This window comes from Physella acuta, unplaced genomic scaffold (assembly GCF_028476545.2).
Source record: "Physella acuta isolate Inbredline_101_S28 unplaced genomic scaffold, ASM2847654v3 ptg000335l, whole genome shotgun sequence".
Lineage (NCBI taxonomy): Eukaryota > Metazoa > Mollusca > Gastropoda > Physidae > Physella > Physella acuta.
The window spans coordinates 1,553,013-1,697,191 of NW_026731854.1; the positions used below are offsets into that span (position 1 = coordinate 1,553,013).

The following is a 144,179-nucleotide window of genomic DNA, read 5'->3' on the forward strand; positions in this document are numbered from 1 at the left end:
GACGGAATTCCAAGAAAAACTCAAATAAATTAAATAAAACAGCAATTTAAACATGTTAACATTGACAGCAGATAATTACATTTACTGCATTATCAGTTTATCAATAAATTAGAAACAGTAATCAACCTTGAAAAGTAATTTTAAAATAACATGTTGAAGACTAGAAAACCAACAAGATAAAATGGACAAAGTGTACATTTATTATCAATTAAACAACTAATGTATCAATGGAAATGTCAATTTTTAAAAATATGCTTACTTGACAATGCAATATAACAATGTGATACAACAAATACTAGTGCTACATAGAAATAAATAGCAGTTTAATCGTCCATGAAGTTGAAAGTATATAAAAAGAATCATTAGGCTATTCAGATAAAGTAATGTTTTACTCTAAGTAAAAGTACTGGTAAGAACGTTTCTGTAATTTTTATTCCTTTCATTACAATTTTACTCTTATTATTTTTCTACCTTACGTTAGAACATACCATTATGTTTTTGGGTTAGGTTTAAATGACTTGTAAAGGTTTACAATAGAACATTTTTCATCAGTTGATTAAAAACTTTTTGAATATATATTCTGTCATCTAGTCATCTATTAATGTTGAATAAAACTAATAATAGTAGTAGATAATTAGTCAAGCAAGTTACATTAATCTTAATGTAAAAAAATATTCAACATAAACAGAAATAAAAACTTAGCACCAATACAGCAGTTTAAAACTAGGCAAATCAGAAATTTACATATTATTTTGAAAAATGTTTTAAAAGTAATTTATAAACAGAGAAGCAACAATCAACTTAGTGGTTAACATACTAGAAAATGTCTTAACACATTATAATTGTACAATTTAATAATCGAGACATTTAAAATATTATCACTTAATTCATAAAATAAAACACTCATTGATCTAACTTATTGTGTTAGAGAAAGTGAAACAAAGTTTTTCCTATAGGTAGTAATTATTAGTTAGTTATGCCAAGGTGCAAATAGTTAAGATAGACACATGGATTCTTGCTGAATCCCATTTGCAAAAGCGTTGTTGACCAATGCTTTGCATAAGGTTAATGTTGTTATTTAGAATACTAATATGCTGTGACACAAGAAAAAAATTTCCAAGGATGCAATTTATGAGAATGAATTACAATTTAGTTTTTTTTTATTTTTCAAAAAATGTGAATTGTGTTTAAATTTTTTTTTGAAGTCCATTTCTTTAAGTAAAAAACTCATTTAATTATAGTAATGTAAAATTGAAGAAAACATTGTCCTAGATTTCATATTTAATATAGTTTATATTTTGTCATTAATTATTATCTTCTATTCTCAATTCTTCATTTAAAGCATTTAAAAAAATAGTTTGTCTAAAATTTAGCTATTTTTAAGTGGAAGTTTTGGCACTAGCAATACATACTATTCCAAATATAATACCAATGGATATAAAATAAGTAACTTTGAATAACTAAGTAACTTTAAATAAAGCAAAAAGCATAAACAAACAAAACATCATTTCAAACAGTTTTTAAGCAATTAACAAAAATCTTTTTAATGAAATTATTTTCTAAGTGAAATTTCAAAACTATTTGATATAGATCACATTACTAACCTTATAAAGCAATTTAAATACTTGCTTTTAATACTTCAAACAATGAAACTTCTTTTATCAATAATTATCTGTGTTGTTGCACCTCTAAGTTTAAATGTTTAAAAAATCTACTGCAATTTCATTAAAATGGGTTGATCACTGGAATGAAATTGATCCAATATAAAGCATTTGCATAGGTATTTTTTAAATTTTAAGTCAAACTTAAGGTATTAGTCGTTTCTTAAACCATAAAACAGAAAATGTTGTGGATTCTAAAATAATTTAAAAGATTGTAATACGGAACTTATTTAGTGAACATTTTGTGTCACTACTAAAAAAACCATAACAGACAACAATATAATGATTAAAGAAATTATATTTTTCATTGCACTATCAATTGTTTTTACAAGCAACTTCTACATTTAACAATAAATAAACATAATAACAACAGTGTTAAAAAAAATTGATTTTTACATACCTAACATAATACCTATACTTTGCATATTGTAAAATTCAGTTTAAAAGATGCATTGTTTATGATGTTCAACAATTTAAAATGTAATTATTTCATTTTGTTTCAAATAAAATAAGTTAAAATCCATTTTGAATGCAACAGTATATTTTATTATTAACAATAAGAAAGTAATTGTAAGTTAATAAATTTAAAAAATTAAAAAAACCATACAGAACAGTTTTGAAAGCTATGTTTTTATATTCCAATATTTGAAATTATACTATGCATAATTTATATTTTGGCTTATTTATAATCAATTTTTTCAAACACATGCATACAATTCATTATATATTTATTGTAAGAAACAGGTCAAGCTGCACATTATGGCAATTCATAAATGTTAACAAAGTTAATAAATGCATGTTGTTTTGTATGAAACTTTCAACAGTTAATTTACAATTATTTATGAACAGCCAATGTTCAACATATTTTTTTCTTGTTAGCATTTTATATTTTTAGCTCAGTTTCACTTCATTTTAAAAATGCAAACTACTGCAAATTGTCATCTCATATAATACTTATCACTATCATGCTTGTTCACAAATTAAGAGTTCTCACTATCACAATGTATCCATAAGATTTATTCAATATACAATTATAGAAGGTACAGATGTTTACATTAAATTATATATGTCTGTGTATGAATAAAGTCTATGTTTGTATGTCAGACATTGTAAATACACAAAAGTTGATAGTTATTACAAAATAATTAGACTAACTTATATACCTAAGACTAAAACTATTACAGGTATTTACATTTTTGAGCCAGTAAGTCAGATTTTCATAGATGTGAATTTTTAAAATTTAAACAAAGCTCCTTGTAAGGTGTAATACAAAATTATTATGTAACAAAATAACAAGGTGAATCATAACAAATTATAAAAATGCATCAGGTTTGAATTAGTAAATAACAAGTACATTTCTTTTTAAATTACCAAAAAAATGTGCGTTTAAAAGTTATTTTAGATTTGAGATTATGCACACAATATATAGGACCTTTTTTTGACCTACCACCCACACCCCACATAACATTAGTCTTGTATATTACCACTACACCCAGGACAATAAAAAGCTTGTAGCAGTTGACCTATAATCCTACCAATGTTACCACCCACAAACTATTTTTGAAGAATTCAACATACAGTTTCTATAATTCTTCAGGAAATAAAATATCAAACAGGAAATGATTTGTAGAGCTTTTGATAAAAAATACACCAACATTTAAAAAAAAAAACTTCTGTGTGACATAGTTCTTTATGCAACTTCATATGTTCTATCAATTCAAATGATAAACCACCTACCCCATGTTTTATACCATAATATGTAGCAAGTTCCTTAGCACTCCACTAATTTGATATCTTTTATTAGAAATGTATTTATAATGTAGTTTTAAAAATTAATTCACGAAAACCTAAATACAAATATTGTAAAAATGGTATGAGAAGCAAATACAATTGAGATTGTAATAAAGGAAGGATGCTTTTGTCACCTTTAAAATTCAACTTAATAATAGTACAGAAAATTAGCTGCTAAAAAAACTATGACTCCAAATTGGAAATGAATCATTTTACCTTGTTATCCATTTTGAAAAATACATGTAGTTTTCTTTTCCAACCAAACCACTAATTTGTCCAATTAAAATCAATGAAACACCTAATAATTAAAAATGATATTGAGCAACGTAGAAATGGTATTACACAGTAAGTAGCATCCCCTGAATATTTCTACAGGACCTAATGTGTGCAGTTTTCAATAAGAATATATTTGGGTACGTCAGTGGCATCGCTAAGTCAGGTGTCACCCTGTGGTGTCACCTCCCACCCCAAGAAACAAAGTATATATATATATATATATATATATATATATATATATATATATATATATATATATATATATATATATATATATATATATATATATATATATATATATATATATATATATCAATGCTGACTTACTAGTAAAGATGTTAATCTATAGTCTGTTAATAATACAGTTGGATGTAGCATTGATTTCTCTACAGTTAGCACATTTACATCATGGTGTCATCCCAACCCCTTGTAATAATTGTCCTTTTGTACTTAAAGGACTATTTTATTTTAATTAATTATAAATGGAACTGGCAAAAACCATTCTCTTCTGTACATTTTGCAATTTTTTTGCTGTGGTCCCCCCCCCCCCCCCCCCCCCCCCCCACTAAATGGTGTCACCCGGTGCGGTCTACCGCCCACCCTCGCTACGCCTCTGGGGTACGCTGTACCAAATATTTATCCTGTTAGCATCTAATTATCATGTTAGTCTTCAGTAAATACTGCAGTATATTTCAAATAAAAGAACCATTACACTCAACATTATCATAGTTTGTTTTGTATTCAAATTTAAATATAACCCAAATGAAAACTAAGTTAGTGTTTAAAAAAAAATTATAATAAGTTAATGGTAAAACTAGACCAGAGGTAGCCAGCAAGCTGCCAATAAGATTAACCTAAACAGTTATCAAGTTCTTTCTTTTGGAAAAACAAGCAATGAACTGCAGCATTTTAAGTCAGTGTTTGTACTGTGTCATAACTTAAGGTGGTCATCCATAAATGATGTCACATACCTAGTGTTGAAATGCTGATCGTAATGAGTACCTATGTACTTTAAAAAAACGTCTTAACTTATAAGACAGTTGAAAACCAATAGAGCTATGGGGGGGGGGAGGGTTGGGACATATGAATTAGGTTGAGGGTGAGGTCTGGTGACAAAGGTAAGTGGGGGGGGGGGGGATAGAAGCCATCTAAAACTGAGTGACATCATAAATGGAGAGCCACATGGGAACTGTCACATTTGTTAAACTAACTCAGTCTCTGCTGTCTATAAATAATGACCATCTCACACAAACCTTTAAATTCAGTCAGAAGCTTCAACTAAACAATGACAAATGTGTTCAGTAGGAAGATAAAAGAATGTGCATTAGCACTGCATTTAGCTTGCTTATGCTTTACCTCTACACAGATGATTAAAAAATAAAACCCCTTTGTCCTGACTTTGTTTTGCTTACTATTGGCTCCTCTTTATACACTACATAGAAGTATGTTATTTTCTCATGTGTCTGACTGCTTAACCATGAGTGCTGAGCTTGGAGCTGCTTCTATTATTGTTGAAGTAAAAATATTTCGCATTGTATGCTCTAGACACCCCCACCCTCCAAAAAATAAATTATACAAAAAATTAGACATTCTATTCAAAATATGTTACAAAGATAAGTTCAAAGTAATAGATATAGATCTATATGTACCAAATTATTAATCTCTGTTTTACTCTTGACAGTGTGAGTAAACTTAATTGGGAGGTGAGACACATCAATGTAGGCCTACTTCAACATAATCCTGAAAATATCAGAACTTGTCATCTAGATTACATTACTTTTCTACCCTTAAGTATGTATATTTAGCATTGGCAAATCTAATATATGTATATATATATATATATATATATATATATATATATATATATATATATATATATATATATATATTTATATCCTTCATGCTGTATTAGCCAATGTCTGCTGTGTTTTTGGTATTATCATGAATATCTGTATCTATAACATCAAGACTGTGGTTGTAATGTAGAATCAATGGAAAATCAATGATCACAACAACATGATCATAAAGTAGACCTGCTCAATAGAGAAACGTTTGGCTACTTGAGCATTTTTTTAAATCTTGAAACAATTTCCTGATACATAAAAACTGCATCTGTTGAGTGTCCTAGAGGACACACCACGGTCCTTGTCAGGACACACCAAGGTCCTTGTTGTTTGACCCAGACATGTTTCCAGGACTTGGTGATTGAAGCGCTCTTGGATTTAGCGTCTTGGGTAGGTCTGCATTCTGTGAGTAGTATCAACTAACAGAATAGCGTCCCTTATTGCTTCTTGTTTTGTCGTGGAAATAAAATAAAATTGTACCTGTCAACTTATGGACTGAAAGTTATCTTTTTTTTGGTCTCTGGCAATGTCAAGTTTTTCTTTAACTGTTGCTTGCATCTGCCGTCACCTCAGCCACATTGACTGCATTCGAATAGTTCGAGACATAATCATCTTCCCTGGCTAAAACCTTCTCAACTTTTGTCATTCTTTGCTTCAACTTTTGCTGCGTTGTGTTAAACTCGGCCAGTAGCCGCGCAAATCGAGTTGAGAGATTATCTAAACTCGAATCAATCCTGTCCACCCTCTGGTCCATCGTTTCTTGCCTTTCCTCGGCCCGCCTCATCGCTTCCTCGTCTAGTAAATTATCTTTCATCAGAATTTGCCGGCCCGCTTCTATCAGTTTTCTCTTCGCCTCAGGGTATTCAGTGAGGGCGTCCCACAAGGCGTCCTTAGAAAGACAAAATAAATCAGAATAGCCTAAACTGCGGACATTTGCGGTCCTTCTGTTACCGGTCTTATTTCCGGCGATGTTTAAAATGCTCACCTGGAGAAAGAAAAAAAAACTAGTTACCATTGGCTTTGCCAGAGCCGGCGTTAGGAAAACGCGGGGCCTAGGGCCAACCATCCGCGCGGGGCCTCTCCATTATATATATATATATATATATATATATATATATATATATATATATATATATATATATATATATATATATGTATGTATAAAGGCCTATATAATGTGATGTACACATAATAACACAAATGTTTTGGAGTTTATAAGCTAATGCCAAACTTTCCACTATAATAACATAATTTTATCTCTCCCATGTATTAACCCAACGTTCTTAGGTTTTTTTTCCTTGCTAAGATATTAAATCAGTTTTGACAGTTATGTAATTCATACCAAATCACTTAAGAAAATTTAATAATTAGGAAAATAAAGTTTACAATACAGCGAACTCGGCCTGATGTATCAAAACAGTATAGACTTCAAAAATTGTTAGGAATTCATACAATATTTTAAAACCAAAATCATTATTGTCTAAACTATTGTAAAGGATTTCCCTATAATTAAAAAAATGGCTTAAGCACTCTACAAATGTCGTGTTTTAAAGTTCACCAAAGTATCAGATATAAATTGAAAGACCGCGTTTATTGGGGGAATATCAATGACTACTAAATCACTACCCTTCATTGCCTTCAAAGATTCCCCTTCCTCCACAAAAATTGTGCGACGAGGACCATTCGCTGACTATATCATGTCAGCACCATCGGAAGACGATTGAATAAAACAATTTGGATGAATTCGCTAAATTAATCATTCTGTCTTGGAAAGGGTGAATTCTTAAGGTGACACAACATAACAACAGTTTTAACTTTCTTCCAAAAAATAATAATAAATCACCCTGTTTAATGCCCCCCTCCTGATATAGAATCCTAAGCCCCCCACCCCATCGTCGCCCTCCTCCCACCCCTCTGCACGCAACTGAATGTTAATTTTGTTATACCAAGACAAGTAGGCCTACATATAGAGTTTCTTCCAGGCATCTCTTCGGGGGGGGGGGGGGGCCTGAAAAAATTCTACCGCTTTCCCCCCCCCCCCCCCCCCCCGAAAATTTCAAGTGCCCCCCCCCCCCCCCGGAGAAAAAAGTCTGGAAGAAACACTGTACATATACGACATTATACGACATCTACAACAAGAAAGTCAGGACTAGAGTTCATCAGGTCACTAACTGTCTACTACAGACATCCCGTCTGCTCACTAAAAGGACGTCTTCATCGGTCCGCATACAATAGTGTATCTCTTTACGTCGTGGGCTAATTCTCGACCGCCATCTCCAGTCAGCTCAGGTCAAATGCCAGGCGACCGTACCCTACACAAAGGGGAGGTGTGACACTGTTTTTGTATCGAATTACGGCCTTTCCCAGTTCAGGTGGGACTCACCAACATCAAACGTGGCTTCAGTTATAACAATCAACAACGTCGGCATTCGACCATTTAGTTTTTCCCAATTGAATTCATAAACAATTTTTAAAGTTTGCAAACTGATTCAGATAACAATGACATTGCTGAAGCGCGGGGCCCCTTCAAGCGCGGGGCCTATGGCCACCGCCCCGTTCGCCACCCCCTAACGCCGGCTCTGGGCTTTGCCCTTTATAATGAGACAAAACGGCACACAAAAACACATTCATCGCGTTTGACTTCAGCTTACAGCTAGTAAGCCGTGGTGGAACAGCCTTTACGTTTTAGAGTGTTATAACAAATTTCGGCTTTAGCTGTAAATTAAATGTAGCCAAACTCAATTCGTTTTAGTTTTAACTTTGACATTAGAGGCCATGCATATATTAATTATTACAGACGTGTTAAATAATACATGACGTCTGACCAATCCCAACCCAATAATAATTTGTATAGTAGACAGACCACAACCTCTCCTATAAGACACAACACACCAACTCTATAGGAATATGTTTAGTAGATAGACCACAACCTCTCTATAAGACACACCACACCAACTCTATAGGAACATGTTTAGTAGATAGACCACAACCTCTCTATAAGACACAACACACCAACTCTATGGGAATATGTTTAGTAGATAGACCACAACCTCTCTATAAGACACAACACACCAACTCTATAGGAATATGTTTAGTAGATAGACCACAACCTCTCTATAAGACACAACACACCAACTCTATAGGAATATGTTTAGTAGATAGACCACAACCTCTCTATAAGACACACCACACCAACTCTATAGGAATATGTTTAGTAGATAGACCACAACCTCTCTATAAGACACAACACACCAACTCTATAGGAATATGTTTAGTAGATAGACCACAACCTCCCCTATTGCAGGTTCTTCAAGAAAACAAGTTATTTTTATTATTTTTTAGGCTATTTGGGTTTTTATTTTGGATATTTTTTTTTACTTTATAATAAATCATTTTTAAAGAAACAAACACCGTTGTCGACTCTCGGGCAAATGAAAAATTACAATCGCTAAGAATACATCACGTTTTCTCACCTTTGCCATTGAATAGAGTGATCGTTTAAAAAAATGTAATGACAAGTGAAGGGGGTCTAGTACGTTTAGTTTTTAAGGGAAAACACAAAAATTCTTTTGGTTTTTCAAGGGGATCGCAATTTAAAAAATTGGTGCGATACTAGGTGTATACAGTTTGGTACTGTACTACGTGTATACACTTCGGTACTGTACTAGGTTTCCACACTTTGGTACTGTACTAGGTGTACACACTTTGGTACTGTACTAGGTGTATACACTTTGGTACTGTACTACGTGTATACACTTTGGTACTGTACTAGGTTTCCACACTTTGGTACTGTACTAGGTGTACACACTTTGGTACTGTACTAGGTGTACACACTTTGGTACTGTAGTAGGTGTATACACTTTGGTACTGTACTACGTGTATACACTTTGGTACTGTACTAGGTGTACACACTTTGGTACTGTACTACGTGTATACACTTTGGTACTGTAGTAGGTGTATACACTTTGGTACTGTAGTAGGTGTATACACTTTGGTACTGTACTACGTGTATACACTTTGGTACTGTACTACGTGTACACACTTTGGTACTGTACTAGGTGTATACATTTTGGTACTGTACTAGGTGTACACACTTTGGTACTGTAGTAGGTGTATACACTTTGGTACTGTACTACGTGTATACACTTTGGTACTGTACTAGGTGTATACACTTTGGTACTGTACTAGGTGTACACACTTTGGTACTGTACTAGGTGTATACACTTTGGTACTGTACTAGGTGTATACACTTTGGTACTGTACTAGGTGTATACACTTTGGTACTGTACTAGGTGTATACAGTTTGGTACGGTACTTGGATCCCCACTTTGGTACGGCACTAGGTTATACACAAGTTTAGTAAAGTACTTGGTTTGTAAACAGTTTTTTACGGTGTTGATGTGCACACTCAAGACGGCTCCTCTCAGCTGGGCGGGCCCATGTGAGCCCTACAGCCTTAGCTCACTGATGGTTGATCTTTGCCAATCTGTTTTGGCCTACCCACGTTTCTCTTTCTTTGTCTATCTCAGTCCAATGCTTGTCTTGCCACAGCGGCTGCTGGTTGACTGAGTGTATGAGCTCTTCCTCTGATTGGTGTCTGTGGTCTACATGTTTGCTTCCGATGGTTCTCTCATGTCAGTTGAGGTTGCACATCTTTACATGCCATCATTTTAACTAACATACGTTGTAACTGTAGTTGATACAAATCTGGAGCTTACTACTATTAGTTCTAATAACTATTTAAGTCTCTAAACTAGAGAGTAGAACATTAGAAATGAAGGTCCTGACTTTGTCGTCAAAGGACATTGCTCTGAACATCCAAATGTGCGAGAGAGGCTCACATGGACTTGTTTATGCGGCTTCTTGTATTGTCATCAGCTCCACCCACCTTTGCTATCCACACTCCCTAGATACGGTCAGGGTCAATATTATTCTCTCGCTACTCTTTAAGATTGGATACCCCAGGGTATTGTTGGTTCTCTTTAACTTTGGTTTTCTTCAAATTATTTTCAGATGAGACTAGGTGAAGTAGATTTAGTTTAGACTGATTAGCTTGCTGTTTGTGAGAATGATCTCGTCATCAAATGTCAATTTTTAAGTTTTGACTCATTGGTTAAGTTTTCGCTTTACCACATGTCAGAAGTGATTGGGCAAAATAAACAATCTCAATAGGTACATCGAACAACAATAGTAACCCGTTACTTTAGCGCCCTCTAAGTTTGACCCATTGATGACGCGTTACTTTAGCGCCCTCTAGGTTTGACCCAATGATAACCCGTTACTTTAGCGCCCTCTAGGTTTGACCCAATGATAACCCGTTACTTTAGCGCCCTCTAGGTTTTGACCCAATGATAACCCGTTACTTTAGCGCCCTCTAGGTTTGACCCAATGATAACCCGTTACTTTAGCGCCCTCTAGGTTTTGACCCAATGATAACCCGTTACTTTAGCGCCCTCTAGGTTTTGACCCAATGATAACCCGTTACTTTAGCGCCCTCTAGGTTTTGACCCAATGATAACCCGTTACTTTAGCGCCCTCTAGGTTTTGACCCAATGATAACCCGTTACTTTAGCGCCCTCTAGGTTTTGACCCAATGATAACCCGTTACTTTAGCGCCCTCTAGGTTTTGACCCAATGATAACCCGTTACTTTAGCGCCCTCTAGGTTTTGACCCAATGATAACCCGTTACTTTAGCGCCCTCTAGGTTTTGACCCAATGATAACCCGTTACTTTAGCGCCCTCTAGGTTTTGACCCAATGATAACCCGTTACTTTAGCGCCCTCTAGGTTTTGACCCAATGATAACCCGTTACTTTAGCGCCCTCTAGGTTTTGACCCAATGATAACCCGTTACTTTAGCGCCCTCTAGGTTTTGACCCAATGATAACCCGTTACTTTAGCGCCCTCTAGGTTTTGACCCAATGATAACCCGTTACTTTAGCGCCCTCTAGGTTTTGACCCAGCCTCTGTAACTTGTTCCTATCTCTCAATATAAATTAAGCCCAAAAGGTCGCCGCTTAATACGATTGAGGAGATCTAGGCAGAATGGCCGGAGGTCCTCTACCCACAGTGTGCATTGAATCATGGGAAATTCTAGGGCCACTGTAAACATGCTCAGCTTTTTTCAGGTTCGGATAGGCAGCATTACGGGAGCTTTACAGTAAAGTTGTAGGATAGGTGGCATTACGGGAGCTTTACAGTAAAGTTGTAGGCTAGGCAGCATTACGGGAGCTTTACAGTAAAGTTGTAGGATAGACGGCATTACGGGAGCTTTACAGTAAAGTTGTAGGATAGACGGCATTACGGGAGCTTTACAGTAAAGTTGTAGGATAGGTGGCATTACGGGAGCTTTACAGTAAAGTTGTAGGATAGGCGGCATTACGGGAGCTTTACAGTAAAGTTGTAGGATAGGTGGCATTACGGGAGTTTTCGGTAAAGTTGTAGGATAGACGGCATTACGGGAGTTTTACAGTAAAGTTGTAGGATAGGTGGCATTACGGGAGCTTTACAGTAAGGTTGTAGGATAGGTGGCATTACGGGAGCTTTACGGTAAAACTGTAGGACGGCTTAACGTAGCTGACTAGCACTAGAATTTTCTAATTAAAATGTTTGGACGGCTCCCATGCAATATACTCGTCAGTAAATATCTAGCATTGTTCAGGTTAGCAGTCGAGTATTATGTTCATTTGCACCAGTGGTGTCACTAGGTCGGGTGTCACCCGGTGCGGCACCCCCCACCCCAAGAAACAAAGTATATATATATATATATATATATATATATATATATATATATATATATATATATATATATATATATATATATATATAGGCTATATGAGTGCGTCGGCCTATAATTTAAACATATGCCACATACGCGTACATGTAAGTGTATAGGCTTTAATCACTGTAGACTTAATAGTTATGTTGTTTATCTATGGTCTGTTTATAATACAGTTGGATGTAGCATTGTTTTTTTCTATAGTTAGCACGTTTACGTCATGGTGTCACCCCCCCCCCCCCCCACTCTTGTAATAGTTGTCGATTTGTACTTAAAAGACTATTTCACTTAAATTAATCATTTATGGAACTGGCAAAAGGCATTTTTTCCTGCACATTTTTCAATTTTTGCCCTGGTGTCACCCCTTTAAATGGTGTCACCTGGTGCGGTCCGCACACCCCGCCCTTCCCTCGCTACGCCTCTGATTTGCATGAGTGTAAAATATGTATTATCGACCAATTGTATCCATGTAAAATTCAAATGTAATGTCCTGTTAAATGTTTATATAGCTAATACATACGTTGAGGAATAAAAGTTTTATACGAATACAAACGGCTATTGGTAATTTCTACAAGATCATCCAAAGCCCAGGATCCCCTACACGCCCCACGACTGCTGAACGAGACAAGTTTTATACCGCCGCTACTGCCGCAGTCTCTCCGACGGATGGACGCGCTTAACGTGTCTTTTACAGTGGTGCCAGGATCCAGTTTTGCCCTGCTGATAATGATCTTTGTTCTTAAACATACTTTTAGGTAGTTTTATGAAAATATTTCCATCGCTGTTTCAGATTGCAGTTATCAATACAATCCTTAAATATTTAATTTTAAATGATACGAGCAGTAAAGGCATGCCTTATGAGAAAAAAGGTAGCTTTAAAATTTAACGCTAAAGAATTGACCAACATTAATGCAAACCTATCATTACTACAGCTACCATGTAAGGGTATTTGCAAAAAGGTTTTATATGTAGGGAATTCCAGTTACATTAGTGGCGTGTAGTGGAGATCTATGACGTACAGATAGGCTGGACCAGTGGCGTGTAGTGGAGATCTATGACGTACAGATAAGCTGGACCAGTGGCGTGTAGTGGAGATCTATGACGTACAGATAAGCTGGACCAGTGGCGTGTAGTGGAGATCTATGACGTACAGATAAGCTCGACCAGTGGCGTGTAGTGGAAATCTATGACGTACAGATAAGCTGGACCAGTGGCGTGTAGTGGAGATCTATGACGTACAGATAAGCTCGGCCAGTGGCGTGTAGTGGAGATCTATGACGTACAGATAAGCTCGGCCAGTGGCGTGTAGTGGAGATCTATGACGTACAGATAAGCTGGACCAGTGGCGTGTAGTGGAGATCTATGACGTACAGATAAGCTGGACCAGTGGCGTGTAGTGGAGATCTATGACGTACAGATAAGCTGGACCAGTGGCGTGTAGTGGAGATCTATGACGTACAGATAAGCTGGACCAGTGGCGTGTAGTGGAGATCTATGACGTACAGATAAGCTCGGCCAGTGGCGTGTAGTGGAGATCTATGACGTACAGATAAGCTCGACCAGTGGCGTGTAGTGGAGATCTATGACGTACAGATAAGCTGGACCAGTGGCGTGTAGTGGAGATCTATGACGTACAGATAAGCTCGACCAGTGGCGTGTAGTGGAGATCTATGACGTACAGATAAGCTCGGCCAGTGGCGTGTAGTGGAGATCTATGACGTACAGATAAGCTGGACCAGTGGCGTGTAGTGGAGATCTATGACGTACAGAGAAGAATCGATCGGTTCCAGGGCTTTAACTGTACCAGTGAACCTTTTTTTCCCTGAGTGCTTTATATGACGTGTAGCACGTGGAGAGGTGGGTGAGAGCTGGATGACGCTACACTCTCGCTATTCCTCCCCCAACCCTCATGGCAGAGCTGTTTCATTGACGTCGTCTTTTCATGATATTGTTAGCGTTATGTTTAAGGCAATTCATATTTTAAGGCGATTGCATATATATATGTATATATATATATATATATATATATATATATATAAAGATATATATATATATATATATATATATATATATATATATATATATATATATATATAAAGATATATATATATATATATATGGTCCAGATATATATATATATATATATATATATATATATATATATATATATATATATATATATATATATATTATATATATATATATATATATATATATATATATATATATATATATATATATATATATATATATATATATATATATATATATATATATATATATATATATATATATATATATATATATATATATATATATATATAAAGATATATAGATATAGACCTATATAATGTATATATATATATTTTTACTTTCTATATATACATATATATACAGACCAGAAGGTGAGCATACAACTTCGAGATTATCATTTTCACAATTTGTGCTGTAAAGTTTTCTTTTTTAATTTAAATTGATTTGAAAGCTTATTGTGAAAACTTACAATAATTAAAACCTAATTAGTAGTTGTTAATATAGTTGTACATATATAGGGTAGATGTAGAATTACAAGAAGTCAAGCAATAAAATCTCACCTCCCCGAACACACTGCCTTCACTGAGTGTAGCGTAAACTGTCGAGCCGTCATCGCCCACCACCGTCAACTTGCCCCGTTTGACTATGTACATTTCTCTGCCAATGTCTCCCTTACGACAGATATAATCCCCAGGACTAAAGACTTGCAGTCTAAGTTTGAGCACTAGCTCAACCAGTAGCCCTGGCTCACAGTCCTGAAATATGCTCACTCTCTTCAGAGTGTCTAAATGCACGTGGATGGCCATCTCAGCCTTGAGTTTGTCTGGAAGCGCTGAAAGTACTTCCTCTTCATTGAGAGACTGTTTGTTGGTCCAGAGATAATCAAACCACTTGATGACCCGCTCTTCCAGCTCCTTGCTCACCTTGCGAAACTCCATGTATTGTTTGACCCCATCCATTCTTTGCTGGAACTCGGAGCGCGCTGCATTCATGTTCGTGATCATGCTACCAACATTGCCCACGATGGTAGCGAAGATGAGCACACCGATAAGGAAGTCGACAACAACGAAGAGAAATTCAATATCCCGCTCTGGCTGGGGGGTTTCTCCAATGGTGGTCAGGGTCAAGGTCGACCAGTAGAAACTGTAAATATACATCCTCGCTAGCCCCTTCTGGGGTCCCGTTAAGTTCCCGTAGACCCAGCCGTCAGAGCCAAAACCTATAGCTGCGCTTATGGCAAAATATATACAGGCATTCCAATGAATAATGATCAAAATGTACAGGACGAGGTGAAGAATGCGGAACATGTTTGTAAAACTTGTGCGGGTCTCGGTCCGATCGAAAAACTCCAGAAGTCTACGGACCCGTAATAAACGGTTGAACCTGACGTAAGGGATGTCTAATCCTCCTTTCAAGAAATAAAACAAATCTGTAGGAAGAAGACTTGCAATATCGATGTAGCATGTTTTTGTTTTCAAGTAATTTTTCCTAAGTTTAGCTGGATCAACCACCATTAGTCCCTGCTCAAGGTAACCTGAAATTAGGAGAGATTAATTTAAACAAATCATTAGATTCCATTCCATTACATAATATAATATGAAATAACTAGGTTAATTTTTTTCAAATTTTTAGTATTATAAGTTATTCGACATTTAAAAAAATCAATAGATTATTATTTAAGAAATTAATAGTTTAATTTATTAGACATCATTGAGAGATTAAATATAAGAAATCGTTGATAAAAATATTGAATTATAACAAACGAATCTACATTTAAAATTTTAAAATAAAAATTAAAAGAGCTCAAAACGTATATAAATGAATAGATTGTTAGAGTAATCGACTTCTATTCTGAAGGACTCGAGTTCACATCTTGGACTCGAGTTCACATCTTGGACTCGAGTTCACATCTTGGACTCGAGTTCACATCTTGGACTCGAGTTCACATCTTGGACTCGACACGGAGTGCAGGACGTCTCCGATTGCACCTAGCTCTGGTGTGTATCTGTTTCATGTTAGGGTAGCTTCATATATCTCCTCTAATGTTTGATGACGTGTGAGTCAGTATTTGTGTCTCCTCTAATGTTTGATGACGTGTGAGTCAGTATTTGTGTCGCCTCTAATGTTTGATGACTTGTGAGTCAGTATTTGTGTCTCTAATGTTTGATGACGTGTGAGTCAGTATTTGTGTCTCCTCTAATGTTTGATGACTTGTGAGTCAGTATTTGTGTCTTCTCTAATGTTTGATGACTTGTGAGTCAGTATTTGTGTCTCCTCTAATATTTGATGACTTGTGAGTCAGTATTTGTGTCTCTAATGTTTGATGACTTGTGAGTCAGTATTTGTGTCTCCTCTAATGTTTGATGACTTGTGAGTCAGTATTTGTGTCTTCTCTAATGTTTGATGACTTGTGAGTCAGTATTTGTGTCTCCTCTAATGTTTGATGACGTGTGAGTCAGTATTGGTGTCTCCTCTAATGTTTGATGACGTGTGAGTCAGTATTTGTGTCTCCTCTAATGTTTGATGACTTGTGAGTCAGTATTTGTGTCTTCTCTAATGTTTGATGACTTGTGAGTCAGTATTTGTGTCTCCTCTAATGTTTGATGACTTGTGAGTCAGTATTTGTGTCTTCTCTAATGTTTGATGACTTGTGAGTCAGTATTTGTGTCTCCTCTAATGTTTGATGACGTGTGAGTCAGTATTTGTGTCTCCTCTAATGTTTGATGACGTGTGAGTCAGTATTTGTGTCTCCTCTAATGTTTGATGACTTGTGAGTCAGTATTTGTGTCTCTAATGTTTGATGACTTGTGAGTCAGTATTTGTGTCTCCTCTAATGTTTGATGACTTGTGAGTCAGTATTTGTGTCTCCTCTAATGTTTGATGACGTGTGAGTCAGTATTTGTGTCTCCTCTAATGTTTGATGACGTGTGAGTCAGTATTTGTGTCTCCTCTAATGTTTGATGACGTGTGAGTCAGTATTTGTGTCTCTAATGTTTGATGACTTGTGAGTCAGTATTTGTGTCTCCTCTAATGTTTGATGACTTGTGAGTCAGTATTTGTGTCTCCTCTAATGTTTGATGACGTGTGAGTCAGTATTTGTGTCTCCTCTAATGTTTGATGACGTGTGAGTCAGTATTTGTGTCTCCTCTAATGTTTGATGACTTGTGAGTCAGTATTTGTGTCTCCTCTAATGTTTGATGACTTGTGAGTCAGTATTTGTGTCTCCTCTAATGTTTGATGACTTGTGAGTCAGTATTTGTGTCTCCTCTAATGTTTGATGACTTGTGAGTCAGTATTTGTGTCTTCTCTAATGTTTGATGACGTGTGAGTCAGTATTTGTGTCTCTAATGTTTGATGATGTGTGAGTCAGTATTTGTGTCTCCTCTAATGTTTGATGACTTGTGAGTCAGTATTTGTGTCTCCTCTAATGTTTGCTGATGTGTGAGTCAGTATTTGTGTCTTCTCTAATGTTTGATGACTTGTGAGTCAGTATTTGTGTCTCTAATGTTTGATGACTTGTGAGTCAGTATTTGTGTCTCCTCTAATGTTTGATGACTTGTGAGTCAGTATTTGTGTCTCCTCTAATGTTTGATGACGTGTGAGTCAGTATTTGTGTCTCCTCTTATGTTTGATGACGTGTGAGTCAGTATTTGTGTCTCTAATGTTTGATGACGTGTGAGTCAGTATTTGTGTCTCCTCTAATGTTTGATGACTTGTGAGTCAGTATTTGTGTCTCCTCTAATGTTTGATGACTTGTGAGTCAGTATTTGTGTCTCCTCTAATATTTGATGACGTGTGAGTCAGTATTTGTGTCTCCTCTTATGTTTGATGACGTGTGAGTCAGTATTTGTGTCTCTAATGTTTGATGACGTGTGAGTCAGTATTTGTGTCTCCTCTAATGTTTGATGACTTGTGAGTCAGTATTTGTGTCTCCTCTTATGTTTGATGACGTGTGAGTCAGTATTTGTGTCTCTAATGTTTGATGACGTGTGAGTCAGTATTTGTGTCTCCTCTAATGTTTGATGACTTGTGAGTCAGTATTTGTGTCTCCTCTAATGTTTGATGACTTGTGAGTCAGTATTTGTGTCTCCTCTAATGTTTGATGACTTGTGAGTCAGTATTTGTGTCTCCTCTAATGTTTGATGACTTGTGAGTCAGTTTTTGTGTCTCCTCTAATGTTTGATGATGTGTGAGTCAGTATTTGTGTCTCTAATGTTTGATGATGTGTGAGTCAGTATTTGTGTCTCCTCTAATGTTTGATGACTTGTGAGTCAGTATTTGTGTCTCCTCTAATGTTTGATGACTTGTGAGTCAGTTTTTGTGTCTCCTCTAATGTTTGATGACGTGTGAGTCAGTATTTGTGTCTCTAATGTTTGATGACGTGTGAGTCAGTATTTGTGTCTCCTCTAATGTTTGATGATGTGTGAGTCAGTATTTGTGTCTCTAATGTTTGCTGATGTGTGAGTCAGTATTTGTGTCTTCTCTAATGTTTGATGACTTGTGAGTCAGTATTTGTGTCTTCTCTAATGTTTGATGATATGTGAGTCAGTATTTGTGTCTCTAATGTTTGATGATGTGTGAGTCAGTATTTGTGTCTCCTCTAATGTTTGATGACGTGTGAGTCAGTATTTGTGTCTTCTCTAATGTTTGATGACTTGTGAGTCAGTATTTGTGTCTTCTCTAATGTTTGATGATGTGTGAGTCAGTATTTGTGTCTTCTCTAATGTTTGATGATGTGTGAGTCAGTATTTGTGTCTCCTCTAATGTTTGATGATGTGTGAGTCAGTATTTGTGTCTCCTCTAATGTTTGATGACTTGTGAGTCAGTATTTGTGTCTCTAATGTATGATGACTTGTGAGTCAGTATTTGTGTCTCCTCTAATGTTTGATGATGTGTGAGTCAGTATTTGTGTCTCCTCTAATGTTTGATGACGTGTGAGTCAGTATTTGTGTCTCCTCTAATGTTTGATGACTTGTGAGTCAGTATTTGTGTCTCCTCTAATGTTTGATGATGTGTGAGTCAGTATTTGTGTCTCCTCTAATGTTTGATGACGTGTGAGTCAGTATTGGTGTCTCTAATGTTTGATGACTTGTGAGTCAGTATTTGTGTCTTCTCTAATGTTTGATGATGTGTGAGTCGGTATTTGTGTCTCCTCTAATGTTTGATGACTTGTGAGTCAGTATTTGTATCTCTAATGTATGATGACTTGTGAGTCAGTATTTGTGTCTCCTCTAATGTTTGATGACGTGTGAGTCAGTATTTGTGTCTCCTCTAATGTTTGATGACTTGTGAGTCAGTATTTGTGTCTCCTCTAATGTTTGATGACGTGTGAGTCAGTATTTGTGTCTCCTCTAATGTTTGATGACTTGTGAATCAGTATTTGTGTCTCTACTGTTTGATGACTTGTGAGTCAGTATTTGTGTCTCCTCTAATGTTTGATGACTTGTGAGTCAGTATTTGTGTCTCCTCTAATGTTTGATGACGTGTGAGTCAGTATTTGTGTCTCCTCTTATGTTTGATGACGTGTGAGTCAGTATTTGTGTCTCTAATGTTTGATGACGTGTGAGTCAGTATTTGTGTCTCCACTAATGTTTGATGACGTGTGAGTCAGTATTTGTGTCTTCTCTAATGTTTGATGACTTGTGAGTCAGTATTTGTGTCTCCTCTAATGTTTGATGACGTGTGAGTCAGTATTTGTGTCTCTAATGTTTGATGACTTGTGAGTCAGTATTTGTGTCTCTAATGTATGATGACTTGTGAGTCAGTATTTGTGTCTCCTCTAATGTTTGATGATGTGTGAGTCAGTATTTGTGTCTCTAATGTATGATGACTTGTGAGTCAGTATTTGTGTCTCTAATGTTTGATGACTTGTGAGTCAGTATTTGTGTCTCTAATGTTTGATGATGTGTGAGTCAGTATTTGTGTCTCCTCTAATGTTTGATGATGTGTGAGTCAGTATTTGTGTCTTCTCTAATGTTTGATGACTTGTGAGTCAGTATTTGTGTCTCGTCTAATGTTTGATGATATGTGAGTCAATATTTGTGTCTCCTCTTATGTTTGATGATGTGTGAGTCAGTATTTGTGTCTCCTCTTATGTTTGATGACTTGTGAGTCAGTATTTGTGTCTCTAATGTTTGATGACTTGTGAGTCAATATTTGTGTCTCCTCTAATGTTTGATGATGTGTGAGTCAGTATTTGTGTCTCTAATGTTTGATGACGTGTGAGTCAGTATTTGTGTCTCTAATGTTTGATGATGTGTGAGTCAGTATTTGTGTCTCCTCTAATGTTTGATGACTTGTGAGTCAGTATTTGTGTCTTCTCTAATGTTTGATGACTTGTGAGTCAGTATTTGTGTCTTCTCTAATGTTTGATGATGTGTGAGTCAGTATTTGTGTCTCTAATGTTTGATGACGTTTGAGTCAGTATTTGTGTCTCCTCTAATGTTTGATGATGTGTGAGTCAGTATTTGTGTCTCCTCTAATGTTTGATGACGTGTGAGTCAGTATTTGTGTCTTCTCTAATGTTTGATGATGTTACAGTCAGTATTTGTGTCTCCTCTAATGTTTGATGACTTGTGAGTCAGTATTTGTGTCTCCTCTAATGTTTGATGATGTGTGAGTCAGTATTTGTGTCTTCTCTAATGTTTGATGACGTGTGAGTCAGTATTTGTGTCTCCTCTAATGTTTGATGACTTGTGAGTCAGTATTTGTGTCTCCTCCAATGTTTGATGACTTGTGAGTCAGTATTTGTGTCTCTAATGTTTGATGACTTGTGAGTCAGTATTTGTGTCTCTAATGTATGATGATGTGTGAGTCAGTATTTGTGTCTTCTCTAATGTTTGATGACTTGTGAGTCAGTATTTGTGTCTCCTCTAATGTTTGATGACTTATGAGTCAGTATTTGTGTCTTCTCTAATGTTTGATGACTTGTGAGTCAGTATTTGTGTCTTCTCTAATGTTGATGACTTGTGAGTCAGTATTTGTGTCTCCTCTAATGTTTGATGACTTGTGAGTCAGTATTTGTGTCTCCTCTAATGTTTGATGACTTGTGAGTCAGTATTTGTGTCTCTAATGTTTGATGACTTGTGAGTCAATATTTGTGTCTCCTCTAATGTTTGATGACGTGTGAGTCAGTATTTGTGTCTCCTCTAATGTTTGATGATGTGTGAGTCAGTATTTGTGTCTCCTCTAATGTTTGATGACTTGTGAGTCAGTATTTGTGTCTTCTCTAATGTTTGATGATGTGTGAGTCAGTATTTGTGTCTTCTCTAATGTTTGATGACTTGTGAGTCAGTATTTGTGTCTCTAATGTATGATGACTTGTGAGTCAGTATTTGTGTCTCCTCTAACGTTTGATGACTTGTGAGTCAGTATTTGTGTCTCTAATGTTTAATGATGTGTGAGTCAGTATTTGTGTCTTCTCTAATGTTTGATGACTTGTGAGTCAGTATTTGTGTCTCTAATGTATGATGACTTGTGAGTCAGTATTTGTGTCTCCTCTAATGTTTGATGACTTGTGAGTCAGTATTTGTGTCTCTAATGTTTAATGATGTGTGAGTCAGTATTTGTGTCTCCTCTAATGTTTGATGACGTGTGAGTCAGTATTTGTGTCTTCTCTAATGTTTGATGATGTGTGAGTCAGTATTTGTGTCTCCTCTAATGTTTGATGACTTGTGAGTCAGTATTTGTGTCTCTAATGTATGATGACTTGTGAGTCAGTATTTGTGTCTCCTCTAATGTTTGATGACTTGTGAGTCAGTATATGTGTCTCTAATGTTTAATGATGTGTGAGTCAGTATTTGTGTCTTCTCTAATGTTTGATGACTTGTGAGTCAGTATTTGTGTCTCCTCTAATGTTTGATGACGTGTGAGTCAGTATTTGTGTCTCCTCTAATGTTTGATGATGTGTGAGTCAGTATTTGTGTCTCCTCTAATGTTTGATGACTTGTGAGTCAGTATTTGTGTCTCTAATGTATGATGACTTGTGAGTCAGTATTTGTCTCCTCTAATGTTTGATGATGTGTGAGTCAGTATTTGTGTCTCCTCTAATGTTTGATGACTTGTGAGTCAGTATTTGTGTCTCTAATGTTTAATGATGTGTGAGTCAGTATTTGTGTCTCCTCTAATGTTTGATGCTGTCAGCGTTAATAAATAGGGGCGGGGCTTAAAGTAACTCTTTACTAGGCTATGGCACGTGAGAGCGAGCCTTTTAGCGCCTTAACTGCTAACAGTGATTAACGTTTTGGGTGAATTCCTCCATTACGTTGTTACAAGGGAAGCCTGCTCCAAATCACCGTAACATTAAGCAGAGCTACATCAGTGCTGTGCTCTCCCTTAGATAAATAGGGAAATGTAATGAACGTAATGACATTGGATTTTGATTTGCTTAGAAACATGGGCTATGGCGTACAGGGGTTATTCAATGCCGGATGACGCACAACTTTAAGGATCATGGTAGTTAAATTGAGTTGACCTGTAGCCCCAAGATATGCTACGTACTTTTGTTATGCTAGTTATAAATTGTTGATATGTTTCGACATTACTTTAACACTAGACACATCTTTATTTGTGAGGAAGGTCTTTTCTGGCAAAACGTTTTCTATTTAAATCTAAGAATTTGATGTTTTTTTTCGTTAAAATTAAAGCTAGCTTTCAATACTCACACACAAATCAGTGTGTACGTCTAACACACAAATCAGTGTGTACGTCTAACACACAAATCAGTGTGTACGTCTAACACACAAATCAGTGTGTACGTCTAACACACAAATCAATGTGTTCGTCTAACACACAAATCAATGTGTACGTCTAACACACAAATCAGTGTGTACGTCTAACACACAAATCAGTGTGTACGTCTAACACACAAATCAGTGTGTACGTCTAACACACAAATCAGTGTGTACGTCTAACACACAAATCAATGTGTACGTCCAACACACAAATCAATGTGTACGTCTAACACACAAATCAGTGTGTACGTCTAACACACAAATCATTGTACTTCTAAAACTAACGCAAAAATCAGTGTGTACGTCTAACCCATGTAGCGGTACTTGATAAAATGTAATAGTGTTTTACAAAAAAAAATTCAAATGCAATTCCTAATGATTAAATAAATTGTTTCAGTGCTAAAAAATTTTACACGGCATATTTTTTTTACACGAAATATTTGTTTAAAATGTAAAATGTACAAAATTGGAATGTGTTAAATGTTCTCTGATATTTAATATATGTTTAATATATGATGAGCGCTTGTATTATTTTGTTTAATATTTGTTTTAACATATCATACAAGCTCTTTATATTTGTCAACAAAAAAGGTTTCCAATAATCATTTTCTGTACGTGCACAGGTACCACGTTATAAAGCGAGTTAATTACCTGCTAAAGTAGCTTTCATTTAATACTGGAACTGGCATATATTTTCTTTGCAAATTACTAATGTCGTGTGAGTTATACAAAAAATTTAGTGCTAAATTTCGCGTGTGGACGTCAACATAATCTAATAAAATAACTATTATAAGACTGCATTGCAACTTCATATTTTGTTTTACTGCCAATGACGCTTTCATGATAAACTGTATGTTATTGATAGTTGTTATCACAATTCTAAGAGAATAGGTTTGTGTTTTTATTTTTGGTTTAATACGACAATTAAATATAATTAAACGTTCAATAGATGTTACAGCCATAAATTATGATTATAATATGCAATAGTTTTGAAAAGGAAAGGAAGAAATGATTTACCTGTTCTGAACTGAATGAAGATATCAAGAGCATAAATAAAGTCACTGAGGTAATCAAGAGACAGCCAAAGAATAAAGAATGTGCTCTGGAGTTCCCAGAAAACTGAACGAGCGATGATGAAAACAACGTTGTAAAGGACGGCGATGGAGATGACGAAAAGCCAGCGGTAGTAGAAGGAGTCTGATGGGTCCACGTAGAAATGTGTCCAGTACCTGCAAGAGACAAGTAGAGTTAGAAGACGTAGACACGGTTGATGAGTAAATACACAATCAAACATGGGCATACAGAGAGAGTTAGAAGACGTAGACACGGTTGATGGGTAAATACACAATCAAACATGGGCATACAGAGAGAGTTAGAAGACGTAGACAAGATTGATGGGTAAATACACAATCAAACATGGGCATACAGAGAGAGTTAGAAGACGTAGACACGGCTGATGAGTAAATACACAATCAAACATGGGCATACAGAGAGAGTTAGAAGACGTAGACAAGATTGATGGGTAAATACACAATCAAACATGGGCATACATCGGGAGTTAGAAGACGTAGACACGGTTGATGAGTAAATACACAATCAAACATGGGCATACAGAGAGAGTTAGAAGACGTAGACAAGATTGATGGATAAATACACAATCAAACATGGGCATACAGAGAGAGTTAGAAGACGTAGACACGGTTGATGAGTAAATACACAATCAAACATGGGCATACAGAGAGAGTTAGAAGACGTAGACAAGATTGATGGATAAATACACAATCAAACATGGGCATACAGAGAGAGTTAGAAGACGTAGACATGGTTGATGAGTAAATACACAATCAAACATGGGCATACAGAGAGAGTTAGAAGACGTAGACAAGATTGATGGATAAATACACAATCAAACATGGGCATACAGAGAGAGTTAGAAGACGTAGACACGGTTGATGAGTAAATACACAATCAAACATGGGCATACAGAGAGAGTTAGAAGACGTAGACACGGTTGATGAGTAAATACACAATCAAACATGGGCATACAGAGAGAGTTAGAAGATGTAGACACGGTTGATGAGTAAATACACAATCAAACATGGGCATACAGAGAGAGTTAGAAGACGTAGACAAGATTGATGGGTAAATACACAATCAAACATGGGCATACAGAGATAGTTAGAAGACGTAGACACGGTTGATGAGTAAATACACAATCAAATATGGGCATACAGAGAGAGTTAGAAGACGCAGACACGGTTGATGAGTAAATACACAATCAAACATGGGCATACAGAGAGAGTTAGAAGACGTAGACACGGTTGATGAGTAAATACACAATCAAACATGGGCATACAGAGAGAGTTAGAAGACGTAGACACGGTTGATGAGTAAATACACAATCAAACATGGGCATACACAGGGAGTTAGAAGACGTAGACAAAATTGATGGGTAAATACACAATCAAACATGGGCATACAGAGAGAGTTAGAAGACGTAGACACGGTTGATGAGTAAATACACAATCAAACTTGGGCATACAGAGAGAGTTAGAAGACGTAGACACGGTTGATGAGTAAATACACAATCAAACATGGGCATACAGAGAGAGTTAGAAGACGTAGACACGGTTGATGAGTAAATACACAATCAAACATGGGCATACAGAGGGAGTTAGAAGACGTAGACAAAATTGATGGGTAAATACACAATCAAACATGGGCATACAGAGAGAGTTAGAAGACGTAGACACGGTTGATGGGTAAATACACAATCAAACATGGGCATACAGAGAGAGTTAGAAGACGTAGACACGGTTGATGAGTAAATACACAATCAAATATGGGCATACAGAGAGAGTTAGAAGACGCAGACACGGTTGATGAGTAAATACACAATCAAACATGGGCATACAGAGAGAGTTAGAAGACGTAGACACGGTTGATGAGTAAATACACAATCAAACATGGGCATACAGAGAGAGTTAGAAGACGTAGACACGGTTGATGAGTAAATACACAATCAAACATGGGCATACACAGGGAGTTAGAAGACGTAGACAAAATTGATGGGTAAATACACAATCAAACATGGGCATACAGAGAGAGTTAGAAGACGTAGACACGGTTGATGAGTAAATACACAATCAAACTTGGGCATACAGAGAGAGTTAGAAGACGTAGACACGGTTGATGAGTAAATACACAATCAAACATGGGCATACAGAGAGAGTTAGAAGACGTAGACACGGTTGATGAGTAAATACACAATCAAACATGGGCATACAGAGGGAGTTAGAAGACGTAGACAAAATTGATGGGTAAATACACAATCAAACATGGGCATACAGAGAGAGTTAGAAGACGTAGACACGGTTGATGAGTAAATACACAATCAAACATAGGCATACAGAGAGAGTTAGAAGACGTAGACACGGTTGATGAGTAAATACACAATCAAACATGGGCATACAGAGGGAGTTAGAAGACGTAGACAAGATTGATGGGTAAATACACAATCAAACATGGGCATACAGAGATAGTTAGAAGACGTAGACAAGATTGATGGGTAAATACACAATCAAACATGGGCATACAGAGAGAGTTAGAAGACGTAGACAAGATTGATGGGTAAATACACAATCAAACATGGGCATACAGAGAGAGTTAGAAGACGTAGACAAGATTGATGGGTAAATAAACAATCAAACATGGGCATACAGAGAGAGTTAGAAGACGTAGACACGATTGATGGGTAAATACACAATCAAACATGGGCATACAGAGAGAGTTAGAAGACGTAGACAAGATTGATGGGTAAATACACAATCAAACATGGGCATACAGAGATAGTTAGAAGACGTAGACACGATTGATGGGTAAATACACAATCAAACATGGGCATACAGAGAGAGTTAGAAGACGTAGACACGGTCGATGGGTAAATACACAATCAAACATGGGCATACAGAGAGAGTAAGAAGACGTAGACAAGATTGATGGGTAAATACACAATCAAACATGGGCATACAGAGAAAGTTAGAAGACGTAGACAAAATTGATGGGTAAATACACAATCAAACATGGGCATACAGAGAGAGTTAGAAGACGTAGACACGATTGATGGGTAAATACACAATCAAACATGGGCATACAGAGAGAGTTAGAAGACGTAGACACGATTGATGGGTAAATACACAATCAAACATGGGCATACAGAGAGAGTTAGAAGACGTAGACAAGATTGATGGGTAAATACACAATCAAACATGGGCATACAGAGAGAGTTAGTAGACACACACAATTTATGGAGATTTAAACAATCTTACATTGGCATAGAAATACAAATAAAAAGTGACGAAGTCATCTAGACATATATTACAAGAGACTAACAAGTATATTTAGACACAGCTTAAATAGATACACAATAACATTATCATCATGGTTGTTTTATTTTTTTAAATATCAAAATCACAACAATCTTCTACATTCACAACAGTTTAGGAAAACTATTTTTTCTAAATCACTTAAGCCCCCTTCCCCCCCCCCCCCCCCCAAACTAACACCAATAACAAAAACTTCCAGATAAGCACATTTTCCTGTTGATTTAATCACCTTATAAATCCAACAAACCTAAGTATTACCCCCCAAAACGACTAAATATTCATAGAATCTCAAAACCCACCAAAAATCACAATAATTCCCCAGCTTCAATTAAAGTGGTCTATGGATTATCTAGCGAAATTTCAAATCAACGTGAGTGTTACAATGTAAGTAAATGTAGATTCATGGGCGCAACCTACTATAACAAACGTAGTTCCACATAGTGCATGGGATAGATGTGGAGTAGGAGAAATCTCAAAAATATGTGAAAAAGGATAGATGGCAGTAATATGTGAAGTATGAGAAATGTCAAAAATATGTGAAGTAGGATAGATGGCAGTAATATGTGAAGTATGAGAAATGTCAAAAATATGTGAAGTAGGATAGATGGCAGTAATTTATGAAGTAGGATAGATGGCAGTAATTTATGAAGTAGGATAGATGGCAGTAATATGTGAAGTAGGATAGATGGCAGTAATATGTGAAGTATGAGAAATGTCAAAAATATGTGAAGTAGGATAGATGGCAGTAATTTATGAAGTAGGATAGATGGCAGTAATTTATGAAGTAGGATAGATGGCAGTAATTTATGAAGTAGGATAGATGGCAGTAATTTATGAAGTAGGATAGATGGCAGTAATATGTGAAGTAGGATGGATGGCAGTAATATGTGAAGTATGAGAAATGTCAAAAATATGTGAAGTAGGATAGATGGCAGTAATTTATGAAGTAGGATAGATGTCAGTAATTTATGAAGTAGGATAGATGGCAGTAATTTATGAAGTAGGATAGATGTCAGTAATTTATGAAGTAGGATGGATGACATGAAAATCTGAAGTAATGATATGTGAAGTAGGATAGATGATAGCAATGTGTGAAGTAGGATAGATGACAGGAATATGTGACATAGGAGAAATGTAAAAAATATGTGAAGTAGGATAATGATAGAAATATGTAAAGTAGGATAGATGACAGGAATATGTGAAGTATGAGAGATTATTTAGCAATATGTAAAGTTGAAGATTTAGAAAATATTGACCACTTAAAAGAGAGACAGACGACTTCAAGTAAGAGTTGATTATTCGGGCCTTCAGCTAGCACCAGTTTAAAGCTGTAAACATTATTCGGGCCTTCAGCTAGCACCAGTTTAAAGCTGTAAACATTATTCGGGCCTTCAGCTAGCACCAGTTTAAAGCTGTAAACATTATTCGGGCCTTCAGCTAGCACCAGTTTAAAGCTGTAAACATTATTCGGGCCTTCAGCTAGCACCAGTTTTAACGTCGTCTTTCAGCAGATCGATTTCAGCCGTGCGACTGTGCCGGCATGTGATTTTAGCCGTGCGACTGTGACGGCATGTGTTAAACCAAGTAAACGACCCACATAAAAACCTTGTGTTAATCGTGCCCCTCCCCCTCCCCCCGTACCTCGTGGTTAAAAGGTCAGTACAGACATTTGAACCAAAATAAGATCAGATCGCTGAAAGATGGCCGACACAACAAATCCTCACTCTCCCATGTCCCAAGGATCAATGACTCTGAGAGATCTATGACTTTTAAATAACACTATCTGCATTTCCCAACACATCATAAAACATCAGGGATCGATGCTTGCTTCTCTAGGGGATAAAAATCCTTGTAGAATTACGATATATATATATATATATATATATATATATATATATATATATATATATATATATAAATGTATATATATATTTATATATATATAAACATTGTTTATATAAATATATATATATATATATAATATATATATATATATATATAAATATATATATATACATATATATATATATATATATATATATATATATATATATATATATATATATATATATATATATATATATATATATATATATATATATATATATATATATATATATATATATATATATATATATATATATATATATATATATATATATATATATATATATATAAATAGAATATAATATATATATATATATATATATATATATATATATATACATATATATATATATATATCGAGAGAGAGAGAGAGAAAGTCAGAGAGAGAGTGATGGGAGAGAGAGAGAAAGAGATAGATAGCTATATATATATATATATATATATATATATATATATATATATATATATATATATATATATATATATATATATATATATATATATATACAAATATACAAATATATCTGCATACATACACATACGTGCGTGTGTGTATGTATGGATGTCAGTAAAAGATAAAGGCCTATAAGCGGCACATGTTAGTTGAAAGTAAATGTACTTTGTAGCCTAGCAGTACATGTCACGTATGCAGAGTAGTTCTGTTTATTGAAGGAGCATTTATTGTTTCTCTCTGTAAAAATGAAAGCAATAAGGATTCTCCAAACATCCAAGCCCAAATAATTAGCACACTAGCTCGGGGCAAGGGATGGATTGTTGCCCTTTGTCTCTATGCACATTTATTCCCTCATTCCCCAAGGACTCGACAGAGATAATTTAGTAAAACAGAGCCATATTGATAGAGGTTCCAGAAAAGGCTGTAGTTGCTATATAAAATTGTATTGGAGCCCTTGAAATGGTTAAAGAAAATATCAGAAACGGACACACACTTTAACTACGACTGATGGTTCAGCAGTTTGATAACCTTATTTCAACATTGATTTTTCAATATGTTTCGGTTTCCTATAAAAGAAAAGTAATTTAGTCTAATGGGACGAGATCGATATTATTCAGCGGTGAATTAGTTGAAGGAAGCCGTATTGATATCGTTTCGTTTAGGAAATGGGTTTGTGGTCAAGAAACGTAATTTAAATGCGCTGCATGTATACAATGCTCCAAGAGACAGGGCTAATACATTTATCTGAGGAGAGTCGACTAAAATTGTGCTACACAGTTCAGGTCTACGTACATACACCTAACTAATGTTAACTTTAGACACATACATCTAACTAGTGTTAACTTTAGCCACATACATCTAGTTGATGTTAACTTTAGCCACATACATCTAGTTGATGTTAACTTTAGACACATACATCTAACTAATGTTAACTTTAGCCACATACATCTAACTAATGTTAACTTTAGACACATACATCTAACTAGTGTTAACTTTAGCCACATACATCTAGTTGATATTAACTTTAGCTACATACATCTAGTTGATGTGTATTTTATTTCATACGGATAGATAAAACTTAGCCAATGGTTATTTAGCTGTATACGCCACATAAAAACTCGCAGAACTTCCAACTCTCGACGTCTCCTAACACACCACTTACCTACTCAGTCAAATAACATATAGACCTATTGTTTAAATTATTCCCAGTTTGTGTTGTCCTGTTATTTGCCGTTTTCTGATCATTAATACAACGTTTGAGTTTTAGCATATCAACATGCAATGTTGCTTCCAGAATTTTCCTCGTGGGTGGAATAGATTTTTTCTGGAAGGCCCCTCCCTCACTCCCACGCCCCCTACCCTATGGATGTCGGGAAGAAACTCTGTCAGCATATTTACTATATATAATCGCATTTTTAAGAGTACCAAGTAGTTATGAAAAAATCTTATTTAAACAAAAAAATGTATAACACACATTTAGAAATTAAAAGAAACAAATTTTAGGATATAATTTTTCATAGACACTTTAATGTTCTAAACTGAGAAATGTTGTCAATATTTCGAGTCACAAATCACAAATATGACCCTGAAATGAACCAATTTTATATATTTCTACTGGACAAGCTAATCCATAAACTGCTACAGGTTTATCGTCTAACCTCTAGACATGCAGTGAGACGTATTTAAAAACAAGAAACAGCTGACTCATGCCCTCAAGTTAAGGCCGAAGCGAAGGTTAAACAGCCATTTGCAAATTGTAATCCACAAACAATGTTTGCTTAATTAAATTATCTCCTTTGGGCAAATTAATTTCAGTTGAAAAAATAATGCTTTCAATTAAATTAAAGCCAATTAAATATTGAGAGATGCTATGTTGGACTGACGGACTTATTTTCATGAAGAAAAAAAACCATAGATACAAAAATAAAATGTTATGACATTTTTAAAAAAGTATTAAAATAAAGTATTAAGATAATCATCCCCGAAACTGTAAATACTAAAAATAAAAACGAATCTTTAAAAAAATAATACCCAACGTATACATTACTACAATACCAATTAATAATAATACATAAAAGCCAAATGAAACTATTAAACAGTAGATCTATAACACAATTAACAAAACACAGTTTCGAATATAATAAAATGATCTTCAACTTTGATTTATAGTTTTGCGTTTTATCAGTACATCTTTTTGTGAGACTGTAAAACAGCAAAATGCAAATTTGTGTAAATATGAATACGTTTTTGTACTCAAAAGGGGCGGTGGTGGTAGGGTAAGAAACATATTTTTTTTCAACACGACCATATACACAACTGAATCTACGAGTGAAGTGAACTGCTTGTCCTACAACTTGACCATTATACACAGCTGAATCTACTACAGAGTGAAGGCGAGCATATTGAGTGAACCAGTAGCCAAGTAAGTACCTAACATGTAAATTACCATCTAATGTACAACCTTGTTACTCGGTGGTTCAGTTTTTCTTCCAGCGCAGCCTCTGATAGTTGGCTTTTATTACATTCAGTAGGATGAAAATGTTCAATAGTTTAGATATTTAAAAAAACAAGTTATCCAACAACTGATTGAATAGTAACGTTTTACTTGGTGATTTATATATATATATATATATATATATATATATATATATATATATATATATATATATATATATATATGTGTATATATATATATATATATATATATATATATATATATATATATATATATACACCTTGAATATATTGAATACTGCATTATTTTCCACTCTGTTTAACTTATATAAACCGAATACAACATATTGAACACTTTTGTTAGTCTGGACATACTATTTTATGGTGTGTGTTTTTTTTTGGCGTGGGATAATAAAATAGTGGACAACAGATAGTGGACTGAGCTTAGGTCGGACATGTTTTGACTAACCTGAGATCGGATATTTTCCTTTGCCTTCTCTCCCCGCTGTGGACAGGGATATCCTTGCCGCCCATAGCAAAACGTTCCAGGAACGAATCCGGGCGCCTCTGCGGCCTCTGTCTTCCACCAGACGCCCATGTCTTAATGAGCTGTTGAAGAATGTAAAAAGGACCTTTTTAATTGGATTAAGAACATTTTTTATTTTATTTGGTAAAGCAAGGAATGTCTATAAGCTGCTGAAATTAAATTTCAAATTTCATGGAAAGAAATATTTGGATCTATCAGCAAGTAAAATAAAATGATAACACAAACAATGAACGTGCTCATTTGGATCTATACATGACAGTTTAAAAGGATAACACAAACAATGAACGTGCTCATTTGAATCTATACACGACAGTTTAAAATGATAACACAAACAATGAACGTGCTCATTTGAATCTATACACGACAGTTTAAAATGATAACACAAACAATGAACGTGCTCATTTGAATCTATACACGACAGTTTAAAATGATAACACAAACAATGAACGTGCTTATTTGAATCTATACACGACAGTTTAAAAGGATAACACAAAAAATGAACGTGCTCATTTGAATCTATACATGACAGTTTAAAATGATAACACAAAAAATGAACGTGCTCATTTGAATCTATACACGACAGTTTAAAATGGGGCGGGGGATCGAGGTCACCTAGACATTCATAAGGGGACCATTGTCGCCTGCCAGATAGCATTGGATGACGTCACCTGTCAGATAGCATTGGATGACCACTGCTACGGACCTCTAAAGCTCTTCGATGCCTTGAAATACACAAATTGCACTTTTTTAAAAACTGGTTGCCAAGGAAACTTCCTCGAAAGCTTTATAAAAACAAAGAACAGCTTCCGAATTGGATTAAATAAAAGGCCCTAATGGCAAAAAACTCTGGGCCAAAAATTGTCTCATGGACTCAATCAATCATTACAAAAGCGGCCATTTTTATGGCTAGCTCGATTGCAATTGGTCATCTATATGTTCTTGTATGGCCCAACAACTAGACATTTATATTTTGATGTATAGCTCAACAACTAGACATTTAAATGTTGTTGTAAGGTACAACAACTAGACATTTAAATGTTGTTGTAAGGTACAACAACTAGACATTTAAATGTTGTTGTAAGGTACAACAACTAGACATTTAAATGTTGTTGTAAGGTACAACAACTAGACATTTAAATGTTGTTGTAAGGTACAACAACTAGACATTTAAATGTTGTTGTAAGGTACAACAACTAGACATTTAAATGTTGTTGTAAGGTACAACAACTAGACATTTAAATGTTGTTGTAAGGTACAACAACTAGACATTTAAATGTTGTTGTAAGGTACAACAACTAGACATTTAAATGTTGTTGTAAGGTACAACAACTAGACATTTAAATGTTGTTGTAAGGTACAACAACTAGACATTTAAATGTTGTTGTAAGGTACAACAACTAGACATTTAAATGTTGTTGTAAGGTACAACAACTAGACATTTAAATGTTGTTGTAAGGTACAACAACTAGGCATTTACATGTTGCTGTAAGGTACAAGAACTAGACATTTAAATGTTGTTGTAAGGTACAACAACTAGGCATTTAAATGTTGTTGTAAGGTACAACAACTAGACATTTAAATGTTGTTGTAAGGTACAACAACTAGACATTAAAATGTTGTTGTAAGGTACAACAACTAGGCATTTACATGTTGCTGTAAGGTACAACAACTAGACATTAAAATGTTGTTGTAAGGAACAACAACTAGACATTTAAATGTTGTTGTAAGGTACAACAACTAGACATTTAAATGTTGTTGTAAGGTACAACAACTAGACATTAAAATGTTGTTGTAAGGAACAACAACTAGACAGGTATTTAGTGTTGTTTGGCTCAACGCGGCATGAACAGCGCACAAATATTTCAGGGGTGTGTCGCTACGAGGAACCCATTGATTTTCGATCACTAAGTAAGCAAACGGTTTCTCTCTCTTTTTCTCTTTATATATATATATATATATATATATATATATATATATATATATATATATATATATATATATATATATATATATATATATATATATATATATATAAATCTAAAGAAAATTAATTTATATATGAATCTATTTTAACGTTAATAATCTTTAAAATGCTGTAAATCTTCAAATGTCTACGTCGTTTCAAGTGATTTTAAACGAAAGATGTAACATTTACACTGTCAGAGTTATATGAATATAGATGTTTTTCTGTATTTAGATGGCGCTTTAGATGTTTTCTATTCAAATTTTGGCTCACACGCTAGCAAAGTTTCCACTACAGGGACTGTTGTTTATATGTATGTATATACATGGACACATAAGGTAGGTGAAGTAGTGTTCATCTGCTTCAGAGACCTCAGTATATGAAGGAATAGTAGGAATAGTGTGGTCAGCAATATATATATATATATATATATATATATATATATATATATATATATATATATATATATATATATATATATATATATATATATATATATATATATATATATATATGTGTGTGTGTGTGTGTCTTTGTGTGTTCTCATTTAACGAAAACTCCAGTGTTGACCTCCTTTAATCTCTTCTTGTGTTGCAATAGTTCGCTGTTTTTATGGTATTTCACTATAAAAACAATGCCACTAAAGCTCGAAGAATTATTACGTTTTTATCCAAACTAAAACAATTTAATTAATACTCAGCATATACATTTTTCTATGTCATGTTTCTAAAAATATTTTCTCCACCTCAGGTTCTAACTACAAGATTGAATTTGAAAACCTTTCCTATTAAAAATGAAAAGTCTCTAAACATTCTCATCCAACAGTTTCCTCACACCGCCACCAACTTTAGCTGCACACCTACTTTCTCCCTACTCTGATTTATCCCACATCTACCAAACTCAAAACTGCACCATCAGAGTTTCTTCCAGACTTTTTTCTCCGGGGGTGCACTTGAAATTTTCGGGTGGGGGGGGGGGGGCGGACAACAATTTCCGGGGGGGGGGGCGGACACTGTCAAAAGTATATATTTTCTATATATATTCCATTTCGTTCGGGGGGTCACTTTAGTACTTTAGTACCTATTGGATACCTTTACTAATATTTGAGAAGAGACCCACGCTTTTCTTTATAGTAATTTAAATAGTAGTGTATAATTTATTTTCTACTTTTTAGTGCATTAGTACGTAAAAGCTTGTTATTAAAACGTTTTTTTATGAATTTTTTTTCAGTACTTTACATGTTTTATTTACAATAGTGTTACATGACTAAAAATCATTGCGCGTCTATTGAACGTGATGGCGCAGCTATTGAACCTGATGGCGCAGCTATTGAACGTGATGACGCGTGTGGTGTGGTTGGATAGACATGCCTACTAATTCGGTCCAAATTTTAATTAATTCATAAAAAATTAATTAGGCATCCAATTAAGTCAAATTTAGTTTCAGATTGCATTGTCTTCATGTCTTCACCCACGTGCCAACTGTGAATCGTATCGGTCAAGTAGAACTGTCCGAATTTTCACTCCTGCGTTTCGATCTAGACTGACGACTGAGGACAGAGGAAGTGAGTTAAATAAAAGCTTGTAAAAAATTTTAATTAACTCATAAAAAATTAATTAGGCATCCAATTAAGTCAAATTTAGTTTCAGATTGCATTGTCTTTATGTCTTGACCCATGTGCCAACTGTGAATCTAATCGGTCAAGTAGAACTGTCCGAATTTTCACTCCTGCGTTTCGATCTAGACTGACGACTGACGACTGACGACAGAGAAAGTGAGTTAAATAAAAGCTTGTAAAAATCAGCGGCCTCAACAGTACTAACTTTATGGTAATTAAATAGTAAAGACTGTGTTAAATTGTTCGGTAACAGAAGTAGGAGAGTAGACATTATCATTACAAGAATCTATAACATTAACCCTAATCAGATTAAATTGTTATTACAATAAGAAGTAAACATGAAAAACGGTTTACAACTAGTATTATAAAATTTCAATGAACGAATTTATAAGATAAAAAACAAAATTAAAAATTAAAAAAGCAGAAGTATTAAATGATCCCAGGTGTGTGTGGTGTCACCTGACTTAACGTGTGTGTGGTGTCACCTGACTCAAAGTGTGTGGTGTAACCTGACCTAGGTATGTGTGGTGTCACCTGACCTAGGTGTGTATGGTGTCACCTGACCTAGGTGTGTGTGGTGTCACCTGACCTAGGTGTGTGTGGTGTCTCCTGACCTAGATGTGTGTGGTGTCACCTGACCTAGGTGTGTGTGGTGTCACCTGACCTAGGTGTGTGTGGTGTCACCTGACCTAGGTGTGTGTGGTGTCACCTGACCTAGGTGTGTGTGGTGTCTCCTGACCTAGATGTGTGTGGTGTCACCTGACCTAGATGTGTGTGGTGTCACCTGACTCAACGTGTGTGTGGTGTCACCTGACCTAGGTGTGTGTGGTGTCACCTGACCTAGGTGTGTGTGGTGTCACCTGACTCAACGTGTGTGTGATTTCACCTGACTCAAAGTGTGTGGTGTCACCTGACCTAGGTATGTGTGGTGTCACCTGACCTAGGTGTGTATGGTGTCACCTGACCTAGGTGTGTGTGGTGTCACCTGACCTAGGTGTGTGTGGTGTCACCTGACTCAACGTGTGTGTGGTGTCACCTGACCTAGGTGTGTGTGGTGTCACCTGACCTAGGTGTGTGTGGTGTCACCTGACCTAGGTGTGTATGGTGTCACCTTACCTAGGTGTGTGTGGTGTCGCCTGACCTAGGTGTGTGTGATGTCACCTGACCTAGGTGTGTGTGGTGTCACCTGACCTAGGTGTGTGTGATGTCACCTGACCTAGGTGTGTATGGTGTCACCTGACCTAGGTGTGTATGGTGTCACCTGACCTAGGTGTGTATGGTGTCATCTGACCTAGGTGTGTGTGGTGTCACCTGACCTAGGTGTGTGTGGTGTCACCTGACCTAGGTGTGTATGGTGTCACCTGACCTAGGTGTGTGTGATGTCACCTGACCTAGGTGTGTATGGTGTCACCTGACCTAGGTGTGTGTGGTGTCACCTGACCTAGGTGTGTGGTGTCACCTGACCTAGGTGTGTGTGGTGTCACCTGACCTAGGTGTGTATGGTGTCACCTGACCTAGGTGTGTATGGTGTCACCTGACCTAGGTGTGTATGGTGTCACCTGACCTAGGTGTGTGTGGTGTCACCTGACCTAGGTGTGTGTGGTGTCACCTGACCTAGGTGTGTATGGTGTCACCTGACCTAGGTGTGTGTGGTGTCACCTGACCTAGGTGTGTATGGTGTCACCTTACCCAACGTGTGTGGTCACACCTGGTGTAAAACGTGTAGTGGGAACCAAGTAATAGGCTAAACCCTGTCTTTTCTATCATTCATTCAAATACATTTCAGCTCCAGCTAGAAATTCCAGGCCCTCACAAAAAGAAATTTGATATATTTCAGATTGTAACCTTTCTGACCTCAAATTACTAATTTACTATTTTAGGTTTCAGATTTTAGAATTATTAATTTCGACGATTTGAATTATATATAAATGAATCGATTAGAATGAAAGAACAAAGTAGTATTGTTATCAAATAAAAATTGTAACTCTACAAAGAAGAGCCACATTGACGCACTTTTTGGCAGTCCGGAGAATAGAAACACAAACATGTCGGGAAGCAGAGTAAAATACTCATCAGTTAGCTGGTGTGGACGTTACCATGTAGGCTACATCAGCACACTAAAGAAAGGACGTTACCATGTAAACTACATCAACACACTAAGGAAAGTACGTTACCATGTAGGCTACATCAACACACTAAGGAAAGGACGTTACCATGTAGGTTACATCAACACACTAAGGAAAGGACGTTACCATGTAGGCTACATCAACACACTAAAGAAAGGACGTTACCATGTAGGCTACATCAGCACACTAAGGAAAGGACGTTACCATGTAGGCTACATCAACACACTAAAGAAAGGACGTTACCATGTAGGCTATATCAACACACTAAGGAAAGGACGTTACCATGTAGGCTACATCAACACACTAAGGAAAGGACGTTACCATGTAGGCTACATCAGCACACTAAGGAAAGTACGTTACCATGTAGGCTACATCAGCACACTAAGGAAAGTACGTTACCATGTAGGCTACATCAACACACTAAGGAAAGGACGTTACCATGTAGGCTACATCAACACACTAAGGAAAGGACGTTACCATGTAGGTTATATCAACACACTAAGGAAAGGACGTTACCATGTAGGCTACATCAACACACTAAGGAAAGGACGTTACCATGTAGGTTATATCAACACACTAAGGAAAGGACGTTACCATGTAGGCTACATCAACACACTAAGGAAAGGACGTTACCATGTAGGTTATATCAACACACTAAGGAAAGGACGTTACCATGTAGGCTACATCAACACACTAAGGAAAGGACGTTACCATGTAGGCTACATCAACACACTAAGGAAAGGACGTTACCATGTAGGCTACATCAGCACACTAAGGAAAGGACTTTACCATTTAAACTACATCAGCACACTAAGGAAAGGACGTTACCATGTAGGCTACATCAACACACTAAGGAAAGGACGTTACCATGTAGGTTATATCAACACACTAATGAAAGGACGTTACCATGTAGGTTATATCAACACACTAAGGAAAGGACGTTACCATGTAGGCTACATCAACACACTAAGGAAAGGACGTTACCATGTAGGCTACATCAACACACTAAGGAAAGGACGTTACCATGTAGGCTACATCAACACACTAAGGAAAGGACGTTACCATGTAGGTTATATCAACACACTAATGAAAGGACGTTACCATGTAGGCTACATCAGCACACTAAGGAAAGGACGTTACCATGTAGACTACATCAACACACTAAGGAAAGGACGTTACCATGTAGGCTACATCAACACACTAAGGAAAGGACGTTACCATGTAGGCTACATCAACACACTAAGGAAAGGACGTTACCATTTAAACTACATCAACACACTAAGGAAAGGACGTTACCATTTAAACTACATCAACACACTAAGGAAAGGACGTTACCATGTAGGTTACATCAACACACAAAGGAAAGGACGTTACCATGTAGGCTACATCAACACACTAAGGAAAGGACGTTACCATGTAGGTTATATCAACACACTAATGAAAGGACGTTACCATGTAGGTTATATCAACACACTAAGGAAAGGACGTTACCATGTAGGCTACATCAGCACACTAAGGAAAGGACGTTACCATGTAGGCTACATCAGCACACAAAGGAAAGGACGTTACCATGTAGGCTACATCAACACACTAAGGAAAGGACGTTACCATGTAGGTTATATCAACACACTAATGAAAGGACGTTACCATGTAGGCTACATCAGCACACTAAGGAAAGGACGTTACCATGTAGACTACATCAACACACTAAGGAAAGGACGTTACCATGTAGGCTACATCAACACACTAAGGAAAGGACGTTACCATGTAGGCTACATCAGCACACTAAGGAAAGGACGTTACCATGTAGGCTACATCAACACACTAAGGAAAGGACGTTACCATGTAGGCTACATCAACACACTAAGGAAAGGACGTTACCATGTAGGCTACATCAACACACTAAGGAAAGGACGTTACCATGTAGGTTATATCAACACACTAATGAAAGGACGTTACCATGTAGACTACATCAACACACTAAGGAAAGGACGTTACCATGTAGGTTATATCAACACACTAAGGAAAGGACGTTACCATGTAGGCTATATCAACACACTAAGGAAAGGACGTTACCATGTAGGCTACATCAACACACTAAGGAAAGGACGTTACCATGTAGGCTACATCAACACACTAAAGAAAGGACGTTACCATGTAGGCTACATCAACACACTAAGGAAAGGACGTTACCATGTAGGCTACATCAGCACACTAAGGAAAGGACGTTACCATGTAGGTTATATCAACACACAAAGGAAAGGACGTTACCATGTAGGTTATATCAACACACAAAGGAAAGTACTTTTTTGACTCTCTGTTCAGTGCGCTGTTAATGGTGTAAAACAGGAAACCAAAACACTGACGTCTTTATTTATAAGCAATTAAAAAATGCAGTCGTATGGATAGAATCAAATGACGTAAAAAAATACAACTCAAATATGGAAATAATAAAACAAGTTTTTGAATACAGTTCTATGTAAAACATATTGGAAAAGGTTTGTTTTCATACATTCTAAATGCAGTCCAATTAAGGTTAGGATAAAGACTGTAGGCAGTAGATCTAGATGTTGAAGGTTTAGATAAAGATAAAAGATATGTACGTTTTGAAAGTTACACCAGGTATAACCTACTATCACATATGACGGTCAACTTGATACGAGGTAGGCGCTTACTATCTTCTTCTTTTTTTCTTCTGCGCTCATAATTTTAGTGTTCCCCCCTACACAATTACTATACGTGTCAACTCATTATGCGCCATACAGGCCATTGACTCCGATTTCAGTCTGCGTTTCTTTTTTACTTTCTCGTATATATGAAGTATAGAGAAAGTATTGTAATCGTGCACAAAAATAACATGATATTTTGACAGTTTTCACCGTTTTACTCCTCGGTCCTTCATCACATCCGGAGTATAGAGGACTTATTTTAATCAGGCAAAAATTATAAATACAAATATATAAAAATTTTGGCGTTTTATGTGTTATCGAGTCGTAAAAAATGGACTTTGCAATTCTGTCCGTATGTCTGTGTGTCAAAAAACGAATGTAAATTTATAAAGTACTAATAATATTCCGCACTATTATGCACGTTTTATTTGGCGTGCACAGGTGTGCAATTCTTTTTCTACGAAATTTTATTCTATTTTAAAAAGTTTAAGTATTTAAAATGGGTTAAAATTCATGTCTATATCCCGAGTTCCCATCCCCTGTTTTTTTTTAAAAAGAATATTCGAGAAAGTTTAGGGGAGATCGCTCGGGATTTATTTTTACAAACTTTATTTAGCTCACTTCCTTGTCAGTCTGTCTGTCTCGATCGAAACGCCCGAGCGAAATTGCAGGCACTTCTAACTGACAGATACGGTTTGTGATTGGTACGTGGGTCAAAACTTGAAGACAATGCATCATGACATTCAATTTGACTTAATTGGTCGCCTAATTAATTTTTTATGAATTGATTAAAAATTTGACCAAATTAGTAGGCAGTCCTATCCAACTACTTCACACGCGTCATCACGTTCAATAGCGCGTCATCACGTTCAATAGCCGCGCAATAATTTTTAATCATGTAACTCGATTGTAAATAAAAACATGTAAAGTAGGCCTACTTAAATTATTTTTCATAAAGAACGTTTTAATAACAAGCTTTTATGTAATAATGCACTAAAAAGGAGATATTAAATTATACACTACTATTTAAATAACTATAAACAACAGCGTGGGTTTCTTCCTAAATATTAGTAAAGGTATCCAATAGATACTAAAGTGAACCACGCTTTTCTTTATAGTTATTTAAAAAGTAGTGTATAATTTATTTTTTGTCTCCTTTTTAGTGCATTATTTTATTACGTAAAAGCTTGTTATTAAAACATTTTTTATGACATTTTTTTGTATTTGTTTCCATAGCCTTTGACAAACCAAGAACAAACTACAAGGCAGCAATTATTTGATTTTGGAGTTGTCTCTCCTAGAAGAGTGGCTGTCCCAAGGTGTTGAGCCTTTTCTTCCCGAGAGTTCGAAACTCGAGACTTTTTGGTTTAGCAACCACGAGCTTTCCGACTTGACCACGCCGATCGCCTGGTGTATTATTAAAATAGATGGCTAAACAGATTTGTCCTACTCTTACATTGGATGTTCAGCTAGCTAGGGTCTACTATATTGTCATCTATCTGAGGTCTACAATATGGTCAGCTAGGGTCTACTATATGGTCAGCTAGGGTCTACTATATGGTCAGTCAGTTGGGGTCTACTATATGAACAGTCAGTTGGGGTCTACTATATGGTCAGCTTAGGTCTACTATATGGTCAGTCAGTTGGGGTCTACTATATGAACAGTCAGTTGGGGTCTACTATATGGTCAGCTAGGGTCTATTATATGGTCAGCTAGGGTCTACTATATGGTAAGCTAGGGTCTACTATATGGTCAGTCAGTTGGGGTCTACTATATGGTCAGCTAGGGTCTACTATATGGTCAGCTAGGGTCTATTATATGGTCAGCTAGGGTCTATTATATGGTCAGCTAAGGTCTACTATAAGGTCAGCTAGGGTCTACTATATGGTCAGTCAGTTGGGGTCTACTATATGGTCAGTCAGTTGGGGTCTACTATATGGTCAGCTAGGGTCTACTATATGGTCAGCTAGGGTCTATTATATGGTCAGCTAAGGTCTACTATAAGGTCAGCTAGGGTCTACTATATGGTCAGCTAGGGTCTACTATATGGTCAGCTAAGGTCTACTATATGGTCAGTCAGTTGGGGTCTACTATATGGTCAGCTAGGGTCTACTATATGGTCAGCTAGGGTCTACTATATGGTCAGTCAGTTGGGGTCTACTATATGGTCAGCTAGGGTCTACTATATGGTCAGCTAGGGTCTACTATATGGTCAGTCAGTCGGGGTCTACTATATGGTCAGCTAGGGTCTACTATATGGTCAGCTAGGGTCTATTATATGGTCAGCTAAGGTCTACTATATGGTCAGCTAAGGTCTACTATATGGTCAGTCAGTTGGGGTCTACTATATGGTCAGCTAAGGTCTACTATATGGTCAACTAACTAGGGTCTACTTTCTATCAAATGGTAGGCAAGAGGAGATGGGGGGGGGGGGAATGAATGACGCGCTGATTAATTTAATGATCATAAGAGTAAAAGCTATTTTTTTTGTTAAATATTATAGTAAACAAATTAGTCGAATCAAAATTGTAAAGTAAAATATCAAGTATTGTTGGGTAGAACATTTCTAAAGCATGTAATCAAGATATGATGAGAGCTGTTTCTCTTCTCATCAAAGCAAATTATAAATTAAAAAGCAACAAAAACGTAACAACCATCTTAACATAATATACAACACAATATAATATTCGCGTTATATATATATATATATATTCATAATAACTAATCAATTATGTGCGTATTTATTATAATGGACGCTGGCTTGTAAATAGTTATAAAATAATTTAGAGTATCTGACATATTCTTATGATTTAACGTTACAAAATTTAAAAAATTGAAAACAATAAAAGATGAAAAGGATAAAAGTTAAAAACAATAAAAGGTGAAAAGGATAAAAGTTGAAAACAACAAAAGGTGAAAAGGATAAAAGTTGTAAACAATAAATTTGAAAACAATAAAAGGTGAAAACAATAAAAGTTGAAAACAAAAGTTGAAATCAACAAAGGTTGAAAACAATAAAAGATGAAAACAACACATGGGCAACAGGATACAAGTTTTAAAGAGCAAGCCTTGAGGAATAACGAAATGAGAAAAAAAAATGTGCCAACCCGTCGTGTTCTCGCTCCAATCCTACCATCCCGATTCTCCATCCCCGCATCCTGGGACATGAAGATAAACTTATCCACAATAATCCAGACACACGAAGATAACCTATTCAAATATTATCCAGAGGCATGAAGAAAATCGTATTCACAATAATCCAGACACTTGAAGATAACCTATTCAAATATTATCCAGAGACATGAAGATAATCTTATCCAAGGTAATCCAGATACATGATGTAAGCATGAGCCAAAGAATACAGATCGATGAAGATGAAAATAATTTCCAGGTTTGATCCAGTTACATCAAAATAAACTTTTCCGGATGAACACAGACACGTATTCAATGTCATTTGGTAAGCAAATCAAGGCTTAGTTCAGGTATATTAAATGGACATCTTTCTCATATATTTCACGTACAAGGGTCACGTATTGTGAAATATATGTGTAATATTAGTGATGAAAATTACTGTATTACTTTACTTCTATCAATACTATTCTTTATATAATCAACATCTAGAATTAATTAATGATAAGTAAAATAAACATCCTCTTTCGAGTAGAGGCGCACTAATATTAGAGTATTGGAGAACAACTGACTAGCATTGCAGAGAAAAACTAAATTTTAATAGCAGAGGAAAACTACTAACAGAATTCGTACCGAAATAAACAAGAATCCTAAAGAATAGCTACCCAAATTCGAGAGAATAGCTACCCAAATTCGAGAGAATAGTTAACCAAATCCTAAAGAATAGCTACATAAATCCTAGAAAATAGCTAACCAAATCTTAGAAAATAGCTACCCAAATCCTAAAGAAAAACTACCCAAATCCTAGAGAATAGCTACCCAAATCCTAGAGAATAGCTACCCAAATCCGAGAGAATAGCTACCCAAATCCTAGATAATAGCTACCCAAATCTTAGAAAATAGCTACCCAAATCTTAAAGAATAGCTACCCAAGTCCTAGAGAATAGCTACCCAAATCTTATAAATCCTAGAGAATAACTACATAAATCCTAGAGAATAGCTACATAATCCTAGAGAATAGCTACATAAATCCTAGAGAATAGCTACCCGAATCCTAGAGAATAGCTACATAAATCCTAGAGAATAGCAACCCAAATCCCAGAGAATAGCTACCCAAATCTTAGAAAATAGCTACCCAAATCTTAAAGAATTGCTACTCAAGTCCTAGAGAATAGCTACCCAAATCCTATAAATCCTAGAGAATAACTACATAAATCCTAGAGAATAGCTACATAATCCTAGAGAATAGCTACCCACATCATAGTGAATAGCTACCCAAATCCTAATACCCAAATTCCAGAATAGCTACATAAATCCAAGACAAATCAAGGAGAATAGCTCTATAAATGTAAGCGACACAGCCTTTCGTATAGTTCTTACGATTTGAGCATTGAACGTACATAGCACATCACTATCAGAAATCAGCACACAAAAGACTTAGCACATTGTTAGTACCGCTTTATCAAGAACAGTGGGGATACAGGAAGTCCTAGAAAATGAATCAACTGCTATCGAGATATCGCGTGGCAAGGCAGCAGCCTTGACCTCTACTTAAAGAATCAACAAGTGCTGGTCAGTGTGCTCTACGCTCTTGACCATTTGTCTCCTCTAGTGTTGCCAGCACATCTGGTAGGAAAGAATACCGCCCCCTCCCCTTTCACTCACTACGTCCCTTAGCAAGCTTGATCCAAGAAATCAATTCTGTGGGAGCCAGCAGTCTTTATGTCGCCCTCGTGACCAGGATTTTACATTTCTATTGTATATCATATGTAGTTACATCGCTTGCCAAACCAGCACATACGATCGACAATTTAAACTCAAATAATTTAATTTAGAAGCTAAAATGGCATTGAGAAAACTGGAATGACAAAAATAAATTTACTATAACGCAAACTAAGTATAATGATTTTAAATAATTAACTTGAAATTGCACTTCAATCTTATTATTATAAACGTTTTCTAAATTTTGAAATTTTTTGAATTTTCAGTAATTATAAACATTTTAATAGTAAGGCGATATAAATTTTTATAAACAAATATAATTGGCCTACTTTTTGCATTCTTTTCGTTCTTAATTTTCAATATGATTAAAAATAGTTGCTATAAAATCCGATCAGTAGATTGTTATCTCTAAAAGACAATTATCTCTCCCTTCTTAATCCGTCATCAGCTCTCTCAGACGTGAACAGCAGTTCCCAATTGTTGAGTAAATGGTTGAACCATCGTTGTCGTTTATCTTGTTACCTCCCATCCGAGTAATGAAATGTGTAATAGACCTACTTGTATCAAATTTTAATAACTTAAGTAATATCTAGATTTTGATTAAATGGGATATTCCTGCACTATCATTAAAGACAAATATATCTGAAAAGTTCAAATTAAATCACTGCATCCGTAGTAGGCTTAAGCTGAGTTACAAACGCACAAAAACCCCAGACATTGGGAACTAAATATAAGCTTATAATTAAAATAAAACAAATATGAAAACTTTTCTAATAATCAGCTGTTAAATGCACCGAAAATAAGAAAATTAAACTAATTTGCTTTCCTTAATAAAAGCTTTGGTAGTTCCTAGGATCTATTACATACTTTAGAGACCAAAGCTTTTGTTAAAAGGCGCAAGTTTTTTATTTTCTTATTTTCCGCGTTTTTAAAAGCGTATTATAAACGGTTTTTCTCCTCTTTTTAGTAGTTCATTCTGTATAAAAATGAACAAAATTAGCAACGACTAACAAATATTGTGTTAAAACCCGATCAGTAGCATTATATCTGAAAAAAAAAAAACCAAACAACCAAAACAACACAGATATCTGCCCCTTCATGGATCGTGGTAAATGCTCAGGTAAAAAAAATCAGAAAAAAAAAACAGCTGATAGAGTGATCGCTAGAATCTATAGTTGTTATCTCCCCTTTCATTTTGGAATTTTGAAATTTCAAATTAAATTTTAATAACAAGCCTAATGTCCAATTAGATTATAAAATAATCTGGACTAGAGGAGCACTCGGCCATACACAGAAGGGTGTATAATATTATGGACTAGAGGAGCACATGATCATACATAGAAGGGTCTATAATAATATGGACTAGAGGAGCACACAACTATACACAGAAGGGTGTATAATAATATGGACTAGAGGAGCACTCGGCCATACACAGAAAGGTGTATAACAATATGGACTAGAGGAGCAAATTATCATACACAGAAGGGTGTATAATAATATGGACTAGAGGAGCACTCGGCTATACACAGAAGGGTGTATAATAATATGGACTAGAGGAGCACTCGACTATACACAGAAGGGTGTATAATAATATGGACTAGATGAGCACACGACCATACACAGAAGGGTGTATAATAATATGGACTAGATGAGCACACGACCATACACAGAAGGGTGTATAATAATATGGACTAGAGGAGCACACCATACACAGAAGGGTGTATAATAATATGGACTAGAGGAGCACACGACCATACACAGAAGGGTGTATAATAATATGGACTAGAGGAGCACATGGCCATACACAGAAGGGTGTATAATAATATGGACTAGAGGAGCACACGATCATACACAGAAGGGTGTATAATAATATGGACTAGAGGAGCACACGACCATACATAGAACGGTGTATATTAATATGGACTAGAGGAGCACACGATCATACACAGAAGGGTGTATAATAATATGGACTAGTGAAGCACTCGATCATACACAGAAGGGTGTATAATAATATGGACTAGAGGAGCACACCATACACAGAAGGGTGTATAATAATATGGACTAGAGGAGCACACGACCATACACAGAAGGGTGTATAATAATATGGACTAGAGGAGCACACGACCATACACAGAAGGGTGTATAATAATATGAACTAGAGGAGCATACGACCATACACAGAAGGGTGTATAATAATATGGACTAGAGGAGCACTCGGCCATACACAGAAAGGTGTATAACAATATGGACTAGAGGAGCAAATTATCATACACAGAAGGGTGTATAATAATATGGACTAGAGGAGCACACGACCATACACAGAAGGGTGTATAATAATATGGACTAGAGGAGCACACGACCATACACAGAAGTGTGTATAATAATATGGAATAGAGGAGCACACAACCATACACAGAAGGGTGTATAATAATATGGACTAGAGGAGCACTCGGCCATACACAGAAGGGTGTATAATAATATGGACTAGAGGAGCACTCGGCCATACACAGAAGGGTGTATAATAATATGGAATAGAGGAGCACACGACCATACACAGAAGGGTGTATAATAATATGGAATAGAGGAGCACACAACCATACACAGAAGGGTGTATAATAATATGGACTAGAGGAGCACTCGGCCATACACAGAAGGGTGTATAATAATATGGACTAGAGGAGCACTCGGCCATACACAGAAGGGTGTATAATAATATGGACTAGAGGAGCACACGACCATACACAGAAGGGTGTATAATAATATGGACTAGAGGAGCACTCGGCCATACACAGAAGGGTGTATAATAATATGGACTAGAGGAGCACACGACCATACACAGAAGTGTGTATAATAATATGGAATAGAGGAGCACACAACCATACACAGAAGGGTGTATAATAATATGGAATAGAGGAGCACACAACCATACACAGAAGGGTGTATAATAATATGGACTAGAGGAGCACTCGATCATACACAGAAGGGTGTATAATAATATGGACTAGAGGAGCACACGACCATACACAGAAGGGTGTATAATAATATGGACTAGAGGAGCACACGACCATACACAGAAGGGTGTATAATAATATGGACTAGAGGAGCACTCGATCATACACAGAAGGGTGTATAATAATATGGACTAGAGGAGCACACGATCATACACAGAAGGGTGTATAATAATATGGACTAGAGGAGCACACGACCATACACAGAAGGGTGTATAATAATATGGACTAGAGGAGCACACGACCATACACAGAAGGGTGTATAATAATATGGACTAGAGGAGCACATGACCATACACAGAAGGGTGTATAATAATATGGACTAGAGGAGCACTCGGCCATACACAGAAGGGTGTATAATAATATGGACTAGAGGAGCACACGACCATACACAGAAGGGTGTATAATAATATGGACTAGAGGAGCACTCGGCCATACACAGAAGGGTGTATAATAATATGGACTAGAGGAGCACACAACCATACACAGAAGGGTGTATAATAATATGGACTAGAGGAGCACACGACCATACACAGAAGGGTGTATAATAATATGGACTAGAGGAGCACATGACCATACACAGAAGGGTGTATAATAATATGGACTAGAGGAGCACACGACCATACACAGAAGGGTGTATAATAATATGGACTAGAGGAGCACTCGGCCATACACAGAAGGGTGTATAATAATATGGACTAGAGGAGCACACAACCATACACAGAAGGGTGTATAATAATATGGACTAGAGGAGCACACGACCATACACAGAAGGGTGTATAATAATATGGACTAGAGGAGCACATGACCATACACAGAAGGGTGTATAATAATATGGACTAGAGGAGCACTCGGCCATACACAGAAGGGTGTATAATAATATGGACTAGAGGAGCACACGACCATACACAGAAGTGTGTATAATAATATGGAATAGAGGAGAACACAACCATACACAGAAGGGTGTATAATAATATGGAATAGAGGAGCACACAACCATACACAGAAGGGTGTATAATAATATGGACTAGAGGAGCACTCGATCATACACAGAAGGGTGTATAATAATATGGACTAGAGGAGCACACGACCATACACAGAAGGGTGTATAATAATATGGACTAGAGGAGCACACGACCATACACAGAAGGGTGTATAATAATATGGACTAGAGGAGCACTCGGCCATACACAGAAGGGTGTATAATAATATGGACTAGAGGAGCACACAACCATACACAGAAGGGTGTATAATAATATGGACTAGAGGAGCACACGACCATACACAGAAGGGTGTATAATAATATGGACTAGAGGAGCACATGACCATACACAGAAGGGTGTATAATAATATGGACTAGAGGAGCACTCGGCCATACACAGAAGGGTGTATAATAATATGGACTAGAGGAGCACACAACCATACACAGAAGGGTGTATAATAATATGGACTAGAGGAGCACACGACCATACACAGAAGGGTGTATAATAATATGGACTAGAGGAGCACATGACCATACACAGAAGGGTGTATAATAATATGGACTAGAGGAGCACACGACCATACAGAAGGGTGTATAATAATATGGACTAGGGGAGCACACGACCATACACAGAAGGGTGTATAATAATATGGACTAGAGGAGCACACGACCATACACAGAAGGGTGTATAATAATATGGACTAGAGGAGCACACAATCATACACAAAAGGGTGTATAATAATATGGACTAGAGGAACACTCGGCCATACACAGAAGGGTGTATAATAATATGGACTAGAGGAGCACATGGCCATACACAGAAGGGTGTATAATAATATGAACTAGAGGAGCACACGACCATACACAGAAGAACACACACAAAGTTACACAGCAGACACGCCTAGTGGCCCAAAGAAATACACATAAGCTGCAGGACACCTAACATTATACTGAAGGTCACACAAGCTTACAGAAAAGCTCACACAAACATACACAGAAGCCCAAACATGCAAACAATCACACATGTACACTAAAAGGCACGCAGCTTTACAAAGAAGTACACACAAACTTTATAAAGAAGTACGCACACACTTTACAAAGAAGTAGGCTACACACAAACGTTACAAAGAAGTACGCACAAACGCTATAAAGAAGTACGCACACACTTTACAAAGAAGTATACACAAACGTTACAAAGAAGTACATACAAACTTTACAAACTTTACAAAGAGGTACACACAAACGTTACAAAGCAGTACATACAAACTTTACAAAGAGGTACACACAAACGTTACAAAGAAGTACGCATAAACGCTATAAAGAAGTACGCACACACTTTACAAAGAAGTATACACAAACGTTACAAAGAAGTACACACAAACATACTCTGAAAGACAAGCAGTGGAGAACGTATTCTTTACAAATGAAGAAACAATCTTACATATGGTTTATAGGTGGGTGACTAATGCACAGCTGTAGTGCAAGAAACACCGTTCACCAATGCACGGCTGTAGTGCAAGAAACACCGTTCACTAATGCACGGCTACAGCGCAAGAAACACCGTTCACTAATGCACGGCTGTAGTGCAAGAAACACCGTTCACTAATGCACGGCTGTAGCGCAAGAAACACCGTTCACTAATGCACGGCTGTAGTGCAAGAAACACCGTTCACTAATGCACGGCTGTAGTGCAAGAAACACCGTTCACTAATGCACGGCTGTAGTGAAAGAAACACCGTTCACTAATGCACGGCTGTAGTGCAAGAAACACCGTTCACTAATGCACGGCTGTAGTGCAAGAAACACCGTTCACTAATGCACGGCTGTAGTGAAAGAAACACCGTTCACTAATGCACGGCTGTAGCGCAAGAAAATACAAGCGAGCCTATGATTGTTGCCGTCCTGAGGCAATATCGTGGCGTGCTGTTCGACTGGCCACATCGTTCATCAAGCGGCTGTGGGCCAGCTCCAAATGATTATAGCATTTCACAAAACACATCTGGTTAGATGGATTGACGGTAATAACTAGATCAAATTGCTGGATACAACAATATTGTTTTCTAACAGTATATTGATTGGGATCATGCTCAGGCTAGCGTACTCAGAGTCCTGGAATAGTTTGACGAGATATTGACCTATTAGACTGGTAGGTTGAATGGTACATAAAACAGTAGACCTAGTGGGCAACTTATTTAATATAGCAACACAAATAGCTAGTTAGACCTCTAATTAAATGTACCAACTAAATTGATTGGCTAGTTAGACCACTGATTAAATGTGTGTGTATTTTAGACCAGCTGCCACTTAGACTGAAAATTCGCAGCTTTAAATGTACAAATCATTAGTCTATGCTACAATAGTCATCGATTTTTATGATACTATTTAATAAAAAAAAACGCCAGACAGAAAATCGATTTTTCATAGCAAATAGCTTTTCTTCCATTTTTTAATACCGCCATTTTAATGGTAGCCAAAAGAAAAGCTATCGGACTATTATTTGCCGAAAACTAACGTAACCGCACTAAAGCTGCTTATCTGGTAACTTTTCAAACATATATAGCGATACAATTTCTTACAGTATATATATATATATATATATATATATATATATATATATATATATATATATATATATATATATATATATATATATATATATATATAATTATATATAAACACGCGAATCGGATTACATCACTTTGCCTGTAGTTTTCAGGGATAAATGAAAAATGTGAAATTCTATTTTACTTTCCCCTAAGGAGAGTAGGCCAATAGAGGAAGTATTTAAATAGTATTATATTTTCACTGTTTTCGCCTTTTAACATTTCCCTACTTTATCTAATATAGACCTTAAAGTATGAATTGTAATCGTGCAAAAATCTAAACTTAGATTTTGACCAATTTTGTCGTTCACCATCTTCCCGGAGCCGGGAAAATCTTACTATTGTAAACATGTCCTGTGTGTGTGTGTGTGTACGTGAGTAGTTTCAGTAAGGTTGACGAAATTTTATATAAATGTATTACATCGCATGTGTAGGTTTCAGCTTGCGTGTCCGCTCCAGCACGTTGCTACGGGGCTAGAAGAAAGTTCCAGGTGCTAGGGACGTAGAAGGGTGCTCTCTGGAGCCCCCGGTTACACTACCGTAGGAGCGCCGCGTAAGGTCCCTGGCTCGGGTTAATCATCGAATGTCGTTGCCACCGTGTCAATATGATGGGGCGCTTTTCAAAATCTATCTAGGCACCATGGTGCTCGCAGAAGAAGCCGGGGCGCTAAATCGCACCATGTCGGGGCACCGGCAGGCGCGCCTGATTCGATTTAGTGAGCGACTATAGAGTCCTTGCAAACACGTGACCAAAATCACGTGATACCTACGCCCGCCGCCACAGTGGTGTACACCAGACGTAAACACAATCAGCTGTTCACCAGCGCTGGACGTGTTCACCAGCGCTGGACGTGTTCACCGTATGTAAAGAATCGCGCCCGCGGAAAAGGAAAAATATGTTAAAAAACTTGAACTCTTAGGAATTGAAGATCCTTATACAGTTATTGACAGTTTCGTGGATAATATAAATATGTGGCCAAAATTTCTAAACAAAAATACTGTTAGTAATACCGTTTGCGTTTAGAGTTTAAGTAGACGAATCTGATCAAATGAAGTAATATATTATAGATTATCTACTTTAGCAAACGTGAGACCACTTAACTCCTACAAAACCCACACTACAACGACTAATATAATCCATGGGTAATAACCAATCTGGGTAGCATGTTATACAATTTAAGACCTTATAATCCAGCAGGGAAGTGATCAGACACATTAATACTGATGTTCAACCCTCATGATGGCCAGCCGCCACCTGTATCTAGCCCACAATAAAACCAAAGAGGAGTCTGCCCTGCCCTCCCCTGAAAATGTCTCACCTCCGTGATACCCAGCCCCACAGAGATAGTATTTCTTTTATAATTTTGACCCTCAGGGCCCAGCAGGGAGAACAAAGGGGAAAGTCCCACTGCTCTCCCCTCAACATTTCTCACCTCGATGTCATGTTATGTCATTTATAGCACACATGGCTTATCAGGGGAAAGCATTAAGGCATTAAGAATCTTAACTCTGGACAGCTACACACTAGTATACTAGCTACACACTAGGTGCCTACTGTAAACTACTAGACTGTAGGCCCTATGTAGACCTGCAATTGTAGACTGGGTCCATTGTTATTATTCTAAACCATCTCACTTATAATGTTTCTAGCTTGATTTGTTTCTTTTATAAACAGTGGATTTAAAAAAAAAATTAGCCTAATCATTAACCAAATAATAATAATAATGTGGTTATTTGTTGTTGGCTGGTATGATCTAGATTGTACTACTAGGCTACAAAAACTTAGTAGACCAATTACTAGATATGAATTTGAATTTAATTAAACTCAGTCCAGTATCAGATACATATTGCTGTAAAAAGACAACAAAGTAGGTAGGCCTTAGTAATTTATTAAAGCCTTCTACTACAATAATATCAACTACATGCTTGTATAAAGTTTTTACAATTTAATTTAAGTAGCAGATTCTAGATCTAAGTCTAGTCATACAATCTATTTCAATTTCAGAAAATTTCGTTTGCTAAAAAAATGATTAGATTATAGAGCGAGATTTTAGATCTTAGAGACAATTAAATGCTTTATTAGGCCTATAATAGTATTATGACTACTTTTGATTTATTATGGGTGTATTTTGAATCGAATTTAGATCTAAATTTTGTAATAAAATTTAAGAAAAGAAGTAGATTCTAGATTCTATGTCTACCCAGCGGAGTCAGTCACCCTAAATCCAGAATCTAGATCTGTGGTCCGAATTTTGTTTACGCCATGTTTAGAGCTAGATTCTAGATCTAGATATTAAAACACTATTATTATGCCTACTATTAGATCTTATTCTTCTTATTATTACTTTTGACTTTGTCTTTTATTAACAGTTATCTTTTATAATTAAAATGAAGTTTATTATTTTACTGTCCTTACCTGAAACAAAGTATCGAGAACTGCATTTGATCAGATTCGTCTACTTAAACTCTAAACGCAAACAGTATTACTAACAGTATTTTTATTTAGAAATTTTGGCCACATATTTATATTATCTACGAAACTGTCAATAACTGTATAAGGATCTTCAATTCCTAAGAGTTCAAGTTTTTTAACATATTTTTCCTTTTCCGCGGGTGCGATTCTTTACATACGGTGAACACCTCCAGCGCTGGTGAACACGTCCAGCGCTGGTGAACAGCTGATTGTGTTTACGTCTGGTGTACACCACTGTGGCGGCGGGCGTAGGTATCACGAACGGACGTGACGTCATATGAAAGGACTCTATAGCAACCCATTCTATCCATAGCCTATCGAAGCGCAAGAGTGCTCACTAACAATCCCAGGGTGCCAAATCGCACCCTTCCGGGGCGCCAGACGACGAGCCTGATTTGATATAGTCAATGATTATTGTTACCCTTCATGTCTTTAGTGTATAGCCTTTTTAAGAAAAAGAACGTAGGTGCCATAGTGCTCACAGGGGAACTCGGGGCGCTTCCGGTCACGCAATCGACGGGGAGTGGGGCGGCTGCGTCTGTTGCAGTTTTACCGCTGGATATAGTAGAACTTGCACACTATACAAGATGCAATTAACGGATATCAAGTGCTAAGATTAAACGCTCTGAAACTCTGGGCGACACACTGTATTTTGACAAAAATCGCACCCTTCCGGGCGCCGCCCATAAAAGTGATTGGTTATTTTTTCACAGAAATCTTCTCTGGAGTATTCTCATTCAATCCCCCAAAACGCATCCGACTTTTTTTTTATATGTAGAAAGAAAAATTGCACCCTCCCGGGGCGCCGCCCTTGTAAAATTAAAAAGATTATTTTTTTTTGCAGTTAACTTCCCTGGATTATTCTTATCAGTTCCCCAAAATTTCATAAAAGGTATAGTAATCAGTGGCGTAGCTACCGTAAAGCTAGCGTAAGCAAGGCTTAGGGGCCCAAGGCAAATAGGGGCCCTTTTTCGAAAGCTTGAGGGGTGTGGGGGTGCTAATCGAAATTTTGTCCCCGGTTGCCGGGAAGGGTCGCTACGCCTCTGAGGGGCCCACTAACACTTTTTGCATAGGGGCCCAAAAATCCTAGCTACGCCACTGATAGTAATGCATGTATATATAGGGGCCTATATAGATTAGCTTCGGTGCGATAGTCAGCAACCTGAAGAGGTTTTCAAAATCCAATAACTAGAGCACCGTTTAAATTAGGCTGTCGAAATTTAAATAATAGATTGTATGCGAAGATTTTCGGCAATTTTTAACGATTACCAGTAAACGGAAGTGGTACTTTACTCTATTTACGTGGTAATACAATAACTTGGGTACCGTTTCAGTTAGATTTTATATTTGAAAATTTTGAGTTACCTCCGACATCTATAAATTGTAATTTACTGTTTCTAAGATACAGATAACATAAATACAGTTTCAGTTAGGTGAAAATTACGCGTAGGTATAAGATTTTCTCATGATTCTTTTAACTTTTGAGTGATTACTTATGACCGGAAGTAGTATCTCTTCTACGTACCGATCTGTTTCAAACTTTTTATGCAGGTCAAGACTCGATGACAATGCATTGTGACTTAATTAGATGTATAATTAACTTTTAAAATATTAATTCATGTTTCCTTCATAAAGTACCAATTTTACTGCTCTATTATGCACAAATTGTTTGCGTTCATTTTGGTGGGCCAAGCTTTTTTCAAATCGATTATATTCTCTTTAAATAGCGGGAGTGATTTTCCCTAAAACTTTCTCGAATATTCTTAGATAACACTAAGGGGGATGGCAACTCTCGTGCAGTTGAAATATAGACAATTTAAAAAAAAACAGTTTTCAAATGTTTAAATTTTTCAAATAGAATAGACTTGAAAAGTCTACTTAATCAAACAAAAATTAAAAAAAAATGTAATTTTATGGAAAGCGATAAAATTATAGTTACATTAAAGAAAATTAAAAAAAAACCATTGATTACACTCATTTTCATACTTTTGTATTGAATATAAGCGGTTAAAAGCCATTAAGAATGATTTTATCGATTCAAATTTTTTTATAAACTACCCTCAACCCCATGGAAGTCAACCAGAGTGACCAGGGAATGTAAAACAATGAAAGTCACAACAATTTTTTTCCATGATAAAATACAAAAAGTGGTCAATGGGATAAAGCTTAATAGTTTATTCATATTAAATAATATAACATCCTCTATCACCACAACATCATGGGTTTACTAATCCAAATTAAAAATAAAATTGTTGGCTAAATTACTATTATATTACTAGTAATTATTTCTAGCCTTAATAAAACCGGCAGTCATTTTGTACTTTATAAAATATTCTGTTTTGGTTCAAAAGTGTGCTTTTTGACAACAACCATTAGGAACCATTTGAGACCAGCTTTTTAAGCCTATAGTTTCAATATAGAATCTATTAGAAAAAAGAATTACGCATCAAAATAACAGCAAATAATCTGTGTATAATAGTGCGGAACATTTGTACTTTATAAATAAATACAGAGGTATTGAGTAAAAATAAATTCATATTCATTTTTTTTGAGAAATAGGAAAAAAGGTAAAGTATTAATTCCAGTCACCGTAAATGACTCAAAATTGGTCAGAATACAGATGACTAGATCTACATATTTTTGAAATTTCTTCTAACTGAAACCAAAAGTAGAACAAGTTTCACTTTCGTTTACCGGAATTCGCTGAAAAGTTGATTCAGAACTAAAGATTTTATATAATATAAAAGAAATTTCGTCAACCTAGCTGTAACGTACACAAGTTATCGTGTTCACAGACACACAGACACACACAGACACACACAGACATACGGACAAAATTGCAAAAGAATGTTTTTCCGACTCAGGGAGGTGTAAAATGTTCGAGTTTTTTTTTCACGATTACAATACTTTCTCTTTACTTCGTATTCGAGAAAGTAAAAAATGTAAGCAGTAAAAATAAAATAAAATAAAAATGTCTATAGCCCGATTGCAGTGAAAAGTGCAATTCCCCTTACTATTACATAAGAACGAGAAAAATGGCCCGTTGAGGAAGGGTACAACGGGCGCTAGGCTGATAGTGCTGTCTCTTTTCTCTAAACTAAAACCAACCCATCCCCCCACACACCACCCCCACCCCCCCCACCCCCCACCCCCCACACACACCACCCCCCACCCCCCCCCCCCACACCCCCCCCCCCCCCAACACACACCGCCCCCCACCCCCCCCCCCCCCCCCAAAAAAAAAAACATGTCTACCGTCCCATTCAACGAAATATAATTATATACTTTTTCCAGTGTCCGCCCCCTCCCAAAAAATTCTACCCCCGCCCCCGAAAATTTCAAGTACCCCCCACCCCTCTCCGGGGAGGAAAAAGTCTGAAAGAAACACTGGTGTCGCGCTTAGCCACTACCCGAAGAATTGCATTAAAGAAATTGCAAGAAAACCACTTTTTAGATTAGACACATTAATTAGGCGGTAATTTTATTATAGAGTATCGATGAAGAAATTTCTTTTGAGTTAGGGAGGGGGTGGGGGGGGGGGGGGGCTCAGACGTTCTTTCGCGGGGGTGGGGCTTCGCCCCTACCCGAAGAATTGTATGAAAGAAACTCTTCACGCAAACCACTTAGATAAGACAAAATTTCCTTTTTATTCAATGTTTACTCTCCGGTTTGAGATTATTTTCTACTCTGTGCTAAATGTGTCGACGTCATACTTCGTTTTTCGAAATACTATGCATGTTTTTAATTTCCTTGTGTTTTCTCTAGAGCGTTTTTGTCAGACAGAGCGTTCTTGTCAGACAGAGCGTTCTTGTCAGATAGATAGACAGACAGCGAAACTATTATTATAGACGAGAAAAATGGCCCGTTGAGGAAGGGTACAACGGGCGCTAGGCTGATAGTGCTGTCTCTTTTCTCTAAACTAAAACCAACCCACCCCCCACACACCCCCCACCCCCACACCCCCACCCCACCCCCACCCTACCCCCACACACCACCCCCCCCCCCCACACACCGCCCCCCACCCCCCACCCCCCCCCCCCAAAAAAAACATGTCTACAGTCCCATTCAACGAAATATAATTATATACTTTTTCCAGTGTCCGCCCCCTCCCAGAAAATTCTACCCCCGCCCCCGAAAATTTCAAGTACCCCCACCCCTCTCCGGGGAGGAAAAAGTCTGAAAGAAACACTGGTGTCGCGCTTAGCCACTACCCGAAGAATTGCATTAAAGAAATTGCAAGAAAACCACTCTTTAGATTAGACACATTAATTAGGCGGTAATTTTATTATAGAGTATCGATGAAGAAATTTCTTTTGAGTTAGGGAGGGGGGGGGGGCTCAGACGTTCTTACGCGGGGGTGGGGCTTCGCCCCTACCCGAAGAATTGTATGAAATAAATTCTTCACGCAAACCACTTAGATAAGACAAAATTGCCTTTTTATTCAATGTTTACTCTCCGGTTTGAGATTATTTTCTACTCTGTGCTAAATGTGTCGACGTCATACTTCGTTTTTCGAATTACTATGCATGTTTTTATTTTGCTTGTGTTTTCTCTAGAGCGTTCTTGTCAGACAGAGCGTTCTTGTCAGATAGACAGACAGCGAAACTATTATTATAGATAGACAGACAGCGAAACTATTAGTTTTAATATACGTGAAGTAGGGGAGATCACTTCCGCTTGATTATTACCAACATTGCCTAGGCGTTGCATCTAATGTCTAGACATCCTATAAGACGACTTCCTTCGTTCTAGGGAAATCGTGATTTCTGTATTGTAGAAAGAAAGTGGAGTACTCGAACAAAAATATACTAATAAATATCAATTATACATGCTAGGTTGATAAGAATACAGTATTTACATCTAAAAAGTATGAAAAGTACGAATGGATCCACTAGATATGTTTATAGTAAAACAAAATCGGTTTGGCTTGGCACAGTTTGGTTTACTCCGGTTTGTATGTGTTTGGTCTGGTTGCATGACAGAACATTAGCCTATGTTAAGCTAACTGATGTTTGTAGAAGCAGATATCAGTTCTTGGCTAGAATTTAATAAACATGGCAAGGCTATGGCTGCGATTATATATATATATATATATATATATATATATATATATATATATATATATATATATATATATATATATATATATATATATATATATATGTATATATATATGTGTGTGTGTGTGTGTGTGTGTGGTGTGTGTGTGTGTTTGTGTGACAAAATTGATATTTTGAGATATCTAATAAATTAAGTTCAATTCTGTATTGTGCGGACGGACCCGTGGTGACAAGGAATATAGCAAAAAAAAATAGAGTTCATCGCCATATTGTAACGTATCTAAAGTGTTCATCATCTAAAATTCTAAATTAATGGTTATAACATTAATATTGAAGGTTTTCTAAAACAAATTTCATTACCCAAACTTATAGTATTAATTGACAGATTGTAAACAAAATTAAGCACAATGTATCACTCTTCACAAAAATTCTAATTGTGTCTGAAAATTACTTCTTTTAGTCCTAATTACTTCCCTTGATAAATTAGAACAATTAGAACACAACTAGACTACCTGTTATCTAGTTAGATAACTGTGGGTCTCGGGGGGTCATCCATAAATGGCATCACGTCTGCCAGCACTTATCATCCCAAAATAACCAGACCCCACATTCAAAAAGACGTTTTTTATATTTTAAAAACTACTAAACTCTACTTCACCTGCCCAGTGCCCCGCCAAGTCTCAGACATGTTTGTATTTTAAAAAAAAAGATTCCGGCCGAGCATGGCTCTGACCATATCACTTCATATGCTGAGAACATAGAAACAGGCGAACTCTACTTCACCTGCCCTGTGCCCCGCGAGGTCCTGATAGTCAACCTTATCATTCACATATAGGCCTTAAGAAAAGATAATTGAAAACAGTGTTGTAAAAAGTAAATAAACCTTTTACTATTACTAAAGTCATTGTTCTAAACTTTTATAATTAATGTGGTTAATCTACCAATGAATATATCAATAAATTAATTTAAGTCTTTAAATTAGTTTGTAATTAACAATGTGTTTAAGAAAGAACAATATTTACCACCCAAAATCCTATTTTACAGCTCTACACATAATGCAGATTCTCCCCAATAACAAATCAAAAAAACAAACAAACAAAAAAAATGAGTTATCAAACGTCACTATTCAGTCAAAGTTAAGCCATTGTTCTAAAACTTTTAAATTAATGTGGTTAATCTACCTATGAATAAATCAATAAAATAATTAACGTCTTTCAATAAATATGTGATTAACAGTCTGCAATCAAAAATTGTTCTCTACCTACATACTATTTTACACCCCCCCCCCCCCCCCATATAGAGCAGTTTCCTTACAGTACGAAATCAGACAAACAAAAAAATAAATATTCAAACATGTAAACAAACTTGAGTTTTAGTAGTAGATTACTTCACTTTTTACAGGCTTTTATTTAACTCACTTCCTCGTCAGTCGTCAGTCGTCAGTCTGTCTGTCTAGATCGAAACGCCCGAGCGAAATTGCAGGCACTTCTACCTCACAGATACGGTTCGTAGTTGGTACGTGGGTCAAGACATTATTACAATGCATCATGACATTCAATTTGACTTAATTGGTCGCCTGATTATTTTTTTATGAATTAATTAAAAATTTGACCAAATTAGTAGGCAATTCTATCCAACTTCTACACACGCGTCATCACGTTCAATAGCGCGTCATCACGTTCAGTAGGTACGCAATGGTTTTTAGTCATGTAACTCTATTGTAAATAAAAACATGTAAAGTACTACAAATTTTTTTAATAAAAAACGTTTTAAAAACAAGCTTTTATGTTATAATGCACTAAAAGGCGAAAATAAATTATACACTACTATTTAAATAACTATAAAGATATGCGTTGGTCTCTTCCTAAATATTAGTAAAGGAATCCATAGGTACTAATGTGACCCACGTTTTTCTTTATAGTTATTTAAATAGTAGTGTATAATTTATTTTTTCTCCTTTTTAGTGCATTATTATATACAAGCTTATTATTAAAACGTTTTTTTATTAATTTTTTTAAAAACAAACATTACATCGGGGAAATCGTTTTTTATTCTTTTGTTTTGGTGTTGGGAAAAATATAATTACATAATTAGCATGGATTGAAAAATTGCAGTTTGGTAGGCGAAACATGGATATTTTAAATACTGCCTTTTATTTATTTTATACACTGAATGAACTGTTTATTAAATATTATTTGTAATCAATAACAGTTTAGAAGCCGCTCCTATATGTTCTATTTGTTTACTTCTACCTTTCCGTTTGCGGATAATCTTGGGGTATTATAGTCGTTCACTAAATTGAACCAGGCGCGTTCGCCGGCTCCCCGGCAGGGTTCAATTAGGCGCCCTGGTCTATCCTGTGAGCGCTATGGTGCATACATTCTTTTTAAACAGTGCGATAGACTATGGATAAGAAAGGTTACTATAGTGAATCGAATCCGGGTGTCCTCTGTATTAGCTATGGCGCCTACGTTCGTTTAAATGAATGCAAAAGACTATGAATAAGTTGAAGTTGGGGTATTATAGTCGTTTACTAAGTTAAATCAGGTGGTTCCGCCGGTGCCCCAGCATGGTACGATTAGACGTTCCGGGCTAGACTGTGAGCACTTTGCATTTAAGTTTGTGTTTATGTTTGCGTTTATTTGCATTATTTTGAGTTATTGTTTGCGTTTAGGTTTGCGTTTGTGTTTCCTTTTGTATTTGCGTTTGTGTTTGCTTTTTGTTTGCGTTTGTGTATCTTTGTGTGTTTGGGTTTGAGTTTGTGCTTGCGTTTGTGTTTTCGATAGTATTTGTGTTTTCTTTGTGCTTGCGTTTGTGTTATGTTTGCGGTTTTTTTCCGTATGTATTGATTTTGGTTGGTTGTGGTTAGGGTTAATTCGAAAAGTAATATATTTCTTAAGCCCGGACAATGCCGGTATATGCTGATTACTAAACACTCATGCCATAGTCCTTTACAGATAAGTTTTTTCACAGAGGCCAGTGCAGGGCAGGAGTATATAGGTGTGTCACTTATTAAAGCCCCATGTTTTGTGAAAGGGATGTTTTAAACCGCAAATATTTTACTATTGTACAAATCTTTTTCTCAACAGCAACGCATTTCAAAAGATGATAAAAGGGAGACAGTTCGATTAAAAAGTCTATGCAAGTTATCTTGTTTGTCTCCATAACAAAACAAGGAAATTCCCGATAAGAAATCTTAAATTTACTTATTATGTTGGTGTGTGATAAGATGTGTATAAACTAGTGTGTTTAAAAGGCGAAAACAGTCGTGTTTAGCAGTAGGGTAAATACGTGTGTTCATAAGGCAGGAGCGACGACTTTATGGAGCACAATAGGGATAGAAGCTATTTTTTTTCTATTTTACAGAACTATACAGTCCAAGTTAGAAAACAGGTCAAATTTATACATACATATATACATACATACACAAAAATAAAACTTTTAAAATTAAGAAATTGATATTCTTGAAAGCCTTACTCCCTTAACATCAGTGGGAAAGATATTGGAAACAGTTATAAAGCTAAGGGGGGGGGGGGGGAGGTTTTATCGCAAGCTTACCTATAATTTCTATAGCTTGATTAGTGATGTATATAGGCCAGGGGTCGGCAACCCTTTGAAACGGAAGAGCCAAAAGTTATAATTTTCAATATTTCCCTGATTTTAAAGAGCCACTAACATTTTTTTATTTCAAATATTTATTTTTTTTATTAAGATTATTAGTATTTGTTCAAGGAGCTGGAGAGCCGCATCTTGATATCAAAAGAGCCGCATGCGGCTCGCGAGCCGCAGGTTGCCGACCCCTGATATAGGCATATATATATATATATATATATATATATATATATATATATATATATATATATATATATATATATATATATATATATACAGTGGCGTAGCGAGGTCGGGTGTCACCCGGTGCGGCACTTAATGGTGTCACCATCCCCCCCACCCCCCAGAGACGTAGCGACCCTTCCCGGGGACAACCTTCAATTTTCGATTTGCACCCTCCTCAAACTTTCGATTTGCACCCTCCCCCTCAAACTTTCGATTTACACCCCCCTCAAACTTTTGATTTATATATATATATATATATATATATATCGATTGTCTCGGTCACAAACCGTCTATCTCAAAAAATTCTATTTTCTTTTTTTAAATAAAGCATAACCTTCAACAATTAACAAGTCAAGTGCTAAATAAAGCATTAACGAATAAACAGTCGAAAGCGATCAAGCCATACTAAAAACATCTATACTAAAATTAAACTGACCCCATAAAGTAGAATAAACTAAAATAATTAAAATATGAGCCCAAAACTATAATCTAAATATTATAAAGTATTAATTATAACTTATAAACATAAACATAACTAAATCAAGTTCCTTGGACAAAACGAACGAACGTGGCTGAGACCGAAATTCTAGGTTCGAAACGGCCAAGTCTGCGCGCGCACAGATACACGGTTTGGCAGCGAGAGTTTTTTACCGAGCGAAACCTGCTATAATTTTGTAAATATTAACAAAACTCATTTTTAAAACGTTTTTTGTCTCCCTTGTAAAATTTACATTTTCGGAAGTTAGACGATTTGCGACCAAGACAATCGATATATATATATATATATATATATATATATATATATATATATATATATATATATATATATATATATATATATATATATATATATATATATATGGTGCCCTGTCAAAACGACATGGGACAAATCGGCCCCGTCAAAACGGCCCCATTAATATGACCCCGTCAAATCGACTCCCGACAAACCGACCCCGTCAAAATAGCCCCGTCAAAAGGGCCCCGACTTATTGGCTCCCATCAAATGGGCTCCCGTCATATTGACTTGCGACATATAGGCTCCCGACAAATGGGCTCCCGACATTTAGGCTCCCGACAAATGGACTCCCGACAATTTAACTCTGACAAATAGGCTCAGGACATATTTGCTCCCGACAAAGCGGCTCCCGACATATTGGCTCCCGACATAAGGACTCAAGACAAATGGGCTCCCGACAAATGGGCTCACGACATATTGGCTCCAGGCAATTGGGCTCCCGACATATTGGCTTTTGACAAAATGACTCCCGACATATTGGCTCCAGACCAACGAATGACCATTATTGGCATAAAAGTAACCATTTTGTCCTACCTCCAATACCACTATAAATTCTTTTTAATGCCCGAACGAAATTGTTTTTCATGAACCAACATGAATTCACAAACAAATCGAGCCCTTAACAGCTAAATTCCACCAATTCTAAAGTTTTGATAATGTTTAATTTACAACAGAAAAGATCTGTTGCTTAAAAGCGAGCACAGAAGTGTAAATGTATGATATACATGATGTTTACATGATAACAGCATCTTGTTTTGATAACCTACAAGCATACTGCAGGTAGGAAGGTATGGCGTGGACCCTTCTCCCCACACACTGAGTTGGAACAGCCTATCGACTCAATTATGGATGTCATAGATAGATGACCCTTAAATTAAAACATACTATATTTTATAATAGATAAACTAATATAAAAATAAGGCCTGCCGAACAAGAGATGCATACGTTGTATTCAGTGGCGGAACTAGAAAAAATGGGCCACCCCGCAAAAATAGTTGTATCTATATCTATATCTATATCGATATCTATATCTATATCCAGTGGCGTAGCGAGGTCGGATGTCACCCGGTGCGGCACTTAATGGTGTCACCCCCCAGAGGCTCAACGACCCTTCCCGGGGACAAACTTTCAATTTTCGACTTACACCCCCCTCAAACTTTAGATTTGCACCCCCCCCCTACACCTTCGATTTGCACCCCCCCCCCCCTCAAACTTTCGATTTGCACCCCCCACCTCTTAAATGGCTATTTAACACTCCAATTAATCACTCTATTAAGTGGAATTATCATTTTTCTCTATATATTTTGCTATTTTTTGCCTTGGTGTCACCCCCCTAAATGGTGTCACCCGGTGCGGTCCGCACCCCCCGCCCCCCTCGCTACGCCCCTGCAATAGTCTGTTTTTAATATCTATATATATAATTCTCTTCTGGGAGACGTTAGAAAACAAGCTGCAACCTCCTCCTTGCAGTCCCCTCTCTTTCTCTCTATCACTATCACTACCACCCCCACCCCACCCCACATGGTCTGGTGAGCTGTTGTTCACTCTAAATGTTTAAAAAACGTAGAGCCGGGTTTAGTGACGGCTATTGGGGGCAGATAATTTAGTTTGAAACGATTTTAAACTTACAGGAGGTAACTAAGAGGAGGCTGCTTTCACGGGGGGGGGGGGGGTGTAGGGTCGGGGTTAGGGGAAATGGGGGGGGGGGGGGGTAGTGTTCTAGAGCAAATATTTTCAGTGGCAGCATTGGTACTGTCGAATTCACAAATTATGAATTACTGAAAAGTAGAAAATAAAGCAACTAAATAGCGGCGTATGATACGCCGCTGGTCGGCTCGTCTGGTTTATTTTATCTTTGCTATCAGATCTCTTGATTTCTAGTCGGTCAAAAGTATATAAAACATGAAAGCTTTGTATAAGTTATGGTGTCTCGTTTTATGTTTATTTTTATGTTTTTTTTGTATTTATATTATCAATTTTAAATGCATTTCCTTTTCGTACAATGTCATTCTTTAGTAAGAACTTTATAAAAAATAATTATTAAGAGAAGTAATTACTTTTTAATTTGTTTAGTGCAAATCTATTTAAAGGAGCTTATGGGCACCCCTATTTGACTATTTTAAAAAGGGAAATAAGTCATGGAAGTGGTTTGAACGTTTACTTATCTTTGATAAGTTTGATTGTAGGAGAAAGAGGACTCAGCTTTCACAAAGGTTTAAAAACAAAGGGAAAAAGAATACAAGAGCGCGGGGTGGCGTCTTTAGAAAAAAAGATAATCCAATCGCAGCTATAGTAATCTTTTTACATAACAACCATCAAGTCAAAAATGCAAGAAAATTATATTTTTAACTATATATTTTTTAAAATTATGGTCGGATAAGCTACTCTAAAGAATGTTGATGAAGGGGTCCCACTGGCAGGTGTCATATTCAATGAGACCGCTTTGCCGGGCGACTTAGTCTCTACAGAAACGGTATTGTCAGTGGTCCTTTTGTCTGGAGCCAAATTGATAGGAGCCTTTTTGTCGTGAGCCAAAATGACGCTAGCCTATTTGTTGGGAGTCGTAATGACGGGGGCCGTTTTGTGGAGAAACTAAATGGCGGGAGCCTATTTGTCGGGAGTCATAATGACGGGGGCCGTTTTGTGGAAAAAAACTAAATGACGGGAGCCTATATGTCGGGAGCCAAAATGACGGGAGCCTATTTGTCGGGAGCCTTATTGACTGGAACCCTTTTGTCGGCGGCCTATATAACGGGAGCCTATTTGTCGGTAGCCTAAAAGACGGGGGCCTATTTGTCGGGAGCCTATATGACGGGGTCCATATGTCGCTGGCCCTTTTGATGGGGCCGATTTGACGGGGTCGTTTTGACGGGGCCGTTTCGTCATTGGCCGAATTGACGCCGCACGATATATATATATATATATATATATATATATATATATATATATATATATATATATATATATATATATATATATATATATATATATATATATATATATATATATATATATATATATATATATATATATATATATATATATATATATATATATATACAAATATATATACAAATGAAAGTACGTTGGTGTTGGTGATTGCTAGTAGGATTGTCTCTATGCATTAATACACCTTTCATCCGATTGCCTTGAAACTTTACCTGGAAATGTTCCTGCGAAAAACAACAATTTAAATCTCCGAGGGTCAGCGTTCAGGCATGAGTGAATAGGATCTCTGGCGGACGAGTCGGATCAACCCGGGCACCCCCGTGAGCATTATGGTGCATACGTTCGTTTTGAAAAGTGCCATACACTATGGGCTACTATATTCATTGACTGAATCGACGAGACGCGCTACGACGGTCAGGTGACCTGGAGTACCTCGGACTCCCCTGTGATCACTTGGCGCCTACATTAGTTTTAAAGAGCACCCTTCAATCGGGACAAGGTCGGCCATTGCATTCGATGACTAATCGGCGCCAGGAGACGTACACGGCGTCAATGCTGTAATGTAACCAGTGGCTCGCGACGCTCCCGACACCTGTTCGGTCGCAAAGTGTGTTCTACCTCAATATTACGAAGGTGGATTAACGTATACTCAAAGATTTTTATTCAGCACACACTATAGCGTCTGGTCTGGGAGTTAACGTAAACTACTAAGATTCAAGAAATATTATAGCGACTAGCCTATTTAAAAGAACACAATTGGTAACGTGTTGATGAAATCCTTATCAAATGTTGCATCACCCTGGCAAATAGGACTTGAGCTCAGAAACGCGCGACAGATACGTTAGTGTATATATATATATATATATATATATATATATATATATATATATATATATATATATATATATATATATATATATATATATATATATATATATATATATATACACAAAATTGTACAAATTGGTTTACGAAAAGACTGAAAATAACCTCTGTTTTAAGCGGTGGGTAAATAACGATTGTGAAAACTGTAACATGGTGTTGGTAAATAGCTTTTACACGGTTCACATGGAATACTACAAGAATAAATGAATTGGATAAAATAAAAAGCTCTCGGTTCTATATATGAACAACAAACTATCGCCGCTAGGAATGAAAAAAAAAAATGAACGGCCGGTTAAAAAATCGGGCTTTTTGAACGTTTTTCAAGATGAAAAAGTTTGATGAGCGTACCGGGAAACATCGATAGGCACGGTTCGGACGTACATGATCGACGTTACAATACAGCCCGTAAAAACGGAAGCAAAAAGGAAAAGGGAACATTTGGAGCAATGGATCGATGAAAAGAAAATCTCGCGCTAAACTTGAAACAGAGTTTATTTTACACCAATATGATGAAAAAGGAATGTGATAGTTTAATCTGAGATCTATCTAACTTTGTGATTTTCGTCTGTAAACGTTTGTCTTATATCTGTTCTATTAATAATATCGTGGATACAGCTCAATATTTAGGGTTTGTTCATAAATGACGCCACGATTTGAGCAGATGTTTTGGGTCCGTATCCCAACCTTTCTCCCATGTTCAGACAATGTCAGTCAGGCCCTCGAAGTTGACATTTCTCCTTACAAAACAGCTATTTTGTTCTACAGCATGTGTTGCTATTGGTTTGTCAAGATTAGCTTTGTTGAGAACTGAGTTTCTTCCAGGCAACTCTTCGGGGGAGGGGGTGGGTGGGCTCCCACACTACCGCCCCCAAAGAAAGTAGGATGTATATAGAAAATATAAACTTTTACCAGTGTCCCCCCCTCCGCCCCCCGGAAAATTTAGCCCCCTCCCCTCCTTGAAAAAAAGTCTGACAGCAACAATGGTTGAGAATTTTTTAAACATTTTTTAATTTACAAAAAAATACACTGCCGAAATCAATTTTAGCAATGACATTTTAAATGAAAAACAAAATCATCTCAAAAACGTTCTAGAATGTCGACGAAGCTGAGCCCTTCCCTCCCGCTCTACCTATGCAGGCTGATAAAATTGTGACTTCATTTGTAGATGACTGAATCAAAATGTATTGATGGTACAACACACGAGCAAGGAAAAGAAAATAATAAAAAATCTATGACGCCCCTTTTAAAAACGAAAGCTATGAAATAGACTGATATTGACTGATAAAATAGCTATCTATCCATGCTGGAACAAAGTTTCATAGCTCATGCATTAATTAAATGTCGAAGATATCAGCTGAATAATACGAATACTAACGGAGGTCTAAAAATAAAATTCATTTTTTAAACTTGAATTATAAAAATTTGGGTTTGATATAACACTGTAAACAATTTAATAAAAAAAAATGAAAAAAACTTTTAGAATGCTAAAAAGCGAAAAAAATTCAGGGGCGGCACCTACTCGATATCTGACCTGCAGTGATCGTACAATCCTCCCCAGCGTGTTGGCATCCTCCAGCCCCTCATGTCCTTCTCTCTGCTCAATCCTCACGATCTCCGAACACACGTCATCTTCATGGGGGCTCGTCTTCACTGATGGTTGCGGCGAGAGGCCGCCATTTTCTAGCTCGTCATCAACTGAACGTTTATCAGTAAGTTTGTCTCGAGATAAACTGGAGGACGCCATCAATGTCCACAGCCAGCCTGGTCAGGTCATGTCACCTGTGATAGTAAACATGTCAGTAGAATACAGAAGTAATAAACATTATGTCAGTACACATTATGTCAGTAGAATACAGTTGTAATAAACATTATGTCAGTACACATTATGTCAGTAGAATACAGTTGTAATAAACATTATGTCAGTACACATTATGTCAGTAGAATACAGTTGTAATAAACATAATGTCAGTACACATTATGTCAGTAGAATACAGTTGTAATAAACATTATGTCAGTACACATTATGTCAGTAGAATACAGAAGTAGTAAACATTATGTCAGTACACATTATGTCAGTAGAAAACATTTGTAGTAAACATTATGTCAGTAAACATTATGTCAGTAGAATAGAATTGTAGTAAACATTATGTCAGTAGAATACATTTGTAGTAAACATTATGTCAGTAGAATAGAATTGTAGTAAACATTATGTCAGTAGAATACATTTGTAGTAAACATTATGTCAGTAGAATGCAGTTGTAGTAAACATTATGTTAGTACACATTATGTCAGTAGAATACTGTTGTGTTAAACCTTATGTCAGTAGAATATTGCAGAAAACATTATACATTAGTAGCATATTGTAGTAAACATAAAATCTTAGTAGAATGCAGTTGAAAAAACATATGGTTGTAGAATCCAGTTGTAGGAAATATTTTATGTCTAAAATATGTATGATAAATACAGAAACTAAAATTTCCTGTTTAAAATCCATAGATCTACTCCTGACAGAGTTGACGTTTATTGTAAGACATTTATTAGCATGACTATCAAAAGTTTAAAAGTTAAAACACATTTGTATCTATAAACTGTTTATAAGTGAAAACATATTTGAATTAACTATAATGAGTCTATAACTTTTTAAAATCTTTTAGACTATTAACGGTTTATAAGTTAAAATATATTTATATGCCTATCAGTGTACAACATTCACCGCACAGCAATTGTTTTTTTTTTAAAGCAACGTTATTCAACTTAAGCAACCATGAGTAACTATTTATTACTCACATTTAAAACACGTGCCGGTGCGCACAGGTGTATAACCCGTTCCGCGAGTTGAGCAGTAAATTAAATAGATTAGCCACCCACAATTCGATTCAGACACAAATCCATTCACTTCAAAATCAATACATTTTTAAAAACAATCCACAGTGGTAAATTTGAAAGCTACAGTAAAGTGTTCACTATAACGTGAAGCAATAAAAAAAATTGACTCTGTTTACTTTTTATGACTGGGGAAAAACGGACGATTTAAATTTTTTGCAAGACAAGAAACATTTGAGAAGAAATCCTCGAAATATTCTCCGACATAATAGAATGTCAACCTAGAACCAAATGTGGGCTATATGAAGTCAATTTTAAATTACTAGTTTATTGTGAGTAGCTGTAGTATTAAACCATACTTATGGTATTTAGCTGTAATGCAGAACAAGAATGTAATGCATGTAGCTGTACTACAAAACCATAATTTCATGTAATGTAGCTATACTGCCGAGTCTGACTGTATGTAAGCCCTGCTGTGCTGTGGAGCTTGACGTATGTGGTAGCTCTACTTGAGAGCCTGACTTGATTAGATGCATCTGTACTACGGAGCCTAACTTTATTGCAACACGTTCTTACATTCACTAGACAGTTCAACTAATTAAATGACAACGCAACAAATCGATAGCAGCCAACGCGAAAAAATCAATACTGAATATTACAGCAGTCGAAAAAATAAAATCAGATTTCGTGACATCCAATAAGATCAAAGGCTAGCCCAACTATTTAATGGCGATCCTATTTAAGAACTCAATCTAAGAAAAACTATGATCAGGGCTAGAAAACACCATCCAATGACTCATGATTTTGCTCACATCAAACTATAATCAGGGCTAGAAAACACCATCCAATGACTCATGCTTTTGCTCACATCAAACTATGATCAGAGATAGAAAACACCATCCAATGACTCATGATTTTACTCACATCAAACTATAATCAGGGCTAGAAAACACCATCCAATGACTCATGATTTTGCTCACATCAAACTATGATCAGAGATAGAAAACACCATCCAATGACTCATGATTTTGCTTACATCAAACTATAATCAGAGATAGAAAACACCATCCAATGACTCATGATTTTGCTCACATCAAACTATGATCAGAGATAGAAAACACCATCCAATGACTCATGATTTTGCTCACATCAAACTATGATCAGAGATAGAAAACACCTTCCAATGACTCATGATTTTGTTCACATCAAACTATAATCAGAGATAGAAAACACCATCCAATGACTCATGCTTTTGCTCAAATCAAACTATGATCAGAGATAGAAAACACCATCCAATGACTCATGATTTTGTTCACATCAAAATATGATCAGAGATAGAAAACACCATCGATTGGCTTTTGATTGTATTTCAGCTTTGACAGTTATCTGAACTAATTAATAATGGGCTATATTTATTAACTTTCGACATAACAGGGTCCTTCTATTAACTTTCGACATAACAGGGTCCTTCTATTAACTTTCGACATAACAGGCTCCTTCGAATAACTTTCGACATAACAGGGTCATTCTATTTACTTTCGACATAACAGAGTCCTTCTATTAACTTTCGACATAACAGGGTCATTGTAATAACTTTTAACATAACAGGCTCCTTCTATTAACTTTTTTCATAACAGGGTCCTTCTAATAACTTTCGACATAACAGGGTCCTTCTATTAACTTTCGACATAACAGGGTCATTCTATTAACTTTCGACATAACAGGGTCCTTCTAATAACTTTCGACATAACAGTGTCATTCTATTAACTTTCGACATAACAGGGTCCTTCTAATAACTTTCGACATAACAGGGTCATTCTATTAACTTTCGACATAACAGGGTCCTTCTATTAACTTTCGACATAAAAGGGTCCTTCAAATAACTTTCGACATAACAGGGTCCTTCTATTAACTTTCGACATAACAGGGTCCTTCTAATAACTTTCGACATAACAGGGTCATTCTATTAACTTTCGACATAACAGGGTCCTTCTATTAACTTTCGACATAAAAGGGTCCTTCAAATAACTTTCGACATAAAAGGGTCCTTCAAATAACTTTCGACATAACAGGGTCCTTCTAATAACTTTCGACATAACAGGGTCATTCTATTAACTTTCGACATAACAGGGTCCTTCTATTAACTTTCGACATAACAGGGTCATTCTATTAACTTTCGACATAACACTAACAGGGTCCTTCTATTAACTTTCGACATAAAAGGGTCCTTCTAATAACTTTCGACATAACAGGGTCATTCTATTAACTTTCGACATAACAGGGTCCCTCTATTAACTTTCGACATAACAGGGTCCCTCTATTAACTTTCGACATAACAGGGTCCCTCTATTAACTTTCGACATAAAAGGGTCCTCTGGGTCCAGCGACTTAAATGCCCAACAAGACGGTAATGAATTATCAAGATATATTGAGATGGCGTAATACATTGTACTTCTAGTGTATGCCTTCAACTATGCCTAAACTTTGTCGAATATTCTTATATAAAACAACAGGGGATGGGAACTCGGGATATAGACATGATTTTTAAATCCATTTTAAATACTTAAACTTTTTAAAATAGAATAAAATCTCGTAGAAAAAAGAATTGCACACCAAGTGAACGCCAAATAAAATGTGCATAATAGTGCGGAATATTATTAGTACTTTATAAATTTACATTTGTTTTTTTGAAAAATCGGAAATAGCGTAAATTACTACTTCCGATCAACGGAAATGACTCAGAATTTGACAGAAGGTAGAGAATTAGATCTTTTACTTACATGTGAAATTTTATTTATCCATCTGAAATAGTACTCAAGTTATAGGCTTTTGAAAAATTCAAAGTCGAAAAGTACCACTTCCGGTTATCGGAATTCACTCAAAAGTTGATACGGATCTACGATTTTGATATAATACTTATATATGAAATTTCATCAACCTAGCTGTAACGGTACTCAAGTTATCGTGTTTACAGACACACAGACACACACAGACATACGGACAAGATTGCAAAACTATGTTTTTCCGACTCAGGAAGGTGTAAAACGTCGAGATCTGCAAAAATCTCTTTTTTTTGCACGATTACAAGACTTTCTCTATACCTCGTATGTACGAGAAAGTAAAAAAGAAATCATCAGGGTTATATTACAAATTTGGGATAAATATCTTTTAGCTTGACAAGCTTGGGATATGCGCTCCACTATCTTGATGGAACTGTTCAATCAACCCCAGGCCGCGTGAGCTTTAGTTAATGGAGGTTACGTGTTGTTTGAAACTCTTCTACTCTTCAAGTTTACGTGTTGTAACATGGCAGTTCAACTGTTGAAGTTTACGTGTTGTAACATGGCAGTTCAACTGTTAAAATGAAATTTACGAGTTGAAACGAGTCCTCAGCTGTTGATATTCACGTTTTGTAGCATGACTCTACTTCTCTCGATATTTACGGGTAAAAAAACGACTGTTTAACTGTTGAAATACGACAATTCAGTTTAAGAATAAGAAACAGTTGAATTGTGCGTATTGAAAAAAAAGGACAAAAAATTTTTAAAAAGTAATTCGCTTGTTCCGTTTTACACCAAGTAAAAAAAAAATGTGAGAGACCGTTATAGATAGCATACAAGAATGATGTCTGAAAATGAGAGACCATTATAGATAAAAGATTGACAAAGTCATGGCATAAAGCAGCCTCGGCGCACTGACCTCTATACTCTAGTTATATTGCTAGGAAAGGTCAGTAATATTTTATAATCTGCGATATGTCATAATGTATTATTTTTATTAGCATTTATTTTCAAACTGTAAATTAAATATTAAATATGAACGTTAAAAGCAGTGTACAGAACACAAGACAAACTGAACATATGACACTTCAAAACTGAACAGAGGACACTTCAAAACTGAACAGAGGACACTTCAAACTGAACGTAGGACACTTAAAAACTTCAACACTGAACATCGGATACTTCAACACTAAAAACAGGGCAATTCAACATTTAATTATAAAGTGGTGAACAAACAGCAACGTTTAACAGTTACGAACAATGTGCTATCACATCTATCGTTTACACGATGCTAAGAGCGTCTATCAGTTACAATGTGCTAACAGATCTATCAGTTACACTGTGCTTACAGATCTATCAGTTACACTGTGCTTACAGCATCTATCAGTTACACTGTGCTAACAGCATCTATCGGTAACAAACATAGCTAGCAGCATCTATTAGTAACAAACATAGCTAACAGCAGCGATCTGTTGCAAGCAGTGCTACCGTAAAGAAGCTGTCTTGCTTGTTAACAATCCTGGATAAAAAAAATTAGATCATTCTCAACAAGCTTTGTGTTGTCTCTCTCTCTCTCTCTTCTTTCCCCTTACCCACTTTTCGCCTCTGAAATCGAGATTACACACGCATCTGTTGTTTATATGCTCTCTTTATAAGCGGCCAGTGACGGGGCCGCACATGATGGTCAATAATTGATGCGGCCTAACTGATGCCTTCTCAAGTGTTCTTCTTGCGATCAATGGAAAAAAGTGTTTGTCAGAATTATCGACCGATTCTGTTCAGTCCTTTTTTTCTACGGTGTAATACAAGCTAAATAAATTTTGTTTGTGTAATTATAAACGCCTACCCCTGACGGCTATGATGATGTATCTGACAGCGAGTTTCTAGTTAATTAGATTAAAGTGAGCACAAGATCATATTTGATTTACCAATGTTCTGTCAACTAATAGATTCGAAACTAATCAGAGTAAAACAGTTGATGTAAAATTAACAACTTTTATAGCTTCTAGGTCGAGATGACATCAATGTTCACACTAACGTTTTTACGTCAAAACTATGTGAACGTTGAAAATTTGTTTTGAGAAATACAATACCGCTGAAATACCGAGTTCGAACCCCCGAGCAGATGAGGCTCGATAGATGGGGACAGCCACTCATCTAGGAGGGACAACTCCAAAATCAAACAACTGATGTCTTGTAGTTTATTCTTGGTTGGACAAAGGCTATGGAAGCAAACTAACGGCCTAAATGGCGCATAACCAGTTAACACGTATTGTGTTGGAGGGAATCCCTTTCAACACTAAAATTAAAAACGAAGAAGAAGAAAGTAATTGGCATTATCACTTCTTGATCTATACTTTCAGACATCCGCTTGCAGATCTATATTTTAAAGCTCAAACAATTCAATAAAATAAGAATAAATTCAGACTGCCTTAAATAGCGGCCCCTTCAGATTGGTCGGTTTAATATCTCTGCTTAAGGGGTGCAACTCCCTCCTTTTTCGGTCTGTTTAAAATCAATGCTCCAGGGATAATTGTAGAAAAGAAAAAAAAACGAGCGAAAAGCAATTTCATCTTTTAAAAAGGCTCTTGTAAAACGACAAAATGGGAGTTGTATTTTTAAAACTTGGAGATTTAATATATGAAAATGTATGCAAACACAAACACTATATATATATATATATATATATATATATATATATATATATATATATATATATATATATATATATATATGTATATATGTATATATATATATATATATATGCATATATATATGTATATATATGCATATATATATATATATATGCATATATATATATATATATATATATATATATATATATATATATATATATATATATATACTTACATTAATATGTATACGTATATACATATTTATAAGTATATATGTGTATATATACATACATAGATATATGGGAGGCAGGCGGTGTAGCTTCACTTTGTTCACACACTCGTTACATACCCTTTTTTCCCTAACTTCAATGGACAACTACTTGACTTGATGACTGGAACTTATCTAACTTCAATGGACAACTACTTGACTTGATGAATGGAACTTACCTAACTTCAATGGACAACTACTTGACTTGATGACTGGAACTTATCTAACTTCAATGGACAACTACTTGACTTGATGACTGGAACTTATCTAACTTCAATGGACAACTACTTGACTTGATGAATGGAACTTATCTAACTTCAATGGACAACTACTTGACTTGATGAATGGAACTTATCTAACTTCAATGGACAACTACTTGACTTGATGACTGGAACTTACCTAACTTCAATGGACAACTACTTGACTTGATGAATGGAACTTATCTAACTTCAATGGACAACTACTTGACTTGATGACTGGAACTTACCTAACTTCAATGGACAACTACTTGACTTGATGAATGGAACTTATCTAACTTCAATGGACAACTACTTGACTTGATGAATGGAACTTATCTAACTTCAATGGACAACTACTTGACTTGATGAATGGAACTTACCTAACTTCAATGGACAACTACTTGACTTGATGAATGGAACTTATCTAACTTCAATGGACAACTACTTGACTTGATGACTGGAACTTACCTAACTTCAATGGACAACTACTTGACTTGATGACTGGAACTTATCTAACTTCAATGGACAACTACTTGACTTGATGAATGGAACTTACCTAACTTCAATTTGACAACTACTTGACTTGATGAATGGAACTTATCTAACTTCAATGGACAACTACTTGACTTGATGACTGGAACTTATCTAACTTCAATGGACAACTACTTGACTTGATGAATGGAAGTTATCTAACTTCAATGGACAACTACTTGACTTGATGACTGGAACTTATCTAACTTCAATGGACAACTACTTGACTTGATGACTGGAACTTACCTAACTTCAATGGACAACTACTTGACTTGATGAATGGAACTTATCTAACTTCAATGGACAACTACTTGACTTGATGACTGGAACTTACCTAACTTCAATGGACAACTACTTGACTTGATGAATGGAACTTATCTAACTTCAATGGACAACTACTTGACTTGATGAATGGAACTTATCTAACTTCAATGGACAACTACTTGACTTGATGAATGGAACTTACCTAACTTCAATGGACAACTACTTGACTTGATGAATGGAACTTATCTAACTTCAATGGACAACTACTTGACTTGATGACTGGAACTTACCTAACTTCAATGGACAACTACTTGACTTGATGAATGGAACTTATCTAACTTCAATGGACAACTACTTGACTTGATGACTGGAACTTATCTAACTTCAATGGACAACTACTTGACTTGATGAATGGAACTTATCTAACTTCAATGGACAACTACTTGACTTGATGACTGGAACTTACCTAACTTCAATGGACAACTACTTGACTTGATGAATGGAACTTATCTAACTTCAATGGACAACTACTTGACTTGATGAATGGAACTTATCTAACTTCAATGGACAACAATGGAACTTAAATGGTAGTCTCATTGTTCGCTTCATTTTTTGTCACTGCTCTTCTCTCCGTGGTCTTTTCCTTTCTCGACACGCTTTTTTAAAAACTTTCACCAGTAGGCCGTTTAAATACATTAAATATGTATCGTTTGTGTAAGCACTTCGAGCAGGGGTAAGGTGATGTATATCAAATATGTTGTAGGAAGGTCGTAAGTTACTGTATATCAGGTATGCCGTTGACAGGCTGTAAAGTACTGTAGGAAGGTCATAAGGTTCTGAGCACAGGTTGTAATGTGATGTATATATTTCTCGAATATTCTTATATAAAATAACAGGGGATGGGAACTCGGGCTATAGACATGATTTTTAATCTATTTTAAATACTTAAAGTTTTAAAAATAGAATAAAATCTCGTAGACAAATTAATTGCACACCAAGTGAACGCCAAATAAAAAAGCGCATAATAGTGCGCAATATTATTAGTACTTTTAAAATTTACATTAGTTTTTTGAGAAATCAGAAGTAGCGTAAATTACTACTTCCGGTCAACGGAAATTACTCAAAATTTAACAGAAGGTAGAGAATTAGATCTTTTACTTACATGTGAAATTTCATTTATCTATCTGAAATAGTACTCAAGTTATAGGCATTTAAAAAATTCAAAGTAGGAAAAGTACCACTTCCGGTTATCGGAAATCGCTCAAAAGTTGATACGGATCTACGATTTTGATAAAATACTTATATATGAAATTTCATCAACCTAGCTGTAACGGTACTCAAGTTATCGTGTTTACACACGGACACACAGACAGACAGACAGACACACAGACATACGGCCAAGATCGCAAAATTATATTTTTCCGTATCAGTGAGGTGTAAAACGTCGAGATTTGTAAAAATCTCGATTTTTTTTAATTTTTTTTTTTGCACGATTACAAGACTTTCTCTATACTTCTTATTACCAGAAAGTAAAAAAGGACGTCAAGGGTGACACATTGATGGATTGAGTTGCAGAATAACTGACTGTTTAATGACTGACTTTCTTACTGACTACTTAGATGCATCATAGAATAATAGAATAAAAGTCCTAATACATAGGTGTAATGAAATTTTGTCGTCGATAACATTGGATTTAGCACAAAAGAAACGTTTCTCATTTCGCGGCCTGAGCTTGGGGCACCAGTTCATCATCCCACTTAGTTCCGGCTAGCAGCTCAATGAGATGACACCCCAATCAAGTCTTGACCGCTTGAGTTATAAACAGTACATTTGTACAGGCTCTATCGCGTGTTTTTGTAGGTAGATTCACGTGAGCTGTACACTTGTGGTATCTTGTAGATAGATTCACGTTAGCTGTACATTTTTGGTATCTTTATAACAGTATAAGCTGAAGAGTTTTCATGTTTTTGACAAATCGATATTCTCGTCAAGCCGCATTTTAACACGTTTTTAACACGTTTTTCTTAACTCAGCTTCGCGTTTGTTTGTTTGTTTGGATGTTTGTTGTTAAAATTGACATCGAAAATTAGCCCACTTCTGATTGCTCTAGAGATCTGAAATTCGGCATGTAGGCTACTTTCGCCTAACAATTTCAGATGCAATCATAAAAACTAGCAATTAGAGACCGTAATTAGCTTAATTTAATTACGCCCCAAGGACCATAAAATTGATTTCTAAAGATACCGACAAGACTGGAGGCCTATTGACACAGTTACTTCGGCCCCAATCGATGTGAGCGCGCTGGCCGTAATCGTATAGTGGTTAGTACTTCGCGTTGTGGCCGCGACAACCCAGGTTCGAATCCTGGTCGCTCAAGATTTTTAGTCCGTGTATTTATAAACACTTAGTCAAGTCATACTTAACCAAGTTATTAGATAAAGTAGAAAATAAACTATATAAAAAACTTTTTTAAAAACCACGTTTTTCATGCGTAGCAACGGACTAAAAAGGAGAAAATAAAATACTTAAAAAAAACTTTTTAAAAAAACACGTTTTTCTTGTGGACTAAAAAGTAGAAAATAAATGTTCATACATTTGATGACAAAAAACGTGGGTCGGGCAGATGGGTCGGGAAATTTGATGGTGAACGTACCCACGTTTTTTGTCATCAAATGTATGTAAATAGTTATTTTCTACTTTTTAGTCCACAAGAAAAACGTGGTTTTTTAAAAAGTTTTTTTTAAGTATTTTATTACTTAAATAACTAGTGGCTCCTCACCACAGTTTTGGGAGTTGATGGATCTCCCATACCAAGCAGCCATGCGGTCTACTGTATGACCACGCTACTCCTAAAGACACTCACACACACACACACACACACACATATATATATATATATATATATATATATATATATATATATATATATATATATATATATATATATATATATATATATATATATATATATATATATATCAGAAAATCGGTCAGGTAGTGTGTCAGTCCGTCCATCATTCCGTCTTCGCTATAGATTTTGGAACCATTAAAGTAAACACCACATACCGTGATTTTACTTGCATCGCATTGTCTTATTATAAGTATTGGAGTGGGGTCTATTTATGTAACGACTTAATTTTTTTTTAAACTCGACAAAGGTTTTACTCTTTGTTTACGTCAAAAAGAAAAGCGTGAAGACATAAACATGTTAAACGGATCAATGTCAAATATTTTAGCATGCATTCCTAGAAAAATTGATTCAATTTTAAAACAATAGTGTCGAATAAAACTAATCAATTAAAATGTTTAATAATTATGCCAGGGGAGGTAATTAATAAAAAAATTCAAATCCCGCTAAATATTATTATTAAAGTATTTAAGTTTTAATTTTTTTTTATTCCTGCCGCATTGAATATTACATGTTAAAGCTCGTAATTTAAATAGATTGATGTTAAGGTTGTTTATATTATTTTCTAATTATTTTATTTGTGTTATTTAAAGGGATGGTTAAAGTACAGAATATAGGAAAAGCTCTCTCTCGGAAAAATGTAATTTGATAAAGTGTTAGCGCTTGTGTTTGAGTTTGTGTTTGTTTGCGATGTTTTTTCTTTTGGAGTTTGTATTTGTGTTTAAATTTATGTTTACGTTTGCATGTAGCGTTTGCGTTGTATTTGCGTTTGGGTTTGTGTTTGCATTTGTGTTTGCATTTTGCGTTGTGTTTACGTTTCTGATTGAGTTTGCGATTGTTTGCGTTGTGTTTGCGTTTGTGTTGTATTTGCGTTTGGGTTTTTGTTTGCGTTTGTGTTTGCGTTTACGTTTGGGTTTGTTTTATAGCGATGACGGAATAACTGACACACTACCAGCAGCGTTATATTATAGATATATTTATATTTATATACATACACACACACATATATATATATATATATATATATATATATATATATATATATATATATATATATATATATATATATATATTGTTCTCTCGAAATGTGTTCAAGTGATTTCATTAGCATTAGCAACGCTATTACTAATTAAATAAACATTTAAAATCATAATTTCTATAGTGCTTTCATCTGGTTGTCATGTTGGGCTTTCTGTGTATTTATTTTCATATTAAAGTATTTTAAAATTGTAAATATATAATTGTTCATAGTACATTTTTTAAAATTATTATTTTACGTATTTATTTCCTTAGTATTTTGTTATTTCAAATGCTACAGACAATATGACTAAAAAGTTTTGCTTTAAGTAGCCCTAATCAGTATCTTAAGATATATTCCGACATCACGACAATGTTTTGTCCCTTACCAGTTGGTATTAGCTCTGAAGGCGCTCAAAGCCGATCGAGGGGTGCTACAATTTCTTTACCGCCACTTTTGTTTTGGTAATCTTTAAATTTAACTAATATTTAACCACTTATTCAAAAGCGAATTAGTTTACAACAAAGATATTTATTTTCAACTCATATATTATGCAATTATTATTTGACCAATGATAGACAAGCGGCCAGGCTACCTAATGTGCATTGTGACAAGCGGCCAAGCTACCTAATGTACATTGTGACAAGCGGTCAGGCTTCCAAATGCATAAGCGATCAGGCTACCTAATGTGCATTGTAATAAGCGGCCAGGCTACCTTCTATACATTGTGACAAGCGGCCAGGCTACCTTCTATACATTGTGACAAGCGATCAGGCTACCTAATGTGCATTGTTATAAGCGGCCAGGCTACCTTCTATACATTGTGACAAGCGGTCAGGCTACCTTCTATACATTGTGACAAGCGGTCAGGCTACCTTCTATACATTGTGACAAGCGGCCAAGCTACCTAATGTACATTGTGACAAGCGGCCAGGCTACCTAATGTACATTGTGACAAGCGGTCAGGCTTCCAAATACATAAGCGATCAGGCTACCTAATGTGCATTGTAATAAGCGGCCAGGCTACCTTCTATACATTGTGACAAGCGGTCAGGTTACCTTCTATACATTGTGACAAGCGGTCAGGCTACCTTCTATACATTGTAACAAGCGGTCAGGCTTCCTAATGTACATTGTAATAAGCGGCCTGGCTACCTAATGTACGTTGTGACAAGCGGTCAGGCTACCTAATGTACATTGTAATAAGCGGTCAGGCTACCTAATTTACATTATGAAAAGCGACCAGGCTACATTCTAGACACTGTGACAAAGTGGCTTCTTTAGGTTAAAATTTAGTGCATGTAAGGTTTGGTAGTTTATTGTATGCTAGGTTTGATTAAAATTTAGTGTATGTTAGGTTTGGTTAAAGTTTAGTGTATGCAAGAATGTAAGGTTTTGTTAAAGTTGAACTTATGCAATAATGTAAGATTTGGTTAAAGGTTAGTGTATGCAAGAATGTAATGTTTGGTTAGAGGTTAGCATATGTAAGAATGTAAGGTTTGGTTAAAGGTTAGTGTAAGAATGTTAGGTTTGGTTAAATGTTAGCGTATGCAATAATAATTTTGTTTTAGTTAAAAGCTAGTAAATGCAAGAATGTTAGGTTTGGTTAAAGGTTAGTGAAAGCAAGAATCAGTGTCGGAAAGTTAAATAAAAGGCTCCCCGCAAAACATATTTTTTTTATAGCATTTCATGTTTGAAAAGAAAAAATTAAAAATAAACCGAGAGTGATCTCCCCTACACTGTCTAGAATATTCTTATATAAAACAACAGGGGATGGCAACTCGGGATACAGACATGATTTTTAATTACTTATACTTTAAAAAATTGAATAGAATCTCGTAGAAAAAAAGAATCGCTCACTAAGCGAACGCAAAATAAAATGTGTATAATAGTGCGGAATATTATTAGTACTTTATAAATTCACATGCGTTTTTCGAGAAATCGGAAATAGCGTAAATTACTACTTACGGTCAACGGAAATTACTCAAAATTTAGTGGAAATCGCTGAAAAGTTGATACGGATCTACAAATTCGATATAATACTTGTATATGAAATTTCATCAACCTTTGCTGTAATGGTACTCAGGTTATCGTGTTTACAGACACACACAGACACACACACACACACAGAGAGACATACGGACAAGATTGCAAAACTATGTTTTTCCGACTAATGGAGGTGTAAAACGTCGAGATTTGCAACAATCTCGATTATTATTTTTTTTGCATGATTACAAGGCTTTCTCTATACTTCATATATACTTGAAAGTAAAAAGGGAAAAAGGTCATGGAAGCAGTATGAACGTTTACCTACTATTTAAACTACAGCTCATGTTGATTTATAAAATATTTTTCAATGCAACAGTATGGTAGGTGACTGCTATGGTAGACCTGTATTTTGTTTTTACAAAACCACTTCAAGGTGCACAAAAATCATTATTAATAAAAAAAAATTGGTCATTTTTTTAGAAACATAAACAGAATAATAATTAATAGTGTCTAGCAGAATTTCACGGCAGTTCCCAACTAGCAGTAAGATGAAATCTCAAGTACTCACAAGAATGCACTCTTATTGAGACAGATACATTGTAACTGGATGCCTAAACTGTCTAGTTTTGATAGTGCCACGAAATTTAAGCGACCTCGACAATAACAAAACTGTTATAAAAACAAAGTATTGAATAAAAAGCTTACCTAACTTATATAATCCTTGTACTTTTGAGTGAAAGAGCAAAATTTGAGTGCAAAAGAAGTTGGTGCTGTTAATAATCCATAGCGCTGTCAGTAACCAGCCAGTGGCCTACCTGCTTAACACAACTCGTCGAGTGTCCAGCCTGACGACTGGTGAGCCGGCCCTCGCCTCACGGACTCAGGTGACGCGCTCCGCTTAGAGCACGCTGTGTGCTTGTGGACAGCGTAGAAATAAGGGAAAGCGTGCCGAAAGTAATAGGCAGCTCCTGGTCGAGCTGATGAACTTACCAGATCGATGGGTTCAATTGGTCAGTTGACATCTGTAGGCCAAACTCTAACACACGCCACGTTTACCAGTGATCAATCATTCATAGGTTTTATGGTTTGGTTTAGTTTAAACTTTTCGTCCCATTTGAAGCAATCTTTGTTTTCATCCATAGAGTTCCATTCTACGTCAAGTCCATACCGCATAGGTCAATTGATGCTGCTTATTCAAACTGTAGCTCAGTAATCGATAACGTCCAACCTCAAGTATCGTCATGAGATAAAAAAAAAACACAAGTGCACCCACCCAAGTAATTCGGTTCTCAGCTAATGTTGACATCGGTTCCCAAGGCAACCGAAAGAATATTTTCCTATTGCTGCGGCGGTTACCAAGTGTTACCAATAAAAGTGAAATATGGGTCAGAGCATTCGTAAATAGGAAATTTTATGCAGAAAACGAGTACAGATTTTTTTTAAAGATTTTTTTTTTAAGTTTCAGATGCATACATTTATATAGTTGTTTACTTATATGCTACTTTAGTTTTATTACAATATATTTCATGACAGCAATATTAGAGACAATAAGAGAAAGGATGGATGGAGTAAAAACAAGTATTTAAAAAAAAATCACATACACACATAGTTAGTCACATTGCGCACAGATAAACCACATAGTCCCATATTTACAAGAATATATAAGAATAAGTGTACGCATAATTATGTTTACGATTGTAGAACAGGTAGGAGGTACACGTATACATTCGTGTATATATGTATGTGTGTGTGTGTCTATGTGGGTATGTGTGTGTCTGTGTGTGTATGTTTGTGTCTTTGTGTGTGTGTCTGTGTGTGTGTGTATACGTGTGTATGTCTCTCTCTCTCTCTCTCTCGCTCCCTCTTTCAACCGGGGGGGGGGGGGAGGACTAAAATTTCCGGGGGGCGGACACTGTTAAAAGTATGTTTTCTATATAAATTCCATTTTGGTCGTGGGGGGGGGGGTGTGGATGGATGGACGGATGGATGAATGGATGGATGGATGGACGGACAGACAGACAGACTGATAAATGTCCATATAGAGATGTATGGTCAGCTAGACGGACGGACTGACAAACAGACAGATATATCTATAGATACATAGATGTATGGAGATATAGAGATATAAAGATGTAGAGATATAGAGATAGATATAGAGATATCGATATAGATATATAGATAAACATATATTGATAGATGTTATTTAGATTTTATATATATATATATATATATATATATATATATATATATATATATGTTTAGATGTATAATTTTATATTTTATAGTTATATATATATATATATATATATATATATATATATATATATATATATATATATATATATATATATATATATGCCTATATATGCTTGTAAATGTACAGCCTATGAAGTCGCTTTTTTTACATTGGAGAGACCATCTTATTTATTTTGGCCCAGCCATGTAATATGTCTAGCTGGCTGTGGAAGTCTGGTCGATACAGCATCGATCGAGTTGTTTGAAAATCCACTGACTTTTACTTTATAAAATGAATCTTTTAAACAGCGACACCTAAACAGCTTCGCAATAACTGAATATCTTAAAGGACATTCCAGTCTGTGGCATTCTCTTGAAAACCTCCATTAAAATGTTTCAAGCTTATTCGATAGCAGTATCACAATGAACAGTGAAATGTGGAAGTCTGCCTGATGTAAGGAGTTGAATAAAGCAACAAAGCTTATAAAACAGATATAGCGCCGTAGCCTCAGTTGTCACCCAATGAGGTAACTGTAGCTTACTTCCACAGGACTAGATTATATATATATATATATATATATATATATATATATATATATATATATATATATATATATATATATATATATATATATATAGATAGATAGATACAGATATGTTTGTGTGCAGTCCTATACTCACAGATTTATGGTTTGATTTGCTATGCTCCACAAGGAGTAAAGAGAATGAGGTCAAATAAATTGACAAATTGACAGACAGTGTCAACGAGATCTGAAATATATCAAGCATCAAGCAGCAGAGTGGTCACACATTGGGACACAAAAGACCTTTTAAGACTCGGTCTGTTTTACTTAAATTCAAAAGCTCATTACGAGTCATTAGCCATGGAGAGATATACATTTTCTAACAAAATTAACTGCAGTGAATATCATAGTTTCAACAGTTCTGATTGTCTCAATAATGTGCAATACGATCCATTCAACCGTTCTGATTGTCTCCATAATGCGCAATACGGTCTTCATAATGTTCGTTCTCGCGTTTGACTAAAAATTGTGAACGTTCACAGACAGCGCATAAACGATCATAGTTCAAATGTAGAACCTGCTAGAGAATTGGAAGGGTTGGGGCGTCATTATACGACGTCATACACTTCAATGGGGAGGGGGCGGGGGGGAATGTGGTATAGTACAAGTCTAGTTCTCATGAATGTTAATATAAACGTAGCGATGTTTTTGTAAAATATTAATGCTTGGTCGATTGATCAGTTATATAGATTTTGTACTAATTGATACTAAATATTATGGTATAAATATTATTTTTTTAAGTTTTATGTAACAATATGTTAGTCCTATTTTAAAATTAACTTTTCTAAATGTCACAATCAATGCCTTTTACGTAGGCCTACGGACTATTTGTCGGCGGGAAAGAGAAAATACGAAACATCACAGCCTTGTATATTTTCTCAACGGACAAATAAAATATTATACTCAGCTGTTATTATTTGGTGTGCAAGTCAAAGCTAAAATGCGTTTTTTAACGACTTATGTTATTCGACTTTTAAATTAAATCTATGTGGTTTTGTTTTTGAAAATAATGACTAGTATTATTGGACTTTCATAACTAGCTACAAGGGAACTAATTACATTTCTGGCTGATCAACAAAACAACATGTCTTTTTGTTCTACACACTCGCTATTATCAGCAGCTGCGACCAGTGTTTCTTCCAGACTTTTTTCTCCGGGGGGGCACTTGAAATTTTCGGGGGGGCGGTAGACTTTCTTCGGAGGGGCGGACACTGTTAAAAGTATATATTTTCTATATAAATTATATAAATTTCATTTCGTTCGGGGGGGGGGGGGCGGTAAAAATTTTTCGGGGGGGGGGGGGGGCTTCGCCCCCCCCGAAGAGATGCCTGGAAGAAACTCTGGCTGCGACCGTTTTTCTACGTGCAGGTCAGAGACAAATAGCATTTAATTACTGCCCTGTGATTGATGTGTGGACCTAAACAAACATTATTGTTGAAGACTTGTTTTGAAAAAAAAACAATACAGCTAAGAAAGAAAATGTTACCATTGCAATGAATTGTATTTTCTATTGCCCAGTCTACGATTGTATAGACGGAGCTATTGAGATGGCCGTAGCTGTTTACTTATAGAAAACAATTCTACCTGCCTCATCATAACATGTTGTTGGTGATGATTCATGTAGTTATAACATTTAAAACGAATGCTATCAGACAAATAGGCCTACAATATAGATTTTTCGAAATAATTTTAGATGCTGTAATTTGGCGAAAATTAAGTGAAAAGATTTATAGGAATCCTGTTGAACGTAGTAGTGAAGAAGATTCCGCCCCAAGTAGAATTTGGAAAGGTGTTATTAGTTACTAGATTCCCAACTGACTTGAACCAGAAAACCCTAATCCGGCTGTAGCCTCAAACACCATCACCGCTTTCAGCAATATCTTTATTTATTCCAAAATCGATGGTGAGGGCTTTAAATACATTTGTTCAACGACTGGTCCGGAGAGATGCATTGACCAGCTGTGTCCATTCGCAGCATGAGCCATGGCTTGGGGTCATTTGTTAGAAAAAAAAATAGAATCAGGAAGATTTATGGTTTAAGAAAATCGATGGCACTACAAGTCCAATATTTACACCCTTGTTGCTTTCTTTTCAATAGAAGGGCTCCCTTTTGTTTCCTTAACATGTTAAAACTTTTTTTTATTAAATTTTAGCTTTTTTAAAAAATACAAATGACTTTGTAATATAATATGACTTCCTCATTTCCGTGTAGGATATCACAATTCTGCATTGTAGTATATTATATTACGTGTGAATGATTTTAAGAATTAAACTAATTGTAGATTTTAATTCATATTTTATTGAGTTACCCCAACATTAAACATAAAGGAGGTGAACCAAACTGATTCTCATCTGCATATTTAATATTTAGTAACCACCAGAATTTCATCAGCAGAAGTGGCATCTAAACAGCAGACAGAGAAATCAGAAGTGGTATTCCAAAAACAGACAGAGAAACCAGAAGTGGCATCTCAACAACAGACAGAGAAATCAGAAGTGGTATCTCAACATCAGAGAAATCAGAAGTGGCATTTCAACAACAGTTCAATATATTGTGAGCTACATCTTAGTGAGCCTTATTGTGTTAGATTCTTTATATATATATATATATATAAATATATATATATATATATATGTGTGTGTGTGTGTGTGTGTGTTCTATTGAACTATTGAACATATTTAGCAATCTTTTCCCTGTGGATGTATCGTAGACTGCCTGAGTTAACAATATCTGCCTGTTAGTACACTGATGGTAGGTGCATTGACATATGTTTAACTTTCAATATTTCACTATTTGCATTTGTTTCTGATGTTCTCAATCGTCAAACTACATCTGCCTCAAAATTTTATTTACTAAGTAATATAACCTATAACACACACGCATATATATATTTTTCTATCAAGTATCTACAACTAGTGACAAAGGCATCTGTGTAAGCGTGAGGGCTACTTCTCCCATCTCCCAATGGACCTCCCCACATGAAATAATCTCGCTTGAAATTAAATTAAAGATACCGTGATAAAGAGCTTGCGTCGTTTTATTTTTACAATTTCAAAATATAATAAATATTTATATAATAAAAAACAACCTTAAGGTCTTAGATTATAAGTAATATAACCTATTAAATAACCACAGCGGAAAATAATGTGAAGATTTTTTTAATTCAATTTTTATTTTTTCAACAGTTGACTAACACATTTTTTCAAGCAGCTTATAGGGCTCCTCGTGCCGTATTGCCCTGCCAATGAAACTTGTTTATATTATATAACATGAATTCTAAAATTTGTCCAAGGGAGTTAACACATGATAAATTCACGTTTATTAAATCCTGGAGGTTATCACAAGGTGATTTGTTAATAGTCATAACAACAAACACAAATAATAATAAACGCTTTGGCATTATGCATTTAAATCTCTTTTCAATACAATAAATATTGTTGATTTATTTCTAACTGGAGGTAGTATTTAAAAATGAATGAATCTCACAAGTGCCAGATCCCCAGTGATAAACATTAATGTAGCCGCATCTCCCTATGTGATTTCCTGCATGATATGGAGAAGTTACTGCTGCATCTCCAGAACAATTGATATCTAAACTAGTACCAGTCTCCCATCCGTTGGATAGAACCCCTTTAAACTCAAAAAATCCATTGTAAGACCTTGAGCAGTCCATGTCCACATCTAATATCCAGTAGTGGTCACCATATCTAAAGACAAGATTATATGATAAATAAACCGGGAGTGATCTCCCCTAAACTTTCTCGAATATTCTTATATGAAACAACAGGGAATGGCAACTCGGAATAGACATGACTTTTAATCCAGTTTAATTACTTAAACTTTTTAAAATAGAATAAAATCTCGTAGAAAAAAAGAATTGCACACCAAGTGAACGTCATATAAAAAATGCAAAATAGTGCGGAATATTATTAGTACTTTATAAATTCACATGCGTTTTTTTTTTTTGAAAAATCGGAAATAGCGAAAATTATTACTTCCGGTCAACGGAAATTACTCAAAATTTGACAGAAGACAGCGAATTAGATCTTTTGCTTACATCTGAAACGTTATAGGCTTTTTGAAAAATTGAAAGTAAAATCAATTCCATTTCCGTTTATCGGAAATCGCTGAAAAGTTGATACAGAATTACAGATTTGATTTAATACTTGTATATGAAATTTCATCAACCTAAGATTAACGGTACTCAAGTTATTGTGTTCACAGACACACATACACCAACAGACTTACGGACAAGATTGCAAAACTATGTTTTTCCGATTCAGGGAAGTGTCAAACGTCGTGATTTACAAAAATCTCGATTTTTGTTTTGCACGATTACAATACTTTCTCTATACTTTGTATACGAGAAAGTAAAAATGTAGAATAAACAAATAATATTAGATAGATATAATGAAGATATATAAAAATGAGATAAAATAAGACAGATCTGTGTGGTAGGGGCCAAACTGATCTATGTGGTAGGGGCCAAACAGATCTGTGTGGTAGGGGCCAGACTAAACAGATCTGTGTGGTAGGGGCCAAACAGATCTGTGTGGTAGGGGCCAGACTAAAACAGATCAGTGAGGTAGGGGCCAAACAGATCTGTGTGGTAGGGGCCAAACAGATCTGTGTGGTAGGGGCCAGACTAAACAGATCTGTGTGGTAGGGGCCAAACAGATCTGTGTGGTAGGGGCCAAACAGATCTGTGTGGTAGGGGCCAGACTAAACAGATCTGTGTGGTAGGTGCCAGACTAAACAGATCTGTGTGATAGGGGCCAGACTAAACAGATCTGTGTGGTAGGGGCCAAACAGATCTGTGTGGTAGGGGCCAGACTAAACAGATCTGTGTGGTAGGGGCCAGACTAAACAGATCTGTGTGGTAGGGGCCAAACAGATCTGTGTGGTAGGGGCCAGACTAAACAGATCTGTGTGGTAGGGGCCAAACAGATCTGTGTGGTAGGGGCCAGACAGATCTGTGTGGTAGGGGCCAAACTAAACAGATCTGTGTGGTAGGGGCCAAACAGATCTGTGTGGTAGGGGCCAGACCAAACAGATCTGTGTGGTAGGGGCCAGACTAAACAGATCTGTGTGGTAGGGGCCAGACTAAACAGATCTGTGTGGTAGGGGCCAGACTAAACAGATCTGTGTGGTAGGGGCCAGACCAAACAGATCTGTGTGGTAGGGGCCAGACTAAACAGATCTGTGTGGTAGGGGCCAAACAGATCTGTGTGGTAGGGGCCAGACTAAACAGATCTGTGTGGTAGGGGCCAAACAGATCTGTGTGGTAGGGGCCAGACCAAACAGATCTGTGTGGTAGGGGCCAGACTAAACAGATATGTGTGGTAGGGGCCAAACAGATCTGTGTGGTAGGGGCCAGACAGATCTGTGTGGTAGGGGCCAGACTAAACAGATCTGTGTGGTAGGGGCCAAACAGATCTGTGTGGTAGGGGCCAGACTAAACAGATCTGTGTGGTAGGGGCCAAACAGATCTGTGTGGTAGGGGCCAGACTAAACAGATCTGTGTGGTAGGGGCCAGACTAAACAGATATGTGTGGTAGGGGCCAAACAGATCTGTGTGGTAGGGGCCAGACAGATCTGTGTGGTAGGGGCCAGACTAAACAGATCTGTGTGGTAGGGGCCAAACAGATCTGTGTGGTAGGGGCCAGACTAAACAGATCTGTGTGGTAGGGGCCAGACTAAACAGAGCTGTGTGGTAGGGGCCAGACTAAACAGATCTGTGTGGTAGGGGCCAGACTAAACAGATCTGTGTGGTAGGGGCCAGACTAAACAGATCTGTGTGGTAGGGGCCAGACTAAACAGATCTGTGTGGTAGGGGCCAGACTAAACAGATCTGTGTGGTAGGGCCAAACAGATCTGTGTGGTAGGGGCCAGACTAAACAGATATGTGTGGTAGGGGCCAAACAGATCTGTGTGGTAGGGGCCAAACAGATCTGTGTGGTAGGGGCCAGACTAAACAGATCTGTGTGGTAGGGGCCAGACTAAACAGATCTGTGTGGTAGGGGCCAGACTAAACAGATCTGTGTGGTAGGGGCCAGACTAAACAGATATGTGTGGTAGGGGCCAGACTAAACAGATCTGTGTGGTAGGGGCCAGACTAAACAGATCTGTGTGGTAGGGGCCAAACAGATCTGTGTGGTAGGGGCCAAACAGATCTGTGTGGTAGGGGCCAGACTAAACAGATCTGTGTGGTAGGGGCCAGACTAAACAGATCTGTGTGGTAGGGCCAAACAGATCTGTGTGGTAGGGGCCAGACTAAACAGATCTGTGTGGTAGGGGCCAGACTAAACAGATCTGTGTGGTAGGGGCCAGACTAAACAGATCTGTGTGGTAGGGGCCAGACTTAACAGATCTGTGTGGTAGGGGCCAGACTAAACAGATCTGTGTGGTAGGGCCAAACAGATCTGTGTGGTAGGGGCCAGACTAAACAGATCTGTGTGGTAGGGGCCAAACAGATCTGTGTGGTAGGGGCCAGACAGATCTGTGTGGTAGGGGCCAAACTAAACAGATCTGTGTGGTAGGGGCCAAACAGATCTGTGTGGTAGGGGCCAAACAGATCTGTGTGGTAGGGGCCAGACCAAACAGATCTGTGTGGTAGGGGCCAGACTAAACAGATCTGTGTGGTAGGGGCCAAACAGATCTGTGTGGTAGGGGCCAGACTAAAGAGATCTGTGTGGTAGGGGCCAAACAGATCTGTGTGGTAGGGGCCAGACCAAACAGATCTGTGTGGTAGGGGCCAGACAGATCTGTGTGGTAGGGGCCAAACAGATCTGTGTGGTAGGGGCCAAACAGATCTGTGTGGTAGGGGCCAGACCAAACAGATCTGTGTGGTAGGGGCCAGACTAAACAGATCTGTGTGGTAGGGGCCAAACAGATCTGTGTGGTAGGGGCCAGACTAAACAGATCTGTGTGGTAGGGGCCAGACTAAACAGATCTGTGTGGTAGGGGCCAAACAGATCTGTGTGGTAGGCGCCAGACAGATCTGTGTGGTAGGGGCCAGACTAAACAGATCTGTGTGGTAGGGGCCAGACTAAACAGATCTGTGTGGTAGGGGCCAGACTAAACAGATCTGTGTGGTAGGGGCCAGACAGATCTGTGTGGTAGGGGCCAAACAGATCTGTGTGGTAGGGGCCAAACAGATCTGTGTGGTAGGGGCCAGACTAAAGAGATCTGTGTGGTAGGGGCCAAACAGATCTGTGTGGTAGGGGCCAGACTAAACAGATCTGTGTGGTAGGGGCCAGACTAAACAGATCTGTGTGGTAGGGGCCAGACTAAACAGATCTGTGTGGTAGGGGCCAGACTAAACAGATCTGTGTGGTAGGGGCCAAACAGATCTGTGTGGTAGGGGCCAGACTAAACAGATCTGTGTGGTAGGGGCCAAACAGATCTGTGTGGTAGGGGCCAGACTAAACAGATCTGTGTGGTAGGGGCCAGACTAAACAGATCTGTGTGGTAGGGGCCAGACTAAACAGATCTGTGTGGTAGGGGCCAGACTAAACAGATCTGTGTGGTAGGGGCCAGACTAAACAGATCTGTGTGGTAGGGGCCAGACTAAACAGATCTGTGTGGTAGGGGCCAGACAGATCTGTGTGGTAGGGGCCAAACTAAACAGATCTGTGTGGTAGGGGCCAAACAGATCTGTGTGGTAGGGGCCAAACAGATATGTGTGGTAGGGGCCAGACTAAACAGATCTGTGTGGTAGGGGCCAGACTAAACAGATCTGTGTGGTAGGGGCCAAACAGATCTGTGTGGTAGGGGCCAGACTAAACAGATCTGTGTGGTAGGGGCCAGACTAAACAGATCTGTGTGGTAGGGGCCAGACTAAACAGATCTGTGTGGTAGGGGCCAGACTAAACAGATCTGTGTGGTAGGGGCCAAACAGATCTGTGTGGTAGGGGCCAAACAGATCTGTGTGGTAGGGGCCAGACTAAACAGATCTGTGTGGTAGGGGCCAAACAGATCTGTGTGGTAGGGGCCAGACTAAACAGATCTGTGTGGTAGGGGCCAGACTAAACAGATCTGTGTGGTAGGGGCCAGACTAAACAGATCTGTGTGGTAGGGGCCAGACTAAACAGATTTGTGTGGTAGGGGCCAGACTAAACAGATCTGTGTGGTAGGGGCCGGACAGATCTGTGTGGTAGGGGCCAGACTAAACAGATCTGTGTGGTAGGGGCCAAACAGATCTGTGTGGTAGGGGCCAGACTAAACAGATCTGTGTGGTAGGGGCCAAACAGATCTGTGTGGTAGGGGCCAGACTAAACAGATCTGTGTGGTAGGGGCCAGACTAAACAGATCTGTGTGGTAGGGGCCAAACAGATCTGTGTGGTAGGGGCCAGACTAAACAGATCTGTGTGGTAGGGGCCAGACTAAACAGATCTGTGTGGTAGGGGCCAAACAGATCTGTGTGGTAGGGGCCAGACAGATCTGTGTGGTAGGGGCCAGACTAAACAGATCTGTGTGGTAGGGGCCAGACAGATCTGTGTGGTAGGGGCCAAACAGATCTGTGTGGTAGGGGCCAGACAGATCTGTGTGGTAGGGGCCAGACTAAACAGATCTGTGTGGTAGGGGCCAGACTAAACAGATCTGTGTGGTAGGGGCCAGACAGATCTGTGTGGTAGGGGCCAGACTAAACAGATCTGTGTGGTAGGGGCCAAACAGATCTGTGTGGTAGGGGCCAGGCTAAACAGATCTGTGAGGTAGGGGCCAGACTAAACAGATCTGTGAGGTAGGGGCCAGACTAAACAGATCTGTGTGGTAGGGGCCAGACTAAACAGATCTGTGAGGTAGGGGCCAGACTAAACAGATCTGTGTGGTAGGGGCCAAACAGATCTGTGAGGTAGGGGCCAGACTAAACAGATCTGTGTGGTAGGGGCCAGACTAAACAGATCTGTGAGGTAGGGGCCAAACAGATCTGTGTGGTAGGGGCCAAACAGATCTGTGAGGTAGGGGCCAGACTAAACAGATCTGTGAGGTAGGGGCCAGACAGATCTGTGTGGTAGGGGCCAGATTACATTACCAGATATTACCTATAGATTACCACCAGATATAATAAGGCAGACCTACAGATGATCACCAGAACTACAGATGACCACCAGACCTACAGATGACCACCAGATATAATACAGCAGACCTACAGATGGCCACCAGATATAATACAGCAGATCTACAGATGACCACCAGACCTACAGATGACCACCAGATATAATACAGCAGACCTAAAGATGACAACCAGATATAATACAGCAGACCTACAGATGGCCACCAGATATAATACAGCAGAACTACAGATGACCACAAGATATAATACAGCAGACCTACAGATGACCACCAGACCTACAGATGACCACCAGATATAATACAGCAGACCTAAAGATGACAACCAGATATAATACAGCAGACCTACAGATGACCACCAGATATAATACAGCAGACCTTCAGATGACCACCAGATATAATACAGCAGACCTACAGATGACCACCAGATATAATACAGCAGACCTTCAGATGACCACCAGATATAATACAGCAGACCTACAGATGACCACAAGATATAATACAGCAGACCTACAGATGACCACCAGACCTACTGATGACCACCAGACCTAGAGATGACCACCAGACCTACAGATGACCACCAGATATAATACAGCAGACCTACAGATGATCACCAGACCTACAGATGACCACCAGAACTACAGATGACCACCAGATATAATACAGCAGACCTACCGATGACCACCAGACCTACAGATGACCACCAGATATAATACAGCAGACCTACAGATGACCACCAGATATAATACAGCAGACCTACAGATGACCACCAGACCTACAGATGACCATCAGATATAATACAGCAGACCTACAGATGACCACCAGATATAATACACCACACCTACAGATGACCATTAGACCTACAGATGACCACCAGATATAATACAGCAGACCTACAGATGACCACCAGATATAATACACCAAACTTATATATGACCACTAGATATAATATAGAAGATAAAAAGATGATCAGTAGGCTTAAAAGAGAAATGGTAAAAACTTGAATAAGATTATACAAAACATCTGTATAAAACCTTATGACTTACGTATTTAAAGGATCATAATATTTAGAGCCTCTTACGCTGCTTGTCCATTGGCCTGGTGATCCCTGCGCCAACTGAAAAGGTGAAAAGAAAATGGTTTGGTGACAATCAAATCTGATTTACATTTTACATAGTACTGTATATTGTAGGCATCACTATTAATTTTTAGCAACACATTTTAATATCAGATGTAACTTGTCTAAAAAAAATTTTAAGCAGCTACTATAACTCTTTAAAAAAAAAAGAATTACAGTAGCACCATGCTTCTCCTGTGTAGGTTCTGGACCAAACCAATCTAAAAAATTGTCCCCTTTAGCCCAGGAATCTCTGGCAGGCGTAGCTTCTAAAACTTGTAGCTGTCTGTGGCGAATTGGAATGACACATGGGTTGGTTTCAAAATCATAGGTTTCACAAGCTGAAAAAAGTTTAGTTCTGAAAAGAATCTGAATTGTGGCTGTTACAAATATTTTATCATCCAGGGACTACAATACTGATAAATGCCATAATCCTAGGGATTAACTGTTTTCCACATAAAAATCACATCAAATTAAACAGGAGATAGAAGACAAATTTTCATAAATACCTTTTGGATCAGAAATTCTGCTTGAGGTTATTCCTCCCCTGAAAAAAACATCCTCTCCAGGGTTAGTTCGCCTCTCTAAAAATACAACAGTTCTGTGCCAGCCAAGTATCGTCTGAGGTTCTGTGGTAGTACTCAACTCATCTGTAGTTGGATGTGTGTAACCATCAGTACTCCACTCATCCGTAGTTGAATGTGTGTAACCATCAGTACTCCACTCATCCGTAGTTAAATGTGTGTAACCATCAGTACTCCACTCATCCGTAGTTGAATGTGTGTAACCATCAGTACTCCACTCATCGGTAGCTGGATGTGTGTCTCCATTGGTAAAAAGGTTTGAATTTTCATATGTGAACTCAGGGGTAGATGTATTGTAACTCTCTGTTGTCCATTCATCAGTGAGCAAAACACTCCCATCTGTTGTTACCTCTTCAGTAAAGTTATCTAAATGATTGTTAAATAATTGTTTTTTAAACTTGTGGCAATTTAGTAGAAAACATATTTAAATTGCTGTGTACATGAAAACTGTGTCTGCTTTTCAACAGAAATTGTGTAATAATTTATAAATTAACAAAAGCATTAACAAATATGCATGTATGCTTTGTAAATATGCAAGTGGTAGCCATTCAATTTCATTAGTTGAACATTTTATTTCATAACACAAATCAGTTACTGAAACGAAGTTAGAGAATAATCATCACCCTTGTTTTGTAACAAGGGGCTATACTAGGATACACGAGTACACTTAGGTTTACATTTTTACAGGCTTCCTCCATGTTTATTAATTTTGTAAAGGAATGAAAACCAATTGGAAGATTTTTAGGTAATCTATCGTTTTAGGTACGTAAAATCGCCCGCGACTAGTAATGTGAAAAACAGGTGACTCCTTACATTTTAATAATTATTTCTCATTTTGAGGAGGATTTATGTTTTGAAAAATACAAACATGTTTTCTGGTATCATTTATGTACCTGTTTTTAAACAATTGAATTAAAACTTTTCAGTAATAAATGAACACCAGCGATGTTTCCAACAGATGCAACAATGCTCATTTACTATAGCAGCCATCTTGTTAAAGTTTTATTTTTATAGACTCATAGCACGAGATTCAGGCGGAAGTCACTCTATTTTACAAATGGCTGCAGTTTATATAGCAAATCTTGCTTGCAGACACTGCTGTTTAAAGTTAATTTCTGGCCTATATTGATATATTTAGCCATTGATTTAGGTTTATTATTCATTTATCTATAATATTTGACACAAACATATCACAATATAGATATCTACTTCTATTACAGCCTTGACAATGAGGTAACGTTTTCGTACATTAATAGCCGCGGGCGATTTTACGTACCCAAAACGATAGATTACCGATTTTTATTTTTATCCCATCCACCCATCCCTGTGGCTCTAGAGTCCAAGGTTTATAATTTTAATTATAAAAATTGGATAACAGTAAGCTACCTATGTAAACCTAAAAAAATTGTTTTAAAGATTTAGATTAGGTGTAAAGCATACATTTAATATTTACCTTTGACAAGAGCTACAATAGGTTCACCAAAAAACGTCAAGTTTAATATCCCTGAGCTGTTTACATAGTACTTCTGTTGGCAGTCAGTGATGACATCACAATAATATCCTTCAGGGAGTTCTGGGAAAAGGCAGGTTGGCCATATTCAGCTATAGTCTACAACATCATTATTTCAAATTACAAATAGCTTTTCCTCTTCAAATTGATATTTTATGTATTGAGCATAAAACATTCTGACACTTCTCCAGCTATTAATTACCACAAATAATTGTTAGTCAGAAACGAAGGTTTAATATATGTAGCTAATTACAATTTTATCTCCTATAAACAGTTCATTTCAGTGTCTGCCAAAAAAAAAAGTTTAATTTATTTAAATCTAATTGTATTAACGTAAAACTGAATTAAATTCCATTCCATTTAATGATGCATAAGGCCTGTTGCTTTTTTATTAATCTATAAAAGTTGCTGTGTGATGATGGTAAATATGCAAATTCTTTACTAAGGGAAGTAGGCCTATAATTTAAGATACTCAAAAAATAAAATGAAGAACTTTAAAATAGATGATAGTTTGGTAAGACTTCTGAAAATATGTAACCAAGGCAAACAGAGCAAAAGAACATATCCAATATTTTTATTAAATAATACAAGTATCCAGATAAAACTCCATACTTATTGTGTTTTTTTGTGGTGCTTTTTTTTTCTTCATATATCATGTGCCTAGACTGTAAACAATGAACCAAATTGTCCAAAATGGTTCTTTTATTTTTAATAAATGGAATCAATCTATTGTATTTACTGTTGCTGAAAATATGTACTTTGATATTGTCTTTTTTGCCAACAGAAGTTTAAAAATCTACTATGTTATTAGCACTTTAAAAAAAATTTAATGGTTAGAATCCCAGTCTTTCCATAGCCCTCAACTGGTCAACTGATCTGTTAGGTCACTGATTTTATGTTAATTTATACTAGACATAACAACTAATACACACACACACATTTTTTGTTTCATAAAAAAAAAACAAATTTAATTAACATAAATAAAAATAAAATACAAATATAAAGAACAATTATTTAAGATGTCATTTATTTTTCTTAAGGCATATCTTAAGGCAAATGAGCCTGCATGAATGATTGATTTCTAATAATCTACACAGTAGGCCAATTGTCTGATTATTTCTTTATCTACTCCCTGTTCCTATGAGTCTATCTATTCATCTGTGGTCAGTTTTGATAAGGTTATTTCTTTATCTGCATCCTGTTACCTATTCTCTCTTTTTTTTTTAAATAAAAAGTCCGGATTGCCAATGAACTACAAGATGAATTTTTTGGATTTGCAGTATGATTCCTCAGCAAAGACAGGTTGCCCAAACAATTCTGGAGTGGTATGTATTATTCAAGCCCAAATGTGACCATGCTTATCTTTCTAGTTATAGCTTATAGTCTTCAATTAAAAAACAAAATAAATGAATGAATAAAATGTTTAGAATGACATAAGATTTGCATTTACAAAAATTCACCAACAAATTTTGAAACTGGATAAAGTCCTGCAATTTCTATAATAGCATTCAATTTTTTTTTTAATTTCAAGATAAAGATATAGACCTACTACAAACCTTTTATGTTGTTTTAATTTGAAATTACGTTTCAATATGGTATTCAATTGCAAGTGGGTCACCGTCCTATATAAAAAGGTTTGCCATTAGAAAAAGTCTGGAAACCTGTGATGTAAAGGTCTTGCACAACTTTTTCCACACATAATAACCAAGTGTAAAATGGGCAATCAATGAGGATAATAAAACTGATATTTATACTTTATAAAATGTTGTATAAGTTAATACATTACTTTGGAAGTGTTTATAATGATAGAAAAAAAATGTAATGTTCTCTCAAATTCTGTCACTATATTTAGAAAAAAACATTTATATTATAACTTTCTAATGTATTATATTTATATCTTACTTAGAATTAGGGGTAGTCTAGGAAAACAATGATTTCTTTCAGAACATAAAATTTTTAACTGAATTAGAAATTACCATTTTTTTTACATGTTTATCCAAATGTTATGTAGAAATGTTTCTGTTTTTCCACAAATAAGTTCATCATATTGTAGAGGAAATAAGCAAGGTGCTTATATCCTCTCACATCCAGTCAAGGAAAAAAATACTTTGCTTATTTCCTCTCAACCTTGAGAGGATATATATTTCCTCAACCAGATGTGAGAGGATCTTTGCACTGAGTGTATTTCCTCAATTGTTCACCAAAATAAGCACTAACCATTTCATTAGGATGTTATAGTTAAAAATATGTACAAAAAATGTATTTTTAACCAACTAATTTTTCACAAGGAATAGCAGCTAGCCTTTCATGAGGCCTTACCTGAATAGATGATCTGACTGGTCAGGCTATTGTTACTAGACATCCAGAAGAAACCTCCACTTCCACGACTGAATGACACAGTGTTTTCTGTAGCACTGCAGTTAGCCATAGGCTTTCCTCTAACAAAGTTGCTAAATTGCACACTATTCTTTATCACTGGCCACCTGATCAGAACAAATTTGATCTAATATAATTTTTCATATGTTACATAATGTTCAAGATAAGTAAATCTAGATGGAAGAAACGTGTGCTATTTGTACAACACAGTGCTATGTTTACAGTCAATACAACACAGTGCTAATTAGCTATGTTTACAGTCAATACAACACAGTGCTAATTAGCTATGTTTACAGTCAATACAACACAGTGCTAATTAGCTATGTTTACAGTCAATACAACACAGTGCTAATTAGCTATGTTTAAAGTCAATACAACACAGTGCTAATTAGCTATGTTTACAGTCAATACAACACAGTGCTAATTAGCTATGTTTACAGTCAATACAACACAGTGCTGCTAATTAGCTATGTTTACAGTCAATACAACACAGTGCTAATTAGCTATGTTTACAGTCAATACAACACAGTGCTAATCAGCTATGTTTAGAATAATTACCTGTGCTCACACACCCAGCCATTATCACACAAACTTTCAGTATTTATTGACACATCTAGAATGTTCTCATTGTCATCAGCTGGGGGACCAGCTTCCGTGTCAGTAAAGTAGTAGCTAGACATGACTCTCTGAGTTCCATAGCCAGCTGCCAGTGTTAAAGCTTGGGCTCTTTTGTACAGAGATGGATTCTAAATTGTTTACAGATTACAAGTTTACCTCGAATAAAGTGCTATACAGCTGTTAAAAAATATACATTACATGTTTTCGTTATTCATATCAAGCTATTTTTGGTTCATTTATTTTGAGTTGACTTAATTATGTACTTTTCTCTCATAGATTAAGTAATTAGTGAAAAAAGTTTTATCCTTAAGATTCTCACTTTATAATTCAGCACAACCGATCCAGGTCTCTCACGGCCACGTTGAGTGTCATGATTATCAACAAACAGCAGAGCATTTTCTTCATGCAAAAGATCTTTAAAGCTATCACAAAGCCCTGAATAATTTTGTCTTGAGAGTTTTTCACCAATCACTTCAGAGTAAACAAATTCTAAGAAGCAAGAAGTATATGCCAAATTTTGGTTTTGTATTCAAGTGTTAGGAAAATGACAGGGATTATTTTAGTTATTATAGTGATTTTATATTGACAAATTAAGTTCTATATAACAGCTTCTTCTGGGCAAGAGCTAAGATAACCCCCCCCCCCCCCAATGGTGGGTAAAGCCTCTTCACCAATGAATTCTTTATTACTGGAATTGTCTATAACTTCTCTGGATGTTATTCTCAAAATACCTAATCTTACCTAGCGTTTCATTAGATTTATTCTGGCTTAAACAATCTGAGCTACTGGTGGGAAAATTCTCTAAGGTATTTCAATCCAGGTCATCCGTGACTATACAGGATGAACGGTGACCGTAAAAATGTGCAAAGGAAAAATGAGCGAACAGAAATCAGCCCACACAGAAAAATGTCACAGTCCTCACATTTTTCTGTTTGTGCATTTGTCTGTGTCCGGATTATTTTGCATATTTTTTCTTTAATAAAAGCTATGGTCAGTAAAACATGTAGGGCATCTCATAAATGACAAAGTTTTTTGTTCTTATTTTTTGTATCAACCCTTTTATTATTGAATATAGTAATCTTTAAATCTTTTTTAATGACTAATTAAACTTCTTATTAAATTTCAAATTGCAATTTGAAATCACAGATTCTTGCATTGTCATGAGAGACAAATGAATCTGGATAGTTTGAACTGAATAGATGCTTTAGAAGTTGGTCAAAACTGAGATACAAGATTTGCCACAAACCTACAAACATACATTCTGAACAAAGAAAAAGCTTGTTATAAGGTATTGTAAAAATGAACATGGGTTTATGATCAGATCAATAATAATTAGATCTTACTCTGCCAAATGGCTGATGCAATTTAATTTTTACTGTAAATATCTTTGTCTTATTTTTATTGTTATTAGAGATACTTCTAAAGCTAAAGGAAACAAACCAATTTACCTGTTACTAAACCTAAATTGTAGTACTGATCTGAAGTGACAGCATCCGGTATAGTATTAACAACTTCATTGATAAAAACTGGCCGACCTCCTGTCACAACATTTTTCACCTAAAATTATTACAGCTTATGTTATCATACATTTTCAAATGCAGTATCTTCAAGAAGCAGGTAGTCATTTAGTAAACAAAAAATACACATATTAACAAACCCAACAGCTCATTTCACATATAAAACTACTCACAGTACTATATATTGTGCTTAGTTGCTGTGGATGAATGTGTTTTGCTGCATCCACTCTAAACCCAGCTGAGCCATGGTCAATCAGCTTGTTTAGCAAACCAACAATTTGATCACGCACATAATCTTGACTTTGATCCAAGTCAGGCAATTCTAATAACTGGCATTGTCTCAAATCTTCAGTGGAGCTAAGATTAGACAATGGAGCATCTGGGTTTGTACAATCATCTCTGCCAAAAAAAAACAAAACAAAAAATAAGACATATATTGTGTTATACTTTAACCAAAGTGACATTAGGGCATAATAAAATGGAAGCAGGACATTACCCCCCCCCACCCCGTGTCAATAACCCTCATTGTTATCCGACCCTGCCGATTACCCTTCCTTTCGTCCTTCCCCCCCCCCCCCCTCCACCCCCCCCCCCACCCCCACCCCCACCCCACGGACAAAGATATAAACAGCAAAATCTAAATGTACAAACATGAATGAAAAGAATAATGAACAATAAAAATATACATTTCTCAATTTTTATTTTCTTAAACAGAAAACAAGGAAAAACTTATAAAAATCTAAATTTTATATTATATCAATGTTAACCAAGTTAATTAAATATTTTACAAACCATTCTGTTTTTTTTTAAATGTGCAACTTTATGGGGGGAGGGGGGGGTAGGTTGAGGTGTTATTTACTTTTAGGGTGTCTAACTTTTTCTGACAGCGTGTGCTACAGGAGAATGTGTGGGAGTAAAACTATTTTTTAACAGCTTGACAATGTTTATGAAATGTTCAAATCACATACCTGCTATGAAAATGTGTCTTGTTGTAGGGAACCCCTGGGTAATCTAAAGCTGTGCCATTGTACATAGTCCCAGCTACACCAACACCAGAGTCTCCCCTTGCCATGTGATTCAGTACCACATCATTTATAATCCTGGCAATGAAGATAGTACCATTTATATTTACAATACTAATATTATAGAGATCATGTATGTTCAAAAGACTTAATCTTTATTCTAATTATTCTTAATTGTAAGTTTAAAAAAAATAACCTAAGCTTAAACTTAAAGGCTTAAAGCTATGAATATTATCATACAACTTCATGTAGACCTTCTAAATCTAGATCTATCTATATGCCGGAAAGGCTATAGTTAAGTAGATCTAGATCTATATTAACTATATAGGGATTAGTGGTTCCCATAAAATAATATTCTTTCCCCAACAAATTGTCCATTTTTCTAAGCAATATTCTGGATTGAATTTTAAGAAATGCCATTTATCTGTTCTAGCCCAAATTCCAGGCATATAGGCCTCTCTCTCTCTCTCCCATTCTCTCTCTCTAGACGGGCTTTGACCGTAACATATATATATATATATATATATATATATATATATATATATATATATATATATATATATATATATATATATATATATATGTTACGTGCTAAGTTCTTCGGGCTTTGGCCAAGAGAGCCGGCCAATGCGCGGATTGGCCAGCCAATCCGCGCTTTGGCCGCACTTCGGGCTTTGACCGTAACATATATATATATCCTGATATATAAAAGCCCATGTGCTCACTTCTCTCTCTCTCTCTCTCTCTGTCCGCAAAATATTTTCGCAGGGTATCACATCAGAATCTTCCAGTGTTTCTTCCAGACTTTTTTCTCCGGGGGGGGGGGGGCACCTGAAATCTTCGGGGGGGGGGGGGGGCGGTAAACTTTCTTCGGGGGGGCGGACACTGTTAAAAGTGTATATTTTCTATATAAATTCTATAAATTTCATTTCGTTCGGGGGGGCGGTAAAAAAATTTCGGGGGGGCTTCGCCCCCCCCCCCCCCCGCGAAGAGATGCCTGGAAGAAACTCTGGAATCTTCAGCAATGTATGGAGAACTTGATACGGACTTTTGTTGAAAATAATATGGTAGATATTTTAAATATATAACCAACATTTTATTTAAAGAAGAAAAATAAAAAATAAAGGCATATTCGAATGTAGAAAAACATTTTTAATTATGCAACAGGAAAAGCGTTTATAGTTGTGAAAAAGAACCCATGAAACAATGACGTCACTAATGTTTATACATTAACTAATGACGTCATCTGCCGAGTTTTAAATAAAAAGAAATGAAATGTTTCATTCAAATTTGATTTAGATCTACGTACGCTATGAAATGTATACAATGCAATTTTTTCGGGCTAAACTTATAAAATTTATTGTATCTATTTGGATTCTAGATCTAGAGATTCTAGATCTTGACTAGATCTAAATCTACGCAAAAACTAGACGCAGACGCTAATAAGTAGCTAAGATCCAGATTTAGGCTCTATCTACTCTAGAATCTATTACGAAAATAAATTTCTATATTAAACTATTTCAGGCCTTAATTATTTTATAGAAATCTTTGTTTGTTTAGCTATGGAACTGGCTAATTTGGGATAAAAAAAAATAATTTGAAAGAATAGGCATGTTCGCGTAAGTTAAGGTTTTTAAATTCGTCCTTCATTCTCCATAATTTATATTTAACTAGCCGTCCCGGCCAGGCCCTGCTCTGGCTTCTGTGAAAAACCTTTCTGTTAAAGACCATTACCTGTGTGTTTAGTAATCATCATAAACCCGGCATTGCCCACCCAAACCACAACCAACCAAAACCAAAACAACAAAACGCAAACATAAAGCTAACACAATTACAAATACAAAAGAAAACAAAAAACCTAACAAAAAACACAACCACAATTGCCCACCCAAACCACAACCAACCAAAACCAAAACAACAAAACGCAAACATAACGCTAACACAATTACAAATACAAACGAAAACAAAAACCTAACAATAAACCCAACCACAACCACAGACACCAATACAAGCACAAAGAAAAAACAAACAAAAAAGCAAACGAAAACAAAAACCTAACAACAAACCCAACCACAACCACAAACACCAATACCAACCAATAACAACACACAAAAAAACGAAAAAGCAAACGAAAACAAACCAAATCCAAACGCAAAACCAAAAACACAAATACAAACCCAAAGAAAAAAACACAAACAGAAACGAAAAAAGAAAGAACAAAAACGAACCAAATCAAACCGCAACCACTAACGCAAACCCAACCTAAACACAAAGAAAACACTAACGCGAACATAAACGCAAAGTGCTCACAGTCTAGCCCGGGGCGGAATCGCCTGTTTTAGCTTAATAAACGACTATAGTACCCCAACTTATTCATAGTCTTTTGCACTCACTTAAACGAACGCGCCTGTTTCAATTTAATGAACAATTATAATACTCCAAGCTTATCCGTAAAATACCTACAACATTTGCACTTGATCAATCCCCGCTAATTATGTAATTATTTTTTTTCCCAACACCAAAACAAAGTAAGAAAAAGTAAATTCTTGTCCACTAATGCAATGGTTTTATAAAGGGAAGTAATTCTGTTTTCCTAATTTATCAAATGGAAGTAAGTGATATAGGACTAAATAAAGACATAATTAGAATTTTTGTAAAAGATGATATTTTTTTAAAACTTGTGTTTAACGAACATGCCGAAAATTATTACTTTCAGTTTTATAAATGAAAATTATTTCCCAAAACTTTCAATATTAATTTTTTAACTCATAAATTTAGACCATAAGGACTTTAATTATATAACACTTAAATCCATCGGAGATCCACGACAAACGTATGTGTTACATACAGAATTGAGCTTTATATATATATTAGATAAGGTGCCTAAATAGCTGAGATCATATAGTGAACTTAATACCACGCAGGTGGAGTGGGATCGAGACACTCCAGGTCAGACTTAATTTTTATTTTTGCTATATGTGAATCTTCCGATTTTAGACTGTAAAGAAATGAACTACTTCATTCAAATTTGATCTAGATCTATAGATCTACTCATCAAGACGTACGCTATAAAATATATACAATTTTATCGGTCAAACTAATACAAATTACTTAAAAACAACATAATGACCATTGAATAGCCAGATTTTTAACGGAATCATTTAAGTCACTTAACAATCAGCGTGTGCCTGTGTTATGTTAAATGTGTCGGATTTTTAACTAATTAGTTATTTCTTTGCTTTGTCACTAATATCGTTCAGCGTGTAGTAAAGCACATTGCGTTTTGACCAATAACTATTTCATAAATTATTTTTCTCAAACAAGTACATTTTAAAATATATCGGCCTATAATTCACGTGAAACGGGCACCGATGGCTAGTGTTCTATAAAACATAATAATAGATAATGTAAAGAAATAGGCCTATATTTGTTAAATAAATTGTATATTCTTTGGAAATGAGCCAGATTTAGATATGTAAAGATGCTGGCGTAGGTGTAGGGTGGATGGAGGAGATATATAGGCGGAGGAGCTTTACTAAGTTTGCTTACTTTCTACACTGTTAATTATAAACTCATTCTATCTATACGGACGGCTACTAAAATCGATTACTAAATCGAATAAGGGGTGTCCTCCAATGCCTCGGTAACGATTAGGCGCCCCGAGTTACCCTGTGGCTACCTGAGTGCACGAGATCCGTTTATTGGGCGTCCTGCAGTGTAAGTGGTACTATTTGATTCAACGGGTGTTGGGAAATTGCGAGGCGCGAAAAGCGAAATGGCGAGGCGGAAAACTGCGAGAAGATAATGTGAGACATAGGCCTACCTGCGGAATCACGGGTAAATAGCGAGACACCTTTTGCGAAAAAAGTTTTGTTTCATGCTTATTTATTTAAATTCTTTTTTTTTTCAAATAAACAAGCATAAGCTTATAACCATACCCGTTAACACGGGTGTTGTTGTATGTTGTTATTTTTTAACCCAGTTTTCATTATTATATATAGATAGAAAGATAGAGACTAAGATAGATAGATATAGATCTATCTATTAAAAAATCCTAACATCGTTGCTGTGCTATTGTCATCGCCCGCTCTTGTTTTCTCGTTGGAGAGAGGAAAATCCCGTCTCAGTCGACATTATTTTGAAAAATCTAACGTGAGCGGGTCATTATGAATTGGTATAATCTTGTCAGCGGGAGAGATATTTTGCTACTTGTATCCATGGATTGTTGTACTTGCAGAAAGCGTAAAAGTATAGATAAACAATTTTAAAAAGTGTTATTTATTCTTTATTAAGTAATTTTAATTATAAACAAAATTTACAAACAAAATCTTCTAAAACAGTCCTAGCCCTACTCAAACACACCTCGTGACACCATCTTTCACACCCAGTACATCCAACCCAGTTCATAAGACTCCCATTTATACATTTTTCTTTGGCTACTTAATTCTTCCAATCCACATTCACAACATATCACATTCTCATCACAGTTGACCTCCCCGTTCATCCCACAAACAACACTGGCACCCATGTTCTCATCATCATCATCCGCACGCACAACATCTGTTTTCCGTTTTTTATAATTTGCATTTATACCATTTCTGTTATTTTGGCAATGTCTTGCTTATAATGATCAGCTTGTGCTGATATTTATATGGCGAAAAAAAATTCTAGAAAAAAAAATCGTAGGCGGCGGCAATAATACAAAATTTCTATGCAACAATACAAAATATGTCTGCGGCGGCAGCGGATTCTCCAAAGACGATATAAATCAGGCGGCCTCAGTGTTCCACACAAAAGAAAGAAGTTGATCTATCGTCGGCGGTATTTCGGGCGGTTTCGAACAAGGTGGTATTCTAAGATTCAAAAGATGGGGAAGTTGACAAATCATCAGTATGTCTAGCGACGGAAAAATCAAAAGTTTTAACAATGTAAACGAAACGTCTTTAAAGTCTGCATCAAATACCACTGTATTTTTCGCAGATATCTTCGCATTTTAACAACAACCAGCGTAAGTATCGGGTGGTGGTAATATGCGAGACAAAAATGTCACGTGACCGACCGTTTTCGCGCCCTTCTCGCGGCTTACCGCCTCGCCATTTCGCTTTTCGCACCTCGCAATTTTCCAACTGTCAAAATAAAACGTTTTAATTCATTAGGCCTAGATCTAGTCTACTAATTATTAATAATTATAGCAGATTTAATTTAAATAATAAATAAATAGGTTTGGCTAATTATATAATTAAAAGTTTGATCTAGATATCTAGATTAATCAATTAAATAAATTAGGGGAGATCAATTACGAATATTTTTGGGTACTTATGAGTAGGTCAAGTTCTTTAAAAAAAATTTAAAAAAAAACGTTTTAATAACACGCTTTTATGTAATGATGCACTAAAAAGTAGAAAATAAATTATAGACTACTATTTAAATAACTAGAAAGAAAAGCGTGGGTCACTTTAGTATCTATTGGATACCTTTACTAATGTTAAGGAAGACACCCACGCTTTTCTTTCTAGTTATTTAAATAGTAGTCTATAATTTATTTTCTACTTTTTAATGCATCATTACATAAAAGCTTGTTATTAAAACGTTTTTTATGAATTTTTTTTTCAGTACTTAACATGTTTTATTTACAATAGAGTTACATGACTAAAAACCATTGCGCGCCTACTGAACATCACGTTCAGTAGGCGCGCAATGGTTTTTGAACGCAGCCATTACGTGATGGCGCAGCTATTGAAGGTGATGACGCGTGTGGTGTGGTTGGCTAGACATGCCTACTAATTCGGTCCAAATTTTAATTAATTCATAAAAAATTAATTAGGCATCCAATTAAGTCAAATTTAGTTTCAGATTGCATTGTCTTCATGTCTTGACCCACGTGCTAACTTTGAATCGTATCGGTCAAGTAGAACTGTCCGAATTTTCACTCCTGCGTTTCCGTCTAGACAGACAGACAGACTGTCGAGGAAGTGAGTTAAATAAAAGCTTGTAATAAAAGCTTGTAAAAATTCATAAAAAACGTTTTAATAACAAGCTTTTATGTAATGATGCACTAAAAAGTAGAAAATAAATTATAGACTACTATTTAAATAACTATAAAGAAAAGCGTGGGTCACTTTAGTATCTATTGGATACCTTTACTAATGTTAAGGAAGACACCCAAGCTTTTCTTTATAGTTATTTAAATAGTAGTCTATAATTTATTTTCTACTTTTTAGTGCATCATTACATAAAAGCTTGTTATTAAAACGTTTTTTATGAATTTTTTTTCAGTACTTTACATGTTTTATCTACAATAGAGTTACATGACTAAAAACCATTGCGCGCCTACTGAATATCACGTTCAGTAGGCGCGCAATGGTTTTTGAACGCAGCCATTACGTGGTCGTGATGGCGCAGCTATTGATGACGCGTGTGGTGTGGTTGGCTAGACATGCCTACTAATTCGGTCCAAATTTTAATTAATTCATAAAAAATCAATTAGGCATCCAATTAAGTCAAATTTAGTTTCAGATTGCATTGTCTTCATGTCTTGACCCACGTGCCAACTGTGAATCGTGTCGGTCAAGTAGAACTGTCCGAATTTTCACTCCTGCGTTTCTATCTAGACAGACTGTCGACAGACTGTCGACAGAGGAAGTGAGTTAAATAAAAGCTTGTAAAAAGGGGTGTTGGGTTGATTGAAGGAAAAAAATGTCACGCGGTTAAAGTCAAAGAAAAAAGTCAGAGGAATTAGAGTCACAGAAAAAAAAATCCGAAAACATTACAGGAAAATGAAAACAGAAAAAAAGTCACAGGAAATAAAGTATAGGCTAATAAATAAATAAATATATATATACATATATATATATATATATATATATATATATATATATATATATATATATATATATATATATATATATATATATATATATATATATAAAGTACTATTAATATTCTGCACTATTATGCACATTTTATTTGGCGTTCACTTCGTGTGCAATTCTTTTTTCTACGAGATTTTAATCTATTTTAAAAGTTTAAGTATTTAAAATGGATTACAAATCATGTCTATATTCGGTGTTGCAATCCCCTGTTGTTTGTTTAAGAATATTCCAGAAAGTTGAGGGGAGATCACTCCCGGATTTTTTAATTTATGACTTTTTTCTAGACATTTTTTTCCTAGCAAAAAACTATGACATTTTTCTGTTGTTTTTTTTCTTTCGTTCAACGAAAAAAAAGGTCAAATGTGTATTTGCATGAAATGTGTTAAAAGTGTTAATATTTTTACGCTTTCAGAAAGTGCAAAGAGATGTAGATCTACGATTAATTGAATGCAAGGTAAACATTCTAGAAATAGATCTAGATCTAGCTAGATCTATGTGCGTAAATTAGCTGTATTTTATTTGTATGGACATGATAATTTAATCTGAAGTTTGTAGGTTTTAATGCCGTTATAGAATGCAGTTAGTTATAGAATGTTTCCAACTTAAAATCTAGATTCTACTCCGTTTTCATCGTGTTTTTAACATACTAACTTAGAATCAGAGTAACGTATAACCTTGATTTTTAATAAAACTTGTCTGAGCCGAGATTACAATACCCCCTAGGCCTACTGACAACCTAACACGCCTATTTCTGAACGGACATAGTCTAGAATTTCTAAAAGTAGGCTACCACCATCTAGATTCTAGATATCTATCTAGATCTCTAGTCTAGGTCTAGAAAATCTAGATCTAGTTTAGAATGCTAGATCTAGAATTTTTCAAGATGGATTAGAGATGAATTAATAATAGTATAGTAATAGTGTAGTTATAAGCTAGATCTAATCACAGTTACTAAATAAATTACAGATAAGATCTGATCTAGAATAACTATTCTACTATTCTTAGTATTCTAGTCTAACTCTCTAAACTCTGCTCTAAACTAGATCTAAATCTAGAATCTAGATCTACATTTCTAGATCTAGAATCTAGTCTCGATTAGATCTAGATCTAGATCTAGATTCTAGATCTAATTCTAAACTTTCTAAATTAGCAGTCTAGATAAAGATATTCTAAAAATCTTCTCCTAATAATCCTGATAAAACTAGAATCTAGATCTAGTGAAATCATTGCCCTCTACTTAAGGCTTTATAGTCCAGATATAGAGTCTACTTCTGATCTAAAATCTAGTTTTAGACTCTAAACACAATCAACTTTTAAAACTCCCGCGAATCAGTGAGGGTTATGGCGGCTTATTTATGTTAATATTTGCGGTTCATGAACTGTGATTTTTTTAATATAAGTGAGTAATTGTTTGAGTTCCTTCCCTTGGTCCGTCGTTTTTAAACTTTCGGCACAGCCTAATTTATGGTGAACTTTGTTTTAATCCTTCACTTTAAAAAAATGCATAAAACGTTTTAATAACCAGCTTATGTGTATAATACATTTAAAAAAAAAGAAAATAAATTATATCTATCTATCTATCTATCTATCTATCTATCTATCTATCTATCTATCTATCTATCTATCTATCTATCTATCTATCTATCTATCTATCTATCTATCTATCTATCTATCTATCTATCTATCTATCTATCTATCTATCTATCTATCTATCTATCTATCTATCTATCTATCTATCTATCTATCTATCTATCTATCTATCTATCTATCTATCTATCTATCTATCTATCTATCTATCTATCTATCTATCTATCTATCTATCTATCTATCTATCTATCTATCTATCTATCTATCTATCTATCTATCTATCTATCTATCTATCTATCTATCTATCTATCTATCTATCTATCTATCTATCTATCTATCTATCTATCTATCTATCTATCTATCTATCTATCTATCTATCTATCTATCTATCTATCTATCTATCTATCTATCTGTCTATCTGTCTATCTGTCTATCTGTCTATCTGTCTATCTGTCTATCTGTCTATCTGTCTATCTGTCTATCTGTCTGTCTGTCTGTCTGTCTGTCTGTCTGTCTGTCTGTCTGTCCGTCCGTCCGTCCGTCCGTCCGTCCGTCCGTCCGTCCGTCCGTCCGTCCGTCCGTCCGTCCATCCATCCATCTATCTATCTATCTATCTATCTATCTATCTATCTATCTATCTATCTATCTATCTATCTATCTATCTATCTATCTATCTATCTATCTATCTATCTATCTATCTATCTATCTATCTATCTATCTATCTATCTATCTATCTATCTTTATATATATATATATATATATATATATATATATATATATATATATATATATATATATAGGCTATATATATATATATATATATATATATATATATATATATATATATATATATATATATATATATAAAGCAATGTGTGTATGTGCCTGTCTGTTTTTTTCTTTGTCTTATATGCATTACTACACCTATCATCATCACATCGCCTTGAAACTTTGAGAAGTTGTTGAGAATATCCCTAGGGTAGCGCCCCGATAGGACGCGATTTTTTTTTTCTCTATCTACGGTAGATAAAAATAAAAGGCGATTGCGATTTAACACAGTTCGTCCCATCTCCATTAAACATTGGGGAGTTGATTAGAACATCCCAGGTGAGGTTTCTGTAAAAAAAAAAAAAATCTTTTTTTAATTTTTCAAGGACGGCGCCCCGGGAAGGTGAGATTTTTCGGTATATAAAAATAAGGTCGATTGCTGTTTTACACCGTTCATCTGATCGCCATGAAATTTTAATGAGTTGTTAGAACACTAGAGGAAGTGTTTTGCAAAACAAATCTTTTTTTAATTTTTTCGCAAGGGCGGCGCCACGGGAGGGTGCAATTTGGCGCCCTGGTCTTTCCCGTGAGCGATATGGAGACTACGTTCGTTTTAAACAGTATGATAGACAATGGATAAGATGGGGCGTTACATTCGCTCACTAAATTGAATCAGGCGTGTCCTGATAGGGTGTTATTTGGCTGCGAACAAAAATTTCAGTTTCGTCCCACAAAGGCTCACATACGCCGCTGAGGGCCCTGTAATAAATTTATTTTTAATAAACAGAAAAATTGACCAAGGTTAAATTATAAAGTGGGTTGTTTCGTTTTGTGCGTTAAAAAATCCAAACAGTTTCGTCACGCTGCGAATGATGCAATTAGCATCTATTTTTAGACGATCCAATCAGAAATTAAAATTGAGCTTATAATAATACACCATTAGTAATGCTAACAAATGGCATCAGTCACACTGCTGTTTATAAAACATCAAATAACTTTTTAGCGCAATTTCCATTCTGGAGAATTGCGTTTATTAACTCGTCTTTTCTGGGAATGAATGGATGGATGGATGTGTGTCCGCAGCTTTAAGTCGTATCTCCTCCTCAACGAAGCAATATCGAGGACTAGTTCCAAAAGTTTTCAAAAATATCCTTTTGTTTGGTCACAACATTTTTTTAAATTAATTAAAATTTGGACCGAATTAGTAGGCATTTTATGCAACCACACCACACGCGTCATCACGTTCAATAGCTGCGCCATCACGTTCAATGGCTGCGACGTCACGTTCGGTAGCTGGGCGCGCAATGGTTTTTAGTCATGTTACTCTCTATTGTAAATAAAACATGTAAAATACTGAAAAAAATTTAATAAAAAACGTTTTAATAACTAACCAATGGTTTTACTAACCCTGCTCTTGATTTACGCTACGACAGAGCTATTTTTAAATAACACAAGGAAATTGCGCTAAAATTGTCACTAGACTTTTTTTAATTACTTGTTTCTACATGTTAAAGAAAAAATCCTCTTGATTTGTGTCACTTTAGTGAATGACGCAATCTGAATCAGAGTTTCAGGATTCTATGTGGCGCTCTGGGTTATCCTCTAAGCACATTGGCGCCTAGGTTAGTTATAAGTAGCCAGGGGCCGTACGCGGCGCCTCTGCGGTAGTGTAAATGGGGGCTCCCGAGAGCGCCCATCTACTTCCTTGACACATGGGTGGTCATCGAAGTGTGTTTTACCTCATTTTTTTCGCTAAGTGATTAACGTACACTCAAGGTTTTCATGCGGTAGTGTAGGTAAAACCCGTGTCTCGATAATTATGATCCAAGCGCATGCATTGTTTACAATTAAATAACTCAGTTTTAGAAAACAAGGTCACGCGTCTAAGAACACAGGATTGGTAACGCATTAATGAAACCCTTCTTATATATTTCGTCAGATTTTCTTCTGTCCCCGCGGCAACGCGCGGGGACAGGTACGCTAGTATATATATTTTATATCGAGGGGTAAAAAGTGACCGAGAGTGAAATTCTCCTTATATAAGCTATATATCCTAAAAATATTCCCAGGTAGGAACCCTTTGAAAACTCTTGAGGTAATAATACATGAGCCCCAGGGGGTCAGAAAAAAATGGTGCTTCGGAACATAGTTTTAACTGACCAGAGGCCATATTTCCTTATATAAACATAGTACCGTTTTTGAAAAAAAAAATACAAATATCTGGATGTACAAACCCAATCATAACTCCTGAGGTCGTAGAATTGCCCGCGGAGGTCACTAAAAATTAAGCGTTATCTTCGGGAAAACTTCGGAAGGCTTTTAGAAATTACCAGTCCGAATTCCCTATATAAACATTGTTAACGAGAAAAATGGCCCGTTGAGGAAGGATACAACGGGCGCTAGGTAGATAGTGCTGTCTATTTTCTCTAAACTAAAACCAAAACCAAAATCACCACCTTAATTTAATTTAACCGGAAACGAAAAAATGACATTGAACACGGATTTTTATCCAGAATCGGTACTTTAATTTATACAAAATATAGTCATAGGCATATCCCTAAACCATGCACCTAATCTCATTCATGACAAAAGTCGCACGTAGAGTTTCTTTCAGGCAACTCTACTTGGGAGGAGGGGGCTTCGCCCCCCCCCCCCACCCCACACACGCACTCCAAAACATGTCTACCGTACCATTCAACGAAATATAATTATATACTTTTTCCAGTGTCCGTCCCCTCCCAGAAAATTCTACCCCCGCCCCCGAAAATTTCAAGTACCCCCACCCCTATCCGGGGAGGAAAAAGTCTGAAAGAAACACTGGTCGCATTTGTAGATCATACAAACTAAAGGAAGAATCTGGGCGAGGCTTCGCCCCTACCGGAAGAGATTCTTGAAAAAAAAACTGCACGCTAAACACTTTTTAGATTAGAAAAAGTTCCCCCCTCCGGGGAGGAAAAAGTCTGAAAGAAACACTGATGTCGCGCTTAGCCACTACCCGAAGAAGTGCATTAAAGAAATTGCAAGAAAACCACTTTTTAGATTAGACACATTAATTAGGCGGTAATTTTATTATAGAGTATCGATGAAGAAATTTCTTTTGAGTTGGGAAGGGGGGGGGGGCTCAGACGTTCTTACGCGGGGGTGGGGCTTCGCACCTACCCGAAGAATTGTATGAAAGAAACTCTTCACGCAAACCACTTAGATTAGACAAAATTGCCTTTTTATTCAATGTTTACTCGAGAATCAATGACGTCATATTATTGTGTTCACTCTGCGGCTTGATATTATTTTTTACTCTATGTTAAATGTGACGTCATATTTCGTTTTCGTTTCACTGTGAAAGTTTTTAAATTGCTTGTGTTTTCTCTAGAGCGTTCTTGTAAGATACATAGATAGATAGATAGATAGATAGATAGATAGATAGATAGATAGATAGATAGGTAGGTAGGTAGGTAGGTAGGTAGGTAGGTAGGTAGGTAGGTAGGTAGGTAGGTAGGTAGGTAGGTAGATAGATAGATAGATAGATAGATGCTCTTTACATCTGGCTCATTTTTTTCCATAAACCTGGGTAAAGGAATTGGCCTTATGGATAAACTATCGGTCAGCCTCTGTTTATATATATATATATATATATATATATATATATATATATATATATATATATATATATATATATATATATATGATGTCACCCCAATACACTTATAGGGACCATGTATTTCGCACTACCCTAGCTAAGTCTCTGTACGAAGGCCTATTTTGCAATTTTCGTGTTGCTTTCTCCAATAACTGTTCTCTTCTTTAAGCAAGATCAACTTTCGACGTCGTTGAGAGTGAGCAACTTACCTAATACCATGATTGTTGCACGTGTGAACCATTCGTGTAAAGTCTTCCTCTGTACCAGATCTAGTCATTATCTTGTAACTAACAGGCTGATACCTTTCCCACCACGGCCTGGTCACCTCATATTTATTTTCTGTCACAACAGACGTCTGAATAGAAGAAGGGAATTATACACTGACATACTGCACACCTAATCTTATAATAGCTCTTAACTTACTACACATCAAATCTTATAATACCTCCTAACTTACTACACATCTAATCTTATATTACCTCCTAACTTACTACACATCTAATCTTATAATACCTCCTAACTTACTACACATCTAATCTTATATTACCTCCTAACTCACTACACATCTAATCTTATAATACCTCCTAACTTACTACACATTTAATCTTATATTACCTCCTAACTTACTACACATCTAATCTTATAATAGCTCTTAACTTACTACACATCTAATCTTATACTACCTCCTAACTTACAACACATCTAATCTTAAACTACCTCCTAACTTACTACACATCTAATCTTATAATAGCTTTTAACTTACTACACATCTAATCTTTTACTACCTCCTAACTTACTACACATCGAATCTTATAATAGCTCTTAACTTACTACACATCGAATCTTATAATAGCTCTTAACTTACTACACATCTAATCTTATACTACATCCTAACTCACTACATATCTAATCTAATAATAGTTCCTAAATTACTTAACATCTTTTCTCTGTATCAACTTACTACAAATCTAATCTTATACTAGCTTCTAACTCACAACATTTTAAAAAGTCTACTTTTAGGTTTTTACACATCTTATCCTAAACTAGCTCCTAACTCACTAAACATCTTTTTTCCCTTCTATATCAATTTCTAGCATACTACACACCTTATCTGGTACGTCTTCTAGATCACAACAGTTTGCCTTGTACTACACATGTAATCTAACTCTAGCTTCTAGCTTACTACACATGCAATGGTTGCCTATACCAGGGGTCGGCAACTTGCGGCTCCATGCACAGATATTAATAATTATTTTATTTTATTTTCAAAACTCATAAAAATATTGTTCTGCAACACTCGGTAATAAATTATATAATTATAAACATAAACATTAAACATTCGCTATTCTATTAGAATATTTAGGTAGGCCCTACTCCCTATTTTCAATGTACTTTCTATTAAACTGTTAATTTCGAATTGAAACATTCAACTTCATGGTGGATATCACAAAGAAAATAATCGAGCTAAATGTAAAACTGCAAGGAAAGGAAAACTCAGCCATTGCCTTGCTTGAGGAGTGGATGTTTCGAAAAAAAATACTTTTTTTTGTTGTTGAAGACACGGAGAGCGGTAAATTACTTGATTTCGAAAAATCTGAAAAAAATATCTAGAAACCAATGCAACTAATAGCATGAATTGCTTCAGCATTACTACAAACAAAATGAAGGATTGATTCACTGAGAGATGTGAGCAATTCAAAACAAATGCAAGTACTCTGACGTTCATAGTAGACTCTCTCAAAACAAAAACAAATGAGTTTAAGTTTAACTTTGAGCTATTTGGAATTGATGCTGGTTCGCTTCAAATGCAATTGCTGGATTTGAAAACGACTCATTTGTGGAGCGGAAAATTCACAGAACGCAAGAGCAAGTAAAAATAGTTGAAGGTCCAATAAAACATGCACGTTACGCTGCAGAACTGGACAGCTGTAAAAGAAATATCGCGAGTTGAGGCAATCATACGTGACGCATGGAATAGATTTGCAGGATGGTAACGTGGAGAAGTTGACATCTGGAGTGCTGACGATCTTTAGGTCAACATATTTGTGCTAGCAATAGTTCTCTTACATGAATATAATAAAAAGTTAAGTAAGAAGCCAATTAACAGGCGTGCTTGAAACCTCCTAAAACAAGAAGTTATGAGCCAGATTTAAACAAACTTTCAAACATCATGCAAGGTCAATCCTCCCATTGATGTAACTAATGTAAATATTCAATGATTATAATTATATTGTATGATTACTAATTTTATTATTCTAGCAGAGCAAGCTAAAATACTATAATATGTTTTGTGCGAAGCATGTGTATTTTTAAAAAATATGAATAAATAATATTTCATATTTCATATTTAAAGCTAATTATTAAATATTGAAAAAAAAACGTTAGTTTCTCTTTAAAAACTGGTAAATTTTGTAAATTGCATCTTTTGGCTCTTCAGTTTCAAACGGTTGCCGACCCCTGGTCTGTACACATATGAGAACCTATATTAACTATAGCAATAAAATTTAAGGTTACATAACATAATTACTACTTGTTTATGAGGCTATTTATTTTGATAAATACCTTACATTTATAACGGTTGGATGAATATGTAGCACAATATGAGAAGAAATTGGGTTCTAATTCTCAAGAATAATCATTAGGTTAAGAGAAAGTATTATTTGTTCAACAAGTCAATAGACCATGAAAATGTTTTTAAAGTCGGCACAATGACGAAACGGTTACTCATGTAAGCATTTAACAAATGTACTATTGTTTTATACCTGGACAGCGCAGTAGCCAGCTTGTGCTAAAAATGGACATTCATTTTCAATATCTCGCCACTTCCATTCGAACAAATGGACAATAGTCTTTCTATTTTCAGAGCAATTTAAATCAGTATATAAAACTGCATTGGCCACACCGACTGTATTGAGAATAGAGTAATTAATATAAATGATATATATATATATATATATATATATATATATATATATATATATATATATATACTTCATATGTGTGTTTTAATATATGTATTTATATATGCCCTATATATGTCTATATTTATATGTATATATATATATGCACCATATATGCATATATATGCCCTATATATGTAGGCCTATATATATATATATATATATATATATATATATATGTGTGTGTGTGTGTGTGTGTTTGAATATGTATTTGTTAATATATATATATATATACATATATGTATGTATATGTATATATATATATATATATATATATATATATATATATATATATATATATATATATATATATATATATATATATATATATATTCATAATGGTATATCGACATACGAGTGCCTTAACGTACATATGCTTTTAAAAGTACGAGCTGTTGTTTTGAAAAAATAAAAGAAGCATTTGTAATACGGGGAACCGGATTATCGCCGTATGTACATTTCGAAGAAAAGAAACAGAATTTATTTTTATAAGTCGAACAGGTGAAAGTAAGGTAAGCGTGCCGAAAAGTCCATCAAAAAATGAAAGCAGTGATTAAAATGAAACAAAAGTAACAAACAGTAGTATCCAATTTCAATAGTGTTCCGCGAAGTTCCATTTTGTTTCGCTTTTAGAGTTCTAATGATAATGAAGTGAATTGAAGTGACCAATAGAGTTTTGTATTAACAGCTGTAACACTTTTCTTTATAGTTATTTAAATAATGATACATTATTTATTTTCTAATATTTAGTTCATAATTATATAAAAGCTTGTTGTTAAAACGTTTTTTATTAATTTTTCTCAATACTGTTTTTTAATACAACAGAAAAGAATGACTAAAATGACCGAATGAACACAAACAATAATCGTTTAATTGCGAGGAAAATAGTGCTTTTTATAGGAAATTCTAAGTAATTCTTTAAAAATTAGTTAACAATTCAATTAAATCAAATTTGATTTCACAATTCATTATCATCAGATCTTAACACACAAGCTAAGTTTGAAAGAAATCGGTCCATTAGCAGTGGTCAATATTTCGATCGCCAGTTTCGACCTATGACGAAGCACGAAAAAGCACGACAGACACGAAAACAAAACCCAATTAGATCTAGGTAAAAGCCTGCAAAAAAAACCTCATAAAAACGTTTTACCAACAAGCTTTTATGTTACAATGCACTAAAAAGTAGAGAATAAACGATACACTACTATTTAAATAACTACTATAAAGAAAAGCGAGGGTCACTTAATTATCTATTGTACTAATGCACTAAAAAAGTAGAAAATAAATTAGTTTCTTTCAATATAAAGTAATATAATACACTACTATTTATATAACAAAAAGAAAAGCGTGGGTCACTATATTATCTATTGGATACTTTTACTAATATTTAGGAAGCGACACACGCTTTTCTTTATAGTTATATAAATAGTAGTTTATTATATTACTATATATTTAAAGCAACTAATTTATTTTGTTCTTTTTAGTGTATTAGTAGGGCCTACATAAAAGCTTGTTATTAAGACGTTTTTATGAAAAAAAAATCCTACTTTACATTTTTAATTAAATAGACTTGCATGACTTAAAACAATTGCGCACCCAATGAACGTGATGACATAGTCTAATAGTGCGGAATAGTTGATGAGACAGCCAACTACTTTGGACACAATTTTAATTAATTCATAAAAAATGAATCAGACGACCAATTAAGTCAAATTAAATATCATGTTGCATTGTCTTCATGTCTTAACCAACGTACCAACTATGAACCGTATCCGTCATTAGAAGTGCCTGCAATTTCGCTCCGCCGTCCGTTTGCTATTTTTATTAGGTTCCTACACTATTATCAATTTTCAACAGTTCTTCTAATTTGAGTATATAATAAATTTCTCTAGATCGAATCTACAGATAAGCATAATAGTGCGGAAATAGTAGTAGAACAGCCTAGTGATTCCAGAAAATGTTTATTTGATTTGTTAAAAATTTCACTCGGGCGTTTCGATCTAGACAGACTGACGACAGAGGGAGTGAGTTAAATAAAAGCTTGTAAAAACTGCTAAATACTAAGATATTTAAAAAGTTGGTTATTTAGAAATTGTGTCGACAAAGTTTTAAGTACAAATCAATTATATATATATATATATATATATATATATATATATATATATATATATATATATATATATATATATATATATATATATATATATATTCTAGACAGTTGATTAGATAGATAGGTAGGTAGGTAGAAAGGTAGTTAGTTAGGTAGGTAGGTAGATAGATAGATAGATAGATAGATAGATAGATAGATAGATAGATAGATAGATAGATAGATAGATAGATAGATAGATAGATAGATAGATAGATAGATAGATAGATAGATAGATAGATAGATAGATAGATAGATAGATAGATAGATATGGATGGATGAACGGACGGATGGGTGGGTGGGTGTGTGGTAGAGTGGGTAGGTAGGTAGACAGGCTCGGCATAATGCTGACCACACAATCCTTTCATATTCCAAACCTATAGAAACAGTCGATCTCTACTTCGCTTGCTCTATAGGCCTTCGGGTTCAAAATGTGAACTTTACTTTTACTGTTAGTAATATCTAGCTATTTGGAAAAGAAATGTAATTAAATGATAAAATTATGTGATTGTTTGGCACGACGTATTGTACATGTTTGATATTTCTGTTGTTGTTTTTATCTGATGTCACTATTTTAACAAACAGTTTTATTTTTCTTACCAAAATAAAGTTGTAAAACTGTGCCTAGCATATTGAAAAAGAAAGTTACACGATAAGGTTTCCACTTTCTCTCCCGCTGGCAAAAGTATTATGTAGGTTGTCACGATTCAAACTTTGTATCGCCTGATCAAGTCGTGCTAGAGTTTTTGTTCTAAAGCGATAGCCTAGTTTTTCTAATTCCTTAACGCTAAAACTGTGTAGACATAGGTAGATGTAGATATAGGTAGGTGCAAACATAGGTATGTGTAGACATAAGTAGGTGTAGACATAGGTAGGTGTAGACATAGGTAGAATACCGGTTTTGGAATTTTAAAATCGTCTTTCCATCGTAAATTGTAAATAATAAACATAACAAAAAATTTAGTTCATGAGCGTAGCTATCTACCTACCTACCTACCTACCTACCTATCTATCTATCTATCTATCTATCTATCTATCTATCTATCTATCTATCTATCTATCTATCTATCTATCTATCTATCTATCTATCTATCTATCTATCTATCTATCTATCTATCTATCTATCTATCTATCTATCTATCTATCTATCTATCTATCTATCTATCTATCTATCTATCTATCTATCTATCTATCTATCTATCTATCTATCTATCTATCTATCTATCTATCTATCTATCTATCTATCTATCTATCTATCTATCTATCTATCTATCTATCTATCTATCTATCTATCTATCTATCTATCTATCTATCTATCTATCTATCTATCTATCTATCTATCTATCTATCTATCTATCTATCTATCTATCTATCTATCTATCTATCTATCTATCTATCTATCTATCTATCTATCTATCTATCTATCTATCTATCTATCTATCTATCTATCTATCTACTAGCCATTGGCAGTGTTTTTGCAGACTTTTTTCTCCGGGGGGGCACTTGAAATCTTCGGGGGGGGGGCGGTAAACTTTCTTCGGGGGGGCGGACACTGTTAAAAGTATATATTTTCTATATAACTTATATAAATTTCATTTCGTTCGGGGGGGCGGTAAAGATTTTTCGGGGGGGGGCTTCGCCCCCCCCCCCCCCCGAAGAGATGCCTGGAAGAAACTCTGGCCATTGGTACCCGTTTCACGTGAATTATAGGCCTATATATTTTAAAATGTACTTGTTTGAGAAAAATAATTAATGAAATAGTTATTGGTCAAAACGCAATGTGTTTTACTACACGCTGAACGATATTAGTGACAAAGCCAAGAAAAACTAATAATTAGCTAACATAACACAGGCACACACTGATTCTGTGTTTCTTCCAGACTTTTTTCTCCGGAGGGAGGGGGGGGGGGGGAGGGACTTTCTTCGGGGGGGGGGGCACTGTTAAAAGTATATATGGTCTATATAAATTTCATTTCGCTCGGGGGGGGGGGGGGGGGGCGGTAGACTTGTTCCCCCCCCCCCCCCCCCCCCCCCCCACAGAGATGCCTGGAAGAAACTCTGCACTGATTAAGTGACTTAAATGATTCCATTAAAAATCTGGCTATTCAATGGTCATTATGTTGTTTTTAAGTAATTTGTATTAGTTTGACCGATAATATTGTATATATTTCATAGCGTCCGTCTTGATGAGTAGATCTATAGATCTAGATCTAAATCAAATTTGAATGAAGTAGCTTCTTTCTTTATAGATAGTCTAAAATCGGAAGATTCACATATAAAAAAATAAAAAATAAAGTTTGACTTGGTGTGTCTCGATCCCGCACCACCTGCGTGGTGTTATTAATTACACTATCATCTATAAGTTTAGGTCGGAAAAATTGTATTTTATACATTTCATAGCCTACGTAGATCTAAATAAAATTTAATTGAAATAGTTCATTTCTTTTTATTCTAAACACGGCAGATGACGTCATTAGTTAATGTATAAACATTAGTGACGTCACAGTTTTATGCGTTCTTTTTCACAACTATAAACGCTTTTCCTGTTGCATAATTAAAACTGTTTTTCTACATTCGAATACGCCTTTATTTTTTATTTTTCTTCTTTAAATAAAATTGTGGTTATACATTTAAAACATCTAACATATTATTTTCAACAAAAGTCCGTATCAAGTTCTCCGTATATCGCTGAAGGTTGTGACGTGATATCCGGCGAAAATATTTTGCGGACAGAGAGAGAGAGAGAGAGAGAGAGAGAGAAGTGCGCACATGGCCTTTTATATATTAGGATCTTTATACTACTAAAACTCAAGTTTGGATCATGTTTGAATATTTATTCATTTTTTTATTTTTTTTTTGGCTACAGGAGGGAATCTGCACTATGTGTAGAGCTGTAAAATAGTATGTAGGTAGAGAACAATTTTTGTTTTCAGACAGACTGTTAATCACAAATTTATTTAAAGACGTTAATTAATTTATTGATTTATTCTATTCATTGGTAGATTGATCACATCTATATACTACTAAAAGTCAAGTTTGTTTACATGTTTGAATATTTATTTTTTTGTTTGTTTTTTTTTGTTTGTTTTTTTTGTTTGCCTGATTGACTATTGCTCATGGTTGCACTCATCGTGGAAAGCTGTAAAATAGTATGTAGGTAGAGAAAAAAATTTGTTTTAAGACAGACTGTTAATCACAAATTTATTTAAAGACGTTAATTAATTTATTGATTTATTCATACGTAGAATAACCCAATTTTTTAAAAAAGATTTGAAAAGCCACTAGACTCGACGGAAACAGTGACGTCACAGGTTTTTGTTTACTCTTTAGTACAATAAAATGGCGGCGTCTATCGAAGAAAATTGTGTTCCCATTCAAAAGTTTAACGCGTTCTAAATCTAATTTTCTGTAGGTCATAACTTTAACAATACGTCCGTTTGCTGTATTTATTACGTTCCAACACTTATATAAATTTTAAACTGTCTTTTTTCATTTAGTTTTACAATAAATTTCTCTAGATCTAAAGTTCAGCTGTCGAAGGAAAGTTATGAATCTAGCCTAGATCTAGATCTAGCCTAGATCTAGGTCACTAGACTCAATGTAAATTCTATATCTAGACTGAATGTAAATTCTACATCTAGAATCTATTTCAGGCCTTAATACATCTAGAATCTATTTCAGGCCTTAATTATTTTATATAAATCTTTGTTTGGCTAATTTAAGATAAAATTTAATTTGAAAGTTACTAGATTCTACTACTAGACTTAGATCTAGATCTATGCGCGGAGACTCAAAAGTATAGTAAAAAAATTCACTTGTGACGTCACGAGTAAATAGCTAAGTTCGTAGCGTAGTCCGCTCTCATGTGGGTGGTACAGGTTCTAGACCAATATGTCAATGATATTTTGTTTTCAATTTTTTTTTTTTTAGATGTGAATGATAAAGTTGCCTATCTGAACTTGGCAGGATACAGGGCAGGTGAAGTAGAGTTCATCTGTTTCTTTGTCCTAAGCATATGAAAGGATAGTGTGGTCAGAGACATGCTCGGCTGGAATCGTTTTTTAAACGATAAAAACATGTTGTCTGAGACTTGGCGGGACACTGGGCAGGTGAAGTAGAGTTGAGTAGGTCACATGTGACGTCAGTATATGAAGGGATAGTCCGAAATCGGTGTTTTCGGTGTTTTTAAAAGATATGAAACATATTTTTGAATGTGGGGTCTGTTTTTGTGACGATAAGTGACACTGCAGTAGCGTAGCGAGGAGGGGGGGGGGGCGGGAGGGGAGTGGAGGCGGGGGGGGGGGAAGGGGAGGCGGGGGGAGGTGGAGGGGGGGCGGGGGGGACATATGTTGGGGCGCCAAAATGGTTTGGAAAAATAAATTGAAAGGTTGAGGGAGGTTCAAATCGAAAGTTTGAGTGGGGGGGGGGGTGCACATCAAAAGTTTGAGGGGGGGGGGTTGAAAATCGAAATCTTGGGGGGTGGGGGGGGGTTAAAATCGAAAAGTTTGTCCCCGGGCGCCGGGAAGGCTCGCTATGCCTCTGAGTGACAGACGTGATGTTTTTTGATGGATGACCCCCGAAGCCCACAGTTATCCAACGGATGACGGGTATTCTAGTTAATTTTAAAAGTTTAGAAAAACGACTTTACTTTGAGTGAATAGTGACGTCACTTGATTTTTTTACTTCTTAGTACAATAAATGGCGGCTCCAATACAAGATTTCGTTGCTTATTCAGATCTTTAACGCGTTATAAAGCTAATTTTCTGTCGGCTATAACTTTAACAATACGTCCGTTTGCTGTATTTATTACGTTCTAACACTTATACAGATATTCAACTGTCTTTTTCATTTAGTTTTACAATAAAGTTCTCTAGCTCTACAATCTGTCCCAGAAAGTTATTTATAGATCTAGATCTAGAATCTAGGTCAAACCAAAGATTAATTAGTTAAAAATAAAATCCATTTTAAAATCATAATATAATTTTGAGTTTCTGTATTAAACTACTTTAGTCCTTAAATACTTGATATAAATCTTTGTGCTTTATCTATCTAGATCTAGAGTAGGCCTAATCTAGATCTAGCAAGAGTTACGCAAAAACTAAACTTAATCAAACGAGTCGTAGAATCTAGATAATTTTATCTAGATCTAGATAATAATGAGTTTCTATACTAAACTATTTCAGACCTTTATTATTTTATATAAATCTTTGTTTTGTTTAGCTATGGAATTGGCTAATTTAAGATGAAATTTAATGTGAAAGTTACTAGACTTAAATCTAGATCCAGTTAGGGCCTAAATTAAGTTGCATAAGGAGACTCAAAGTATTAAAATATACCATAAAAAACATCTGTGACGTCACGAGTCTAAATAGCTAAGTTGTTAGTGTAATAGGATTTCATGCGTGTGGCACGGGTTCTAGACACATCACGTCAATGTTAAAAAAAATTATTATTTTTATTTTTTCGATGTGAATGATAAAATGAATGTTCTGAACTTGACGGGATACAGGGCATTTTGAAGTGGAGTTCATCTGTTTCTTTTCCTAAGCATATGAGGGGATAGTGTGGTCAGAGACATGCTCGGCCGGAATAGTTTTTTTTTAAACGATAAAAACATGTTGTCTGAGACTTGGCGGGATACTAGGCAGGTGAATTAGAGTTGCGTAGGTCACCTGTGACTTCAGTATATGAAGGGATAGTGTGGTCAGACCATTGCTCAGCCGAACTCGGTGTTTTTAAATGATAAAAAAACCTCTTTTTGAATGTGGGGTCTGGTTTTTTGTGACGATAGTGACAGACGTGATTTTTTTTATGGATGACCCCCAAACCCATAGTTATCCAAGGGATGACGGGTAGTCTAGTATATTACTAAAACTCAAGTTTGTTTACATGTTTGAATAGGTATTAATTTTTTTTTTGTCAGCTTGGTTACTGGAGAGAATCTGCACTTTGTGTAGAGCTGTAAAATAGTAATTTTTGTTTTTAGACAGACTGTATTTAAAGACGTTAATTAATGTATTGATTTATTCATTGGTAGATTAACCACATTAATTATAAAAGTTCAGAACAATGACTTTACTTATAGTGAATAGTGACGTCACATGATTGATTTACTTTTTACAACAACAATGGCGGCTTCCATCGAAGATTTTGTTTCCTCTATTCAGTGGTATAACGCATTATATATCTAATTTTCTGTCGGCTATAGCTTTAACGTTACGTCCGTTTGCTATGTTAAAATTACGTTCCAACACTAATATTATTTTTCAACAGTCCTTTTCATTTAAGTATGCAATAAATGGATAGTGTGGTCAGACCCATGCTCAGCTAAAATCGGTGTCGTTTTTTGTGATGATAAGTGACAGTTGTGATGTCATTTATGGATGACCCCCGAAACTCAGTTATCTAATGATAACGGGTAGTCTAGTAAGATACTAAATTGCCCTAGCGCTAAAGCTGCGCGCCACATTATGGCGTAAATGAGGTCTTAAGTAGTGATAAAATAAACAATAATTAGTTAACCATGTAGCTTTTAAGGTCTTTAAAAAAAGTAAACCAGGAGTGATCTCCTCTAAACTTTCTCGAATATTCTTATATAAAACAACAGAGAATGGCAACTCGGGAAGTAGACATTATTTTTAATTTAGTTTTCATTACTTAAACTTGTTAAAATAGAATAGAATCTCGTAGAAAAAGAATTGCACACCAAGTGATCGCAAAACAACAGGAAATAAACCGTGAGTGATCTCCCCTAAACTTCCGCGAATATTCTTATATGAAACAACAGGGGATGGCAACTCGGGATATAGACATGATTTTTAATCAATTTTGAATACTTAAACTTTTTAAAATAGAATAGAATCTCGTAGAAAAAGAATTGCACACCAAGTGATCGCAAAACAAAATGTTTATAATAGTGCGGAATATTATAAGTACTTTATAAATTCACATGCAATTTTTGAGAAATCTAAAATAGCTAAAATTACTACTTCCGGTCAACGGAAATTACTCAAAATTTGAAAGAAGGCTGAGAACTAGATCTTTTACTGACATGTGAAATTTCATTTATCTATCTGAAATAATACTCAAGTAATAGGCTTTTGAAAAATTTAATGTAGAAAAAGTTTAACTTCCGGTTATCGGAAATAGCTCAAAATTTCATACTGATGTACGATTTTTATATAATACTTATATGTGCAATTTCATCAACCTAGCTGTAACTGTACTCATGTTATCGTGTTTACAGACACTTACACATATCACACACACACACACACAGAGACATAAGACAAAATTGCAAAACTATGTTTTTCCAACTCAGGTTGGTGTAAAACGTCGAAATTTGCAAAAATCTCAATTTTTTAATTATTTTTTAGCGCAATTTCCTAACAGGAATTGCGATTATTAACTCGTCATTTCTGTATGGATGGATGGATGGATGTGCGCAGCTTTGAGTCGTATCTCCTCCTCAACGAAGCAATATCGAGGACAAGTTTCAAAAGCAAATGTTAAGCAAGTTCCGAGGATGATACTGGGCCTTAAAAAATCCGGAATTCCTTCCTGGATTTCCCGGAAAAGCCAAAAAACCTCGAAAAAATGCAGTTTTTGGCCCATATCTCGGCAACCAGACCACTTAGCGACTTGAAACATTTACCAATCGATTCCTGCCATAATTTAGAACAATATTGCCGAAGAAAGTTTTCAAAAATATCCTTTCGTTCGGTCACAAAAAATTAATAAAGAACATTTAAACTGAGCATCGTGTAGGCCTAGGATGATATTTACTTTTTAAACTGAGCATCGTGTAGGCCTACTCGTTAAAATAAAACTATTTCCGTTGATATAGGTTAATATAGTTGTCTTGTTTTTAGCGCAAAAATAACTTGTTTACTTATTAATTCAAACGTTATTTTTGTACCCTATTAATTTATTTATATATGAGAGTGATAGGGAGTTACAATTATAAGGTTTTGTTTCGCTAGGCCTAATCATTTTTTCACATTTTTTAACAACAAACTTAATCACTATCTATTTTTAGATAACATAAGGAAATTGCGCTTAAATTGTCGCTAGACTTTTTATTAACTTTTTTTCACAATTACAAGACTTTTTCTATAGGCCTACTTCGTATATACGAGGAAGTAAAAATTGAAACATGAATTATAATGATAGAAGCACTTAAAATTATGAAAATATCTAATTTTATTATATCCTCATACCCGATATTATTTGGAGAATGTTAAATAAATATTAAATAGGAAATTGATAAGTCTATACATAAGAAACTAAATAGTATCGGCGCCGAACGGTGTGATATATAAATAAATTATGAAGATCTTAAAATGGTCAAAATCAGGTCGTCTATATTACCTATACAAATATTTGAAAAATTAAACACAATTTGAAATTTCACTAAATTTAGCCAGAAAGTGTGCACATTTCCAGCTTTATAATGCACCAGTGTGTTAAAAATAAACCCCATCCGTTTAGAAGTTTGGATTTCTATAAAAGACAAAGCCAGCCAAAGACTTATTTTGATTGATATATGGTCTAACGTGGTTATGTTTAGTGAACGACGATAATGCCCTATTGTATCCATACTTTATCTCACTGTTTAAAATGAACGTGGGCGCCATGGTGCTCACGGTATAGCCAGGGGCGCCAAATCGCCATCTGCCGTGGCGCCGGAGGACGCGCCTGATTCGATAAAGTCAACGATTATTGTTGCCCTTCATGTGTTTAGTGTCTTGTCTTTTTTAAAACTAACATAGGCGCCATAGTGCTCACAGGGGAGCCCTGGGTGCTCCGGGTCGCGCAATCTACGGGGCGCCGGCGGCTGCGCCTGCTGCAGTTTTATCGCTGATTATAGTAGTACCCCTTACCTTGCTTGAAATTTGCTCGGCAGTTTCGATCTATGACGACAGACAGATAGACAGGGAAACAGAGAGACAGAAGAAGCAATTTAAATAAAAGCTTGTGAACATAGAATAAAATCGAGAAAAAAAAAGTAAACATTGTATGCATAATTAAGCCGAAATAATACTACTTTAAAAAGAATCTTTAGTAAATTTTTAAAAGTCATTTGAAGATTTTATTTAGTCACATTTTACGTCTTAGTGCACTGTTATCAAGTCTTGAACTAAGAGGAAAGTTTGAAACAAATCATTGAAATTTTTCTTAGGAATCGGAAAATACAGTAAAGTACTATTTTCAATTACCTAAAATAAATCAAAATTTGACAAAATCAATAGAATAAGATCTTATACCTATTTAAAACATTTCGTCCACCTAATACGAAACTGTAAGTCTACTCAACTTATCGATATTTTAGAACAGGAAATAAACCGGGAGTGATCTCCCCTAAACTTCCTCGAATATTCTTATATGAAACAACAGGGGATGGCAACTCGGGATATAGACATGATTTTTAATCAATTTTGAATACTTAAACTTTTTAAAATAGAATAAAATCTCGTAGAAAAAAAAAGAATTGCACACCAAGTTAACGCCAAATAAAATGTGGATAATAGTGTGGAATATTATTGGTACTTTATAAATTCACATGCGTTTTTGAGAAATCGGAAATAGCTAAAATTACTACTTCCGGTCAACGGAAATTTCTCAAAATTTGATAGGAGTCGGAGAATTAAATCTTTTACTGACGTGAAATTTCAATTATCTATCTGAAATAGTACTCAATTTATAGGTTTTTGAAAAATTGAAAGTAGAATAATTTCTACTTCCGGTTACCGAAAATTGCTGAAAAGTTGATACAGAACTACAAATTTGAAATAATAATTATATTTATAAATGAAATTTCTTCAACCTAGCTGTAATGGTACTAAAGTTATCGTGTTTATAGACACACACACACACACATATATATATATATATATATATATATATATATATATATATATATATATATATATATATATATATATATATATATATATGCGGACAGAATTGCGAAGCCCAGTTTTTCCAACTTGATTGCGCATAAAACGCCTAAATTTTGATAAATCTAGATTTATTATTTTTGCCCGATTAAAATAAGTCCCCTATACTTAGTATATAATGAAGTTTTGATGTTGAAAACGGGGAAAACTGTCAATATTTCATGTGATTTTTGTGTACGCTTACAATACTTCCTCTATACTCTGTATACGAGAAAGTAAAAATGGAACGGTACTTACGTCATCTTGTTATCATTGAAGTTAAATAAAAGTGCATTTTTCGGTTAATAACAATCGCTTGAAATGTTACAGAAATTGTGTGTAGGCCTACATGATGTAATAATAACTCAAATGGTAATCAAATTATTTAGTTTTCGCAGAACCGGAAAAGAGCAAGTACTATTTTTGGTTACCCGAAAGCGATCAAAGTTTGAGAAAAAAATTCATAAAAACGTTTTAATAACAAACTTTTATGTAAAAAGTAGAAAATAAATTATACACTACTATTTAAATTACTATAAAGAAAAGCGTGGGTCACTTTAGTAGCTATTGGATACCGTTACTAATATTTGAGAAGAGACCCACGCTTTTCTTTATAGTATTTTAAATTAGTAGTGTATAATTTATTTTCTACCTTTTAGTGCATTATTACATAAAAGCTTGTTATTAAAACGTTTTTTATGAATTTTTTTCAGTACTTTACATGTCTTATTTACAATAGAGTTACATGACTAAAAACCATTGCGCGCCTATTGAACGTGATGGCGCAGCTATTGAACGTGATGACGCGTGTGGTGTGGTTGGATAGACATGCCTACTAATTTTTTCCAAATTTTAATTAATTCATAAAAAAATTAATTAGGCATCCAATTAAGTCAAATTTAAATTCTGATTGCATTGCCTTCATGTCTTGACTCACGTACTAACTAAGAACCGTATCTGTCAGTTAGAAGTGTCCGAATTTTCGCTCCGGTGTTTCGATCTAGACTGACGACAGACAGACAGAGGCAGTGAATCTAAAAAAAAATGTCTTGTAAAAGCCTAGATTTTCAAATAGTATGCAGGGCTTATGAAATTTCGTGCAACTAACTTGACTGTAGCCAAGTTATCACGTTTACACACAGACATACAGACAAGATCGCAGAACTATTGTTTTTTCGATCCTGGGAAGTAAACAAGGTAATTAAAAAGTCTAGTGACAATTTTAGCGCAATTTCCTTATGTTATCTAAAAATAGCTCTGTCGTAGCGTAAATCAAGAGCAGGGTTAGTAAAACCATTGGTTAGTTATTAAAACGTTTTTTTATTAAAAGAAAATTTCAGTATTTTACATGTTTTATTTACAATAGCGTTACATGACTAAAAACCATTGCGCGCCTAGCTACCGAACGTGATGTCGCAGCCATTGAACATGATGGCGCAGCTATTGAACGTGATGACGCGTGTGGTGTGGTTGGATAAAAATGCCTACTAATTCGGTCCAAATTTTAATTAATTAAAAAAAAAAATTTGTGACCGAACGAAAGGATATTTTTGAAAACTTTCTTCGGCAATATTGTTCTAAATTATGGCAGGAATCGATTGGTAAATGTTTCAAGTCGCAAAGTGGTCTGGTTGCCGAGATATGAGCAAAAAACTGCATTTTTTCGAGGTTTTTTGGCTTTTCCGGGAAATCCAGGAAGGAGTTCCGGATTTTTTTAGGCCCACAATCATCCTCGGAACTTGCTTAACATTTGCTTTTGGAACTTGTCCTCGATATTGCTTCGTTGAGGAGGAGATACGACTTAAAGACACACATCCATTCATTCATACATTCATACATCCAGAAATGACGGGTTAATAAACGCAATTCTCCAGAATGGAAATTGCGCTAAAAACTTCGAGATTTGTGAAAATCTCGATTACGATTATTTTCACGATTATAATACTTCCTCTATAATTCTATGTATACAAGAAAGTACAAATAAACTCAAAATAATGCGCAATTGAATATGAACGTGTTGTTAATGATACAGATCTATATGGTGCACACCGATGTTGAACGTAGATCGACTAGAAATGACGTCCATAAACATACTCGGATATTGTCTTTAAATATTTTTTTGATTTTACGTTAAGATGATTTTTATCTATGTTCGTCGTACACTTATACGTTCTCTGGCACTTATGCATTACCCAAGCAGGGTTTCAGAAACAGCAGCAAAATTTGTATGATATAAGTATTGGTAAGCCTTCTGCAATGACACCATATGATGTAAGACGATATAAACTTAAACTAGCCAACGGAGAATACCTTATCTGTAAAATAATGAATGTAGATATCAGTATGGAGGCTGTATATAAAATTGATCTTGGTGAGCTTTTGCCAGTGGTTCATATTAGCATTGCTGGGTATTTTACAACAAAGCTCAATGAGAAACTGAGTGTTTATCTCGATAACACACTTTGCGCAACGCCAATGTTTGAATCAAAGTATACATTAAAAGATTTTCGATGCCGCAACTATGTAAAAGGTCGCATGTTTGTTGTCAAAACCAAAGTCAGCTTCTTTCTATGCAGTGCAAATGTTTACACGTGTAAGGCGGGTACATACGGTGATAATTGCCAGTATGTGTGTCAGCCAGGATCATTTGGGCTCGGCTGTATACAGCAATGTCGATGTAGAAACAACGTTTCTTGTCATTTTGTTACTGGCCACTGTGCCTCTGGCTGCCAAAGGCTACACTATAACGAAAATGAAGGTTGTCTTTCTAAATCGATTACAGCAAGTGAAAAAGAAATGCTAGGTTTGACTACTTCCTCAGTCAGCCACCTTTATACACTCCCGTCTGTTGAAATCTTCAAATCGTTTTTATTAACAAGCACGTCCATAAAAACAGCTCCCCTGTCACCGTGGTTATTAAGCAAACAGTGTATCGAGTTAACAGCTCCAAGTGGTGTTGCTACTGTTAGTGTAGTCATCGTACATCGTGTAGAAGTTGCCCTGCACGGCTTTATTGTCACCCATACAATGTTCAATATATCGCCGCCATTTTCTGTTCAGTTGTCGGCGGAAAACGCTACCTGTTTTATGCATACGACGACGACGCCTTTAGCAGTAGGCCGACACATTTTTCACTGCCAGAGAAAGGGAACAAGAGGTCGCTCGGTGAAACTGACCTACACAAGTCTCAGCAGCGGAACGGACAGAAATCTTACGGTCGGCCTGTGCGGGCTAGGGCTTCTACGATGTTCGAAAGGTTTTTATGGTCCAGGTTGTAGGTTGCCATGCAACTGCTGGCAAGGTGAAAGTTGTGATAGCTCAAGTGGAACGTGCAAGTCAAATGGTTGCTATGAGGGGCATAAAGGTCGAAACTGTGCTTCAGTGGATGTGGTCAGTCCAACTGGTATAATCAAATACTATGCAACCTTTGAAAATGTAAGTCTTTCAACTCGAGTACATGTTTTCTTATTATCTTTAGGATGTTATTTTTGCTGTAGGACTGTTGCATATTTCAACATCGTCCTTTACATTTGAATGTATAAATATTTCCCTTACTACGTTCACAATGTCTGTTTGTTGTTGAGTGTGTGGCAAACCTTGTACCTCAATTATGACCTAGATCGAAATGTCAATTTAATTAGAAATTTAATTGGTAATTAAAAATTTATTAAAATTATATTTAAGGGTTACTGTATTCAAGAATAAAAGAGAAGATAACAAGATTAAATACTGGAGGTCTCTCAACCAGATGGCCTTCGATAGTGAACTGATGTTATATTTTTTATGACTGGTTGATCTTGTGTCTGAATGTTGACCACTAAGTTGGGGCAGATAACTGGCTTTTAATCATTAAAATTTAATTTCAAAATTACTAAATTTAGTAGCAAAAGGTGCGATAACAACAGGATTAACGTGAAGCAGTTACTCGATCAACCTGTTTACAAAGGTGAACTGTGTGTCACGGACGGCTGATTTCCACGGACGGAGCTAATGTTTGTGTTTGATAACAATTACTTTTAGTCGTATCTGATGTCGATTTTTTATCTAAGAAAGGGAAGGTAATGGTCTTTAAGATATAGCAAGCAACTGATCTGGTTTTTAGCGCAAATGTTTTTAGTTGTAGATCTGAGGTGACAGTTATCTTTTATAACGAATCAAAGGAGGGAAAGCTAAAACAAATCTAAACACCTTAATAAAAAAATTTGCTCTCATTAATAAAATAATTTTCGGTGCATTTAAAAAAGCTTGCTATTATAAAGGTTTTATATTTGCTTTTTTTTAAGTTCACTGTCAAACTTCTTATATACCCTCCCTTGTGCATAATACTGTCATGCTTTTTAAGATGAACTTGAATCTTGGGCCTTCGCAAGTAATGGAATCATTCTACGACCATACAACAGGGAACTGGCAAACATGGTGGGCTGTGCAGTTAGATGCTGTATACGACATAAACAGTCTAACCATTGAACTCGATGTTCGTTACACTATACGGTAAATACAAATTATAGGCCCCATATTTTTCAGATTTTTTTTATTTTATCGGTATTTGTTTTGGTATTTTGTGTTAAATATGTGAATATTTTATAGGTATAAGATTATCTACTATACTTACTTAAAAATGTATATCAAAACATAAAAAAATAAATTTAAAAGTAATCCAAAAAATATATACGGAAAAGTAACAAGTGTTAAGTATCATTCCTCTACTATATAAACGTGTAGAACCTGTAAGTATACCGGGATTTGAAAAAAAGAAAATAGAGCATGTAGTTCATAGAGGTCCGTTGTCTGACAGGAATTCAAGTAGACGACATTCATGAGAACTATACTGGCGGAGCTTTGAACTTACCGTACAGCTATATCGTATGTAGTTGCAACCTCAAGCTTATATGTTAAAATATCTAGTCAATTCTGGAATGAGTAGCCTACGTTCTACAACTGTTTATATCCCTCATGATGTCTGTATATAACACTGGGCATAATGTTTATGTTTAGCCTGATCCCTGTATATAACACTGGGCATAATGTTTATGTTTAACCGGGTCATATGTATGTAACATTGGGCAGAATGTTTATGTTTAGCCTGATCCCTGTATATAATACTGGGCATAATGTTTATGTTTAGCCTGATCACTGTATATAATATTGGGCAGAATGTTTACGTTTAACCGGGTCATGTGTATGTAACATTGGGCATAATGTTTATGTTTAGCCTGATCACTGTATATAACATTGGGCAGAATGTTTACGTTTAACCGGGTCATGTGTATGTAACATTGGGCATAATGTTTATGTTTAGCCTGATCACTGTTTATAACATTGGGCATAATGTTTATGTTTAGCCTGATCACTGTATATAACATTGGGCAGAATGTTTACGTTTAACTGGGTCATGTGTATGTAACATTGGGCATAATGTTTATGTTTAGCCTGATCACTGTATACAACATTGGGCAGAATGTTTATGTTTAGCCTGATCACTGTAAATAACATTGGGCAGAATGTGTATGTTTAGCCAGATCACTGTAAATAACATTGGGCATAATGTTTATGTTTAGCCTGATCACTGTATATAAAATTGGGCATAATGTTTATGTTTAGCTTGATCACTGTATATAACATTGGGCAGAATGTTTACGTTTAACCGGGTCATGTGTCTATAACATTGGGCATAATGTTTATGTTTAGCCTGATCACTGTTTATAACATTGGGCATAATGTTTATGTTTAGCCTGATCACTGTATATAACATTGGGCAGAATGTTTACGTTTAACTGGGTCATGTGAATGTAACATTGGGCATAATGTTTACGTTTAGCCTGATCACTGTATACAACATTGGGCAGAATGTTTATGTTTAGCCTGATCACTGTAAATAACATTGGGCAGAATGTGTATGTTTAGCCAGATCACTGTAAATAACATTGGGCATAATGTTTATGTTTAGCCTGATCACTGTATATAAAATTGGGCATAATGTTTATGTTTAGCTTGATCACTGTATATAACATTGGGCAGAATGTTTACGTTTAACCGGGTCATGTGTCTATAACATTGGGCATAATGTTTATGTTTACCTTGATCACTGTCTATAACATTGGGCATAATGTTTATGTTTAGCCTGATCCCTGTATATAACACTGGGCATAATGTTTATGATTAGCCTGATCACTGTTTATAACATTGGGCAGAATGTTTACGTTTAACCGGGTCATGTGTATGTAACATTGGGCATAATGTTTATGTTTAGCCTGATCACTGTATATAACATTGGGCATAATGTTTATGTTTAGCCTGATCACTGTATATAACATTGGGCATAATGTTTATGTTAAGCTTAATCATTGTATATAACATTGGGCATAATGTTTATGTTTAGCCTGATCACTGTTTATAACATTGGGCATAATGTTTATGTTTAGCTTAATCACTGTATATAACATTGGGCAGAATGTTTATATTTAGCCTGATCACTGTATATAACATTGGGAATAATGTTTATGTTTAGCCTGATCACTGTATATAACATTGGGCATAATGTTTATGTTTAGCCTGATCACTGTATATAACATTGGGCAGAATGTTTATGTTTAGCCTGATCCCTGTATATAATACTGGGCATAATGTTTATGTTTAGCCTGATCACTGTATATAACATTGGGCAGAATGTTTACGTTTAACCGGGTCATGTGTATATAACATTTGGCAGAATGTTTATGTTTAGCCTGATCACTGTATATAACATTGGGCAGAATGTTTATGTTTAGCCTGATCACTGTATATAACATTGGGCAGAATGTTTACGTTTAACCGGGTCATGTGTATATAACATTGGGCAGAATGTTTATGTTTAGCCTGATCACTGTATATAACATTGGGCAGAATGTTTATGTTTAGCCTGATCAGTGTATATAACATTGGGCAGAATGTTTACGTTTAACCGGGTCATGTGTATGTAATATTGGGCATAATGTTTATGTTTAGCCTGATCACTGTATATAACATTGGGCAGAATGTTTATGTTTAGCCTGATCACTGTATATAACATTGGGCATAATGTTTATGTTTAGCCTGATCACTGTATATAGCATTGGGCAGAATGTTTATGTTTAACCGGGTCATGTGTATGTAACATTGGGCATAATGTTTATGTTTAGCCTGATCACTGTATATAACATTGGGCATAATTTTTATGTTTAGCTTGATCACTGTATATAACATTTGGCATAATGTTTATGTTTAGCCTGATCACTGTATATAACATTGGGAATAATGTTTATATTTAGCCTGATCACTGTATATAACATTGGGCATAATGTTTATGTTTAGCCTGATCACTGTATATACCATTGGGCAAATGTTTATGTTTAGCCTGATCACTGTATATAACATTGGGCATAATGTTTATGTTTAGCCTGATCACTGTATATAACATTTGGCATAATGTTTATGTTTAGCCTGATCACTGTATATAACATTGGGCAGAATGTTTACGTTTAACCGGGTCATGTGTATGTAACATTGGGCATAATGTTTATTTTTAGCCTGATCCCTGTATATAACATTGGGCATAATGTTTATGTTTAGCCTGATCACTGTATATAACATTGGGCAGAGTGTTTATTTTTAGCCTGATCCCTGTATATAACATTGGGCATAATGTTTATGTTTAGCCTGATCACTGTATATAACATTGAGCATAATGTTTATGTTTAGCCTGATCACTGTATATAACATTGGGCATAATCGTTATGTTTAGCCTGATCACTGTAAATAACATTGGGCAGAATGTTTATGTTTAGCCAGATCACTGTAAATAACATTGGGCATAATGTTTATATTTAGCTTGATCACTGTATATAACATTGGGCAGAATGTTTACGTTTAACCGGGTCATGTGTCTATAACATTGGGCATAATGTTTATGTTTAGCCTGATCACTGTATATAACATTGGGCATAATGTTTATGTTTACCTTGATCACTGTCTATAACATTGGGCAGAATGTTTATGTTTAACCGGGTCATGTGTATATAACATTGGGCATAATGTTTATGTTTAGCCTGATCACTGTATATAACATTGGGCAGAATTTTTATGTTTAGCCTGATCACTGTATATAACATTGGGCATAATGTTTATGTTAAGCTTAATCTTTGTATATAACATTGGGCATAATGTTTATGTTTAGCTTAATCACTGTATATAACATTGGGCAGAATGTTTATATTTAGCCTGATCACTGTATATAACATTGGGAATAATGTTTATGTTTAGCCTGATCACTGTATATAACATTGGGCATAATGTTTATGTTTAGCCTGATCACTGTATATAACATTGGGCAGAATGTTTATGTTTAGCCTGATCCCTGTATATAATACTGGGCATAATGTTTATGTTTAGCCTGATCACTGTATATAACATTGGGCATAATGTTTACGTTTAACTGGGTCATGTGTATGTAACATTGGGCATAATGTTTATGTTTAGCCTGATCACTGTATATAACATTGGGCAGAATGTTTACGTTTAACAGGGTCATGTGTATATAACATTGGGCAGAATGTTTATGTTTAGCCTGATCACTGTATATAACATTGGGCATAATGTTTATGTTTAGCCTGATCACTGTATATAACATTGGGCATAATGTTTATGTTTAGCCTGATCACGGTATATAGCATTCGGCAGAATGTTTATGTTTAACCGGGTCATGTGTATGTAACATTGGGCATAATGTTTATGTTTAGCCTGATCACTGTATATAACATTGGGCATAATGTTTATGTTTAGCCTGATCACTGTATATAACATTGGGCATAATGTTTATGTTTAGCTTGATCACTGTATATAACATTGGGCAGAATGTTTACGTTTAACCGGGTCATGTGTATATAACATTGGGCAGAATGTTTATGTTTAGCCTGATCACTGTATATAACATTGGGCAGAATGTTTATGTTTAGCCTGATCAGTGTATATAACATTGGGCAGAATGTTTACGTTTAACCGGGTCATGTGTATGTAATATTGGGCATAATGTTTATGTTTAGCCTGATCGCTGTATATAACATTGGGCAGAATGTTTATGTTTAGCCTGATCACTGTATATAACATTGGGCATAATGTTTATGTTTAGCCTGATCACTGTATATAGCATTGGGCAGAATGTTTATGTTTAACCGGGTCATGTGTATGTAACATTGGGCATAATGTTTATGTTTAGCCTGATCACTGTATATAACATTGGGCATAATTTTTATGTTTAGCTTGATCACTGTATATAACATTTGGCATAATGTTTATGTTTAGCCTGATCACTGTATATAACATTGGGAATAATGTTTATATTTAGCCTGATCACTGTATATAACATTGGGCATAATGTTTATGTTTAGCCTGATCACTGTATATACCATTGGGCAAATGTTTATGTTTAGCCTGATCACTGTATATAACATTGGGCATAATGTTTATGTTTAGCCTGATCACTGTATATAACATTTGGCATAATGTTTATGTTTAGCCTGATCACTGTATATAACATTGGGCAGAATGTTTACGTTTAACCGGGTCATGTGTATGTAACATTGGGCATAATGTTTATTTTTAGCCTGATCCCTGTATATAACATTGGGCATAATGTTTATGTTTAGCCTGATCACTGTATATAACATTGGGCAGAGTGTTTATTTTTAGCCTGATCCCTGTATATAACATTGGGCATAATGTTTATGTTTAGCCTGATCACTGTATATAACATTGAGCATAATGTTTATGTTTAGCCTGATCACTGTATATAACATTGGGCATAATCGTTATGTTTAGCCTGATCACTGTAAATAACATTGGGCAGAATGTTTATGTTTAGCCAGATCACTGTAAATAACATTGGGCATAATGTTTATATTTAGCTTGATCACTGTATATAACATTGGGCAGAATGTTTACGTTTAACCGGGTCATGTGTCTATAACATTGGGCATAATGTTTATGTTTAGCCTGATCACTGTATATAACATTGGGCATAATGTTTATGTTTACCTTGATCACTGTCTATAACATTGGGCAGAATGTTTATGTTTAACCGGGTCATGTGTATATAACATTGGGCATAATGTTTATGTTTAGCCTGATCACTGTATATAACATTGGGCAGAATTTTTATGTTTAGCCTGATCACTGTATATAATATTGGGCATAATGTTTATGTTAAGCTTAATCTTTGTATATAACATTGGGCATAATGTTTATGTTTAGCTTAATCACTGTATATAACATTGGGCAGAATGTTTATATTTAGCCTGATCACTGTATATAACATTGGGAATAATGTTTATGTTTAGCCTGATCACTGTATATAACATTGGGCATAATGTTTATGTTTAGCCTGATCACTGTATATAACATTGGGCAGAATGTTTATGTTTAGCCTGATCCCTGTATATAATACTGGGCATAATGTTTATGTTTAGCCTGATCACTGTATATAACATTGGGCATAATGTTTACGTTTAACTGGGTCATGTGTATGTAACATTGGGCATAATGTTTATGTTTAGCCTGATCACTGTATATAACATTGGGCAGAATGTTTACGTTTAACAGGGTCATGTGTATATAACATTGGGCAGAATGTTTATGTTTAGCCTGATCACTGTATATAACATTGGGCATAATGTTTATGTTTAGCCTGATCACTGTATATAACATTGGGCATAATGTTTATGTTTAGCCTGATCACGGTATATAGCATTGGGCAGAATGTTTATGTTTAACCGGGTCATGTGTATGTAACATTGGGCATAATGTTTATGTTTAGCCTGATCACTGTATATAACATTGGGCATAATGTTTATGTTTAGCCTGATCACTGTATATAACATTGGGCATAATGTTTATGTTTAGCTTGATCACTGTATATAACATTGGGCATAATGTTTATGTTTAGCCTGATCACTGTATATAACATTGGGCATAATGTTTATGTTTAGCCTGATCACTGTATATAACATTGGGCATAATGTTTATGTTTAGCCTGATCACTGTATATAACATTGGGCATAATGTTTATGTTTAGCCTGATCACTGTATATAACATTGGGCAGAATGTTTACGTTTAACCGGGTCATGTGTATGTAACATTGGGCATAATGTTTATGTTTAGCCTGATCACTGTATATAACATTGGGCATAATGTTTATGTTTAGCTTGATCACTGTATATAACATTTGGCAGAATGTTTATGTTTAGCCTTGTCATTGTATATAACATTGGGCAGAATGTTTATATTTAGCCTGATCACTGTATATAACATTGGGCATAATGTTTATGTTTAGCCTGATCACTGTATATAACATTGGGCATAATGTTTATGTTTAGCTTGATCACTGTATATAACATTTGGCAGAATGTTTATGTTTAGCCTTGTCATTGTATATAACATTGACCAGACAATTCTGACAATAGTTGCCATTGTTCTCTAGAGATGTCCTTTTACAAGTCTACACAA

General features: G+C 35.7%; 3 protein-coding genes across 9 annotated transcripts in view; 1 reads left to right on the forward strand and 2 right to left on the reverse strand.

The window, feature by feature from the left end:
* Window positions 1–6,088: 6,088 nt before the first annotated feature.
* Window positions 6,089–71,984, reverse strand: LOC131940859 (cyclic nucleotide-gated cation channel alpha-3). Its single transcript, XM_059299756.1, has 6 exons — window positions 71,847–71,984; window positions 70,196–70,443; window positions 32,766–32,905; window positions 24,134–24,345; window positions 14,945–15,918; window positions 6,089–6,557 (listed from the first exon to the last, which is right to left on the reverse strand). Exons 2-6 carry the CDS (start codon window positions 70,406–70,408, stop codon window positions 6,114–6,116), a joined length of 1,983 nt encoding a protein of 660 aa, XP_059155739.1. The 5' UTR covers window positions 70,409–70,443; window positions 71,847–71,984; the 3' UTR covers window positions 6,089–6,113.
* An 18,059-nt stretch (window positions 71,985–90,043) lies between these two features.
* Window positions 90,044–123,441, reverse strand: LOC131940918 (alpha-amylase 1). 7 transcript variants are annotated; one of them, XM_059299827.1, is made up of 14 exons: window positions 123,327–123,441; window positions 120,383–120,525; window positions 117,830–117,975; window positions 104,703–104,834; window positions 103,908–104,133; window positions 103,666–103,774; window positions 102,537–102,706; window positions 102,158–102,345; window positions 101,543–101,706; window positions 99,167–99,286; window positions 97,639–98,079; window positions 97,307–97,470; window positions 97,059–97,129; window positions 90,044–90,647 (listed from the first exon to the last, which is right to left on the reverse strand). In XM_059299827.1, exons 1-14 carry the CDS (start codon window positions 123,355–123,357, stop codon window positions 90,389–90,391), a joined length of 2,364 nt encoding a protein of 787 aa, XP_059155810.1. In that variant the 5' UTR covers window positions 123,358–123,441; the 3' UTR covers window positions 90,044–90,388. The 7 variants fall into 7 exon arrangements, with proteins under 7 accessions (XP_059155810.1, XP_059155815.1, XP_059155812.1 ...); XM_059299829.1 differs by lacking the exons at window positions 120,383–120,525; window positions 123,327–123,441 and adding an exon at window positions 118,680–118,723 and having other exon boundaries at window positions 90,046–90,647; XM_059299830.1 differs by lacking the exons at window positions 120,383–120,525; window positions 123,327–123,441 and adding an exon at window positions 118,616–118,697 and having other exon boundaries at window positions 90,046–90,647.
* An 11,288-nt stretch (window positions 123,442–134,729) lies between these two features.
* LOC131940916 (uncharacterized) overlaps window positions 134,730–144,179 on the forward strand; it is a 19,765-nt gene continuing 10,315 nt past the window's right edge. Inside the window, exons 1-3 of the mRNA XM_059299826.1 lie at window positions 134,730–136,099; window positions 137,007–137,155; window positions 144,154–144,179. The exon at window positions 144,154–144,179 is cut by the window's right edge and continues 185 nt beyond it. Of these exons, the coding sequence (XP_059155809.1) occupies window positions 134,813–136,099; window positions 137,007–137,155; window positions 144,154–144,179 (1,462 nt within the window). The 5' untranslated portion in view covers window positions 134,730–134,812. The remainder of the gene's footprint in view (window positions 136,100–137,006; window positions 137,156–144,153) is intronic.

Coding starts and splice junctions, on each gene's coding strand:
- LOC131940859 (XM_059299756.1), bottom strand. CDS start 70,408: ATGGCGTCCTCCAGTTTATCTCGAGACAAACTTACTGATAAACGTTCA. Junction 24,346..32,765: donor AGGAAAATATCCGATCTCAG/GTTAGTCAAAAC, acceptor TGTCTCTTGCAG/GTACTGGACACATTTCTACG. Junction 15,919..24,133: donor CTTCATTCAGTTCAGAACAG/GTAAATCATTTC, acceptor TCCTAATTTCAG/GTTACCTTGAGCAGGGACTA.
- LOC131940918 (XM_059299827.1), bottom strand. CDS start 123,357: ATGCTAGGCACAGTTTTACAACTTTATTTTG. Junction 104,835..117,829: donor TGCAACAATCATGGTATTAG/GTAAGTTGCTCA, acceptor CTTCATTGCCAG/GATTATAAATGATGTGGTAC. Junction 98,080..99,166: donor TATTGTAGCTCTTGTCAAAG/GTAAATATTAAA, acceptor ACAATCATTTAG/ATAACTTTACTGAAGAGGTA.